The following is a 144,179-nucleotide window of genomic DNA, read 5'->3' as shown; positions in this document are numbered from 1 at the left end:
CGCTGCTGGATATGAGCCCCCCAAAATGGGGGGCTAATTTCTCTTTCTGCATAACTTGGTACTATAAGGGTGGTGATTAAATTCTTTATATTCAACAATTGTTCATTTGTTTTTTTATTTTGGGGCCACACCTGGTGACCCTCAAGGGTTATTCATGGCTCTGCACCCAGAAATTACTCCTGGCAGGTTAGGGGGACTATATAGGATGCCAGGGATAAAACCTGGGTCAGTCACATGCAAGGCCAAGGCTCTACCTGCTGTGCTATTATTGCTCTGGCTCCTTAGATTCAGAGATTTAAAAAAAAAATGAAGAAGCAAAACAATAATCATTGGGACAACTAAGAGGAGGGAGCAATAAGGAAGAAAGTTCTTTTCAGGAAAAGAAATGGGTAGAGAAAGAGAAAAATGATAAGGAGGGATGAATGAAAGCAAGAAAAGGAACAGAAATAATGATTTGATTAGAAAAATCTTAAAAGATGTTTTTCCATATGTCCTGAGACAAAGTCTAATGCCTAAGACATTCCAAAGCAAACTTTTTGGTGCTAGTCTAGGGACAGAAAGGACACTGCAGAAGCTGAATGTAATATAATCTAATTTCAGGCTCTGGAGTCCGAGAGGCAAGAGGATGGAGGGAGATTCTATAAGTTTCGAAAGTGGAAAAAATGTCTAATATATATGAAATTTTACATAAACACAGAATTGGAAACATATTGTAGTTTTACAAGATGACAATCAAAGTCACTATAATACCTAACACCATCCTGAAGGACTCATGTGTGACCTCCTGCCCATTTAAACCAATCAATTCCTTGGTACCTGGGGACTTCATACATTGTGCAGGCTCCTTCAGCTGCATTACAGGCACTGAGTCTTAATCACATCCCAACTGGAGGGGCAAAACACACACACACACACACACACACACACACACACACACACACACACACACAGGAATGAGATCTTGTGCCACAGGCACTAACAAATTTACTTAAGGGTCAAGCAATTTAGGGTTTTCCCTGAAGAATGTTTCATTCCCTATGGCTGTTTTATTTTCCTTTCTTTCTCCCCATGCAGAATCTGAGGGGTCTGGAGAGAGAACACTTCCCCAGGAGCTCTCACTTGGCCTCTGTATGGAGCTGCCTTTTGTGCATCAGCCCTAGAGAAGGCAACAGGCGACAGGACAGTTGCTGCTTGACTGGATCTAGAAGCACTAACAAAATGCAAACTTCCCCTGCCTTCCCCTACTTCCCATCCACCCCCAGTCTGCTGGTAAGCAGGGTGTAATCTTTCTTTAAACACAGAATTACAAAAAAGTCAGGGGTGGGGGAGATCCAAAAGGAATAATTAATTTCTGCTTCCTCATGCAAATCCTTTAGCCAGTCATTTAAGGTTCAGAGCAAGACCAATTCAGCTCCTGTGCAAATTCCAAACTGAAAGCATTTAAAAAAGAAGAGGGAGCTAGAAGAGAGAAATTGAATGGATTTACTTTTCTAAGAACCCGAATTAACAAAGCTTCCATTTTCCGTGATTATGGGTCTGGCTAGACAGCTCTCACTGACAAGCTCTCCAAACCCATGTGCGGCCTGTTGAAAAGACCTCAGTGTTGACTGACAGATAATTGAAGTGACAAATTGTTTCATTGTATTTGGCAGGGAGAGTACTGTATTAGATAATTATGGGGAACAGAGGAGCTCTGGGGTCTCAGGTCACAAGACATGCCTGACCCTATTTTCTGAAAACTCTCCATGGAGTTCTTGGTCCTGAAGGACCTGAGGCTGGATTTCTCTCTCTCTCTCTCTCTCTCTCTCTCTCTCTCTCTCTCTCTCTCTCTCTCTCTCTCTCTCTCTCTCTCTCTCTCTCTCTCTCTCTCTCTCTCCCTTTCTCTCTCTCCCTTTCTCTCTCTCTCTCTCTCTCTCTCTCTCTCTCTCTCTCTCTCTCTCCCTTTCTCTCTGTATTTCTCTCTCTGTATCTCTCTCTCTGAGTTTTGAGGTTTTTTTCTTTCATTTACCTCCTCCACTGCAGTCTCCCCCCACAACTCCAACTCCCCCCTTTTCAGATCTAATGATTAAGAGCTAGGAAGTATACAGACTTTCAAAGCAGAGAGAGTAGATTTCAATCACACCACCCCCAGTTCATTGCCTTTTAGGAAAACAGCTTGAGAATCTTATCCATGATAAACAAAATTTCAAACTATTCTTCCCCACAGTGACAACTTCTGGAGGGAAGGTGGCTTGGGAAAAACGAGTCAGTCACTCAATTGGTAGTGTGGCCGGGGGTACATCTTGGCAAGTGATGGAACACAGAATTGCTTCCTCATTGTAGCCTTCTGAGGTGGTATTTTCTGCATCATCAATTCTTTTCAACCTCAGTTTTCCTGGGGGAAATTTGGGAAAGTAAACCCTGAAGTCCTAGACACATCTCATTTTTCAGCTGAACCCCAAGAGGAGCTAGCAGAGATATAGGGTATCCTGGTCACTAGTCTGTTTCATAATTCCTTTTCAAATTAGGATAATGTAAACTGCTCATTCAAAATAAGATGTTGTATGATACATTCTAATTTAGGTACATAATATTTGTAATAAACAGTATAGAAGGGAAGGTGGGGAATGCAGGGTGGGCCTCCTTGCTGTCATTTTGAGATGATTTCCAAATCTTCCACTGAGTCAAGAGAAGGAGAATCTAGTGGTGTTTTTCCACAGCAGGGACACTTAGCAGCTTGACTTGTGTGTGGCTTGACTCTGGGCCCACAGGAGACACACATGAAAGAAAACAACAGAAAAAAAACAAATATTACCTGCCTAGTGTTCTTTTCTTCAAACCATGTCACTTCCTGGGAGAGATAATGGCATAATTTTTAAAGGAATGTAAAATACAACTGCAGTGTCAACCTCTCTCATCCCACCTCCCTTGATTGGATGCATCACTCTATCAGGAACTGGAAGCGGGGTCACATAAATAATATTTATGCTCAGATATGCATAAGGGGGCTCTCTGTTATATGGTCTTAATGTTGTATCCTTTTGCTCTTTCCCTAGTCATGCTTTGATGTTGTGCTGGGCAGATACTCTGGTGGGAGTGAGACCCTAAAATGTGCCTAAGATGGTTAGTTGGACCTTTGGTGAATAGAATCAACTGTTAGCTATATGAATGAATGAATCATTGTCATCTTTGGATGATCAAGTACTGACCACTAGATATCTTATTACCATACCATGGGCACTTCTGAGCTGTCCAACTGACTCAGTTGGAATTGTTCACTAAGTAGAAAGTTAACTGGAATAAACAATGAGATAGTGCTAAGAAAGAATGGGAGTCAAGGGAGAAATAAGAGTACTATCTGCAAACAGAAGGAAAAAAATAAAACTTAAAAAGCATTGATACATTCTAACAAACCCAAAGATTTCCCCCAAGAACATATAATAGCACCCAATTGCTCTGAAATCCTTAAGAAATGTCTTCAATTATATTTTTCTTACTAAAATTATACTTTCCTCCTTAAAATTTTTCTGAAGTTTTCACCATGATAGAAAACTATAATCCCTCCTTTACATTACTTGCAGAATTCAATATCAATAGGCTTGCGGGAAAGAGGATAATTTATGGAATGTTTTGGGTGGGGGAAGTAGACACAGAATGTTGTTATAGTCAGAGAAACTTATAAAAGAAAATTTCATTCTAAAGCTGTGTTGATTTGCAATAATCCAAAGTAATTAGGAAATAGAATCCTTTCAGTTCTATCCTGACTTAGTTTTCAGTGTACCTGGCCCCAAAATTAGTTAGGTACAGGAACAAATATAAGACAGCAATATTAAAGATTCTTTTTCATGGGGCTTCAATCTTCCTTGCTCAGTGGACATATTTCCCGTTTTTCCCCCCTGCTACTACATTCCACGGCATCCTCTGACATTAGCCTTACTCATTATTTAAAGAACTCTTGGGGGGGATTGATGATAAAAGTTCTTTCTTTTTTATTAAACCTCCCTGTAGGAGCTGCCTTCCCATTTGGACCACATGCAACTCTGGATAACAGGCACACCCTCCTGTGGCCTCAGTTCTGCTGTCTGTGCTTGAGGAAATAGATTGCCTAAAATCTACTCACTGCTAATTGTTTTTTCAGAGAAGAACAACAAAAAAAGACATATTTCTCTTGAGCAAACCCAGTGTGAAAATTTATATTTGATAGGTAAGTACATTATAGAGCTGTTTATATTGCAGGGGTTGTACCTTTAAATGTCCACTAGTACATTTAAATATAATTTGATTTAAAAAAATAACCGAGGTAGCATTTCTTAAGGCCATATTTACCTTGTAAAGTGAGAGGGATAGATGTTTATAAGAACAGAATCTGGTAGAATGTGCCTCAGTTTAAAGACAAAGGGAGCCCTTGATTGATTTCTCAAAGGGGGAGACATTTTTCTACCTTCTGAAGTTAAAAACAAACATTCAAAGAGGGAAACAAATCTAGGTTTTCTGCAGTCAATTCATTTCACCAAGTCTTTAAAAAAAAAAAAAAAAAGAACTCAAGTGCACCTAGTGGAATATGCCAAAGAGTTTCAAATTAGTAGAGTAGGGTAGAAAAAAGTTTTCTAAAATTTTGTTATAAATAAATTTTTAATTGAATAACCATGAGATACACAGTTACAAAGTTGTTCATGATTGAATTTCAGTCATACAATGTACAACACCCTTCACCCCAACTAGTATTCCCAGTTTCCCTCCCGTCTTCCTCCTTTCCCTCTCTCTCTAGCCTGCCTCTGTGGCAGATATTTCACCCTCTTTTGCTTTCTCTCTTCTCTTTCTCTCTCTCTTTCTTTTTTCCTTCTAGACTGTGGTAAAAAAAAAGCAACTATTTTTAAGACCATGATGAGAGGATACACATTTTAATATTTTATGAGGGAATAAGATAGGACAATATTTTTAAATTCATTCATCCACATGACTTATGAAATAACAAGCCAATGGATCTCAGGAGTGAGTGGAAAATGAATTTTGCCGTTTGAGCTAGGGAGAAATATCTAGGTCTGGACAAAGCTTTGCATTCTAAGTTAAACACCTGCCTCAGGCAAATTTATTCTCAAGACAAATCAAGATCAACTCAAATAACCAAGATAAATAGACTAACCAGAGGGAGAATAAAACCTCATCAATAATAAAAACAAACTGAAGGAAAACAAATATTTTTGCTTTTGGGGGGACCACACCCTGAAGTGTTTAGGATTTACTTCTGGCTCTGCAACCAGAGATCACTTTTAGCAGGGTTCAGGAGACCATATGGAGTCCTGAAAATTGAACCCTGATTGGTTATATGCAAGGCAAATGCCCTACCCACTGTATTATTTCTATGGCCTTGAAAACAAAATTTAAAAAGGCTTGTGGAAATTGCAGCTAAGTAAAATTTGATTCCATTCAATTCAACCCAATTCAACCCAGCCCAATACAATAAATTTCAATATAATTCTCCAATTCAATGCAACCTAACGAATAAATATTAGAGTGCTTCTTCTGCTGGCTTAATATTAGATTTTATAGATTCAGAATTGAGTAAGATACAGTTTCTGTTTTCAAGAATGATATCTGTAGCATCTGCAAAGTTTCATTCATGTATTTATACATATCAAAGTTCTAGGCTAACCCTTTGCTTCCTAGCCTTATGAAAGTCCTCATTTTTTTTTTTTTTTTTGGTTTCTGGGTTACACCTGGCAGCACTCAGGGGTTACTCCTGGCTCCAAGCTCAGAAATCACTCCTGACAGGCTCTATAAATAATCGACCTTATTGGTACATCAATTTCGGACATCATATGGACTTCAGCCTGGATTAAGAACTTGGATTAAGTTCAGAAGCCTATTGATCATCATTGCAGTGGCCCCCCACTGTGCAGGGGGTATATGCTTCTTCCAAAATAAGGGCCTAATTCAATGACCTTAAAGATGGGCTTTCTGGTCTACCTGGACTTGAATGAAAATGGGTTCGGAGAGATAGCATGGAGATAAGGCATTTGCCTCACATGCAGAAGGTCATTGGTTCGAATGCCGGTACCTGCCAGGGCGATTTCTGAGCGTGGAGCCAGGAGTAACTCATGAGCACTGCTAGGTGTGACTCAAAAACCAACAACAACAACAACAACAAATAAAGAAAAGGTGCTTCTTCTCGCCTGCTACACAACCTTTCTGGCGTCTCTTCGAAGGATCTATGTACGTCTTAGATTTATCTTCTCAGGAGCTTGTAGTTGATTTCTTGATACATGTTTCTGGTTTTAGACACCCTGTGTTTAGGTTAGAAGTTTTTCTTTACATTTTCCTGTGATGTGCTTATGCAAACAGCCACTCTTATTATTGACTAGTTTTTCCTTTAATAATTGTAGACAATATTGTTTGTTTACTAAAAACAAACGGGGGAATTGTTGTGTATGTAAACATTTTATGGGATTATTATGTTATTGACCCTACCCTGATCGGTGATTGTGCCCTACCCTAGGGTGTGACTTGGCATTCTGTCCCCACGCTAGGGTGGTACCTGATTCTGGGGAATAAAAACAAGGGTCTGTGGAAGGCGAAGGGCTTTTTGGCTGGAACTGATGCTGAGCCATTGGACTTCAGTCTTGTCCACCGAATAAAGCTAATATTTCCACAAGCCTGACTGCGAGCTGTTTACCCGCCGTTTCACCTCAGAACCATTGGCTGGACAGGGTGGCAGACGCGTGCTCCGAGCTGGAGGGGAAAGACCTCATCCTCCATCCCTCCATCAGTCAACCTCTTCAGGGGCTGACTTGCAACATAATGGGATGCCAGGATTCTAACCAATGACCTTCTGCATGAAAGGCAAATGCCTTACCTCCATGCTATCTTTCCAGCCCCGGGATGTATTTTTTTTTTTTTTGTTTTGGGTCACACCGGTTTGTAGATCAGGGGTTACTCCTGGCTATGCACTCAGAAACTGCTCCTGGCTTGGGGGGAGCATATGCAAGGCCTGGGGATCGAACCGTCCTAGGCTAGTGCTTGCAAGGCAGTCTCCTTACCTCTAATGCCACCACACAGGCCCCAAGTCCTGATTTTTTAAAAATTTTATTTATTTAAAGAAATTGCATCACATAGTTGACATAGTTGATCATAATATATTTGTTTTAGATAAGTAAAAGCAAAGTTATTGCAAAAGAGAAAAGAAAAAAAGGAATAGAAGGGAACAAGTACACTAGCAAGTTCATTTGTGAAAATTATTGTTCACCAATGAAGCCATTAATACAATGGCAGAAGGTTTAGTAAAGCTCTTATCATTATATCTCCAGTCTGTTAAATTGGGGTGTTCCTTTAGGGATGATAGCAAATGAATGGAATTGTCCAGAAATTTAAAGCTACTATACTATGAATTTTCAAGGCATTTACTCAGCGGCAGGGTCTCCTAAAAGAAGGCTAGGTTCAAGCATGACAACTGTGTATGTGGGCATGGCACCGCTGCCAGGCTTTCCCAGAAGATGTAAGATACAGGGAAGAGTGCCCCCACTAGCTCCAATAAAAGCCCTGGTGAGGCCAGCCCAACAAACAGCATACCTGAAGTGTGGTTAGATCCTTGACCCCGCAGGGAATCATAGAAGGTCAGTGATGAGGCTGGTCATTGGGGAGATGGTGATTCTGGGTGATGGAGGCAGCAAGCATGGCTTCGACAATTCTAAGTCCTGATTTTATGACTTTATTACCCATAACTATGCAACTCGAAGTTCAATGCAGTGCCTTGCTCCATGTATATGGTTGTGGCCAGATGTGGGTGGGAGTGACTGAATAGGTTTAACTCTTCTTTGCCAGCATGCCTATTAAAAGTTGAATCTCATTAGGTTTCCTTTTTTTCTTTACCACTGTCAGTCTTGCACAAATAATAATTATTGAATTGCCTTGCTCACTATCAAAATAAAATATAGTTAGAAAGCTAAAGTCCAGCTAGTCAATTGAGAGCTGACTGAAGCTGGGTTAAGACTAATAATTCAAAACAGATGAGCAGAATGGTAAATACTAGGGGCTCAGTATCCCAGGCTGACCTGACCTTTGAAACTTTCTGAAAGTTATTCTTGAAATTCCCCAGAACTCCTTGAGTAACTTCTGTAAAAAGGCTTATTTATCACAAAGTCATAAATAATATTTGCTAGGTATTTGCTCCATCTATCTAGAAAATGAATTAGGTTAGAAGACATGAACTCAGTGGCAGACTGGGGTTATGGGTGGGCAGTCACATATCTAGTAAAAAGCAACAGAGAAGTTGCAGCGTTTGGTCTTTCATATCCTGGGTAAAATAGAGTTAAAATTAGGACTGTGTAAGAAATGGGGTTCAATACAACAGATTTAAATTTTATTGCTTCTCTCCAGAAATAGCTACATATGATTATCAAGAGCCACAGCTCTGGTAGATAATCGAGTGATACTTTAACAAATACTAAATTGTTTCTGAACAAAATCCTTGTCCAAAGAACTATAGATGCTATGCGACTGCCTTCTTTAAAAGCTGCGGCTTTATTAATTCATTTGTTTATTAATTTTTTATATAGCAAATCTAGACTAACATTTTATCCTAGTTCTGTGCGAGATATAAAGATATTTAGAAAGGCTTAAAACATTTAAGATACATTTTAGGAACATTTTTTTTTAATTATGAGAACAATGATGCAAAGAGGACAAGGTAAAGTTACGTGGAAGGACAATCACCAATAAACAGAGTTTATTATTGTTGTTAAGTCTTCTCAGTGTTAAGGGAAGTCTCTTTTGAGTAGGTGGATGTCAGAGCAGCGGTAGGGTCTTCCCTGGTAGAGGATTGCTTCCAGGTGGTGTTATAGACAATGTTGGATGTTTCATAGGTGGCTTCCCTAGTTTAGGGGTGAATGAAGAATGCCCATTCTTCTGAGGCCTGTGCCAGGTCATTATGTCAATGTTCAGGGTGTAAGGTCCAATTACACTACAAGTTTTGTGTGTTCCCATCTCTATTAGATAAGAACTTATTTGTATGTATAGAATTTCACCATTTTAATGTGCTTATGCAAACAAGGAATAATGCCACGTGGCATTATTCCTTACATATGGGGGCTGCAAGAACAGGTCCAACAATCCCCATGACTTGGTTCATACAGAAGCGATAAACTGAGGGAATCTTTCACCAAATTCCTTATTGTTCAGTTCACAAAGAGAAGAAAAGATAAAAAGTAGGGGAAATCGTCACTATATAAGATAATATTTAGTAAGATATATAGCTGTCAAAGAAAATAGATATAAAATATTCAAAGGGCAAACCTGTCTGTTTTATTCCTTTGAAATAGTTGGGTGGGTGTTAAATCCAGTGCACCATGTTGGTCTGTGATTTTGGATGGTGCAGTACTGAAGTTAAAAAGGGTAAATGTGGGGGTAATGATGGTTCGGGGTGAGAGAGTTAAAGAGTAAAAATAAGTTTTGTAGGGGTGTGATAAAGAGCAGAATACAAAATGGACATTCTGCATACATAAAAACATATCTTAAGGATATAGAGTACTATTAATATATATTGTGTGCCCCGCAAGGTTTGGAACATGTAGACTGGTATGAAATAACCAGTGACTGCCTTAGTACAGCCGAGCAACTAGCAGCCACCCCAGTTAAGCTCCTCCAAGTGTAAAAAAGTCCTCTGGCACAACGGAGGTCTGCTGAAACCCGTGCTGGCAGAGACTCCTGGCTCCCAGGAAGGAAGGAGATCCTTCCTTAGCTGGAAGGCCGGAAGTTCAAAGCCCACACCCTAAGCCTCCCTCTGGAGCGGGCTTGGGAGTGGGGAAAGCATTGGGTACCCCATAAGCTCCTCCAAGGAATCCACCTTGCTGGCTTGCCCAGGCATGTGGCCCAGGGGAAGCTCTGGAGTTCCGGAGGAAGGAGGTAGAGGGGTGCTGGGGTGACCCAAGTCCCGCACCCTGACCTTAGGCCTGGTTAAAAAGGCCTTGGGCACAAGGGAGGTCTGCCAAAACCCATGCTTAAGATACATTTTAGAAAGTAATTATTTCTCTTGTTTGTTTGTTTGTTTTGTCTTTTTTGGGGGGTGCTCAGGGGTTACTCCTGGCTCTACACTTAGAAATTGCTTCTGGCAGGATCAGGGGACCATATAGGATACCAGGGATCAAACCAATGTCTGTCCTGGATCAGCAGCATGCAAGGCAAACACCCTACAGCTGTGCTATCGCTGGCCTGTAATCATTTCTTAGTACAGCCACAGAAACAGAGCTAAAGAAATTCAGATGGTGTGATGACTCCAGCTCATAGAAGTCAGATGGTAGAAGGGAAAAGAGGCAAATCCTTTTAGCAAGAAGATAATGTAAGGAGGATAAAAGTAGAAACTAATAAGATTTGATCTCAAATAGGCTATCAGTTTTAAAAAGGTGGAGAGGGGCCAGAGCAATAGCATTTGCCTTGTAAGCGGCCAACCTTGGTTCAATTCCTGGCATCCCATATTGTCCCCCGATCCTGCCAGGAGCGATTTCTGTGTGCAGAGTCAGGGGTGTGTGCCATTGGGTGTATCCCAAAAACCTAAAATAAAATGAAATAAAATAAAGGTGAGATGAGGTTAAAAAAAGTAAGAACAGAAGATACTGACAACCATATATTTCATCCTTATAAGGTATAAAGAGGATTGTGTTTAATAGGAAAGAAAAAAAGGGTTACTCCCATTATTATGCTACTATTCTTTCTATAAAAATGATATATAAAAGTTGGCAACTGATTGCATGAGTAGCAGGTGATAGAACAGAAGATGCCCTCCATAATGCTAAGATTATTCCCTGAGTACCTTTAATGTTTACTCTTGAGGGACTCTAGAGATAGTGAAAGGGTGAAACATTTGCTTTACACACAGTGACCTTAAGTTCAATCCTTGGCACTACATATGGTGTTCATCCACCTCACACCTCCACACATACCAACCTTGCTAAGCATGATCTCTGAACAATGCCAAACATACCTGGAGTACACTTAGGTGTGGCCCCAAAACCAAAAATCAAAAACAACAAAAGAACATTAATATTTAGGTCTACAAGAATTAGGAAAGAGTAGGGAAGTCTGGATGGGATGCTTGATTTTGGGAGAGTAGTGTAACGGTTAATCAACCAATGTTATGCTTTTAACAAGTTCAGGGAACAGGGCAGATGGCACTGGGGACAGAGGCTGAAGATGAAGTTGATGAAGTTATTTAAAAAATTCTATTTAAGTTAGCAGGAGACAGGATTGTTAGAATGAGTGAATGCTTAGAAAGAGGGAGAAGGAGAAAGGAAAGTGTTCCCTTCTCATCCTGTTTGAGTGAACAGCAAGCTAGTTTGAAATATTGGTAGATAGTATTACTACCTACCACAGGTCATTAGCTATTAGGGGCCTCATAATGTTTGACCTTTGTTTGCATTCTAAAACTAGTACCAAAAGTATCAACTAGGGATCATCGCTGGAGAATGGAACTCTGAATTATATATCATGTTGTTTGTCTTGGTGGGGAAGGATAATCTTTGAGACTGGAAGATCACTGAGTAGTATATTTGGGAAGGTACTTTGGTGCATAGCCTAAGGGCTAACTTAGGTATTCTGCTTCTCCTCTTCCTCTTCCTCCTTTTCCTCCTCCTCCTCCTCCTCCTCCTCCTCCTCCTCCTCCTCCCTCCTTCTCCTCAATCTAGTCTCCAGGAGGTAGGGATTGATTGCTAGGGATTGAACTCAGGTGGGTTGCATGCAAGAAAAGAACTTTAACTTCTATACTATGTTTCTGGTTCCTTCCTTCCTTCCTTCCTTCCTTCCTTCCTTCCTTCCTTCCTTCCTTCCTTCCTTCCTTCCTTCCTTCCTTCCTTCCTTCCTTCCTCCCTTCCTCCCTCCCTCCCTCCCTCCCTCCCTCCCTCCCTCCCTTCCTTCCTTCCTTCCTTCCTTCCTTCCTTCCTTCCTTCCTTCCTTCCTTCCTTCCTTCCTTCCTCCCTCCCTCCCTCCCTCCCTCCTTCCCTCCTTCCTTCCTTCCTTCCTTCCTTCCTTCCTTCCTTCCTTCCTTCCTTCCTTCCTTCCTTCCTTCCTTCCTCCCTCCCTCCCTCCCTCCCTCCCTTCCTCCCTCCCTTCCTTCCTCCCTCCCTTCCTTCCTTCCTTCCTTCCTTCCTCCCTCCCTCCCTCCCTCCCTTCCTTCCTCCCTTCCTCCCTCCCTCCCTCCCTCCCTCTTTCCTTCCTTCCTTCCTTCCTTCCTTCCTTCCTTCCTTCCTTCCTTCCTCCCTTCCTCCCTCCCTCCCTCCCTCCCTCCCTCCCTTCCTTCCTTCCTTCCTTCCTTCCTTCCTTCCTTCCTTCCTTCCTTCCTTCCTTCCTTCCTTCCTTCCTTCCTTCCTTCCTTCCTTCCTTCCTTCCTTCCTTCCTTCCTTTTTGAGTCACATCTGGTGGCACTCAGGGGTCACTCCTGGCTCTGTGCTCAGAAATTACTCCTATCTGGGGTTGAAACTAGGTTGGCTGAGTGCAAAGCAAATGCCCTACCTACTATGATATTGTTCCTGCCCCTCTAGTCCACTTTTCTTATTGGCTTTCTTATATTTAATTATTTGAATTGGATAGCATATATATGAACACACATACATACATGTACATATGTACACACATACATATATACACACGTAGATATATACATTATACGTACATATTACATATATGTACATGTATACATATATAACCAATATATTTATTGGTTGTAAAAGATACATTATATTTAGGTGCATATTATGGTTCTCTTTCTTTTTTTATTCTTTCTTTTCCTAGAACATTAAGGCAAGAAAAAGGATTGATTGTCATTTCAACCACGGATGCCCCACTAGAAAGTCAGTTCTGCATCTCCGTTCCTAGCAGTTCTTAGCCTGAGAAAAACTTCAGGTTTAGGGAGAACACATAGTGTGTAAATGACAATGCTATAGTGAAGACAGCAATGCTATCTATATCTTAAAGCAGAATCCCTTGAAGAGGTCTGTATATTTAAATGGTAAACTCATTTAAACTCATTTAGAGCAATCTGCTGATCTAGCACTATAATTGTGTTAGGGGAAGTATCTGGCACTAATAGAAACTCAGGATTTTTTTTTTTTTTTTTTTTTGGTTTTTGGGCCATACCCGCCGGTGCTCAGGGGTTACTCCTGGCTGCTCAGAAATAGCTCCTGGACCATATGGGATGCCAGGATTCGAACCAATGACTTTCTGCATGAAAGGCAAACACCCTACCTCCATGCTATCTCTCCAGCCCCGAAACTCAGAAATGTTTTAAATAAAGAAATAAAGTTAGAGAAAAAGAAGAAATACAATCTCAATCATAGGATCTAGGCTAGCTCAGTGACTTAAAGTGCCTGCACTACAAATAATTAGGCCCATAATTTAATGGGGGGTTGTTCTAGACTAGAGTAATAGGGTGATTGTGTGGCATGCAGCCAACCCTGATTTGATCCCTGTCACTCCATATAGTCCTCAAAGCCCCACCAGATGTGATCTCTGAGTGCAGAGGTAGGAGTAAACCCTGAGCTCCACCAGATATGTCCCTCACCAAATAAGCAAGCAATAACAGTTTATGTTTTGTTTGGGGGCCACTCCTGGTAATTCTCAGTGTTTAATCCTGGTTCTAAACTCAGAAATTATTCCTGATGGTACATAGGAGACTATATTGGATGATGAGGATCAAACTCATTTGGCATTGTGCAAGGTAACCTGTTGTCTCAACAACAGTTTAATTCCCCATATTTCCACACATACCAAGCTCAATTCTGGCAGTTTGCTCTGAGTTTGCACCATTTTTAGCTGCACCATACTGTGTATGTGTGTGTGTGTGTGTGTGTGTGTGTGTTTTGTGAGAGAGAGAGAGAGAGAGAGAGAGAGAGAGAGTACTACAACTAAAGGAGTGCACCTATTGATAAGTACCTCAACTAAAAGATGTGCAATCACCATGACCAGGAAGTACAAGTACTGGAGTACATGTGTGAGTACCACAAGTCGAAGGGTAGAATCTGGAGAAGTGAACACATACATCAAATGTTTAAACACTGCAGCCTGATGTTCAATCCCTTCTAGTACTCCACTAAAAAAATGTCAAAGCACCACTTTCACTAAATATGCAAGCACTACTATCAGGCAGGTGTGTGACTCCTTAATTACAACAATGTAGGAAAGAAAAGGAGAAAAAAAGACTGAGTAGAAATGGATTTTGAGCTTCAGTTTACATTCTTCTCATTGCAGCCGCACCTTTTTTTCTCTTTAAACTCCTGTTCATTAGTAATTTTATATCTTTTTTTTTTGTTTTTGGGCCACACCTGGTGACACTTAGGGGTTACTCCTGGCTTGTGGGACCATCTGGATGCCGGGGGATCGAACCAAGGTCCGTCTTAGGCTAGCGCATGCAGGGCAGACGCCTTATCCTTTGTGCCACCACTCTGGCCCCAGTAATTTTATATCTTAATGAATATAGGATTTTTCTTCCCCATGTCTTCTCAAAATTCCATATATTTCTCAGACAGGAAGGCCTCAATAATTTTTAGGCATTTTTAGTGTTAAAATACAACTTCCTTTTTTTTTTTGGTTTTTGGGTTACACCCAGCAGCGCTCAGAGGTTACTTCTGGCTCTATGCGCAGAAATAGCTCCTGGCAGGCTCAGGGACCATATGGGATGCTGGGATTCGAACCACCATTCTTCTGCATGCAAGGCAAACACCCTACCTCCATCCTATCTCTCCAGCCCCCAAATACAACTTTCTTCTGTATTCTTCTACTCCTTTTTGTATTCATTCTGAATTTTTCACTAAAAATACTTATTTATTAAAATAATTATTAACCATCTAGAACTAAAGAATAGATATTCCAGTTATCTTGTAAGAGCAATAGATTGAAAATAGAGTCTATCCTTGGGTGGGGCAGTTGCCTTGCACAGAACCAATTCAGGTCAGAAGGTGTTTTGAATCCCGGCATCCCATACAGTCTCCCAAGCCAGGGGCTATTTCTGAGCACAGAGCCAAGAGTAACCCCTGAGCGTCACTTGGTGTGGCCCAAAACCAAAAAACAGCAACAACAAAATAGAGTCTATCCTTGTGGCAGATTGTGCAAATGTCCAGTTTTGTCCTTTCCTTGAATTCATACTCTTGAATTAAGTTACTCTCTAAAAGATTTTTCTTAGATTTCTTGACCTTTGATACAGGGTTTTGTCATGTGAATACACTGGCTGAAGGGAAACAGAGATTGAAGATCTCAGCTTTTGTACTTGTCTTCCCAGACTGTTAGAAATCCCACCATCTTGCAGAAGCCCTAGTAAAAGGCTTAGAGACACATATACCAGTGGCATCTGTCAACCTGAACAATAACCTACTAACACCCAGATATGTAAGCTGATTAAATTCTCCAGTTGTCTGTTTTGTTAAAGCCACTAACTGAACAGCAGTTCACTGTTTCTTTTCTTTTTTTTTTAGTTCACTGTTTCATATTTGAAAATGTGATGAATGAGAAAAATCATATTTCATGTTTATACTGAGATGTACTACACTTAGAGTCCCCAAATAATTCTTCAAGGTCCTACTATAGATTTTTTTCCCCTTTATCATGTTCAACTTTACCTTGAAAACCACTTTCCCTTTTATTGCTTCTGGACATGAAATCAACAATCAGATAAGACAAGATATGAAATATAGACTATCATGATTAGATTGACAGGGCTAATGGAAATAGATCCACTGGAGGTGGAAGTGAGTATGTGATGAAACGTGTCCCAAGTTTCTGGAGAGTGTGGAAGATCTGTAGGAAGATCTTTATAAACAGGAGTCCAGTCCATCCTGGAGTCCATTCTAGATAGCTTAGTAAGTGTCCCCTGCTGTGTCCTGACCTTGGGATCATACTATGATTTTAAGTAGCTTCTGCTAAGGGGCCACATTCCCAATAAATACCAGTACTGATTTATTGGTGAAGGTGAGGGTAGGGTCTGTGTTTTCAGGGAAAACTAAAGAATCTGTGCTCTGTTTGAAAGAGGGGATAGCTCTAACAGGGGTCCTCAAACTTTTTAAACAGGGGGCCAATTCACTGCCCCTCAGACCATTGGAGGGTCTGACTATAGTAAAAACAAAACTTATGAACGAATTCTTATGCACACTGCATATATCTTATTTTGCAATGAAGAAGCAAAACAGATACAAATACAATATGTGGCCCGCGGGCCATAGTTTGAGGACCACTGCTAGGAGGTCAGTGGGGTCTAAGTGTGGAGTATTAGGTGACTCACTGGCCCTGGATTAGTAAAAGAAAGAATTGTAGAGAAAAGGAGAGATCAATGTATTGATGAATACTACAGAAGTGCAGAGAAGAACTGTAACTATTGATCTTGATTATGGTAAGGCAGTGATAAACAAAACAGCACAGCTGGAATTCAGGCAAGACCAGATCTGTAATGGAGGTGATTGGGGCTGCATTCCAGAGCAGGGTTTCCACAAACCCAGCCTTGGGCTACAACATCAGGGAAACGTAGCATCTATATTCTCTGTAAATCAATAGTCTTCTCTGAGTTCTCCTTTTTTTTGGGGGGGGGGGGAGTGGGTGGTGACCATACCCGGTAACATTTAGGGGTTACTCCTGGCTATGTACTTAGAAATCGCTCCTGGCTTGGGGGATCATATGGGATGCCAGGGGAATCGAACTGTGGTCCGTCCTAGGCTAGCGCGGCATGCAACAAGGCAGATGCCTTACCACTTGCGCCACAGCTTCAGCCCCAGGAGTTCTTCCATTTTTTTAACCTTTAGATACCTTCTGAGTGACCCTAAACTCAAATGTTCCCTCCCCCAAATTAGAAAGTCCCCTTCCTCTTTTATAGCCACAATATTCTGGGCTCTGTTCTCTAGTGACAGACAACCTAACCTAAAAAAGGCAATTCCAGGAATCTGTCTATGTATGTGTGAGTTTCCCTATTAGATAACATAACTTGGTACCACAGGCTGTGGACAGAATGCCCTCAGTTTTAAGCTTTTTGGCAGAGTTGGGGTTGTACCTAAGGGCTATGAAGTAGCACTGGGATAGAAGAGGCCTTGTCACCACCCAAAACATCAAGAAGGTGGGGCTAGAACCATAGCACAGTAGGTAAGGACATTTGACTTGAAGGCAGGTAATCTGGATTGGGTTCCACATGGTCCCCTGAACCTGCAAAAAAGTAATTTCTGAGCATACAGCCAGAAGTAACTCCTGAGTACTGCTGAGCATGTCCACCAAAATAAAACAAAACAAATGAACTAACCAACAAAAAGTCAGGAAGGTGGCAGTCGAGTCTTCCTCTGAATGCCTGTTACATAGTTCTGGGTACAGACTGATGTGGTAAAGTGGAAAATAAAAATTTTTGAGATTCCATAAATCTGACTTGACTTCTTCCAAGCTCTGTGAATAAACTATTCAATAAAGTATCTCTAGATTTCGGTGTTTCTCATCTGCAAAAACAGGAACATTTGATTTGTGTGCAGGTTCATTATGAGAATTAGAAAGAATATCTGTATAGCTTTTACCCTAATAAAGCTATCCTTGAGGTTGTAATGGGATGGAAGTTCCTTTCCCTGCAGCATTGAGGTGTGAGAATACAGAGCTTTCCAGGGGACCAGGCTACAGAGCTGGCTTCAGGATCGACTTTATCATTTCTATGTGTGACTTGGAGAAAGTGACTTTTCTGGATGCCAGTTTTTTTTATCTGTTGATAATAAGCATAGTCTCTATGTCAGATGGATTAAAAAAGGTATTTAAGGTATGTGAAAGAACTGGCATCATGCCAGGGTAAAAGGGTATTGGGAAGAACAAGCACTGTGAGACAGATATGAGGAGTTTGTGAGCTAGGCTTTTTATTTCTTTCTTCCCAAAGCTCTTTCAGACCCATGTCAGTTTGAAGCTATTGTTGGTCTAGCTCAGAACATGCCATGTGTGGAACTTTAGCTTTTCAGTGAGGCAGGTGCCTTCCGACCTTTCTGGCTCCAAAGAAAGGAGGTCTATAGTATGATGGTTCTAAATAGTTCACTTCAGGAGCCAGAGTAATTCTGTGAATACGGGAGAGTTGTAAAGAAAACTTTCCATGAGGGAGTGTCAAGGGACTGGGTGGAAGGGAGGAAAAGAAAAATTTTAGCTACTTCTGTGTGCTGGAAACACTTAGATATGTGCTACCTCTGTTCAGCCTCACAGCCACCTGCTGAGGGTATTTTTATCAGCTCCTCTTAACAGACAGGAGACTTGCTTGCCAAGGTCACATGGAGACTAAGTGTGGGAGAGTTGAGGACACACCTTAGCAAGACAGCAAAGCTTATGTTTCCTTGGTACAGCAGAAGTTACCCTTGTCTGGGAGGTGTGGACAGGTAATGCCTGTGGGTGCTTGAGTCACAGCATTCTCTTTGTTTTTCCAGGGAGAGGAAAGTCACTGCAGAAGATTTGGGTTACCTGGGATTCTTGGGTGGTGCACTGTGAATCGGGTCAATGAATCCACAAATATGGGCAACCATTGACGTGCAAACACAGGATTAGGCAGCCTGGATCATAGTTTCACTGATGTGGAGCTGACATATTAGCACTGCCTATACTAAAATGAACACCGAATTTCCATGTGTTAGATAGAGCACCACCCCTCTCTTCTTTATCTCTCTAGAGTACTTTTTGACCAGAATTCTAGTGTTTGTTTATTTTTTTGGATTATTTTTTCCTCTAGTAGGGCACCCCAAATGATTGAAAAACTAGGCCCCACTCCCCATTTTTCACAGTACCAAAATAAATAATCCCAGACCTCAATGAAATGAGAACCGAAACAAAGACTTTTGGTTAACTGAAATGCAATTATTGTTATGGCTTTTCATTAATTTCACTTGGCATTGACTTTTTGTCTGTGCAGCATGGAGAATTTGACACTGCCAGTGACAACCAGTATCTAGCTGAGTCTATTGTATGTGGTTGCACATGGCATCCAGGGTGTCAGTAGAAAGGAGTTTGGCAGGTGAGGGTCTGTTCCTTTGTGATTTCTGATAAATACCATGGCCCTTAGAGATTTCAAGGTTCAGGTAACTTTTACTTGACCTTTGCTTTTATTTTCTTCAATGAGCCCAGACCGGTGTAATGAATACAACTGAAAGGGGGACCAGGAAAGGAGCAGGGGTATGGCGAGCATGTGGTAAAACATTCCACCTTCAGGCACCAGACCTCTGCTCACCAAGACACTGGTGGATCTCAGGGCAAAGTGCCTTTCAGTTATTCATTCATTCATTCATTCATTTTTTTGTTTGTTTGTTTGTTTTTGGGTCCCACCTGGCAGTGCTCAGGAGTTACTCCTGGCTCTATGCTCAGGAATCACTCCTGACAAACTCGGGGAACATTTTGGGGTGCCGGGATTCGAACCATAGACTTTCTGCAGGCAAAGCAAATGCCTTACCTCCATGCTACCTGTCCTGCCCCTCATCCTTTCTTTTAACACACACCTCCCTCTTTTTATCCATTCTTCTTCCTCTACTCATTCCCCCAATCACTCAGGGCACTGTGCAAAAATTGGGAAGGAAATATATAAGATTAGGTCCTTGCCTTCGAAAAGTCTCTAACTTAGGGAGATAAGACACATGCACGCATAAAGCAGTAAACGGAAATAGCTTGAGAGTAAAGTACAACTTCTCATGAACATTTAAAGTTGAGATATTACTGGTGTAAAAGAGGGACTGTGTGACTGAGTTGAATTTGAAGGACCTGATGAAGGAATTTCAAATTATGGAGGTGATAGGATTATTTGTTTAAGAAATAGAAATACCAAGAGTACAGATGTGGATATTCAGAGGAAGGAGAGCTATTAGGTTTAGTCATGGTGTGAATGGGGTGTAAAGCTGAGGAATTATATTGAGTAGAACTGCGGAATATTGGATGCCAGAGGCAGTTATGTTCCATACAACAGTGTTGGATAAGCATCATATGACTAGAGCTCTGCTTTGGGATGACTGAGCTGACAGACAGCAGAATCAAGAGGGATTCTCTTTTGTTTTTCTTGGCTACAGGTTCATGCTATCCTCCACCCCCTTCTCTGTCCTGAGAAGCTGAATTTCTGACTGGCAAGACTGTGTGACTAGCTTTTCCCAACTGGCATCCTCCCTTTCCTGTCACAGAACATTTGGCAGTTTCCAATCTGTGCTCTACACATTACGGTAGGAATCCATTGAGAAAGGAAAGTGCTCCAGGCTCTGTTGGATGACTAAGTGATGAATAGCCTTTATGGAATAAAAACATTGGCCAGGAGAGCACTGCTGCCTCCTTGGAAGACAGAGTTTGAGGCGATTAAGTTTTGTCAGTAACAAAGAGAGACACCAATTCATGAGTGTAAATGTCCCAGTCATGGTTGTCTTCACTTTTCCTTACATCACAGATCGTTAACAGTATCTTGACTCCAATGATACTCCTCCCACCATACTTTAAATGAGTACCACATGTTGGCACAACTGGCTAGCCACTTGCAAAAAATTGAACTTAGACCCCCAGCTAACATCATGTACAAAGGTTAAATCCAAATGGATGAAAGACCTCGATATCAGACCCAAAACCTAAGATATATAGAACAACACGTAGGCAAAACACTCCAGGACATTGAGACTACAGGCATCTTCAAGGAGGAAACTGCACTCTCCAAGCATGTGAAAGCAGAGATTAACAGATGGGAATATATTAAACTGAGAAGCTTCTGTACCTCAAAAGAAATAGCGTCCAGGGTACAAGAGCCACCCACTGAGTGGGAGAAACTATTCACCCAATACCCATCAGGTAAGGGGCTAATCTCCAAAATATACAAGGCACTGACAGAAATTTACAAGAAAAAACATCTAATCCCATCAAAAAATGGGGAGAAGAAATGGACAGACACTTTGACAAAGAAATACAAATGGCCAAAAGACACATGAAAAAATGCTCTCCATCACTAATTATCAGGGAGATGCAAATCAAAACAACTATGAGGTATCATCTCACACCACAGAAATTGGCACACATCACAAAGAATGAGAACAAGCAGTGTTGGCGGGGATGTGGAGAGAAAGGAACTCTTATCCACTGCTGGTGGGAATGCCTTTATGGAAAGTTCAACCTTTATGGAAAGCAATATGGAGATTCCTTCAGAAACTGGAAATCGAGCTCCCATATGACCCAGCTATACCACTCCTGGGAATATACCCTAGGAACACAAAAATACAATACAAAAATCCCTTCTTTACACCTAAATTCATTGCAGCACTATTTACCATAGCAAGATTCTGGAAACAACCAAGATACCCTTCAACAGATGACTGGCTAAAGAAACTGGTACATATACACAATGGAATATTATGCAGCTGTCAGGAGAGATGAAGTCATGAAATTTTCCTATACATGGATGTACATGGAATCTATTATGCTGAGTGAAATAAGTCAGAGAGAGAGAGAAAGATGCAGAATGGTCTCACTTATCTATGGGTTTTAAGAAAAATGAAAGACATTTTTGCAATAATAACTTTCAGACACAAAAGAGAAAAGAGCTGGAAGTTCCAGCTCACCTCATGAAGCTCACCACAAACAGGGATGAGTTTAGTGAGAGAAATAACTACGTTTTGAACTATCCTAATAATGAGAATGTACGAGGGAAATAGAAAGCCTGTCTAGAGTGCAGGCGGGGGTTGGGTGGGGAGGAGGGAGATTTGGGACATTGGTGATGGGAATATTGCACTGGTGATGGGTGGTGTTCTTTACATGACTGAAACCCAAACACAATCATGTATGCAATAAAGTTGTTTAAATAAAAAAGTATCAAAAAATAAAAATATAAAAAATGAGTACCACAAAGCATTCTTTAAGTTTAAGAAATACAAAGTTTGGGGCCGGAGAGATAGCATGGAGGTAAGGTGTTTGCCTTTCATGCAGAAGGTCCGTGGTTCAAATCCCGGCGTCCCATATGGTCCCCCGTGCCTGCCAGGAGCGATTTCTGAGCATAGAGCCAGGAGTAACCCCTGAGCACTGCCGGGTGTGACCCAAAAACCAAAAAAAAAAAAAAAAAAAAAAAAAGAAATACAAAGTTTGTGCCAGGTAAGTAAATGTACTTATGGCAACACATTGATAATGTATAGCATCCCCAATACCTCAGATTCCTTTGGTTAGTTAAACCTGAAGCTCTTAGAGTAATTTTTTTAACTTTATCAAACATTTAGGTCTGTGTGGATGGAGCTTGAGGCTTAAGGATGAACACACCTTCATTAAGTGTGTCATAAATACCCAAAGTGTCTTATAATCCAGTTAAGAAGTGTTTCCAACTTTTTAAGGTGATGTGTATTTCACAGGCATCATTATACTTTGAAAGGGATTATTTAATTTAAGTGAATTGATACAGTCAAGTAAGATAGCTATTGGTATTATTATCCTTTAGTTTGTGGAAACTTGTTCAGAAATATTTGTAAAAACTTGTTGAGAATCAAATGTACAGGGAGTTGGTGAATGGCCAAAGGCAGACTTAGCCAGGTTCCATATTATTACTTAGTCTTTCATATTACTTCTCTGAGTTCTGGGCTTGAAAGGTCATTCAAAATAAAACCATACTAGTGGGGCTAGAGCCATAGCAAAGGAAGGAGAGCATTTGCCTGTACACAGTAGGCCCGGGTTTGATCCCCGACATCCCATATGGTCACCCTGGCCTGGCAGGAGTAATGCCTGAGTGCCACTGGGTGTGGGTCCCCAAAGAAAAAACAAAACAACCTTGCATGCAGAAGGTCAGTGCTTCAAATCCTGGCATCCCATATGGTTCCCTGAGCCTGCCAGGAGCGATTTCTGAGCATAGAGCCAAGAGTAACCCCGGAGCACTGCTGGTGTCATGCAAAAACCAAAAAAAAAAAAAAAAAAAAGCAAAAAAGCAAGGAGGCCTTGTAAATATGTGGGATTAACTACATCAGACTAAGTCTAGAAGGGGGAACTACCAATCCCCAGATACAAAAGATGAGCAATCTAACTATTCTACTTGAATGCATGACAAATTTTTATTTAGAACTATTAAATTTGAGTGAGAACAAAAGCCTCTCCTGGTGGAAACTGGGGAGATTAATGCCTAGGGGTGCACGAGCACACATAATCATATCTGTGTGTATGTCTGTGCAAATGCAAATATTTTGTGTGGGCACTCTCAACCAACTTCTCTCAGTTTCATGCAAACATGAGTGTGGCTTTCTTTTCTTGGTAACTGAGTGACAGTTCAGTCTCCTACTCACAATCTCAAGGAAGGTCATTAATCTTTTTGACATGTCAACAGTAAGGGAGAAAACTGGGGGTTTGAATCCCTCACTCAAACTTAAATGTCCTAGGGCCAAAGGGATAGTATCGCATATAGGGCAATTGCCTTGAATGGAGAAAATCTCAGTTCCATCACTGGCATCCCAGTTGGACCTCTGTGCACTGCCAGGAATAATTCCTTAGTATAGAGAAGTAGTAACCCCTGAGGATCACTAGGTGTGGCCAAAACAAAATAAAAACCTAGTCCTTTAGACTGTGAGACTAAGCTTTAAGTTAAGCCAGAGAGATGAAGAAAAATCATGTGTCACTCTAAAAATAAATGTCATCTCTCCTTTTGCTTCTTACTACTTTGAGATGCAAAAGTGGAGGTCATCTGCTCATGGTGGAATTTGAAATGTCTGACATTTCTGTCTCAGTAGGAGGTGGCAGAGTGGGCAGGGCAAGGAAAGTTTCTGTAGCATAAAAGGCAGGCCTGGTGAAGTTTCAACATGTGAGTAGCACAGAGTTTATAGAGCCAATTTACAAACTCAGGCAAGCTGGATGGTCTTCCCATTTTATAGAGTCCTTCTTTACTTGTATGTTCTTACCTCAGCTATTTCTCTCAGCTAACCTGGGTTTGGCAGCATGGGGCTACTCAAGCCAGCGCTCAGGTCTTTTCTTTCTTTCTTTCTTTCTTTCTTTCTTTCTTTCTTTCTTTCTTTCTTTCTTTCTTTCTTTCTTTCTTTGTTTCTTTCTTTCTTTCTTTCTTCTTCTTTCTTTCTTTCTTTCTTTCTTTCTTTCTTTCTTTCTTTCTTTCTTTCTTTCTTTCTTTCTTTCTTTCTTTCTTTCTTTCTTTCTTTCTTTCTTTCTTTCTTTTCTTTCTTTCTTTCTTTCTTTTCCTTCCTTCCTTCCTTCCTTCCTTCCTTCCTTCCTTCTTTCCTTCTTTCTTTCTTTCTTTCTTTCCTTCTTTCTTTCCTTCTTTCTTTCTTTCTTTCTTTCTTTCTTTCTTTCTTTCTTTCTTTCTTTCTTTTCTTTCTTTCTTTCTTTCTTTCTTTCTTTCTTTCTTTCTTTCTTTCTTTCTTTCTTTCTTTCTTTCTTTCTTTCTTTCTTTCTTTCTTTCTTTCTTTCTTTCTTTCATTCTTTCTTTCTCTTCTTTCTTCTTCTTTCTTTCTTTCTTTCTTTCTTTCTTTCTTTCTTTCTTTCTTTCTTTCTTTCTTTCTTTCTTTCTTTCTTTCTTTCTTTCTTTTCTTTCTTTCTTTCTTTCTTCTTTCTTTCTTTCTTTCTTCTTTCTTTCTTTCTTTCTTTCTTTCTTTCTTTCTTTCTTTCTCTTTCTTTCTTTCTTTCTTTCTTTCTTTCTTTCTTTCTTTCTTTCTTTCTTCTCCCTCCCGTCTCCCATCCCCACCACTCAGTCCGGCATGGTAATTAATGCATGTTTATCATTGGTCTGGATAAATAGCCCATAGGATAAAGCTAAGGGCAGTGAAAGAAGGAACAGTGTAGGACCAAGTTTGATATTCTCCACTTTACTCCATAAATGACACAGGCTGGATGACATTTCTAGCTCCCTCAAAGTCCGATGATTCTAGAACTCGCAAGTGAAAGCTTGTGAGAGTTTCTGGCTTGGCCAATCAACCTGCCTTGACAGACAGTATCCTGAATGCAGGGAGGTGGCCTAGTGTGCCTGAGGGCTGCCAGACTCTTTAGGGAGCCAATGGAGCAAACATCGTTAGTGATGAGAGGAAAGGGAACAAAGAGCAACCTTCCCAATTATTAATAAGGCAGTAACCCCATCCATCTTAATGAGACAAGGAGGAAAAAAAAAACAGCGGTCAGGCAGCTAGCACACAATAGCGCACAATAGAGACCTTGCTTTCTTTTTAGAAAGGAGGAAAGAAAAAGGAAGATAGAAAAGGAAAAAGTATGCAGATTGGAAAGCAGTTGTAAATATCTATCTCTGTGCCTCTGGGAGGTGTCATTCTGTGCTGCAGCCGGGCCTTTTTAACATGTGCAGGGATAGTAGACCAATGAAGTGAAACCCTTTGGCTTGGGAGTACAGTGTAGTTCAGGATGAATGTGAAGAGTGAAACAGTACTTGATAGTTAAATGGGGACCGTAAAGGATTTGTTGAGCTTTGAATTAGTAGATCCTTCCTCCATCTATTGTCCACCCCATGCCCCTGCCACATACTCCAGCCAATATGTAATGTCAAAGATCTTCTAAGCCCTGGGTTTTCATTCTACTTATTACCTATCTGTGTGACTTTGTGCAAATCTCTTAGCATCTCATCTTCAATTTTTTCAGTATGATTTTGGGTTCTATACTCAAAAAGAAATGATATATATATGTATATATATCACATTGATGTGTGTCTAAGCGATGATCAAAGTGACTAATGCAAGGAATGCATTCAAAGCACTTGAAATGATTTAGAGAATTGAAATGACTTCTTATCATGCTTAAACAAGTGAGATCTTCAGAAGATTGGAAACACCTGTAGAGGAGCCCTAGCTCAGCTTCCTTCTGATATTGACCTATGTGGTACAGAGCCTAACACAGAGGCTCAGTGGAGCTTAAAAAATTAGAAGGATAACAATTCTACCAAGTCAAGAAAGATACTGATCAACTGAAAAGTGAAGAATATTCCTCTGGAGACTATTTGGGAAAATAAAGCCTCACCAGCTTTGGGTTCATTCTCTTCCCTCGCTTTTCACTGACAGAAAGTGAATGGCTGGGGGCACTGACCCAGACATTCCATTACTGTCTGGTGTGGGCTCTACTTGAGGAAGAGATTTGGGAGAGGGTAAAAGGGAATCACCACATTTGGTTCAGATCTGCTAATCAGAACCCTGAAATTTAGGTTGTATTATAAGAGGGGGTCAGAGAGCATGCAGGGTTGTGGCAGAGAAGGAAAGATCTGGTATTTTTTCTTAGTTTGAGGGTTCCATGCCAAGGAAACAATGAAATAATGTCAGTTGGGGGAGAGGAGGAAAGAGGCTAATGTGTGCCAGGTCTTCTTCCCCGGGGTCTGGAGCCAGGGCAGGCAGTCTCTGTGGAGAATGAGGCTCAGCACCCACATGTTCTTGCCTTCCCTTTGGAGGACCTGAGAGTTGATCCCAATTAGATCAAGAACCCCCTGCCAGGATTCTGCCCTATGCCAATATCCTCATTAGCTTGCTTGGAAATCTTCATAATTCACACTGGATGTTGCTACATGTTCTAGGACACACCGAAGTCTGATCCACCTAGTTCTCTTCCACCCCTCATCCATCCGGTAACACTTGTCCTGTATTTTTTTTTTTTTAGAAGAAATATCCCCAGGCCTATATGGGAAGCTCAAGTTCCCCCTGTGACCTGATGGGAAGCATTTTTAATAATTTTTATTGTGCTGGGACAGGGTCCAGCCCAATGGGAAAGATGTGTTTTCTGTGGCATGTTATTACAGGATAAATTCCTGTGGCCCGGAAAGAGCATTTGCCAAATTGTCTCTTGCATGGTAGGTATATGACCTCTGTCTCCCCTCTTGGCAGGACCACTTTTGGGTGATTATTTCAAACAGTAACTGTTACATACCCAGGATGACCAGGAGAGGGGAAGGACACAAGACTGGGGTGCTGAGAAAGCCTGAACTCTTCCAGTGACTCTTTTAAATAAATGTTTGACCTCTCTAGGCCTGCCTCAAATTCTTTTTTTCCATTCTAGTCATAATGGCAACAGCTGGAAGAAGCTGAGAATCTTCTTTCTTGGGGAACATGTAGTCCATTTTATAGGTGTCCATGCAGGGCTTGTGAGGCTGTTATAGGGCAGGGAGCCCAAGCAAAGCAGAGTAAGATGGTGAGAAGTAACAGGAACAGATATGGGTATAAATATGACGATGGGGGAAAAGAAGAAGTGGGGTGTGTGGTATGGAGAGAGAATATCAGTAGAGAATATCAGTGTAGCTCTTACTACACTTGCACATAGTAGGAGCTCATTAAGTATTTGTTGATTGATGGCCTAAGAGTTTTCACACTGTGTGGTCTGGAAGAATCTATGTGGTTTGCTAGAATATGACTCCATATGCATCATGACCTGGACAATGGGGGCAACTATCCAGAAAATATGAGACATAGCTCACGCTCCTCCTACACTAAGTCTTTTGCAATAATTACCTGACTTTTCAAATGAAGCAGGATTTTTAAGAACCTATGTAACTGAAGCCAATATTAGAGGCCATTGTCTTTGCCTAAAATATTTATGGTGTCCTATATACCCATTTTTCTTTAATATTTACAGATACTTTTATCTTATCCTTTTTGTATGCTTTACAACATAAATAACAGTTGCAGAAATTTTAGGAAATAAAGAGATGCAGAAAGAAGACAGCTTAAATTGCTTATGATTCCAACAACTAGAGAGATACATTTTACTGTAACTAATTCCAGGTGTTTTGTTTTTCTTTCTTTCTTCCTTTTCTCCCTCTTTTCTTTAATGTTCCCTAAAAAGTGTGAACAGCATATATGTTGTAGCCTATATTTTCCATATGACATTCATACATTCAGTCACAAAAACTTTATTAAATATTTCTCAGGTTCTAGGTTTCTGCTCAGCAGAATATAATTGTGAAGAAAACTATCACAAATCTCTGCCCTTGAGCAGTTCTACATTTTAGTGTTGGTTGGGTGGCTGGTGAGTGTAATGAAATAAGTTACAAAATACATAGTGTGCCAGAAGATCATAAAAAGTCAGAATGAAGATAAAGCAGGAAAATGGACCAAAAGGGACAGGGTGGGGGTTACTATAATTTTAAATGGAAAAGTGTATTCATCTGAGTCTAGCTAGGGTAGCAACATATGTTCTAAAAGGTGCCATTTCCAACATGCAATCTTTGAGTGCTCGAAATGACTTTCTTAGGGGCACAGTTTTTATGGAAATTTCATGTATCAGCCATATTGTTAATTAAATAGCTAAGAGGGAAAATGCAAAGAAATATAAATAATCGAGTGCTAAATTTTCCTTTTAAGTTGAAAGTCCATGAGAGGAAAGTAAATGAGAAGAAATGATAATGTCTCTGCTGGGGAGATATTGCCAACACTTAATTCTTCGAGGTGGGCCAATAAGGGCCATCTTTCATTCTCCAATTTGACATACATGTTCAAGGGATAGGGAAAATATTGCCTCAGCATGACTTTATTTTGGGGTTGACTTTTCCCTGCCGACACTAATCTTTGCTAGAGGTCATCATTATTAACATTTCCATTGGACTTTTCCATTATCAAACTGTTGTGCTGAGAGATCCTGATTCGGTGTGGGACTGAAAATCCATGCCTCCCATTTTCAGAGTAGAGACTCTTTATCCACCTTGGAACTGAGTGGGCTTTATCCATGGGGCTGGTATCAACCTCAGTGCTCATTGATGGGCACCAGGATGCTTTACATGAGTGTCTCAAACCTAGTGCTGGTACCCTACTTCCCACCTGCCAACCTCTTCTGAAGCCCTGAATATGGACTTTGTCTAGTGGGTTGCACACTGCTTCGAATGAACTGAAGCCAGTCATTTGGCAAAAATCAGCTCAGTTGCTGCTATTGTTCTTAAAGAGGCAGAGCTGAATGGGCTGTGGGACTAATATATTCTATTATTCCCCACAGGCTGGCCTCTGAGGGTTGGGGATAGGGCTACATTCCACACATGTTTCCTCCCCCAGCAGAAAGCTCTTTAGCTGTCAGCCAGAGGAAACTGTCTCATCTCCTAATAGAAATCCCTGAAAATCAGTGGTGAAGGCCTACAAGCTTCGGGTGGGAAGGAAGGAAGGAAGGTTACAGAGAGAGACTGAGAATCTAGTTAGAAAGTCAAGAATGGCACATTGACTGTGAAAGAAGCAGGACGTGCTCAGAACTTTTCCATAACCAGACATAGTGCCTTCTTGTCTGGCCCGCCTCTCTGACACATCTCAGTGCAGGGCACCTTTCCCTTACCTGTCACCTGGTGCAGCAGCCCCTGTTCCATCAGGAACAATTTTGTATTGGCAGACAAGAGGGATCATAGGATTTGTTTTGCACAGCCTGCAGATGTGGGATTGTGGAGTTGTTTTTGCCTGACATGAGAGAAATCTGATGTGTGAAAGGAAAAAATGGTTAGAAGGACTTGAAGATTGAGACCCCGTGCTTATACATTTATCATATCACTTCCAAGCACAAAGAGGGTTTGTGAACATCTGGGGTCACTGCTTTTGCTTCTTGTAGTTTTGCAAGCCGGGCTTGATGCAGCAGTTCCTTCACCTGGAAAAGCTGGAGGGGATCTTAGTCAAAAAGAAAGGCAGGAAGCTAGGGTGCGGTTTAGATATCTTGCCTAAGGAGACAAAGATTTGGAAGAGAGACTTCTTTGGCTCTACAGATGGGTGATCTGATTGCCAGGATTATTATTCTTATTAACAACTTACTCTTATTTTTTTTTTTTATTAACAACTACATAACTTCTGGGAAGGGTGAGAGCCTCTTGTAGTTGATGCTTTGAATGACTCAGAAGGAATAGACAGGGAAATCGGGAAAGGGAGAATACACTGAAGCTGACCCAACTGGAATATGGGACTTCTGTATGCTAAAGCCACAGTACAAAGTGGAGGTGAAGTGGAGCCTTATGGGCTATATCCATAACATGTATATTGGTTTCTTTGAATTGCTGAAGAAGAATAAGCAGATGAAAGTCTGAGAAGTAGCATGCTGTTCTGACATCTCATCAATTTAAGCTCTGCCATTGTCTTGCCATTACTTCGCTTTTCATACATACTTCCCACTGGCAACACCCCTCACCTTCTAAAGCACACACAAATCCCAGTTACCTCTGATGTGTAATTTTCTCCTACTTCCACCATTTTAGGGATTTGAAAGTAAACTTTAGCTGTTCCTCCTTCCACCGATCCAGTCCAAACACAGATTATGTCAGGAGAAAAGAAAGAATGGAATAAAATACCAATATTAAAATCCACACTACAAGGAGACAACTTTCTATTTTCATGGGAGTGTGGATATAAATAAAACTCCAAATGAAAAAAAAATTTGTGAATTAAAATTAAGTAGGATTTAGAGCAATGTACCATCCAGTGCCCTCTTGTTCCTGCATCAAGGCAGCAATCATAAAGGCAATAAATGAGTTTTGAAAAGATCGAGGTAAGGATTATGTATGTGTTCATTTAGGAAGCAGCCAGTTTTGTACTTCTAGACTGAAAATGGCTGGAACACCCTCACACTCTGTGAGTTAATGCAGAACTTGGAAAGCACTCCAAGGCTGAGTGATTCTACTTGAGAAGTTGTTATTTATGGTGCTTTAAGCAATGTGATGGTCTGACTCTGGTTACAAAGAAAGAAAGAACAAAGGGGTTTGGTAGACAAATTATGCTTTCCTGGGGTTGGGAAAGGCTTGTAACACTCTGAGTGTTTGAGAATTTGATAAAAAGCAATGTTTATATGGTGACAGATATTAAATATGCTCCAGTGTCGACCTGCTGGGAGACTACAGAAAGCTGCAGATAGACATCTTGCTTCTGTTACAGCAGGGCTGGGAAGAAAGTGGGGTCTGTGCTCCTGGCTGCAACAGTCTCAGAGACACTGAAAAGCAGTATTGTGAAGCTGCTTCTCTTTTATTTCACAACACCCTGAAGTTCTATTCCTTTAGAAAAGGAGAGCTACTGGTCTACTCTATACTTGATTTTATTATAAAAGGTTCTCAGAATGCTCTATCCTTGACAGACCCTGCCAAGGGGATGCTAACATGAGGGGTACAGAGCAGCATCAATGTTTGTAAAAAACTACAAAAATTTTAGAAATGGGGTGTTTTGAACCAAGAAAATAGTGCCAAGGTTAGGACACAGTTCAATTCTCAGTACCAAGTGGCCTTCTAAGTCTCCAAGAGATGTAGACCTCTGGCATCACAGGTTCCAAGTTATACCATATACTCAGGGTTGGCAAGTTTTGCACGAAGTGACCCTGAGCAAAAAAAATGTTTTTTTTTTTTTTTTTTTTTAAAACTGGATGATTTACAGTTATGGAAGTCAGAAAGGGAAAAATTAAAATAAATTTTCAGGCACAAGGAATGACTTCTTAAGATGAAGCGGAAGCACTCAGTGTACTTATGGTTCACCTTGAAATCCTGTTACAATGCAAATTTTTGACAATTTAGACATATTTAGCAAATTTATACTGGTTGGGTGGAGGGAACCTCATTTTTACTAGGGAAAAAGAAAAAAAGGTGATCTATCAGTCTTTGAGCTGACTGCAGTTAGAATTCTAAATATAAAAGACTCCAAATTTCTTTAGTTTAATAAAATAAGGGAGAAAAATTATAGGTCTGAACTAATGAGAATCTCAGTATAGATAGTTCAGGCTTGTGTAGAAATTTCTTCTGATCCAAGATGCTATATATTCCACTTTATATCCTTACCTCCTTCCTATGTATTGGTCTCATAGATACAAGATAGTTGAATATCTTGATATCATACCTTAATTCCAGACAGGAAAAAGGGGAAAGCCTCAAGGTGCATGGCCTTACTAGGTGCAAAACCTAGTCTTTTGAGGTGCCTCCCAAGTGGTGTTCACTAGGCCCAGAGACCCCTTCCAGGGATTCTTGACCAACCTGGCTGGCACTTCAGTGTGAGGGATCAGGATATGAACTCTGAGATGTCAGGGATTCTCTGGGGCTTCCATAGCTATCCTGCTCAGGGCCTCCAGAGTAGTACCAGGAGAGGCAATGCTTAAGGGCCAATGCGATCATAGACATAGAATCAGGACTGGCAGAATGCAAACTAAACACCTTAACCCCTTTATTATTATTATTATTATTATTATTATTATTATTATTATTATTATTATTATTATTTCTCCAGCCCTAAAGGCCATATGTTTTAAAATGCTTCCCATTTAGCAACCTCTACTTCCTTCTCTCTTCTTAGAGTTAAATCACAGGATCATTGGTGTCCTTTAGTGATTCCAAGTCCATTATGTACCTACCTACTAGATAAAAACAATACTGGAGATACTAAGACCAAGAGAGAGAGAGAGAGAGAGAGAGAGAGAGAGAGAGAGAGAGAGAGAGAGAGAGAGAGAGAGAGAGAGAGAGAGAGAGAGAGAGAGAGAGAGAGAGAGAATATTTTGTCATCAAGAAGCTTCTAGAAGAACCAAAGACTGCAAGCATTTGGGGTGAGGTATTCAGATCATCTTGGTAGACAGGGACACACAAAATTGACTGCCCTTTTTCTTTTTTTATTTCTTTTTTTCTTTTTTTGTGGAGGCACAGTTGGCAATGTTCAGGGACTACTCTTGGTTCTGCACTCAGGAATTTTCTTGCCAGTGCTTAGGGAATCCATGTGGTATTCGGAGAACAGAACTCAGGTAGGCTGCATCCAAGACAAGCACTCTATCTTCTGTATCTCCAGCCCCAAGCCAGGCAAGATCTCACATGTGGATTGTGAGAAAAACCTGTGCCTGGGCAGCATGAGCTGAAGTACAGAGATGTGAGGCAGTGCTGGAGGCAGGCTTCTGTCCTACAGCAAGGCAGCATGGTGGGCTTTCTGGGAAATGCCTCTTCACTTCCACCTCTGTGGGAAATGGCTCAGACTGGTCCCGCTAGCACAGGTGTGTGGGATTACACAGGTATCTTTCATCAGGCATATAACATAAGGGCCGTGCCATCTGGGCTTTAAAATAGCATGATATGGCCCATGGAGCTTCCAAAATGTCTGAGTTCTAGAGGGCAGTATGACACACTTACTTTAATCCTGAGTAACCTTCTCATGCCCTTTCCTCTGTCTTCTATCTGCATGACTTTTCTCCCAAGAAGGTTTCTTCTGAATATCCACATAAAGTTTATTGGCAATGCGTAGTATGGTCATCTGTGCAACCCAGAACAGGTATCTTGCTGTAGTCCTAAACCCAACCTCTGACCCTCCACCACCCACAACCCTAGGCAGGAACTGCTCTATCTCCAACTTTCTTTCAGCCAAGGACACCAGTGCAGTGGCTTACAATCTTGTTCTGTCTTCTACCATTTTCAAAACGCTGTTTGCCTTCCAGCTGTAGTCCTTGGAAGAGTCTTCTAGATTAATTAACAATAAGATTCAAGAGCCACTAAAGGCTCTCCAAGTTTTCTCTCTGAGCAATGGTGCTTAACAAAGAGAGTTCAGCCCCTACAGGATTTGGAATCTAGATATCTGTCCTTGTTTTAAGTCTGTCCTGCAAGGTTGTCTGCCGAAATGCTGGGAAGAACTGGCAGAAACTCTGTATCTTCATTAAAACAGGAGTAAGTCTCCAAGGCTATAATGAGTGTTCACTGCTCTTTATTTCAGCTAAACAGTGTCCTTTGGAAGGGAAAACTATGTACAAACTTTAGGGGAGGCTTCAGTTGCCCAGATCAGACAGAGACTCACAACCAAGAACAACAGCTTGTGGGAGGGCTCTCCTAGCAGGAGTATGAAGATGGTCATTCTGCATTTCTCTTCTGGCACCTCATTTATATTTGAGGCCCCAGCCCTTCAAAAAGGCTGTGGAGTCTGGTACCACCAGTTGTTAGTTAAATAAGCACAGGCTCTTTGGGGAATGTACAGCCATTCTCAGGCTCCTTCTCCCAAGCATGTGCCACTTCACTTTTATTCCTTGATCATCAGAGAGAGAGGAAGAGGCTCCTAAAGATCTTTTCTTCTGCTCAGTAGAACCTGGAGCTTGGAAACTTGGTAAACACACCTAGGTTGTTTTACTTCTAATCACATTCTAGGTTTTTATTCCTTGCCGCTTTTTTTTTTTCCTTTCAGGTGCTGTTAAAACATTCACTTTCTTAGGTACCCATCCTTTGTTTTGATGAAGAATTACATTAGATTCTGGGGGCCAATGTCCTGGGCTGGAATAACAGGAAGTTCAATTTTACTATCTGAATAGGCCGTTTCATTCACCGCTTTTCCCAAACACCCCCCCCCCCCCCCCAATCTGTGACTTCATACAGATTCTGGAGAGAAAGATATTAAGTCATCTAAAGTTAGGGTATCTGCCTGCAGGGCTGGCTGTACGGGAGGAGAAAAGACATAAAACCCCCTTTTCAGTCTTGTAGAAGGCATTGTGACCAGTTGTCCCCTGGGGGCTCAGACCTAGGTGAAAAGACAACCATGTGAGCTATTCATGCTTACTTAATGCCTGGTTCCCAGGAAACACAGTGCAACATCAATGCCTAACCATAGAATCCCTCTCAGCCTGGATGCTTCGTCTATTTGCTTTTCTTTATGACATATTTCTACCTCTCTTGGGGGAGGCTTTTTCAATTACTCACTTCGTCCTGGTAAATGCTGAGATTTCAGGCAGGCAGAGACAAAATATGACAAGACTCTGACCAACAAATCACAAGCATGTTATTGAGTTCACAGGCCAAACAGTTATAAGTGTGAGCAGAAGTAAGGTAGTTACCTGCACACAGGTGCTCTGGGTACAAAGAGGAGGAGTAGAGAGTGGTGTCAGACCGCTCCAGCAGTCACTAGAAGCCTAACACTGCCTCCCTGACAGTAGATGCTGATGATTTCCTCACTTTTTGAGGTAGTAGGGCAGATATGAATACTTTTTTTTTGTTTTGTTTTGTTTTTAGGTCACACCCTGCGACGGTGCTCAGGGGTAACTCCTGGCTCTGCACTCAGAAATCCCTCCTGGGAGGCTTGAAGACCATAAGGGATGCTGGGAATCGAACCACTGTTCATCCTGGATCGGCTGCTTGCAAGGCAAACGCCCTACCTCTGTGCTATCACTCTGGCCCCCAAGTCTTGTTTTATAAATGAGAACTCCAGAGGAATAGGGTGAAAGTTGCCCAGTTTCTGATAGCAGAGCCCAGAACAGAGTCATAGCCATATTCTGTATTTCTTCACTTTTCCACTTCACAATACATTGGCCCACCTGCATAGAAAGACACTGCCCTTTCAAGAGCTCCCGTTGAGGAAAGGATTTCCAGTGTATCTTTGAAGAGTATAATAAAAAATGATGGCTCAAATGATAATGGGACAGATAATGAACCAGCTGAAAAAGCTCAGTCCCACCAATTTCTCTAGGAGCAGATAGCAGATGCTATATGTGTGGGAAAAGGCCACCAGGAAGGCCTGCTGGAACCCCTCCATAACCCTGCTTGGCTCCACTGTGAGCTTTGGGTAATAGGAAGGATGAAGAATGCCTCCCTAGGCTGGTGTTATGAAGCAATACGGAAAGCACTTCCAACATTCATGTATGGGCATCTGGCAGTGTGGGAAAAGCAGAATATTTTAGAAAGGAAGAATGAAACCCAAGTTTAAACAGCATTTTTTTTTTTTATCCTATTTCTTTACGTTGTTGTTTGGGGTGAGGTATTTCTGGATTAAAGTCTCAACAACTCTGGTTTCTGAAACCTTTGTCATATTACTAGTAGGTTTAAAGAAAATTTATTCTACAAATTTATCTTCCACACAATCGCTTTATTGCCTGAGGGAAGGGGAGACTAAACAAAACTTTCACATCATGAAAAAGGACAGAAAAATGACGTGTTTAAAATCTTCAGATCGTTCTTTGGGGCACTGTTCTATGAGTTGTGACTAACCAGCATTGGGAAATTGTTTGGCAAAACCCTGAGGTGTGGGTGCAAATATGTCACAGGGATAAGAACTAGAATTCTTCACTTTTAGCTGGACCTTACAAAGAGCTAGATATATCAGGGTTAGTGTCCTAGTTTCAGAACAAGATGTTCCATCTGTCCTTGTGATCATTTTGTTCTTTGCATGACTCAGAGACCTTTTTTCAAGACAGCAACACCATTTTTTAGGGTAGAGTGGGGAGCTGGAGATTTAGGATGACCAAAGTCATTGAAGAACAACAGCAACAACAATAACAAAAAACAGGCTGTGTCTTCCCCAAAACAAATTTGACATGCCTTTTCCTGATAAGGAACCTCCAGGGGAGGTAGAGGATTAGTCACCTGGAAAAACTTTCAGATTTTTAAGGGTAGACAAATGCAAAGACAAAGTTCTTCCACCATGGGAATGGTGTAAAAGTGAGTTAGCTCAGTCGGCATAGGGAGGTGAGAAGACGTTATCTACAAACACAACTTTTTCCAGTGGCTGAGTAAACAGAGACATTTGGTTTGGCACTCACTGGCTGCAAGAGAGGAAAGGGCCCTTACCAAATCCTGAGTTTTCCTTAAATGTTCCTTGAATTGAGAGACACAGTTGCCTGGTCTCCTGCAGTCTATTCTCTGTGAGGAATGTCTTCCCTAGCTTTTTGGCCCTTGTAGTCCCCATTGTGTGGGGATTAACCCTTTGTCATCCAAAGCCTTCCTTTATCTTTGGAACTCTTTCTCCCCATTCATTGTCTCTTGCTTTGGTGCATCTGTCATTAGTCTAGAAATGCCAGAGGAGGAGGTGACCATCTGCAGATCTTCCTATAAACTTGTGAACTCACAATTTTTGCATGAGCATGAGAACTTGCCTTTTCACACACTAATACACTTTTTGTTTATTTTTGTTTTGGGGCCACATCCAGCAGTGCTCAGGAGTTACTCCTGGTTCTGAGCTCAAAAATTACTCCTGGCGGTGCTCAGGAACCATATGGGACGCCGGGGATCGAACATGGAATAGCTAGGCAAATAAATGCCCTATCCTCTGTACTATCACTCCAGCCCCTCACAAACTCTAATAGTATTATTTGGACTCACTCCATTCAGAAATTAGGGCTGTAGAGGCCAAAGCATGCGCACCCAGCCATCACAAGCAGATTGGCCCCCCGAAATAGCATCCCCTCTGATGTCAACCTGTGCTTTTAAGATCTGTGGCCTGTTTGCCACACAGGGAGCAGAAAACACGGCTCAGATACTCTTTTCGGCTCCCACTTCCCTCCTCCGCCCACAGTTCAGGATACACAAAGTCAGCAAATTTTATGAAGTGCTGTTGTGCTCTCCTGTCCCTGGCATCCATCATGGTCACACTCCCAGCTCTCTGGAGCTTGACCCTCACTCACAGGGAAAAGTTCGAAACAAAGAATTCCTGGAAACTGAGATGGAGGATGGCAGGGAGACTTCTTTCCTGGGGGCACTGGACAAGAAGACTAAGCTGTGTTTCTGGGAATAGTCTGCCCTGGCTTTCTGCACAATAGGGGCCCTTGGTTTTTGACTTGGAGTTTTGGAGCGAGTTCTGAATGTAGCATGTGTGCCTGAGTGATGGGCTCGATATTTACACAAGCCACAGCGATAAGTGCACATATGTTTTTAATGTTTTGGCTTTCTGCACCACAAACATGTCAGCCTGCACACACTGACGTGCTGTGGGGCTGGTTTTTGAACAGAGGGTTTCCCCGGTGGTACCAAAGCTAATACCTTTGTAAAGCCACATTGAATCATACACTTACTGCCTGCTCTGGTTTGAGGGACACTTGAAAAGGTGCTGCCTTTTAAAAGTCGAGTTCCGATGACTCTTTCTGCTTGCCTTCGCTGAATCAAGCCCACCAGTGGGTCATTTAAATGCAGACTTGGTCTCTCTAGATACCCCTGGAACTCCTTTGCACCAAGTTGTACTATTTGTCCTACAACTCTACAGGAGGTGGGGGGGGGTGGTGGAGACAGAGAGAGAGAAACAGAGAGACAGAGAGAGACAGAGACAGAGAGACAGAGACAGAAACAGACAGAGAGACATAGAAAGACAGAGAGAAAAGTCTTTATGATGGCAGGGATTTGCAAGTGGCTAGTTTTTTTTTCTGTGAGCTGACTCCAGCAGTTCCTTCCAAAGTTCCATCTTCTCTTTAGCCTTCCCACCTAGTCCTTTTTTTCCTTTTCCTTGGTGGCCCCCTTCTTTTATTGATTGATTGATTGATTATTTATTCATTGGGTTTTGTTTCCTAAGGGGTGTGACCCGTGTTGAGGTCTCCGTCCGAGGAGCCCCTCTGGCAAGGGAAGCGATTGGCTCCCGGGGCCGGTGACTGACGGGCTAAATGAGTCGCGGCTCCCCAGCAGCCGGGAGCTGATTGGCCGGCGCGAGAGCCTGCGAGGGCTTCGGCGAGGGAGCACCGGGCACTCGGGTCCTGCAGCCTCGCGAGTGGGGACCGCGCGTCCGCCTCGCCCGCCTCGCCCGCCCGCCAGCGCGCGCGTCGTGCCCGGAGCCCGGAGCCCGCCGCCGCCGCTCCTGGAGCCGCCACCCGCCGCGGAGCACCCGCAGGCGCTGGGCTTCGGGCAGAGCCGGGCCGGGCCGGGCCGGGGAGCGCGGGGGCCGGCGCCTTTTGTCCCCGCAGAGCCGCCGAAGTTGGCCCGGGGAGCGCACGCGGGTCCCGATGGCGCGGGCGGCGAGCGGCGCGCCCGGCACGGGCAGCGGGCGGCGCGGGGCGGGCTGGGGCGTGCTGCTGGCGTGGGCCGCGGGGCTCGTGGCGGCGGGTCCGGCCGGGGCGAGCGAGTACGACTACGTGAGCTTCCAGTCGGACATCGGCGCGTACCAGAGCGGCCGCTTCTACACCAAGGCGCCGCAGTGCGTCGACATCCCGGCCGACCTGCGGCTGTGCCACAACGTGGGCTACAAGAGGATGGTGCTGCCCAACCTGCTGGAGCACGAGACCATGGCCGAGGTGAAGCAGCAGGCCAGCAGCTGGGTGCCCCTGCTCACCAAGAACTGCCACATGGGCACGCAGGTCTTCCTCTGCTCGCTCTTCGCGCCCGTCTGCCTCGACCGGCCCATCTACCCGTGCCGCTGGCTCTGCGAGGCCGTGCGCGACGCGTGCGAGCCGGTCATGCAGTTCTTCGGCTTCCCCTGGCCCGACATGCTCAAGTGCGACAAGTTCCCCGACGGCGACGTCTGCATCGCCATGACCCCTCCCAATGCCACCGAGGTCGCCAAGCCCCAAGGTGAGGCCGGGCGCGGACGGTCGGTCCCTCGCGCGGACCCCGGGCTCCCGGCGCGCTCCTCCCCGCTGCCGGCTCTCCGGGGCGCGACAGGTTTTCAGCTCGGCTCCCGGTCCTCGCCTTTGGCTGGCTTGGCCCGGCCCTCCTCACTTGCCCTCCCGGGCCGTTCCCCAACTCCTTCCCAGATCGGAGCTGTCGGCGGGTTCTTCTAGAAACAGTGCTCAGCGCTAGAGAACCTGCCTGAACTCTCTCCTCTGGGAGTGGACCGAGTGCCCGTCCCCAGGATTTGAACACTTCAGAGCGCCCCGGGTGGAATGGAGGTGGAGGGGGGGACCCAACCCCAAGGCTAAGAAAAAGCTAAGACACGTTTTTGTTCATTTTAATTGGTTCGATGAGGATTAAATGCACACACACACACACACACACACACACACACACACACACACACACACACGCACGCACACACACACGCACACACACAAGCGCGCGCACACACACCCCACAAAACCCTCCAGCAAGGCAGCTCCAATACCACTATGTAAAACTGGCTGAAAAGTTTAGAAACTGGGTTTTTTCTGTTTGTCCCCCTTTTCAGAAGGTCGCTGTGCCGGCTGGCTGCAGAGTTAGGGGAAGGAAAGTCTTATCTCTCATTCCTGCATACCCCCCGCGAGCCTCTCATTTGCACAAATCCTCGGGTAATTAGAAAGTTAAAAGTGTAATTATTGCATTGTTCATCTCTCCTTAGGGAGCGAGGCTAGTAAAGTTGGAGACTTCCTTAACCAGCGTAAGGGTTCTTTCCGAATCTCGCTTAACGATAATTCTCAAGCAGAGGAAAAAAATTCTCAGAGAAGTAAAACAAAGAGAACAAACCAAATGAAGAACTTAACTTCCTCCTCTCTTCCCTAAAACTCCAAAGACTCGATACAATGACTGGCCTAATCTTCAGCCTGGAATTATTTGCTAGCAGAGTTGAGAATCAAAGATGTGGAAATAATCTGGTCTGGACAGAGTACATCAGGCATGTTTAGTACCTGGGTACTTTAGCACCTGACCCCAGACCTCTTTGAGGAAGGTGTTTGGGGGTGAAGTGAGGGTTCCCTGTGCTTTTTTTTTTTATCTTAAAAACATTATTTTTTAATGAACTAAGGCATGTAGTGTAGTAGTTAAGTCACTTGTCTTGCATGTGACCAACTCCAGTTCAATCGATGGTACCACATTTGGTTCCTAAAACAATGCTAGATGTGACTCTAAGTATCACCAAGTATGGCCCAACACAACAAGAAATCTTCTAAATTATGGTTTAGGTAACATGTTTACAACTTTTAAGGTTTATGGTGTTATTGCATCTAAGCAACCCCAAAGTGCCCATGACCTATGACAGCTTTGTGGTTATTCCACCAGTTTAAGGGTTGGGGGTATGGATGGGGAAAGAGGTGCCTATGTTTGGAATGCTCTTGGTTATTTTTAGAGGTTTTGGGGTGGAAATCAGCTAATAGAGACCAGGGTTGGTGGCATGGACATTGATCGAATGGCAAAGCAGTATGGAAGACAGCAGGCTTCCCAGAGTATGAGGTCGGAACAGCTCTGCTCTGTAACCTGGGCATCTATCTATCTGTATGGGGGTGAACCTTTGGGAAAAGCAGTTCTTGGAGAGCCAGAGCTAAGCAGTTACTTAGAGTGGACAAAGCAGGTTGTGTTCTGTGTGGGATCATTGCCTGCAGCGCATAGTATGTTCCTTCTCTCCTTCCTCAGCTGACTGGGAGATTGGTGAGCTTGCCCTAGAGGCTGGGGCCACCTCTGTCTGGGAGTTTGAAGTGATGTCTCTCTGGGGTAGTTTATAGACATGCAGTATAAACTTTTGGGGGAGCATTATTTGAGGAACCGTCTTCTCCAACTCTTACTCCTTGACTGATGTTTCATGTTTATTACTGCCTCATTTCAGTCTTTTATATTTTCCCTCTCTGTCCTCTCCTCTATCCCAGGAGGGCCTATGTGGTCATCTCAAAGATCATCTGCTGAACAGAGCAATCTGGGACGGACCAGTCAGGTGTGAATATGGGACTTGGGAATAGGGCACCCTCTTTGTTTCTAGTGAGAGGCTGTGCTGGTTTGTCCCTTGGTGTCTGTAAGCACCACCTAACTTCTGAACTTGTTTGGCTGACTGCCATTAACATAGAGAGGTGTATGGGGGGGGGGGAAGGCTGTGCGTATGTTTGTGTGTGGGGCTGTGTGTGTGTGTATACATGCGTTGTATATATGTTTAGGGGCCTGTTGAGACAGACCATACTTTATGGCTTCTGGTTCTTGAATAAGATCTACTTTCAGATGAGAAAAAAGTACATGTAGTAATCTTTCCTTAAAGTGCAAACCAAGTTTCCAAAGTAAGACTTCTTTGCACACTGTAGATTGGTTTCTATTTGCATATATGGTCATGCATGATTTTAGAGTGTGAGGCTGGCCATATGTTTAAAGATAAACTTGACCAGGAGAAATTGTTCAAAAGAAAAAAAACTTCTAAGATATCTGTATCTCTTAGGAGACAGCAATTCTTCTTTTTCCAGAGTTGTTCTCAGTACTGCAGTTATTTTAGAACTCTCTACTCCTGGTTGACAATTTGTGCTTCTTTGCCAAGTTGTATTGATTGACCCTAGTGTGTCTAGTGTATGAACTGATATATGAACCCCATATCTTTTTACTCAAGTCAGCTTTATTTCTTGTATTTTCTGAATGTCTTGTTCTACTTAATTGTTTAATCATATAAATTAATTGAATCACTGTGAGATACAAATAACAGAGGTGTTCAAAATTGAGTTTCAGTCATACAATGCCCAACATCCATTCCTTCACCAGTGCACATTTCCCACCACCAATGCCTCCAGTATCCCTCCTGCTCTCCCCACTGACTGCCTCTGTGGCAGACATTTCTCTCTCTCTCTCCCTCTCTCCCCCCTCTCTCTTTCTCTCTCTCTCTCTCTTCCTTTTAGACACTGTGGTTTTCAATCCCCCTATACTTTTAGTTTGCTTTCTTTTGTTTAAGCATAATGTGCATACTATCAGCTTGACTCTTTAAGTCACATGCTTTAGGGCACAACACCCTCCTTTCCCCCTTTCCAGTACGGTTATTGTTGTACCTTCTTCCAGGATGGAACTGGCCAGGAAAGAACTGCTTTGTGTGTGCTTGTGTGTGAAATTGTACTCATCATACTTGTGTCCTTGTGATATAGATGCATGTGCTCTGGATCTGTGTGCAATTATGTGTATGGGCGTGCTTGTCTGCATGAGTGAGTGTATGCTTGCATGTGAAAGCACATATATTTTGCTGTGTGTATTGATTTTCCTTGAAGAGTTTTTGGATTATACCTAGCAATACTCAGGAGCACTAGTTCCTGGCTCTATGCTTACTCTTTGCACAGGCTACCATACATGGTGCCAGGATCAGAAGCAAAATTCAAAGCCAGCACCTTAACCCTTCTCTGTATTTTCTTTGACCTATGTGCATTTATTTATAAAGGTTTGCTTACTTCTGACTTCAATGCTGGGCTCCTACTTCCCTTAAATATGAATAAAACACAAATCTTAGATTTTTGTTCCTTTGCTGTAAGCTTTATTTTAAGTACTTCTGAAATTAACCAGTTAATTCTAGTCTTAGATGAATGACTGGTGAATTTTTCCTGTTTGAGGCAGCCTCAGGGCCCCAAGGATGCCCCCAGAGGGGCCCAGATTAATATTGCATTACACATTCCTCCCTTCTCTGGATCAACTGCTCCAGGGTTGGCTAAAAGAAAAACTGACATGGGGAAAACCTACACTAGGAACACACAAAGCTCACCCCAGTTAGTGCCTTCAACACACTAAAGCCAAATGGAATTGATGAGACTGAAGAAACTTCCCTGTGGGATACAGAGCCTTGCTGCCCAATAGACTCGGGGTAACTCAGAGTAACTCAGAGTTTGTAGAAAAGAGGATGTGTGTGTGTGTGTGTGTGTGTGTGTGTGTGTGTGTGTGAGAGAGAGAGAGAGAGAGAGAGAGAGAGAGAGAGAGAGAGAGAGAGAGAGAGAAATGGAAGGAGTCTTTACGGTCTGAACTGATTGCTTTGCCATTTATTTGGTTGTTTGTGTTTATGGAGCCTTGTAACAACATAACTTTCACTTTAATTGTTTTTAAAAATAATCTAAATCAGGAAAACTCCTAAAACTCAGTCACTTTCCTCGTATAGATAATTTCCTGTTGTATGCATTTCCATATTAGGGCTTTCATTTCCCTGGGTTTCTCCCCATGAAAGCAGAAACCACAGCGCAAAATTCTATGTAAATTTTTTTTCTCTATGTAAGTTTTATCTTTGCAGAACTCAAAGAGAATTTCTGACTTCTAAATCTAGAAACAGACACACAGCCTTTTGCTTGGAACAGTGGCTCTGGTTTTTTGCTACTGAAAATCTGATTTGGTCTCTGGGCCAGATGAAACTGTCCATAAAAATGAAGTTGTGTAGTCTCCACAGGGCCATGTGGGGAATCTGGTAGAAGGGTTTATGTGTGTGGAGTCCTTGGGTATATTACCTTGTCACTGTTTAGAGACAGCTCACCAGCTCTTCATCAGTCATATGTAGGGCAACATAGACCTAATAGGGCAGTGTAGTTTCTGCCTTATCATTCATTGTGGGAGACTTTGCCTATATTCCTTAGCATAGCAGAACACAGTGGGAAAGGAGATGCTGTTACCAAAGCCTGGAGGTGTGAAAAGGAAGAAGACAAACAAACATATCTGAGCAGAGTTTTCTTGATGTATCTGTCCTGTGCACTTCAGCTCCAGACTGACTTGAACTTCAGGGATGAGATAGAGTTAAAGTTCTGTGCATAGACCTAATATTTTTCCATCTAGATCTTAGATGAAACTCATGGTGTTAGCAGATGATAGTGTTGGTGAAGGTGATAGTGCAGATGATGATGATGAGAAAGCCCTTTACCCTGTTAGGGATTCTACCATTCCCCTTTCTTTTTGCCCTTCCCAGAGCACCTTACTTCTTAGAGATCTCTAGCAACAGCAGTATTTTGTTTGAAGGAGGAATCTGACCTCAGTCTCAAAAACCTCTTCCTCCTTGGATGTAGCTACCTTGTAATGGCCTTTATACTACACACACACACACACACACACACACACGTAGAAACACACACCTCACACACCTTTCTCCTGTCCTGCACTATCCTAGTTTGTGACAGCTCCTATGAGCGCCTCTTTCAGCCCTTTCTAGGCAGGAATTGCAGCAGCCCTTTGGAGAGGAGTATTCTGGATCCTGTGGTGGGAGTTTGTAAATTTGGCTGTGTTTCTTCCTTGGCTCCTGAAAAGCTAGAAATATCAATAGATTGTCTTACAGTGAATTTGAGAATCGGAAGGGAGCAAGAATCAGAGCAGGGCAGAGGTTAGAGGAAGAAAAGAATAAAAAAGGAACAATGGGATAGGCATGTTTTCTCAAGAATCCATCAAGTCCTAACTTACGGCTCCATATAATACTGGTTTTAGTGCTTGTATCATACATAGTCAGCAGTTCTTGCTCCCAATTTTTCAAGTTACCATGTATCTGTTGATGAACTTAGGTCCTGGGTACTTTAACTCCTGGGATCTCTGAGATTTCAGAAGACTTTTAAACTACTTTCAGCCTGATCCACTTGGGCATTCCTTCTTGTACTTCGTTATCCATTACTCACAGCTCCTGTTTCTCTTTTTCCCTTCCTAGGCACAACTGTGTGTCCTCCATGTGACAACGAGTTGAAATCTGAAGCCATAATTGAGCATCTCTGTGCAAGCGAGTTTGGTAAGAAAGTGTCTGGAATTTGTCATTCTCTGCTTCCTCCTGGTCTGTGTTTCTGGCAAACAGACCCTGTTGAAACATCATTTTTGAGTTTGCTTTCCTTTATCTCCACCCTCTTGAAATGGCTGCTGTTCTCAAACAGTGAAACAGAATAGATAGTTTGGGAAACTGGCCAGTCTCCATGAAAGTCAAACTTGGCTTCTGCATTTTGGGTGTGGGATTTCTAGGAGAGAACGGAGAGATGAAGGGGACAGGTAGAGAGGAGCTCAGATAAAAATGATCCATGGAAATTTTTAGGAGGTCCAAGGCATAAACTGGGGCTTGCCTTCTATGCACACTGACCTCCCGAGTGGACAACATTGCTCTGTTCAGGCTCTCAAATGTATGATTGTAGTATATTTTCTCAAGGACGAGGAGGAACCCAAGAGAAAACCTGAATCTCATTCTTTCAAAGGATACATTCTCTCATGCTTGTCTTTAATTTTTATGACAGCTGAGAAGTAGATTAGGCCAGTTCTACTCCATAGATCCTGTATCCATTGAACAGTATGGTGCTTATAATTCTGCATTGTGTCCCCAAATTTAGGAAAAACATGCTTGTTGATGAGAGGAGCCTTTATGACTTTTCAGAGTTATGTAGACTACTTGTTTTTATTAACTAATGATAAGAAAATACATGAAACTGGGGCTGTAGTGATGGCTCAGCGGTAGGGCATTTGCCTTGCATGCGGCTGACCCAAGACGGACTGTGGTTCAATCCCAGGCATCCCATATGGTCCCCCAAGCCAGCAGTTTTTTCTGAGCCCATATCCAGGAATAATCCCTGACTGTCAACAGGTGTGCCCCCCCCCCCAAAAAAAAGAAAATACATGAAACTGTCATTTACTGGCAAAATTCTGACATGTATGTGTGTGCATCCAGAAGTCGAAGAGAATTGTGCATTTGACAGAAGTGATTTCAGGTATTTGCAGCTGGGACCAAAGACAAAACTTGGAGAAATCAAACCATTTGTCAGAGAGCTTCTTGAGAATGGATGCATTTTCCATGAATTATTTCTATATTAGGTTTTTCTGCTGCCTCTTTTGTGCTGACTGGAGGATCACAGACAGGTTTTTTAGAAAAATTTGCGCTGCTGTGCATTTTGTTTCTGATATTTTTCAGACCCCTTCTCTTTGCTGACATTAAAATGAACATAAAATGATTTAGGGGTACCTAGAGTGATATATGTAAACTCTGGTAACCTTTCCTTTTATTAAAAGTATTATTTGTCTCTTGAGGTTCACACTCTGGCTTCACAAGCTGGCAAAAATCGGATTGAACCTTCTACTAAAAGGCTGTGGTGCATAGCCCACTCAGGCTGCCCAGCAACATGCTTTTCTTTTCTTTTCTTTTTTTGGTTTTTGGGTCACACTCGGTGACATCTGGCGGTGTTCAGGGGTTACTCCTGGGTTGTGCTCAGAAATTGCTCCTGGCAGCCTCAGGGACTATATGGGATGCTGGGATTCAAACCACCATTGTCCTGGGTTGGCTGCGTGCAAGGCAAGCACCCTACTGTTGTGCCATCTCTTTGGCCCCAACATGCTCTTCTTTTCTTTTCTTTTTTCTTTTTTTTTTTTTTTTGGTTTTTCGGGCCACACCCGTTTGATGCTCAGGGGTTACTCCTGGCTAAGTGCTCAGAAATCGCCCTGGCTTGGGGGGACCATATGGGAGGCCGGGGGATCGAACCATGGTCCTTCCTTGGCTAGCGCTTGCAAGGCAGACACTTTACCTCTAGCGCCACCTCATCGGCCCCCAACATGCCTTTCTTGATTAAATGTCTTCCCAAGGTCCATTCTGACACAAGAAAAAGGATAAACAATTTCATAAAAATATGAACAAAAAGCTTTTCTTTAAAATATTTTAATGAGATTGTATGGTTTATAATACTATTAATAATGTTTTCTCATGCACACAAATCCAACACCACATCTATTATCAGTGTACCCACCTGTAAAGCTTTTTTTTTTTTTTTTAAGAGTTGAATTGCTGTGGATTCATAAATTCTTCTCACAGTCTTTCTTTCTTTCTTTTTTTTTTTTTTTTAGCCTTTCTTTTTTTTTATTTAAACACCTTGATTACATACATGATTGTGTTTGGGTTTCAGTCATGTAAAGAACAATTTTTTGGGGGGAGTTTTGGGCCACACCTGGAGATGCTCAGGAGTTACTCCTGGCTATGTGCTCAGAAATTGCTCCTGGGTTGGGGGACCATATGAGATGCTGGGGATCAAGTCTCAGTTTGTCCTAAGTCAGCCATGTACAAGGCAAACACCTTACCACTGTGCTGTTGCTCCAGTCTTCTGAAAATCCTTTATTGTCTGATCAAGGCAGGAAGATTCTGCCCAGAACTAGCTGTGCTCATAAAGGATCCTCATTAGGCAAAACTAAGGGGTCACATTTAAATTATATTAATCCTTTTTAGATATTGTAAATCATTCTGTTCACTTTTAGATATGGTCTCTTGTCATTTTAAGAAACACAGGATATCATATTAAACTCTGAAAGGCCATATCATTTGATATTTTCTGCTTAGATGATTTCTACTAGGTTCAGCACCTAAGGAGGGTAGGTGATGGTAAACCTTAGAATAGAGTTTGTGGAGATAATTGGTAGGTGGCACCTTCCATGTAGGGCAGGGGTGTCAAACTCAATTTACCTGGGGGCCGCAGAAGGCAAAGTCGGGGTAAGGCAGGGCTGCATAAAGGATTTCGCTTACCGAATATTCGCAATAAAAAATCGCATTAATAAGAAAAAAATTGCAAAGAATCGCATTAAACATTTGCATACCCCGAATGGAACTGCTCGGGGTATGCGAATGTTTAATGCGATTTTTTCTTACTAATGCGATTTTTATTGCGATTATTCGGAGCGAATAATCGCGATACTGCGATATTTGAAGGCCAGCCGCGGGCCACAAAATGTTGTATGGAGGGCCTCAAACGGCCCGTGGGCCGTGAGTTTGAGACCCCTGATGTGCATTCAAAGTCAATATAACTGATGTAAAAACTTCCTGAGTTAACACACCACATTCTTATTGTTTACAGAAGGGTGCATTAGATCTTATTTTAGTAGCTAGTCTTGAGTTTGAGTGATCAGTTCTTTGAGACTGTTCTTTTGGTGCTGAGGGTTTTATTTTTATTTTGAGAACTTTTGAATTTTACATTACATCTTGTTTAGACCACTTACTCTATGAATAGAAACTCTGATTTTTCCCAGTCAGAGTTCTGTTATTCTGGTGTGCTGCCTTTCTCATTTAATATATGAAGAGCTGGGATTTGCTATAAAAATGTTTTAAAAGTTTGACACAGGTATGCTAATGTAGGACTTGAAAAAAATTTTTATCACAGTTCAGGTAATATGGTTACTATAGTTTTAATTTATAGAATTGTTATATATAATTGTAATTATATTATTATGCTTATATATAGTTATAGTTCTGTTGTCATATATATAATTATTTATAGGACTTAGTTATAGAATAACAAAAGTTATTGCACTGTCTCCCTCATACTAACATTACCAAAGTGCCTATGACCCTCCACCACTGTCCCCAGGTCACCTCCAGAGAGAGATCTTTTGTTATTTTGCTTGTAATATTCTTCTAAGACATTAAATCGGATTTCCTCCCACTTTCTCTGCAGGGGTGAGCTTTGTTCTTTTCAGCTCCTCACGAGAAATAGCCATGTTGAGAAGATTGTTTCTGAGCTAAATTCATTTCTAGTAAGAGAGGCAGTCAGCCACACTGATGGGATTCAGTTAAGAAACAAAGAAATGCACAGTGAGAACTGATGTGAAGGAGAAGAAAAACAATATTTTACTCTTTACTCCACTGATCAAACTGTATCATGGCCCCAACATCCTTGATTGGGGAGACACCAAGTTGTTATCAGTTTCTTTGTGAACACTAGGAAAAGGGATGTGTTTCTCTGTGATCCCCTTCCTCCCTGTACATTGGTGAACTCCTGCTGATTTTGTGGAGCTGGACCTGCTTACCCCACTGCCTCCTTCCTGTGGGTGCATTTTGATCTCTAACAATTTAGTTTGGCTTCTTATTCTTGCACTGTACTCTTATTTTCCCCCTTCAACAGGGAAAACCTTCAGTAGAGGCCCAGATACTCCTCGCTGAACGACGAAGTTAAGAGAATTAGTTGTTAAGTGAGGAACTAACTGCATGTACTGTATACAGTAGTTTAGTATATGCACAGTATTCTGAATAAGTAAAATAACGAGAAAGATCAAACTGAAAACTTATTTTAATTTGCATAGGTTGTGTAATTTACACACAGTACTGCAATGTATTACAGAACATGAAGTTAGTAATGTAGGTACATTAAAGCACCAAAAACCACAGTACTGTACTGTAGAGTGTACAAGATGGAAAAAGGATATTTAAAATAAAATAATGGTGAAGAGATGGTCATAAGTGTGAGCGGTCGCTAAACAGGTAGGTCGTCGGTAAGCGAGGAGGATCTGTACTTGTATATTTATGGTCAAGTATGCACTTGAATCAGCCTCAAGCATCAGATGTTGGAAATACCCAAAATTAGAGGGTGCAAAGTCTCCAAATTCAACATTGCAACTGGCCTGACCTACTGGATTTCAAGAAGGACACTCTTGTCTGATTTTTAGTTGTTCTTTTTATCTTGTTCTATGACTACAAGATCTTGCTTTTTTCTCTTAAACAGGCCAATATAACATTGCAAGTAACTACTATATGGGATGCTGGGATTTGAACCACTGTCTGTCCTAAATCAGCTGCATGCAAGGCAAATGCCCTACCACTATGCTATCTCTCCAGCTCCAGAGTGTTTATTTTTAAATTATTTATTTAGAGTTTGGCCAAGTCAGTGGAACACAAGGATTTACTTCTGACTCTAATCTCAGGATCACTCCTGGAAGATTCAGGTGGTTGTATGAGGTGCCAGGGATTAATCTCAGGTTAGCTGCATGTACACTTTCTGGTCACTCTCCCCACATGTGATATATGATATGTGATATGTGTCAGTCTTTTTATGACTGATTTAACTCAACATGAGTTAAGTTAACTTAACTCAACTCACATCGTGGTGAGTTATATGACTTTTTTTTCTTATAATTGAGTAATTCTCCATTGTGTATATCTTTATTTTTTTCTCTTTTTCAGTGGATGGTTTTGGATCACAGTTGGCTATGCTCAGGGTTTATTTCTATGGAGTTTTCGGAACCCTGTGTGTTGCTGGAGATCAAAACCTGGCTGGCTACATGCAAGGCAATCACTTTACAAACTATACTTTCTCTCCAACCCATATAACAACTTATTTATCAAGTTATCTGTTTTGGACACTTTGATTGTTTCTAGATCTTGGCTATTTTGAATAGTGTATACAATGAACAGTAGAGCACAGATGGCTTTTTTTGAAATATTTTTTTTTCTTGTTGGGTCCTTGGGGTAGATGCCAAGAAATGGAATTGATGGATCACATGGAAACTCAGTTTTTAGTGTTTTGAGAAGTTTCCATACTATTTTCCATAGAAGCTAAACCAGTTGACATTCTTTTAACCATATCTGTACTAGCATTGATAAACTCTTGGAATTGGAATATAGAACTAGTTATCAAACAGTGGTGGGAGAGGAGAGGAGGGTGAGAATGAAGACCAGACTAGAAGAGATGTATGGATAGTGGTGAAAGATATGAAGACTTTGGTGGTGGTGGTGGGTAGTAATTTTGAATGTTAATAACATAAATTGTATTGCAATATAAAATTACAATAACAAAAAAGTTTACTAGTCTTTTTGAGAACTTCCTAAGAGAATTGCTTTTAAAGGCTTCACTCCTTCACAAAGCTGTGCTCTAGTCTTCATGGTTTACTATGCTTTCTTTGGAGGCATGATGTGCATGACACTCTCTGAAGAGCAGTTTGATTTCTTGGAACAAAGCTCAACCTTTCTAAATCAAGTCATGGTTGCTGTAGGAAGCAACTTGGTGGAAGGAGCAGATCCCTGAAGATTTAGTGCAACATCTGTAAGCTGCTGGGGTTAGGTTCTACATTTTATCTCATGCTCACCAAATGTAAGATAGCTTTTCATGGTGAGACACATACTCTACTTTATACTACCGATATAGAACACATGCTTTCAGGTAAAATAGAAAAGTAATCTGTGTCTTAGAATGATTATATTTGGGCTTGTTTATACTTCAGTAGTCCTGGCACAGCTGGAGGCATAAAAGAAAAGTTTGTTTTATGGGTATAGGAATGATGAGGAAACATGGAAATTGGATTTCCTCTTTTTATAAAAAGTGAAGAAAACTCCTTTCCAATTGAATATGTGTAACTTGTTTATTCAGTTCAAGGAGGATGCATGCTCTGCTTTGGGTGACTAAATATATATTTATATGTCAAAAATGAAACAGAAACAAATTCAAAAAAGCCCTAGCATCAATAAATGTAGCTCAGTCAGAGTTAAATTAAATAGACATGGAAGAAGGAACTGGTACCTCAGGGTAAAGGTTGCCAGGCAGAAAACAACTATTTTTCATTGTCAGTGAAGATCTTGAAAATACATATCCTATCCACAGGTCTGGAAATAATTGGAAGGAGTTATAGCATTTTATGTGTAGTAAAAATGGGGCCAGTGCCACAGTGTATATGCTGTAATAGCTTATACTTTGCATACCCTTTCCCCAGTACATTCTTAGTCTTGCCAGGCAAGGAGGTCACAGAAGATATATAGTCAGAGGCCCTGGCTCTACCAGCAGCATGGCCTTTGAAGTCCTGAAGTTGGCTAGAGGAGTTGTGAGGTCAATTACCTGCTCAGCCCCTCACCTAGGAGCCTGCCCAGAGGAAGCAGATTTAGGGCAGTTTGAATTGGGGTTATGTGAGGGGCACTATGCTCTGATGTCAGGTTAAGAAAAAACCGGAGAGAAAACTTTTTTTTTTTTTTTTTTATCTCTGATGAGCATGGTGCACTCTATCTTCATCTTTAAAGTTTTCTTGATTGTAAGTGTTATGGGAAGATACTAAGATAAAGTAAATTTCTATTTGGGAAAAGCATTTTGCTCTAGCACTTTATGCCTATGAATGTCTGTTGAAGTCGGAGAAAGGACACAGATAATCAGGTTCCATGAATGCTTCCCCTGGCATAGAGTTCAAGCCTCTGTCCACTATAGTACACATAACCTGCAACACTAGGCAAATTTCTTAACCTTCCCAGGTCTTATTTTTCTCTATTAAATGATAACTATACCCCAGCATAGGCTTTAATGAAGACTTGATAAGACAGGGTATCAAGAACCTAATCCTGGGTTCTACACTTGCATGTGGGTGCACTTTTCAGGGTTTGAAGTAGCACAATGATCTATGGCAGACAAGGCCTTCCAACAAAGAAGTGATGCATTTCAGAATCTCCTTGACTTTGGCTGTCAGTAGAGTCATTTGAGTGTGTGTAAAATACACATCATGTGACTTAATTTCAATCTCTTTGCAATGTGTAGAATTGATTGCTTTTTTTTTCTTTTTTAAATCATATGCTGTTGTGCTTGGGAGTTATTTCTGACTTGGCGCTCAGGAGTCACTCCTGTCTGGGTGTGATCAGGGATCCATGCAATGCTGGAGGATTGAACCAGGGTCTCCAACATGCAAAGCATGTGCTCCTGCCCTTTGAGCCATTTCCCAATCCTTGGTTGTTTTTCTTTATCTTAGGTGGGACAGGATTGGCTCATATCTTCTCTCCTCTTCGTGCAACTCTTAAGTTTTTTCTTGACTGGTCAGTGACTAATCAGTGTGGTTTGGGAATCTTTTGATGCATTTTCCAGCTGTTAATTCTGTGATTTTCCTGGTTCTGACTAGTCCTGACCCATTGTCTAAATTTACTTTCTCATATTTTTTTCATTATTTTGGATAAATAGATACAACAGGGCTTACAGTTTCTACTTTTTGAAATGCATGGTTAATGATATTAAGTACATTCACATTGCTGTGAGACTATCTCTATGCTCTGTAGAAATTTATTTGTTATCATCTCAAACTGAAATACTAAAACCTAGATAATAAAGATAATCTTTCATTTTTCCTTTCTTCTGCCTTCAAAACCACCATGCTGTTTTCTCTCTGACTATTCAAGTCTGACTATTCTTGTTCCTGACCATATGGTAGAATCCTGCCATATATGTCCTTTTGTGCCTGGCTTATATCACTTAGCATGCTGGCCTTATCACATGGCATAAATAAAGATACCATGGTAAAGGGAAGCAAAGAGATGGATTCACTTTCATGTTCATCTTTGTTATCTGAAACTTTTCAGCTGCAGAAAAAAAATGGGATAAGTAGACCATTTAAGCCCACATAAATAGCCAATTTCTTTGTATGCTGCATTGCTCATCTCTTTACTTGGTCACTCAAAAGATTTGATGAGCTGAATGTGACCTCAAAATTGAGCTAATCTAAGGCTCTCATTTTTACACACAGGAAAATTAGATGCAGGTAAAGTAGTTAGTCATTTGCCTAAGGCCACTCCACCTGGCACTTCTTAACAGTTTTTGTTCTCACCAGCTCTTACCTGGTAACCAGTCTGGATTCCATACCCTTCCTCCTTCATGTTCTCTCACGCCCATCACATTCTCATCTTGCCAGGAATGGTCGAGGAGGCTCCCTGGGAATGGGCATGGCAGCCTCTTTTCTTCTTTTGGCCTGTGGGATATAAAATGAAATGTCTATGGTGAACACAAAAAAGTCTTTTGGAAATTATTTGTTTCTTTGTGGAGAGACAGGAGGTGTGGTGGAATAGAAAGAACATTGGCTTTGGACCAGACAGACTTGGATTAAACCCAGTAGTATAAATTGAGCGACCATGAGATCTCTTAACTTTCCTAAACCTGTCTCTTCATTTGCAAAATGTGGATATTGATTTCTATGTTACTGTGTCACTTAAATTAATCAGGTGTAGCTGTCCCTAGAAGATGGTATAATAATTCTTATCATTTTTCATTGGAAAGAATTATTTCTGGATAGAAATTAGCATACGTGTGAGGATTCTGACAATAGCAATGTAAGCTTATTTGGGCAAATAAATAAGGAAAGAAGTGGCATGTTCTGACTATCTAGTAACAGAAATTTGAACTACTGAAGTGTATTTATTTATTTAATTTTGTTTTTTGAGCCACACCTGGTGGCTCAGGGTTTACTCCCAGCTCTTCATTCAGAAATCACTCCTGGCAGGCTCAGAGGATCATCTGGGATGCCGGGAATTGAACCCAGGTCTATCCCGGATCAGCTGCATGCAAGGTAAACACCCTACCATTGTGCTATCGCTCCAGCCTCTGAGGTTTATTTTTTTTAAGGGCTGATTGGTAAGTATTTTAAAGTTTGATGAAGACCCAAGGTGTGCTTTTGAAAAAACAACGAATTAAACTGCAGTGAAAACTGAGTCAGACCAAACTAAACCAAAAACCTTGTATATTCTTGTATACATCCTTGCACACTTTAAAGTTAGGAGACCTGGCTTTAGGTGACAGTCTCAAGTTAAAAGTTGAAGCAGGTCAGTGGATGGGAGCTTTGTGTCACATTGATGGAAGGAAGGGAAACAGTGAGTGGTAAAGTGATTATTGGAATTGGAAATGATACACCTGAAACTCAATCATGAATACCTTTTAACTTGATAATTCATGACAATACATTTTTGAAAGCATAATAAAAAATGTGTAAAATTTTAAGACAGGAGGCAAGTATGATTCCCAAACTCACATATTTTAGATGTGATTAAATTTCTATACCAATATTGCCACAAGAGTTTTCCTTTTGTATGATTGTCATTTTTAGAAATATTATTCCTAATAGGAGTTTTTCCTTATATTTCATTAGCTTCTGTTTAAAAGAAATTTGAAAGTCCTTGTGTGTTATACTCTTAAATTACATTCAGAAGAAACTTTCCCTTTCCCCCTTTTCCCCCCAATATTGGCCTCACAATGCTTGTGACATGCATTCCCTTTAACCAAACACATAGACTGTATTCAGAAGCAAATGAGCATTTAAATACGGTAAATTTTATCCGGTTTTGCAGAAATGAACTAGGAGTTCCAATCTGTACATTTTTTTTTAAAAGAACAAATGACCAGAGATGTCAGACCCTTGCCCTGTCCCAGCCTGTTTAGAGCAGCCAATTAAACATGCATTAGCATTGGAATGGTTCTCAAAAGCCTATAGATTGCGCTTGAAATCTTTGTTTAGTCTTTCAGGAACACTGTCACACGGATGATTTATCAAAGAAAGTTGTTTATCTGGCAGTAAAATAAACTCTGGGCCTGTTCAGACTAAGATTTCTCGTGAATTTGTACCAAGGTAAACAGTGGTAACTGGTAGGTTGCGAATTTCGTGTGAAAGCCAGACACATACAATAAATATTTGTTTGAGCTTCAGCTTTGCTGTGGAATCGGTCCCCTCATCACTAACACTGTCACTTCTGTCATGCACATAAGGACCTGGCATTCTTCCTAGCAGTCTAGGGCCAGCTGGGCTATCAGTAGCAAGAGCCCTAGGGACCTGTGTACACATGTCCAGTTGTCAGGCTTTCCTTTAGTGCTGGCACCTTGATCTTCCTGGTTCGGTGAGGCAAGCATCAGGACAGCTTCCCTGGGCATCAAACAGCCTGTGATGAGTCATGAGGGAAGTGAACCAGAAGCGAACAGCTTAAGTTTCTTTGAAAATAGATATTTGCTGAACCAAATTGGCAGCGGGTTGGGTATGTTGAATGATTGGGAGCTGGAGCCAGGGCCTAGTGTTGTGGGTAGAATCACTTTGTGAATTCTTCTGAGCTTAAATTTGAGTGATATTAAGTAGTGATATTAAGATGCTTCCTCATTGTTCTATGATGGCTAGGAATGAGCCATTTGAAATGATGGCAGTTGTGAGCGTTGCAGGAGGAATGTCCAGGTCGTGTTGAAGTGAGAAAGTGAATAGATGAAACAGCCATGCTGATAAGTGGTAAGTGAGAAGGGAGGACTGATGGGAGCTTTATATTGTCCTGCCCTTTGTGATGCCTCCTTACTCCCAGGCTTAGTTAAAGGTGTCTATGGGGTCCATAATCCTGACTCATTTGCTAGTGAGGAGGAGGAGGAACAAGGGCTCAAAGAATAGGGGATGACTCTTGTGTTTGTTAGATGAAGATTTTGGCAGCTATGGACTGGACACACATGCAGAACATCCTTACTCAATGGTATTTCATTGGGAAAAGAGGGTGGCATCAGTCATGCTGGCTGTGCTCAGGACTTTCTCTTAGCTCTGTGCTCAAGAATCACTCCTTGTGATGCTCAAGGCACTGTAATGGTACCAAGCCAACCACAGTCAGCTTGTGCATGACAAGCACCTAATCTTGTATTATCTCTGTGGTCCAGAATAAACCAGTATACTTTTTCTTTTTTTTTGGATGGTGCAGTGAATAGAATTCAGGTCTTATGAATGCAAGGTATATACTTTACCACTGGGTCATGTTCCTGGTTCCCAATTATACTGGTACATGTTTCATTTACTTGGGAGTAGTAACAGTAGGTCCTTTGAAAACAAAATTTTTTTTTTACTTGGGCCACACCAGTGGTGTTCAGTGCTTAATTGAGCTCTACGCACAGGGATGACTCCTGGGACTGAGGGACCATACAAAGTGCTGAATCTTGGGGGCCGGGCGGTGGCGCTGGAGGTAAGGTGCCTGCCTTGCCTGCGCTAGCCTAGGACGGACCTCGGTTCGATCCCCCGGCGTCCCATATGGTCCCCCAAGAAGCCAGGAGCAACTTCTGAGCGCATAGCCAGGAGTAACCCCTGAGCGTCACAGGGTGTGGCCCAAAACCAAAAAAAAAAAAAAAAGTGCTGAATCTTGAAACAGGATCAGTTGTGGGCAAGGCAAGCTCCTTAACACCTTCGCTATATTTTGGACCCTTTCATGGTTGTTTTTGTTTGTTTGTTTGTTTTGGGGCCATACCTGGCAGTACTCAGGGATTACTTCTGGCAGAGTTGGAGGACCATATGAGATGTGGGTTTGCCTTTTGCAAGACCCTACCTGCTGCGCTATCACTCTGGCCCTCATCGTTGTTTCTTAAAGAGTAAATGGTGCTCGTCTTTCATACATATGAGGCCTGGTTGAGCTGAGAGCTTTTAGGGATTGGAGTGCAGGTTAGATATACTTACTGGCTTAAAGATATTTAGGGGACTAAAGGAAAGTTTTCTTTAGGACAATAATGAGGAGAAATAATTTACAAATCCTGGAAGAATGCCTGTGAGTTATAAATAAATATAATACTTTGAATACAGGGAAAAACCTGGAAACATGTTCCCTAAGTGTTCTTCTCATCCAGATAGGATTAGGAGGAGGATTTTCTGGCATTTAGTTTTTTAACTCTTGCACCAGGGCTTTCGTCAGGATACTTCCTTGGAAAAATCTCAGATTTACTTTCTTGTCTTTGTAAACCCTTCTAAAATTAGTTCACATGGCTGTCATACAACAGATGCTTTTAGCTCCTGCAAACAAACATCTTTCTTGATGAGGGAAATCCCTGACTCAATATTTGTGGCAATAGATCTGGAAACAGGGCTCTGGAAAAAAAACTCTTTAAACCCATTGAGATAGGCACATGCAGGGAATGGGGTCACCCAGGTGACTAGGTGAGTATTGATGCTGCCTGCCACAACAGACCTTGCATTTAGGTTTTGTGTCTGTGACTGAAAAGCTTGTGCTCATTCTAGTGTCATGCCTAGGCCCAGGTTCTATCCTTATAAATATGCCTTCTGAGATCTGAGACAAGCCTTGGTGAATCTCTCTGCAATAACTTAGGTGTTACAGAGCTCATTTCTAGTTCTCTGACCTAAAGGGACCTGGGAGCTTCTGGGAATATTCCCACAGAAGATGAGGATTCAACCAAGAGAAAGCAAAGATACTCCAAACTGTAGTGCTTAGAGTGACAAACCAATTCAGACAAATAAATGTGCATAAATAATAGTTTGGCTTTCCCCCCCCCCCCGCCTTTTTTTTTTTTTTTTTTTTACTATTTTAAAAAGTTTAGTCGCCATGAAATAATGCTATTCATGATGGGTTTCAGGTTTACAGTATTTCAGTACCAGTTCCTTTACCAGTGTCCAATTCCTTCCACCACTTCCCTCCAACCCATTTTCTTCCCACCTACCAGTCTGCCTCCAGCATTACTAACTGTTAAAACAGGATTAACTTTGTCTTGTTTAATAGCTTCGCTATTAGCAATGATTAACTCAGTAGCTGGTGTTCAGGACACCTTGGGTTCCAAACTTGGGGACTTAAAAGCTGAACTGAGATGTGAAGAAGATCTGTATGTCCCTCCTTGGATTCCTGCAGCATGAGTTAGTTGTGTATGGAGCAATTGGGGTGACCAGGTGTGTTCTAGTGGTTGCTTTTTCATTGAGACTCTGAGCTGCTTTATGTTAAGGTCTGCATGTAGGTGGGGCACAGTAGATGAGAGGAGGTGCTGGGAAGTAGAAAGAAAGGCTGCTTTGTGAGGCCGAAGCCAGGGTGCAGGTTAATTGGAGAAGATGTGCTTTTTTTTTAAAAATATATATTTTATTTAAACAACTTGATTACATACATGATTGTGCTTAGGTTTCAGCAATGTAAAGACCAGCCATCACCAATGCAACATTCCATCTCCAGTGTCCCAAATCTCCCTCCTTCCCACCCTAACCCCACCTGTACTCTAGACAGGCTTTTTATTTCCCTCATACATTCTCATTGTTAGGATAGTTCACAATGTAGTTATTACTCTAACTAAACTCATCACTCTTAGTGGTGAGCTTCATGAGTTGGGCTGTAACTTCCAGCTCTTTTCTCTTTTGTGTCTGAAAATTATTATTGCAAGAATGTCTTTCATTTTTCTTAAAACCCATAAATGAGTGAGACCATTCTGCGTCTTTCTCTTTCTCTCTCTGACTTACTTCACTCAGCATAATATATTCCATGTACATCCATGTATAGGTAAATTTCCTGACTTCATTTCTCCTGCATAATATTCTATTGTGTATATGTACCACAGTTTCTTTAGCCATTCATCTGTTGAAAGGTATCTTGGCTGTTTCCAGGTCTTGCTATGGTAAATAGTGCTGCAATGAATATAGGTGTAAGGAAGGGATTTTTGTATTGTATTTTTGTGTTCCTAGGGTATATTCCTAGGAGTGGTATAGCTGGATCGTATGGGAGCTCGATTTCCAGTTTTGGGAGGAATCTCCATATTGCTTTCCATAAAGGTTGAACTAGACCGTCTTCATTCTGTATGTCTGGCGCTGACCTGTGTTGTTTCCCCATTGTCACACTTTTATTGTGGGTTTTTCTACGTGTTGTGGTTGTATTCATTGGCTAAATGATATGCGTGGCCCGTAGCTTCGCGCTCCTCTGGCTCCTCCCTCTCTGGGCGTATCAACTCACCTCCAGGGAAAGCTAGCCATGCTCAGATGAAGCCACATATAGGATGAAATCAGGTCAAGAATGCAGCACAGCACAGGAGACAGTCAGAGATAGGTGCTGGCATCTGAGTTCCAGCAGAGTTCAGTGGCTTTCCCCTTTTCGGGCGTATCTGAAGATGTGCTTTTTGATGTGGAGGTGCAAAGGGGCTCAGGCATCCACATAACTCTAATAGCTGCCAGCACCCAGCCTCTTGTCAAACAACAGCTTTATCCAAAACATGTACTCACTCAGAAACAGGTGTCTGATGGGTTTATCTGCCTGTATGAAAGATCATTCAACACTCATGCATTGGTTTAATCCAACAAACCATTTCTGCTGAGTTTGTCATCCTGCTTATACTTTACACTGCATGTGCAAGTTTTGGAATCAATATCTGAAATTTAGTTATGTAGAATAAGAATTGCATGATTATTAAGAAGAAGATCTTGGCAGAGAACATCTTCTTAGGGAAAAAAAACAGAGATTGCTACTTTTTTTCTTTCACTCCCCAGCTTCCTTGAGTCTCAAGTTGATCCTTGGCAAGGAAGGTAAGATCTCATGGTCTAAAAGCTAGCTCTTACTTTGTACATTTAGTTACAAATGGGAGATTTTTTTAGTAGAGTCTATCGGATTCTTTTATGTGTTTAATGACCCACCAAGTGAGAAGCACTTTGTGAAGCCTTTGTAAGAGCATCTTCCTTTATCATGCTTTAGATAGAAGCTGATGAGTATTGAAGTATTGAAGGTGGGAGGCGATGTTTTTGTGGATGGACTCAAGGGAGGACCAGTGTTAGGTATCAAAACTGTGTCATGGATTAGATAGTCTGAAGAAGTGAGGAGTCACAGGTATGTCTGACAAGCTTTTATTCCATCTGTGCTTGCTCAACTCAGGATTATTGGATAGAGAAATAAACGTAGCACAAAGCCAGGAGGATAGTTCATGTCCTGCATCCTGTGATTATGCATGGTTGCAGTTTTATAACAGGTGGTTGGTTATGATCATTCTCAGCTGGAAGTTAGGTCTGGTCAGAAGCTATTGAGTAGCAGAACTTGGACCAATTGTCTATAGCTAGACACCTCACTGTTCCCAGGGCTAGCCTGAGATTAAAATTCCAAGTTTGTCCTGTGCCTCCAAAGATATTTCTGTTCCATCTCTCAGGCCAGACATGCAATACTCTTTTATGAGGCTCTATTTTATGCAGTGAGAAGTGTATTGACGATCTTGACTGAGTTATTGTTAGAGTGTTAGTCCATTCCAAGTGATCTAAGTTGAAGATTTATTATGTGTAATCAGCCCTGACTGTGCATTCATACCAGAGTGACCATGTGGATTGAATGATATGTGGGTCCAGCTTTCAGAGGTCTCACTATCTAGATTATAGAGAGATAAAGTAGAGAAAATAGATAAATTTAGTGTCATAACACCATATGCTGAAATGGGGGACAACGGGGGTCATGGGATATAGGCAAAGGCCAAGTTCTTTCGAGGAGGGATCAGGGAGGACTCCAGAGAGAAGATGCCTTGTGCTGGAATTCGTTGGGAGTTTAAGCAGAATGAAAAAAGGAAGTCTATTCTAATGAGAAATTAAGATCTGAAAGCAGGGCATTTATTATCTATGAAATGGGAACATTAGTTAGGTCATAATGTATATAGGAATGGTGGTGAGAAATGAGATCAACAAAATAGACTGCCATCTAAATAATGTAGAATTGTTCTTGTGAACAATGATGAGTGAGTGAGAATCAGGAGCCTAGAAAGGGGGATTGAAGAGAGAGAGAGAGAGAGAGAGAGAGAGAGAGAGAGAGAGAGAGAGAGAGAGAGAGAGAGAGAGAGAGAGAGAGAGAGAGAGAGAGGTAAGTGTAATAAAAGAGAAGGTACTTTCTTATTCATAGTATACAAGTACTGCGGATAGAACTTTAGGCATCAGAATGAGAAGTTTGGAGAGAACAGTTTGTGGGTGAGGATGAATGTGGAGAGGGCAGAGGGAGCTCTTAAATCATTTCCCTTTAGAGAGGGCTCCGGGCAGCGCTGGCATGTCTGGGCCAGCACTGGGCCACTAGAAAACACCCTGAAGCAGCCTGCCTGATGAGGCCCGCATGTTGCTCTGGCAGCCAGGAAAGGGGCTATTTGCTACAGTCAGCTCCACCCCTGCCCTGGAAACCTTTGTTCTGGAGTATAGAACAAGAGCCAGAGCCTGTAATCCATTCATACTTGGGTCACTAGAGAGCTGGTCATTACCAAGAGCAATTGTTATTAGGAGCTGTTATAAACTGCCCTGCTTTCTTTCCAGACCTTGTTATGGCACAGTTGGGTAGCAAATGCATTGCTTCAAGAGCCAGTCCAGAATCATTAGAAAGGCAATGGCCTTTCTAATCCAGGCCCAAGGGACTGGATCAGTTCAGGTACTTTTTGCCATTCTGAAGGTGGAAGTAGCTAAAGGGGAAGTAGCTGCAATAAGAGAAAGACAAAGAGGCCTCCTTTGGTGAGTACATGGGTGGCTATGCATCGGTGTGTAAAGATAGTCTGAGCTCCGAACAGTGTGCAAGGGCCTGTCTGCATGTGCACAGTAGACATCTATCTACCACACCTGCCTGCTGAGCATGGCTGTGCCATCAGTTGCTGGCATACCCTTTCTCTCACAGCCACACAGTTTCTCCAAATGCTTAGTCTCTGCTTGCTTGAGACTTCCTCTAGAACTTCAGAGAAGAAATAGCCTACAGGTCCTAGGCCCTGCTCTTCAGCAGAGTGCCTGCCTTGTTGGTATAAGACTTGAGCCCACATGCAGAATGCTATGCCGGAGACACTTGGTGCCGAAACTGTATGTCACTTTGAGCACACAACAACCAAGTGTATGCTAGTACCAGAAATCAGTGTGCTCAATATCCAGTCATGTCAACAAAAAGGGAAAGTAGGAAGGAAAGGAAATAGGTAGTTAATTTGACATGATTTAGGAAGGCTTTAGAGAAGTAAATAAGGGATTTCCTTGCAGCATGCCTTTAGGCATATTCAGAACTATCTCAGTAAATTTGGGAGATATTCTAATCCTGTTTTTGTTTGTTCTGTTTTACTTAATATTCCAAATACCAACTTGACCTATTTTATTTAGGGTTTAGAGAATGATCCAGCAAGGCCATTTTGAACATTTGGTTCTTTGGGCAGGAGTCACTCCTTGAGCATATTCTAGTAATTAGCCCGGCCTGCTATAATCCCCAGCATTTAAAAACTATGCATAACCTTTAGTCCTTCAGGCCTGCGTGGCAGACCTGGTTCTGCCACTTACTGTGTCAGCTCAGTTGTTTTTATTAATCTCATTAATTTTATTAACTTTTTAAAAATCACTCCATGACTTGGCTTACTCACAAACCAAAAGTTTTTTTGCAAGGCGAGATGTATTGTGATAGAAAACACAAAGTCTGGAGTCCTAGGATCTAGTTCTAGTGCTATCACTGAGTGACTTTGTTAGTCAATTAAGTCTTTGAGCCTGATGCCTTAAGCAAATTGTAGGAATCCCTGCAGGTCATCACTAAGGTTCCTTCTAGGTCTAAAATAGTGATTTTTTTTTTAATGTAACAATTCTGTGTCTTAGTTTCTTAATGAAATGTCTGCTTTGCAGGCATGTTTATAGGGAACATTGACTTTTTTTTTTTTTTTTTTTTTTTTTTTTTTTTTGGTTTTTGGGCCACACCCGGTAACGCTCAGGGGTTACTCCTGGCTATGCGCTCAGAAGTCGCTCCTGGCTTGGGGGACCATATGGGACACCGGGGGATCGAACCTCGGTCCGTCCAAGGCTAGCGCAGGCAAGGCAGGCACCTTACCTCTTGCGCCACCTCCCGGCCCCGGAACATTGACTTTTTATTTGCCACACCTGACAGTGTTCAGGGGTTACTCCTGGCTTTGTGCTCATAAATTACCCCTGACAGGCTCAGGAGACCATAAGGAATGCTGGGGATTGAACCCCGGTTGGCACACACAAGGCAAATGCCCTACCCATTGTGCTATTGCTCTGGTCCCAGAACACTGACTTTGTCTTAGCACACATTGGAGGAGAAGTCTGTGTTTGAAGGTAGGCAGAGAATCTTGGTTTGAAGAATCTGGAGTGGAGTGGAATTGTAGAGCTCCCTCAAAAATTGCATAGTAAATGGGAATTCTCTGGACTAGCGTGGCTCTGGGTGTCCTGACCTCCATCCCTCTTGCAGAGCTAGTCATTCTTAAGATATTTTAAGGTGTTCCCTTGGGGTTCTTACTCTTTTCTGTGCTTACTCAGAGACCTGGAGTCAAAAGCCACAAGAAGGGGCTGGAGTGATAGCACAATAGGTATGGCATTTGCCTTACATGTGGCTATCTTGGGTTTGATCCCTGGCATCCTGAGCTGCCACGAGTGATTTCTGGCACAGAGTCAGGAGTAGCCCCTGAGCGCCATTGTGTATGGCCCTCAAACTAAAAACAAACAAACAAAAAATACCCTAAAACCACAAGAAGTATTAACCTGCACATGGGAAAGTTTGAGAAGAAAGTAGCAAAGTACTTCTAGGAAGACATTTTAAAATGCTTCTAGTATTTTCTAAACTGCAGCACTTAAGTTTTAATTCCAGCCCCACATTTACCAGTCACACATAGCTTTGATTAAGTCTAGTTCACTGACCTCAGTCAATGCACTTCTCACCAGACAAGTAGCATTAATTATGCACACTGCATAGAATTGCACCAGACTTCATTGAGTCTACAAAACCCCATAAGACTGTATCAAGATGTCTTTCCTGGAGGTGACAAAGTGACAGAGTACAAAGTTTACTGTTAATTCCTTATGTGGTGACCATTTTACTGCTCTAATTGGCATACCCAGGAAGGGTTCTCTCCTCCACTCTCTCTGTCACTGTCTTAGCAATTTTCCCCTATAATACTTATAACATAAGCTTCATTCTTGACTTTAAAAAGACAAAAATAAAGGAGTGAAGTTTACTGAGATAGCAAGTATCTTCCAGTTCTATGAACTGAAGAATTTGAGCTGTGTTTAAAGGACATTTGGAAATCCATCCTGGCATCTAGAAACCAGTGACCTCAGTGACCTGGTGCAGATTCAGCCTCTCTCTGGAAGCTTAAGTTCTTCAGCATTAAGTGAGTGAGGGGCTATGTCTACTCTTCCTCTGTACTTGGTTATATGTCCTTTTGGCCTATAGTGGCCAATGGTTGATGTATTGTGTTAGCTATAATTTGACAGAGAGTTATTGCTCCTCATTATCCAGGGGTTATACTTGCTGTCTCCCTTTTGAAAGAAGAATGACAGCTTCTTTTCCCTGGCCTCCTTCAAATACACGATTGCGACCCCCGGAGGGGGACCCCCGACCTGCGGGAGTGGTTGGTTAAGGGTTGCTAGTTATTCGCAGGTTTCCCGAGCAGATCCGGTCTTATGCTGTAATAGAACTGTGAGAGGTTAATAGAAACAGGCTTAAGACAACTGATGCTGTTCAAAAGCGAAATTTATTGGGATACACACTGTTTATATAGAAAATGCATAAAGGGAGGCGTGCTCAGCCTGTCAATCAGGCCTGAGGCAAAGGTAATATCCAAATAAGGCATAGGGCTAGCAATACCTGTTACAAATTTCTATTGCTTTATCTTAACTACATATTTTCTATGTATCATAATAGCATAAAATGGGGAGGGGGGAAAACTAGCAGTAACTAGGTCAAGCTTTTCACCACAAAATGTTTCAACCTGCATGTAAACTGAGGGCCCACCAAGGTGTTAAAGAGGGCATACCAAGGTGTTAAAATTCAACAGGACGTGTCTTTAAAGCTAATTGGTTCTGGCTATAGTTGCCAGGGTCTTAGATGTTATCTCACTTCTCCAAGCTATCTGGTTGAAAACTTCTAAGTTTTTTCAAGTTTTTGTGGTGAGCTATTTCCTTTGAGCTCTGGCTTATGCTAAACCACATAAAGACAGGAGAGAAAAATGTCTCAGAAACTTCAATTTGCTCTAGATCCATGCAGCTTCCCACAGTTTCCCCCTTCTCTGTATAGGAAAAGCAAAAGAAAGTTAGTGGGTGGAATGCCTGTCTTAGGTTACTTGATGTGCTTCCAATTCTGGGCATGGCATAGACAGTATCTAATTATTCTGGCCAGAGAAGTTTTGCAGGTGAGTAGCCATGCTGCCTCCAGAGATTGGCATTAAGCTATTCCCGTTTTAAGCATTTCCACAGCCGGGAGCATAGAGAGCGTGGGCGTTTAGCCATTGCTTCAAACTCCAAAAAACTCAAAGGTTGGAGCGGTGGTTGCTCCTGATGATTTTCAGGGTTATACTGGGAAAGAAACTGATATTGGATACTTACAGAGCGTTTTGAAGCTTCCTCAACTGAGCTTTTAACAAAGTTAATTATGCGCCTAAATGCCCAGGGGCCAAAGGAAATCACCAAAATAAAGCCAATAAAAGGCCCTAAAAGTGAGGGCAATAAGGTAGATAGCCACGGAGAAGTGGAGAACCAGTTTTGATACCAAGACTCATCTTTTTCTCTTTTCTTTTGTCTATTTTCTAAACTTTCTTCTACTCTTTTAATGCTATCTTTTACAAGTCCTAACTTGTCTTTAAAAAAGCAACATTCTTCCTTTAAGGCGGCACAAACCCCTCCCTCTCTTAAAAGAGCAAGATCTAAACCACGACGGTTTTGAAGAACAACTTTTGCTAGGGAACTGACTGTCTCTTTAAGATGTTTAAGTCCTTGTTTGAGCTCCCGGATGTCAGCATCTACAGCACGAGACAGTTGGTTAAAATTATGCTGGGAGCTAACAAGAGAATATATGCCTGTTCCTGCACTTGCAGCACCTAGGCCAAGCAACACTGCAATAGTGACAGCTGTAATGGGTTCCCTTTTGTGCCTAAGAAGAGAACTGGTAGAAGAAAAGAGCAAATCTTCTTTGGGCCTTATGGAAAGGCGGGGCATAAGGAGGATCAAGACACAATAATCTTTGTGAGATAAAAACAGGTTAGTGGCAATAATGGGAGTTAAACCTGTAGCACAAGCAAAATATGTGGTATTTGGGGAAATAACATATTGGGTACGATTTGAAACAACATAGGTTTGATTACAAGTATCAAGTAGCTGAACTGGAGGGAGCATATTAGGGCTTAAAAGGCAGAGTCCAATGCCAACAATTTGGCCAAGAGTTATACTTTGGTTAGGGTCCAGATCCCAAAAGGCATAGCGTTCAGAGTTAGTGGGGATAGGGTTACCAAAAACTGCAACACCTTCATAAAAGGGAGGTTGGGGAGAATAGCAAATCCAGCATTGTTCATAAGCAGGATTAGATAAGGCGGCAGCAGTTGCATTTACCATATTGAAGATGAGCTGTGAAGAAGGGATGGGGCCAGACGGAATGGTTGGCTGAAACATGGGAGAGTCACGCTGGTTGGAGGGCTGATTAGAAGATTTTGAGGCTTGTTTTGACTTGTATGCTTTTGCTTTCTTTGGGCGGTTGGCTTTTGAAGCATCTGCAGCTGGAGCAGGGTTGTTGTGTGAAAGCAAAAGAGAATTAGGTCCTATAGCAAGAGGTACAAGGTGGGGAGGTTCCTTTAAAAGTTTGATGGAGAAAAAGAGTTCAGGGTAACCATACGTGTATAAGCGAAGTCCCCAAGTAACTGGGTTGGTCCAGGAGGATTGTTGTCCAGCAGAGGTAAAGGAAATGATGAGTGGGTTACACCAGCGATAGCAGTCGGGAGGTGATGGACGGGGACCACGCTTGATTGTAATGTAGTCCCAGGAGGAGGTTGGTTTCCAGTAGACATCTCCAGCAGTTTCACAGCCCCAAGAGGGACAGAAAAACTCTGACTTAGAATCACACCGGCGGCTGAGGACTCGATTTGGGTGCGAGCTTGGGCAAATGTAGATGGGATGGTCGCCTAACTCTGTGCGGCCAGAAGGGTTGTGGCAGCCTGCATAGCGGCCTCTACGTCGGCTCATGGTTCTGGTGTTAACTGGTTTTGGCTGTGGTGCAAAATGATTGGGTGTGCCCCAGCCTGGTATTCCCAAGGCAAGAACGCAGAAATCAACATGCAAATCAGGCCAGGGGATGGTGGGAGCAAGTTTGGAGGTGGCGTTGGCAATATCACCAGCTTGATTAATAATGAGCCATGTGTAATTAAAAATTTGATAAGGGGAGCCATGAAGAAATGCAGGCAGGGCACAAAAATTAAAAATCAAAAGGGGAAGGAAAAATGGTGTTCGCCAGGACATCATCGTCTTGCAAGGCAGAGGTTGTCAATTCAGGATTGGGCAATGTGGATCGGTTAGCAGCTTCTGTGGAAAAAGCAGAAAGATCCTCAGGGGCGCTTTCCCTGGGTGGGTTATATAGCTTAACCAGTTTTTCTGGAAGCCAGCGCGTTTCATTGTTGTTTGTATTGTGCACGCAGGCATGTTCTTTACCCCATATAAGAACAGGGTGAGGACCTAGCCATCGGCCAGTATAAACATCTTTCCAAAGAACTTGTTGAAAGTTTGTTTGTGTGGAGGGGTGCCATAACCGATCAGCTGCGGATCGGCCTGCAGCATCTAAGGAAAGAAAATTGAGCACAAAAAGTGCATGGTTTAAAAGGAGGCGATGTTTGCCTCTGCGAGCATACAAGGTTTCACTTTCAGATGACAATTTAAAGAGCATATTTTTAAGGGTTAAATGAGCACGCTCAATTATACCTTGGCCCTGGGGATTTAGAGGAATCCCAGTGATGTGAGTGATGCCAAGTTTTGCACAAAAATCTTTAAATTTGGTACTGCTATAGCCTGGACCATTATCTGTTTTGATAGATGATGGTGTAGGCAGGATGGTGAGACAGGACAAAAGGATCAGCATCTCGACATAATGAAATCATATCATGCAGGGACTTCCCCCTAAGGTTGCCACGAAGGATGCTTTTGCAAGCAGGGTTTGCATTTTCAAAGGCAAGTTGTTTTACTAGGGCATTATCAGTGTCTGTGGCAGATACTTCCAAAATTCTTTCTACTGCTTCTAGGAGCCGAGAAATAAAACTATGATAGGGCTCATCTGATTCTTGAGTAATTTTTGCCAGTGGAGCCGTGGAGGCACCGGCACGGGGCAGGGACTTCCATGCCTGAAGGGCAGCTAAGGCTGTGCTAGTTAAAGTAGAACGGGGAAGATCTCGTTGTTGAGCTAAAAGGTTATAGGGAGCAGAGCCAGATATTCTTGCATAAAAATCTTGATCACTGCCTGCAATTTCTTTGCAGCGATTAGTAAATTCTACTTCCCAAAGGAGGTATAATTCTTGTTTAAGGGCAGTTTTAACAATTTCTTTCCATTCAAATGGCAGGACAAGACCTCCACCACCCATAGCCTCTAAGCAAGAAAGGGTATAGGGGGCAGACGTGCCGTAGGTGTTTACAGCTTTAAATAGTTCATGCAAATCCTTTTTATTAAGGGCTTTATATTGTCTAAGCTGGTTTAAGAGATGAGTTTCATTTTCTTCAATTGAGGAACTGTTAGGGGCAGGTGCAGCTGCAGCTTCAGCAGCAGCAGGCTCTTCCTCAATAGCATCGGGGTCAGGGTTTTGTTTAGCTTGTTGCCTGGTTCGGGGGCGGGGGAGCTTACTAGGTTGAGGAGTGGGAGCTGGACGAGGGGGCTCCTCTTCTTCCCCTCTCCCATCCAGAACGGGAAATTGCAGAGCAAGGTTATTTTTAGTTAGAAGCTTAGAGAGGCGCTGTTCAAGGGTTATAATTTCTTTTAAATCTTGCAGGGGGTTATCTTTATGGAAAAGTTTTGAGTTTGGAAAGGGTGGATGAAGAGATTGAGGGGGGTCTGGCATAGAGGAATTGTAGGGAGGTGGCTCAGAGAGAGGAGGGTAAGTAGCATGCTGATAAGTAGCAGCTGCATCTTCTAGATTTTGTGCATCAGCAGGGTCTAGAGGCTCTTCAGGAGGGGCAGTAGCCACTGCACGAGAGGATGGGTAAATACTTGAAGTAAGGGACCGGACTTCTGACCGGATTTTGTTCATTTTATCAGACAAAGATGGGGTTGACTCGGAGGATTTGTCAGGGTTGCTAACAGACAGATTGACAAAAGAACTGGACCTCGAGCAAGCCTGAGAACACTCGTGGGAGGCAATTTGCAGATGACTCTGTGCCTTTTGAAGGATGTCTCTGCTTTTGGAATCAACATCTGCCCTTACTATTATACTTTTTAAGAGATTCCAATATTGACTAATGGTTTTTTGGTCAGCTTTGCTTCCATGAGTAAGAAAGTGTTCATCTAATTCTTCACCAATTTGTTCCCAAGTGCTTAGGGCAATTTTAGGACAGGTAACTACAAACCATGGGCACACTTCATGAACAAAGAGCAAAAATTTTACAAGATCTCTTTTCTTAACTTTTATGTTTCTATTTAATAACTCCTCTTGAATATCTTTTATAAATCTAGCTTCTTTACTCACATTGGCTCCCATACTGGGAGATTAATGGGACGGCGGTTGCAGTTATAACTATTGAACTAACTTGACCCTGCGCCACCCGAGGGGCTTACCTGGCGTCTTAGGGGACAAGCTCCGGACTCGTTTCCTCTGCCGTCCGACCGGTGGTCTGTAACTCGAGCCCCACGTTGGGCGCCACTTGCGACCCCCGGAGGGGGACCCCCGACCTGCGGGAGTGGTTGGTTAAGGGTCGCTAGTTATTCGCAGGTTTCCCGAGCAGATCCGGTCTTATGCTGTAATAGAACTGTGAGAGGTTAATAGAAACAGGCTTAAGACAACTGATGCTGTTCAAAAGCGAAATTTATTGGGATACACACTGTTTATATAGAAAATGCATAAAGGGAGGCGTGCTCAGCCTGTCAATCAGGCCTGAGGCAAAGGTAATATCCAAATAAGGCATAGGGCTAGCAATACCTGTTACAAATTTCTATTGCTTTATCTTAACTACATATTTTCTATGTATCATAATAGCATAAAATGGGGAGGGGGGAAAACTAGCAGTAACTAGGTCAAGCTTTTCACCACAAAATGTTTCAACCTGCATGTAAACTGAGGGCCCACCAAGGTGTTAAAGAGGGCATACCAAGGTGTTAAAATTCAACAGGACGTGTCTTTAAAGCTAATTGGTTCTGGCTATAGTTGCCAGGGTCTTAGATGTTATCTCACTTCTCCAAGCTATCTGGTTGAAAACTTCTAAGTTTTTTCAAGTTTTTGTGGTGAGCTATTTCCTTTGAGCTCTGGCTTATGCTAAACCACATAAAGACAGGAGAAAAAAATGTCTCAGAAACTTCAATTTGCTCTAGATCCATGCAGCTTCCCACACACGATCCTCTTAGCTGTCTGTCTCCCAGGGTTGAATATATCAGTGAAGAGAAATGAGGCTGTCATAAAGGGAAGGCATCATTTATGGTTTTCTGGTGAACCCAGCATGATTATGAGATAAAACCCTGTTAACAAGGTAAGAAGTTTCCTACCACAGAATTATCCAGATGCTTAGATGCCTGCATTTCACAGGAAATCAGAAAACATGAAGAAAAACCCCTTTAAACCTGAAGATTCTATGATTCAGAGGTTCCTGGAACTTTCTAGAAAAGCACTTTACTTTCTTGTTACTGCTTCCCTGGGAGGTGCCAGTGTCAGTGGGTAGACCTGCCTTCTCATGAGGATAAAAATGATTTTCTTAAAGAAATTGGAGGGATTAAATGGGATCCAGAGATTAAATGGGCCATTCAATGGCCTGGTATATGTGTTTAACATGTGTTTCAGTTCAGTCCCCACCTCCCAGGTAGAAACCCCCTCTTCTGTGCAGGATGTGTCGACTTCTGAGCGTGCAAATCAGAACTTCAAATCATTCTGAATAGTGTTTCCTTAAGACACAGAACAGCTGGTCTGGAGCATTGTGGTGGTTCTTACTATTGGGAACCTGGTCCTCTGGCTGCCAGAAAGGAGGAGAGCAGAACTTGAATGAGGGCTGGCCTAGCTGGGCTCTTTTTCCTGCTTTTTCCTTCTGTGCTGGAACATCTGGTCCTATCCCCCCATTCCTGGGTATCAGTTTTCCTGCAGATTTAAAAAAAATGGGGGAGGGAGGGTGAGCATGAAGCTGCCTTTCACTGGAAAGGGAGTCAAATCAATAGGTGGTGTGGATTTTTCTCTGTGACTGACAGCTCTTTGCCTGGAGCCTTCTTTTCTTTCACACTTAATGTGTCTTCTGGCAGATTTCCTTGTTTTGAGTGAATACACAGAGCAGGCAGACCTAGCAGGACACCCACAAACTCTCTGCTCTCATACCCAGCCTGGTTCCCATTCCTGATGCCCTGAGGGTGTTGGTTGATAAAAGGAAGCTATTTGGGCCCAGAGGCACACTCTGTACCCCCTCTCTGAACCTCCAAATTACCTAGCCTGCAAGCACCAGTCTGGAGTAGAGAAGCTGCCTGCATTTCTCTTGTTCTTCAGCATCAACGTCCTTGGGGTCTATACCCCAAATACCTGACTAGCAAAGGCCACAATTGATTTCTTCTAAAGCCATGAAGTCTCTGGCATCACTAGATCTGAGGACCCATTTCTTGATTGCTGTCTACCATTAAGGAAGGACTTCTGGGGATACATCCTGTCTATCCAAGCCTGTCCTCATCCCAAAACATTGATCAGAGGAAGTGGGGTGGGGGGCAATGAATCACCTACTTAGGCCCCAGGATACTGAGGAAGTTTTCTGAACTGAGGAGGATGGAGTCTTGGGCTGCAACTGCTCTTTGATTTGACTGGGGGTCCTGGTGCATCAACAGAGTCAGTGCTGTCTAGGTTCTTCCTAGAGAGACAGGGACCTAGGAGACTAGCACCTAATGGGAACAAGTTCCTCATGCAGAAACTGAATGACAGAAAGGAGAGGATGGGTGCTTGCAGAGTAGGGAATATATTGCTGGTGGCTAGGTCCATAGGCTACTGGCAGCTTAGGCCCTGATCCCTATTTTCTTCTGCCTTCAGTTTTCTGATCTCTAAGAGTAGAGCTGGGCCAGATGATCTCTTCCATTCCATTCTTTTCTGAGAGCCTGGGCTGCTGTGTTCCTTATTAGTGCTCATCAACACACATACATGCATGCAGAAAGCTAGGCACCACAATTCTGTGGACTTGGGAACTGAAGGATTTGGAACTGCTATACTTACCTGGTGATGTTCAGGGGAAATAGAGAGACTCTACCCCTTGGCTGTTCCCCCAAGGCCTTTACATTCCTCCACAGTAATGGTGCTCCTCAGGTACCTCTGTTTCTGCCAGTAAGGAGTGATGTTAGTTTAGGGACAGTGTGGACAGCTAACCTGATGAGCAGTGGTCTAGCTAGAACTTCTGATCTCAATGATGTCTAGCAAAGAAATAGCTCTAGTTCTTGTTATCTTTGATAATTGGATTGTAGAGTGTAAAGATGGTGTGTGTGTGTGTGTGTGTGTGTGTGTGTGTGTGTGTGTGTGTGTGTGTGTGTAGTAGTTGTGTGGATTTTCAGCTGTTGACTTTGCCCTGACTGCTCATTTCCCTATTGATTTATTTACAGTATTTTTTTTCCTGGTTTCTGGGCCACACCCAATGATGCTTAGGGGTTACTCCTGGCTATGCACTCAGAGATCGTTCCTGGCTCAGGGGACCATATGGGATGCTGGGAATCGAACCCCAGGTCTGTCCTGTTTCAATTAATTGTGTGCAAGGCAAATGCCTTATGTGCTATCACTCTAGCCCTACAGTAATCCTTAATGATGGCTAAGAAAAACATTCTCTGGTTTCTGCATTTGTCTTTAAGTGTGTTTTTACTGGGATTACTATCTAAGCACTAGCTCTGTCTGATATAGAGGACTTGACCTATCCCTAGGAAAAGGCCCAAGATCTTTTCATATCCCTATTAAAGTGATAATGCATCAGAGTTCATATGATGCTCTTAAGTTGTCTCTTTAATACTATCACATACCAGGAAAAGTGCTGTTTCTTGTTGCAAGTAGCAGAAAATGTAATGATATCTATATGTGCCAAAACTCAAGAAGCACATATGGTATCTAGATCCCAAAAAGAGAGATAAGAAGGGCATAGAATGTGTAGTGTTTACAATAGCCAGACTCTGGAAACAATCAAGATGCCCTTCAAGAGATGAATAGCTAAAGATACTGTGGTACATATACACAATGTAATACTATGCAGCCGTCAGGACAGATTAAGTCATGAAATTTTCCTATACATGAATGGACATAGAATCTATTACGCTGAGTGAAATTAGTCAGAGGGACAGATACACACAGAATAGTCTCACTCATCTATTGGTTTTAAGAAAAATTAAAGACATTGAAATAATTTTCACAGATGAGGGCCAGAAGGACCTTCAAGATATGAAGCTCACCACAAAGAGTGGTATGTGCAGTTAGAGAAATAACTATGCTGAGAACTTTGTCAGTGAGTGAGGGATGTAGAAAGCCTGTCTTGAATATAGGTGGGGAGTGGGGAGGGAAGAGATGGGGGCATTGGTGATGAGAAGATTGCATGGGTGAAGGGGGGTGTTCTTGTTATGACTGAAACTCAACTACAATTATGTTTGTAATCATGATGTTTATATAAAGAAATTATAAAAAATAAATAAGAAGGAATATTCAGAAAGAAAAGAATATGTGGTGTTAAAGGCCATATCACTGGGCCTGAAATGACAGAACAGTCGGTAGTATGGTTGCCTTGCAACCAATCCTTGACATTTTATGGTTTTCTGAGTACTGCCATGAGTAATTCCTCAGTCTAGGGCATAGTCAGTTGTAGTCCAACTCCCCCCCAAATAAAGGCCACATCATTAAATTGTAGGACTAATTTTAATATAGCTGTGAAATAGTCAGAATCTTCACTCTCTCAGGAGTAGGATGAAGAGATATGACCCCAGAGCACTCCATGAAAGAACCAGCACTGGTTGATGAAAGGAGATAAAGTGATATGCATGGCACCTTTCAGTAACAGTATTGCAAACCATAGTGTCTAAAATGAAAAAAGAAAGGGGGGGAGAGAGAGGGAAGAGGAGGGATGAAAAGAGAGAGAAAAAAGGAGAGGAGGGGGAGAGGGAGAGAGAGAGAGAAGAAAAATGTCTGCCACAGAGGTGGACAGTAGGGAAGGGAGGGTATAGGGCTGGAGGGAAACTGGCAAACTGGGGACATTAGTAGAAGGAAATGTGCACTAATTAACAGTATTGTACATTACTTTTTTGTTGTGTTTTGGGTTACACCCAGTGGTGCTTAAGGGTTACTCCTGGCTCTGTGCTCAGAAATGGCTCCTGGCAGTCTTGGGGGGACCATATGGAATGCTGGGGATTGAACCCATGTGCAAGGCAAATGCCCTACCCACTGTGCTATTGGTTCAACCTCTGTACTTTAATCTTGAAAATCTTTGTAACTGTATCTCAGTGAAATTCAAGAGTTTATTTTAAAAAAGTTACAGGTGCAAAACAAAACAAAAATAAAAATACAACTCCAACACAGACACACAGACACACAAACACACAGACACACACACACACAATGAGCCAAAATACTAAAGCTAGAGTTATTTTGACTCAAACACAATTGAAAATTTTACACTTTTCCTGAACATAGAGGAACACTTAAAATTTGGGTAGTAGTTTAGGGGAATAAAATAAATTAATCCATAAAGTATAAATAAAAATAAATCTATACAGGATTATACAGTGGGTAGCCTATACACTTGTCCTGAGTGAAGCTGACTTAGTTTAGATTCTTTGACACCGCACATGGTTCCCTGAATACCACCGGGAGTGACCCTTGAGTGCAAAGTCAGAAGCATGCCTTAGACCAAAAAATTTATATGTAATTTATGCATAATACATTGTAAATATTAGCTTACTTTAAAAATAAATAATTCATTGTATTAAATGTTTAAATTTTTGAAAAGAGGGGCTGGAGCAGTGGTGCAGTGGTAAGGTGTTTGTTTTGCACGCCTTTGGCCTAGGATGGACCATGGTTTGATCCCCTGGCATCCAATATGGTCCCTCAAGCCAGGAGCGATTTCTGAGCGCATAGCCAGAAATAACCTCTGAGTGTCACCAGATGTGGTGAAAATCCAAAAAAGAAAAAAAAATTTTTAATCACAAAGATAAAGGAAAGAGAACAGTTGGCCATTTTTAAATTGTTCTGACCTTATATTTCCATTGTATTTGCCAACAACCTTGGGTTGTATGGGGAATGTTACCTCCTTTTGGACTGAGGAAAATGAAACTCAATGTCCTGCTCTAGGAAAGCATACATAGGATCACATACAGAACCTCTTGGGTAGGTCACCAGTGTAGACATTCTAGCAAACCTTCCCAGTTTTCTCAGAGCCAACTGGAGTTACCTGCTGAGCCAGTCATGCATGGTTTGGACTTGTATGTTTCTTAGAGCTACTATAAAAATGATCACAAACTATATGGTTTAAAGAATAGACACTATTTCAATTCTGGAAGCCCAAGTGCCATATCAAGTTGTCATTAGGTTTGGTTCCTTCAAGAAACTTTCAGGAAGAATGTTGTCTTGAGTCTAACTTCTGGTGGCGACCATAAGTTATTTGTTTCAATTCCTTGGCTTAAAACACTCACCTTTGTTTTGACTTTCATCTTCCATATATGTCTGTATATTTCTATAACTCTTCTCTTCTGATTGGATTCCTGTTATTGGAATTGGGGATTACACTAATCTAGTATGTCCTCAAGCCAATTATATCATAAGAAAACTTTCTAAATAAGGTTACATTCTTAGGTTTTTAAGTAGACATGAATTTGGGGTGAACACCATTTTGTGGAATCTAAAAAATAGACTTAATTTAGATTGAGTCTTGGCTCTTGATTGTTAGAGCTGATATCTTTTGGAAAATCGTGTGCCTAAATATACTTGTCTGAAAAGACAGATGATGGTTGTAGTACTTGTTTCACGAGGTTGATATGAAGATGAACTCAAAGCCCCAAGAACAACATTTGACAAATAGGAATCCCTATGGCCGATTTGTTAGGTTATTTTAGAGGGTGGAGTTGTGAACTCGTAACCAAAGAAAAGAAACCACACAAAGAAAAACAAGTTGATGCAGTAGGTACTGATATGTGAATCTTGAGGGATTATGGATAAAGAGAGAACTATTGGCCTCAGTGCCTTGCTTGGCAGAGTAAATTCTAGATATAAGATGGCACCCTGTGGGAAACTGGCATGGGCTTGGCTCCTGAAAGCAGCTGGAAGTCAGACAGCACCTCAAAATACAGCTTTTGTTCTATTGCTTAATGAAGGATGTGGGATGAAGGATATTAATGACAATTTATATCATTACAGGCATGCTTTATGAATGAAATGCTAAAACCAAGAACTGCAATGAGATTAAATGTCTAAAACACCTAAACAGGATTTTAACTGTACTGTCAAATCAGGGGAGACAGTTACCAATACAGGAGACAGTCAGCACTCAGAAGCCTGGTACTGAAAAACAGAGAAAGGGACTGAGTCCTTTAAAGGTCTCTATTGCACCAGTGAATCACCCACAGAAACTCAAGTTAAGTTGTTAAGAAATATAAGAATCCTTTATAAACTATTTGTCTAATTTTAGACACAATGCATCTGTAATACATATATGCATATATTTGGATGCATGTATGCATAGAAGGTGCTTCCTAGGAAGAATGATGCTTACTTAGGGTGATTAGATCCCCATCAATTCGTATGGTTGCATAGGGATCCTAGATCTTGCGTTTTAGTCTTTCCATACTGGCCACATCGAAAAGGTTTTATTCAGGCATGTCAAGTTTTCTCTGACCCCTGCACATAATTCTTTTAGATTACAGATTGCAGTGGGCCTTAAATATGGTACCACAGCAAACCTTCACTTTATGACAAAGGCTCACTGTGGTTTTATATATGTCTCTATTGGCTTCAATTCACAAAAGACACAAACTGGTACTGTATTTTGTCCCACATATGCCAGTTAACAAGATGTCTTTTTCACTTATCACCCTATCTGAAGCTTTCTTGAGCTTAAACCTCTTAGAGGTTTCAGGTGCTCTGATGTTGTGATGCCATGCGTGGTGCTATTCACCAGTTGTCTTTTCTTGTCTGTGGTGGTCAAGCCAATTCCCCTCTCTAAGGATAGTGAAGGTTGCTAGACCCTTTTTCTTTAGTACATCCACGACAGAGTTCCAGTCTTTTGGCTATGTCCAGTTTTGTACTGAAAGAAAGCTTGCTGTGTGTGTGTGTGTGTGTGTGTGTGTGTGTGTGTGTGTGTTCTTTCTGGTCTCTGGAGGCCTGAGAGAAAATTCTCCCACTGGGGAAGGAGACTCAGAGCAATAAACATGTAGATCTGAGGGTCAGCTATATTGTATCAGTCAGAGACACATTACTGAGGGAACTGGGTGTCTAGGATTGACTCTAGAATGACTGGTGCTCAAAGCCATGGTCATTTTCCTTAGTCCTGGCATTATTATTATTATTTTTAATTTAAACCAGTTATTTACAAAGTTATTTATAGTTGGGTTTTAGACATACAATGTTTCAGGACCAGTTTCACCACCAGTGTCAACCTACCTTCATCAATATTCCCAGAATTCATCCTATGCTACCACTCCTGACCTCAGCCTGCCATTAGAACTGGCACCTTTTAAGTTTGGTTGTTAAAGTTTGGGTCTCGTGATTTTATTGTTGTTGACTATGACTTGGATATTTAGTTCTGTCCTTTCTTTGTACCTGAGACCCTTTAGCTTAGCCCCATCCCCCATCATTTTATATTTGTCTTTCTCCTCCTTCTCCCACACTTAATTTCTTTCCTATCCTCACTCTTTTCTGGGGTCTAGGGTGTTCTTGACAACTCCTATTTAAACCATTGTATTTCTTCATGCATTTATCCTAAATACTACATATAAGTAATATTTTATTTATTCTTCTGGATCACTTCATTTAACATAGTATCTACCAGTTCCATCCATGTTGCAGCAAAGTGCATGATGCCATGCTATGTAGTATTCTGTTGTGTATATTATGTATTATGCCATCTTCATGATCCACTCATCTGCTGTCAGTCCTGGCATTTTTTTTAAGGCTGTCTTTGGCAGGAAGAAGCACTATGTGTGAAGAGTGCTGGTATAGGGCACAGGAGAAAATTCCTATTGAATCTGGAGCTAGAAATTCAGTAACTAGCCAATGTTCATAGTTGAACGAGAAAAGTGCATTTGGGAATTGAAGATGCACCAGAATGCAGTGTGAATACCTGCTTCCTATTAATCTTGTCTTCACTATACTTTTGCCACCTTCCCTGACTTCATGTGAATCTCATCTGGGTCTTGAATTGTTCATCTTTCTTCTGAGGTCAACTCAGTCTTAATGGGCCGTGAGGAGGACATTATGCGCACAACTGTGTGTGTGTGTGTGTGTGTGTGTGTGTGCATGTTTTTGTTTCTTTTTAGTATTTTTTTGTGAAGCAGTAGCAGAGTGGGAAGATGGCTGCTTTTCTACCACCTTTAACTTCCTTACACCATTCTTTCTCCTGAAACTCTTAGCACCTCTGTTCTGTTCCCTGTATGCGTAACTCCTGATGGATTTAGAGAGAATTCGTGATAATTGGAGAATTAGTAGGCAGAGAAAATTAGTGCAAGTTTCAAGATCTAGACTAGAGCAAAAGCAGCACTTGCAGCTGGAGGCTGACACCATCTGCTGCCTGGAGTGTTTGCTGAATGAATTATATGCAGAGAGGAAACCCGAAAAAAAAAAGAGAGAGGTCCAGCTTTGCTCTTGGGCTGACTGCAACTTTCATGGAAGTTTTAGATTCTTGGCTGCAACCAAACCTGCTTCAGGCCAAGACCCGTGTCATCATTCAGAGACCAGTATTCCTCTCCATCCGGTTAGATGTACATTGTAATCCAACCAGATTCATATCTGTTTCTAGTGGAACTTGCTGGTGGGGGTTAGGAGGACCATATGTGCCCTTTCCCCACACTGGGACTTAGTAATGAAGCTGAATCTGCCTCATCTGACTGAAAGAATGCGGGAAGATGGGCATGGTGAGCAGGCCTCAGGCCGATACTCAGTGCCTGAGGCTGTCAGGGAAGCAGTGTTTTTGATGTTAACATGACATCTAAAGAGATTTGTTATTTAAAAAAATGGTAAGAGGAAATTCAAGTGCAGAATGCTGGATACACATGTCGTGTTAGAATCTTAATTGTATGATGAGTAGGACACTGCGTTTGGGGGCAGGATTTAAAATGGCTTCAAAGGGAATCCTCCCAGAGCTAGGAAGAAGGGATGTGGCATAGGTGTCTGTTTTGTGCTTTCTTGGCCTGAAGTCTCTGAGGAACTAGAAGGATGTTTTAATCCCTGAATCCTCCTACACTTTTAGTATCTGTAGGAATTGATTCAGGAACCTAAGGGTACCAATATCTTTGGATGCTCTAGTTTCTTTTATTAAATAGCATAATATGTTTGTATGCATGACCTGCCATATTCTTCTTTGCGTTTCTGTTATCTCTAGGTTACTTCTAATACCTAACATGTAAGGGTTTTGCAAGTAGTTGTTGTATGGGTTTGCTTAAGGAATAATGACAAGAAAGAAAATGAAGTAAGTCTAATTGCAGACACTGTTCTTGGTGTATGCATCGTGCATGGTTTGTAATTTTCATTAAGGTTGATTGAATTTGTGAATATTGGACCCGAGAATATGGAGGGCTGACTGTACTGGGGCTTGTGTCTTTTTCATTCCCTGTTCATGTTTAGAGTTTTTATGTGATGATCATCTGCTTCCCAAAACTTCATGTGGTAAAAAGGAATTTACATTTTTTGGGATTAGTGATCCTATACAAGATTAACTGATGTTTAATTTTACGCCTCCTCATGTTTTTATGAAGCACTTTCTCTTCTCAGACAGTGGAATCTTCTCAGAGGAGCAGTCATTTCAGTCTCATTAATGAACTCGGAGAGTTGTGAAACGTAGGTTTTGAATATCTATTTGCCGAACTCCTATCCTAAACTGGCTTACGTGTTTTGGGAGAACATTTTTTTTATTGTAAAATATATATTTCTTGCACAAAACAGAAAATAGTGAATAGCACTGTACATATCTATACCACAGAGATAGTGGCTTTTTAAAAGTTTGGTGTATTTTTGGCTTATTTCCTTTGCATTATTTATTCATATTTTATACAAATTTCTTTCCAATTAACTTAATAGGATAGGTTTCTTCTATCAATACAATTGTTTTTACCTCTTTCAAGTTTGTTTAAAAGCAAAGTTATTTTTATCTATTATTATTTTTTATCATCATTATTTTTTTATTTTATTGACACCATCATGATATACAAAGTCTTTCATAGTTGGATTTTAGACATACAATGAATCAGGGTCAATCCTACCACCAATGTAGACCTCTCTCTATCAATATTCACAGAGTATATCCCATACCACCACCCTTACCCCAAAGACTGCCAGTATAATAGACCCATTTTAGGTTTTGATTATTAAAATTTGGGTCTCATTATTGTTCCATTATTTTTAACTTTGGCTTGGATATTTAGTTCTGTCCTTTTTTAACACTACCAATGCACCTGAGACCATTTGGTCCCGGGGCTCTATTATTTTATATTTGTTTTTCTCCTCCTCCACTCAGTTTCTTTCCTTCTCCTTACTCTGGGACCAAGGGTGTTCAAGACAACTCGCATTTAGAACATTACATTTCTTCATGCAGTTATTCTAAGTACCATACGTAAGTGATATCATGCTGTGTTTCTCTTTCTTCTGGCTTATTTTATTTAACAACATCTTCTAGTTCCATCCATGTTGCAGCAACTTGCATGATTGAATTATTCCTTATAGCTATGTAATATATCCCATTGTATATATGTACCACATCTTCATAATCCACTTGTCTGTTTTTGAACATTTAGGTTGATTTCAAGTCATAGCTATCATACTTAGTGCTGCAATAAATAGTGATGTGGATACATCCTTTTGGATGAATGTCAAAGCAGTGGTTTTAACCTTTGGCATTGCAACATTGATTATTTATCACCTTAGCTAATGACAGCATCCAAGCATTAACAGGCACCATGTTTCAAAGCTTTGTAGGAAGAGCTGAAGTTTTTGCTGGAGAGCATTTTATGCTTGTTGAAGAGAGCAAGTGAGATTGGATCATGGGGTTGCTTGAGCAGATCCCATTAGAAACTATTGGTCACATGGGCTGTTATTGCTCACTGGCCTTTACTATAATGGGGGATCTGGGGTTATGGGAGTCTAGCCTTTACTTTCCTGGTTGAGATCATTTCTGCTCTGATATAATTTGCATTCTGTGAGTTAAATTACCTGGAATTAAATTCTACATAAGCTACTTGTTGAACATTACTTGGATCATCCAACCTCAGTTTGTTAATCTGCAAGCTGGTAGTAATTAGAGGATTTAGTGAGTGTGAATTTACTAGTTTCTGCCTGACTAGGTAATCACCTAGGATCAATGATTATTGACCACTGCAGTTTTTGCTAATGCAGAGATCTTGCAAGCAATTCCAGTGTCCCAGTGTGTCTATAAACTTCAGGACACTGTTCTTACATATCTATTCATTTCTGTATCTAACTGGGTCTTTTATTAGGACTTGTGTTGTGTCCTGCATGAACTCATGGTAGAGAGCATATAGACTCTAAGGGGGTAATAACATGCTATACTGAGGCATGATTCAGGGGGAGTTTAGAGATGATTAAGAGGGGGTAATCATGAATCTCAAGTTTGAGCAGGCTTTGAAGGCTGAAGGAAGATGGCTTATAGCTCAACAGGAATATGGGAAGGAAAAGCATACATTTTTTTTTTCAGGAAATGCATTCTCTGCCTTACCTCATTGAAGAGGCTTGAGGTGTGCCTGCTCTTGGTTCTCAGAGGCATTTAGCTCATGCTTTATTCAGGACTATTCTATTCAAGTATTTAGGACCACAGGTCAGGATGCTTCCTAAACCTCTCCTCTCAGTAGTTAATGGGGATAGCATAAAGAATTGCTGGACACCATACTTGAGGTGTATTGAATTCTCCTCTGCACCTTTGGTTAGGCTTTGGCAACTTTGTGATCAGGTTAGAGCTATTGTGCCCTATGTTCACTCTAGATCTGGACTAAAGTATACACAGGGTTGCTGAGAGATAAGAGTAGGAGAAGGCAGCAGTTCCCATCAGAGAATGGGGAACTTTCCCTTGAATGCATAGAGCTTCTTTATTGGGTTTCAAAGATGGTTTACAGGAAATAGGAAGACTTAAAGTTTCAGTGCTGTAATGGAAACAAAAAGGAATTGATTCAATGCCTACTCAGACTTGGAGAAGTAAAGTGATTTACTCAAGTTTGTATAGAAAAGTTAGTGATGGAATTTGAACTTCTTCCCTTGCTAAAGATCAGAACTTCAGGAATGCAGCTTAGCATTCTGCCCTCAACCCCATTCTGCCTAATCACCACCTTACCTTTCACCCAGGAGTTAGTAATTTACGTATATGTATACACATGTAAACATATACATAAACAAGCTATATTGTAATGAATCTCATAGATGATACAGGCATTGCAAAAGTTTGATGTAGAACAGAACTAACTTCTGACTTTTGTGATTCTAAAGCCCACTCACTGACTGTACTTTTTTCTCCTAAGAGATCATCCCACACTCTAAATTGCCATTTAGGCAAACACTGGGGGATGGAATGGAAAATCAATGACCCCACAGCAGGACAAACTATTTGCCTTGGCAAGTCAGCCTGACTTGGAGCCAAGATTCAATCAATCCTAATGATTGACTTGATTCCTGTGATTCTCCCATTCCTTGTTTCCTGCTAGGGGTGGTGGGGGAGGGAGGCTGTGCTTACTGGAAAGAAAGACCAAAGATCCTTGTCCCACTCAGAGGCCCATGCCCCTGCTGCCAGGCACACGTCTTCACGAATAAAACCACACCAGGCAGTGCTTGGCTTTCAAAGTGGGGATTTCATTTTGCACCATTAGCTTAAATCAGTGGGGATTGAACACAGTCCATGAAATCAAGCAATTAGGCAGTGGTATTCCGGATGGCTGACATTGATGCTGCTGTGCTGCCTGTGTGAGTGTGTTGGGGAGGGGTCCCCTGTAAAGTTGCAAACTCCGCTCTCCTGCCTGAATTCCACACCCCCAAGCTCCCCAAGAAGTCTGAGATCCAGAAAACAGGACAACTTAATTAAATAATTTGCTCCAAACAAGTCACTCAGGAATATTTTCTACATCTGCTGATTGTTGTCAAAGAGAGAAAAGGCAAGCTGCTTTCAATTTTTCTTTTCTTTTTTTTTTTTGCAACGTATGTCTTGTAGTCAGTAAATGCATGTCAGTATGCAGCATGTGGTTTGTGGTCAGGAGAGAGAGTCTGAGTTATTGTGATCAAGTACTAGCTTCCTTCTTTGCTAAAGGAGTTAATGATGCCAAACATGGGATCTTTCTGGGAACAGAAGTCTGTTCAGCTGCCACTGCAGGGTGGCAGTCTTTCTTTTGAACTCATTTGGGACCCAAAGCTGGTTCTTCAAGGTGCCTTCACCTCTGCACTGGAAACAGGATTGGGGGGAAGTGCAGTTTTTTTTTTTATAGTTTTGTCTTTACCTTGGGACATATATATATAATTTTTTTATCAAAATTTTTTTTTTTTTTTTTTTGGTTTTTGGGCCATACCCAGTGACGCTCAGGGGTTATTCCTGGCTTGGGGGACCATATGGGACTCTGGGGATCAATCGAACCGAGGTCCGTCCTGGTCATCCGTGTGCAAAGCAAATGTGCTACTGCTGCGCTATTCCTCCTGACCCCCTTTTTAAATTAATTTTTATTGCATAGTTGAGTTTAAGGATTCTACTTCTACTTGACCAATAACTGATCTTTTTTAAAAAATAATTCTTAGTGTGACCAAAGTGAATTACAAATCTTTCACAGTAATATTTAAGGTTCACATAGTGACAATGAATCAGGGCCACTCCCATCACTACTGTTGTCCTCCCCCAGCCTGTTCCCAACATATGTTCTATATCTCCTTCCTTTGCCCCCTGGACTGCTAGTGTAACTGCTCCCCTCTGTGTTGTAGATTGAGTATCGATTCTGTTGTCGCTAACTATGGGTTTGGTGTTTAAATCTGATCATTTTTTTATTTCCACTCAATGTTCATATGACTGTTTGGTCCTGGTACCCTCTCTTCCCCCTCCCTCAATTCTTTTTCTTTTTTCTTTTTTCTTTTTTTTTTGTATTTTTGGCCACACCCATTTGATGCTCAGGGGTTACTCCTGGCTAAGCGCTCAGAAATTGCACCTGGCTTGGGGGGACCATATGGGATGCTGGGGGATTGAACCGTGGTCCTTCCTTGGCTAGCGCTTGCAACGCAGACACCTTACCTCTAGCGCCACTTCACCGGCCCCCCTCCCTCAATTTATGAGGCAAAACAAGATAATTCCAGTGACCAATAATTGAGTTTTATTAAAAAATAAAGGGGATTGACTTGATCTGTAGATCACCTCACCTCCTTCCCTTCAAAAGCAATGATAAAAGCAGAATTTAGACTCAAACATATTGTGACTCACACACACACATACACACACACACACACACACGCACACACAACCTTTAAGAAGACTACCTAGAGCCAAGAAACTCTAGCATAATGCAAAATTGAAATGTATTTTATATTTGAGATTTAATTTTTATTTTAAATATACATTTATATACATTTGTTTTGTGACTGGGATCAAACCCAGTATCTTCCATATGCAAGTCAGGCACTGTAGCACTGAATGATGTCCCCAACTTACCTGCATTTAACTTCTTTATTAGATTATATGTTTATTAAAAGTGTGAAGTTCTGAACTTAATATAAGTGCAATTAAAAAATCAAGTAGTAATTAATTACTATATTCCCACCTTAAGATAAATGCAAATTCAAAAGTAATTAATGACTGTAGTTGTCTGCCCCATGCTATTTCACTGTGAATTCCTACAATCCAAAGGTAAAACTTTCAGTTATTTTGGCAATTGTTATAATAGTAAAATGAAATAAATAAATAAAATGTTCTTTTATTTTCAATAATTTTAGACATTAACTTTCTGTTACTAAAGATTATATGTTTAACACTGGCTTCAAACATTTTATTATTCTTTGCAACACAGTTACTCAATGCAACATTGAGTTATTTGAATATTCAGGGATGGAGAGAGGGCTTAATGGACTTGAATGCATGATTTTTATACAGGAGGCCTGGCTCCATTCTGCGTACTGCCTGGTCCCCCTAGCACTGAGCTAGATGTAGTCTTCTAAGAACAGCTCAATGTGGATCAAAAATTATAATATTCAGTATTTATTCTAATCATATAATATGCTCACTTATTTTTTCTTTTAGATAGTGATTGTCTCATTTATTTTCTCAGATTCTGTACATATCACAAATTTAGCTTCAAAGTTTTCTACAAATTTAAAACAGATAGTATATTCTTGCAACAATTTTAATCTAGAAAGCCACTCTAAGAGTTTTAACATTTTTATCATCTTTTTTTTTTTCATTTTTGTAGAGCACATTTGGAGGTTCCTAACAAGAGATACCATGGGAGATCTTTTTTTGTTCTTTTTTAACTGCTCAATGTCTGAAGATACTTTTATTCTCTTTTTGTGCACTGATTCATGTCTTGGCTCAATTGATGCTTTAAATATGGGAATTTATAAAGCATTTAAACTTTAATTATCTACCAGTGTTACTGTTGATGAATTTGATTTATTCTGGTGCTTGATTCTTTGCATTAATTGTATACTCTATTTTTCTGTAAAGCAGTGGTCTTCAAACTTTGTAGAACATTTCGTTAACCTTTTCTTCAAGCACTTGTTTTTATACTTTTTACCTGTGGTCTTAATTTTAGATGTTTTTCAACTGTTCTTTGCATTTTTCTTTCTGTTCTTCTTTAGAAGCCACTACCTTATCTACTATTATCTATTAGAAAAGTTTTTGTGTTCTTTCCATTGCATTTGTTAACTCCATTTTGGGGGTGGTGGTTGGTTATTTTGCATGTTGTAGTCATCATGTAGTCCTTCATTTAGAAGTTCATTTATAAGACTTAAATGCTTGCTAATCATTAGCTGTACATTTGAATTTAAGAAAAAGGGCACTAAATTAGAAACTTTTTGTGCATGCATGACCTGCGATCTGCTGAACTTTGTTAGATAGAGACAGAGAGAAATGAGAGACTTATTTTTGGGGGACTATGAACTGTAAATTTCTCTGGACCCCCCCAAAAATCTCCTTGGGGAAAAAAAAGGTAGGGGAGAAGAGATAGGAAAAAGAGAGAAATAAAATGCCTGCCCCAGAGGCAGGTAGGGCAGATGGTAACAGGGAAACTGGGGACATTGGTGTTCATGGGTTATGGGGTAAGACTGAAACAAAATCATGAACCATTGTGTTTAAATAAACATTGTATGTACCATAGTGTTTAAATAAAAGTAGACAAACAAACAATCTCCACGCAGCCAGAGAAAGAAACACTTGCTTTGCACTTGTTCTTAATCAATAGTGAGTTAGCCTTGCTTGTGGCCCACCTAGGTTCGATCTCTGGCACCCCTTATGGTCTGAGCCCCTTCAGGAGTGACCCCTAAGTTCAGATGTAGGAATAAGTTCTGAGCACCTCTGGATGTGAACCAAAAATTAGAAAATAACAAAATAAGACAAAAAAAACCCCTTCCAATCCTTTGGTTTGAGGATATAAATGAGTGTTCTATTAGTTTCTCATGCAGCTTTTATGTTATATTTCACTAACAAGCAGCTCTATCCTATAGACTTAGTGTATTCAAGTCTGTCTGGTTCTGTGTAAAGGAAACTTACTGCTAGAGTTAGAAAGGGACAGTCACCTGGTATTATGGTTTCAGCTACTGGATTTAATTGTCCTTATACAAATTTTTTTTTTTTTTACCAACACTAATATTTAGTGCAACCTCTGTAATAGAGCTGAGAAAATCCCAGTGACCCACATGCATGAACAGCTTTGGATCTTGCTTTTTTTTTTTTTTTTTTTTTTTTTATCAGCTTGCTTCTTATAGGCAAAGAGGTTTCAAATTTTCCTCTCCCTGACAACCAGGCTCTACATCCATTTGCTTTCTAGTACAAAAACTGATTTCAAGGAGTAGAAATGTTTAATTAGAAATGTTAATATATTCTTCCTTCTCTTACCATTTTTTGCATGTGTTTATGGGTTTTTTTTTATAAGGTATTATACTTCTTATAAAGAAGTATTTGATTAGAAATGATTAGTGGTAACCCTTCTTAAGCATTCTAGAAACTTGATCAGTGGTAGTGTGGTATTTTCCTCACTTGGCTTTTAACTCTCTGAAATTCACTTTTGCCCCTTTGGAGGTTGAGTCAAGTAATTTAGTTTACATTCATTTCACCACACCCCTATCCACCACATTATTATTATAGTTTAAGTCCAATGTAATAATACCTTTAACATACATGATTCTTGAATTCTTCAACTTCTAGAACAGAGAAACTTTTATTTAATTTCAAGCTTTTTTTTCCTGTGATTTTTGAGTCACTGACAGTTTAAATTTTCTTTGAGGCCTCTGATGGATTTCATAATAACCTTTTACTCTAATCTTAGCTCCTTAATCATTCTTTTCTTTGTACTTTGCTCTTCACTGTAACTTTTATCTGTAATCAATCTTTTAATTTCATTCCCACCTTTTCTTCAGATATATCTTGCAGCAGTATAATGGCTGGCTGTTGGTCAATGGTTGTGTTCAGGTTGTACACCTGTGTTGGGAGCACTATTAATTTTGGAGGTCATAAGGAAAAAATGGTTTTGAAGGGGTTATGGGTTTGTGATGGCTGTAAGTTTTCACATACTCATTTCAGCTAGAGAAATATGTCCATTTATTCATTGTGGGCAGCTACCAAAGATGTTTAATTTGTGAGCAAATAACATGGTTTGTGGAACAAGAGTATAATAACATTTTAAGGATCTACACAGATGTGAGGGAGTACTCAGATTAAGGTTCCTGTTTCTCGGGAATCTTAATCTAAGATCTAGACTCACAGGTGTCCTCAAACTATGGCCCAAGGACCACATGTGACCAGCCTAGGACTTTTATCCAGCCTGCAGGGTGTTTTTGCCCCACTGTTTTTTTTTACTTTAAAATATTATATGTGCAGTGTGCATAGGAATTTGTTCAATTTTTCCATTTAAACTATAGTCTAATTGTCCGAGGGACAATGAACTGGTCCCCTGAGACAGTTGCTGTGCAATTATGTTTTCAAATTTCAAAGATTTTATTTTAAAAATTGTATTATTATTATTACTATTACTATTATTATTATTATTATTATTATTAATTTTGGTTCTTGGGTTACACCCAGCCAGGGGTTACTCCTGACTTTGTGCTTAGAAATTTGCTTCTGGCAGGCTCGGGGAACCATGTGGGATGCCCGGAATCAAACCACTGTCTGTCTTGGATCAGCTGCATGCAAGGCAAATGCCCTGCCGCTGTATTTCAAATTTCAAAGATTTTAAAAGATCTCTGAATCTTTGCTGGCTGTGAACAGCAAGGTGAAAGGTAAAAATAAAATGTTTTTGAAGGATACTGAGCTGTGCTGTTTCTAAGGACAAAGTAGAACAAAGTAGAACAAAACTAAGAACAGTTTATTGCTTTGTTTTTGGTTCAAAATTCAAACAAATTTCTACTATAGGTCATTGAAGTCAAGACCTACAGTAGCTATAGCATCTCTAGGAGAAAAGAAGGTCCGATAAGGAAGATAAAATTATCTCAAGGGATCAGAGCAGTAGTACAGTGGGTAGGTAACAAAACTCAGCAGCCTTGCATGCAGCTGTCCTAGGTTCAATCCCCAGAATCCTATATGATTCCCTGAACACTGCCAATAGTAATTCCTGAGTGCAGAGCCAGGACTAACTCCTAAGCACCAGGTGTGGCCAAAACCTAAACAAACAAACAACAATAACAAACAATGAACTGTGGACAGCACTGAAGAGGAGCTTTGCTGTTTCCTCAGTATGGGTCCTTTGATGGAGTACTGCAGGCCAGCAGTTAGACTGAACTCTGCTCTTCATAGCTGGAAACAAAGACTCAGGAGCTTAAAACTAGAATTTGTAGTAACACACAAAATTTAGGATCCAGGGTACTGCCCTAAAGGCTTCTTTCTGTTCACTACCTTCATTTGTATTACAAATTGTGAACAGGGCCCCCAGGCGAAATCCCTGGGGCCTATGTGTTGTCTATAGAGTAAGGGTTGGAGGGTGCCAGAAGAAGCTCTGGTGATTAGTTCCTTACTGCTCCTGGGACTACTCCCACTCCTATTCCTGCAGCCGCTAGATGTAGCGTGATGGTGGGGGGTTGCTCACATATCCACAAGGCATAGGGAAATCAACCTCAAAGGGCTAATCGCCTATCCAAACATTGTTGGTAATCTGCATCCCTAAAATAAACCCTTGAAAGATGGAAAGATGTTAGTAATTTCTGGCCATATGTGCCTCCTCCTTCCATACTCTCTCTCTACCTCAAGAAAGTAAGCCAAATGGCAAGAAATAAAGAAACTAATACATAACACATTTCCATCATTTGAGGTCTCTCTCCCCCTTACTGTCCCCCCCCCCACCTATGTAAACTAAATTCCTTTACACGGTCATGGCAAAGGAACATTAATTTTTGATTTGAGTTGTGATTAAAAGCAATACCATCAAAGAGAGAAATAGTTTCCATTGAAACAATATCACTTTCAAATTATTCATGATATCATAGAAAAGAGTGAGGTCTTTGAGGTTGGGTTTGGGTTCTAATCTTTATCTTGACTTAGAAACTGGCCTTATGTTATCATTACTTAACCTGATTTTCAATAAATAATAATGATACTTTCTTGCCTTTGTTGCTGTGAGCGTTATTGGAGTCATGCGCAAAGCACATAAGCAGGGATCATATACAAAACCTAGCCCAGAGAAGGTTCTCTCAGTAAACACCAGTTTATTTCTCTGCAGGAAAATAGGTTTTCTACAATGTTACTGGAGCATGCATTCATTAGTTCTGGTGATAAATTGATTATTACCCTAATCATACTTGCTTTGCAATTTTAGGCTTTGGGAAGTAGCTTGACATTGTCCTAACCTCAGTCATACTTCTTGAAGGTACCCCTAAAGGAAAAGAGTTGTTCTTACTGGCTTCCTTTCACGCAATACTTTTTGCTACCCATCTTTGACATGTGATTTCTAGTAGCTACATTTTCTCTATTATGTAGAAGGGAGACAAAGAAAGACTTCACTGGACTTTGGCCTAGGCAGCAAGTCTTCTCTTGCTGTTCCCTTCTCAAACCCACAGAACTTTTCTCATTTGGTGAGATATAGACGAGAATAGGTGAAATCTCCCAAGTGGTCCACCAAGCCTATTATGCAACAATAAAACTGAACCACTATTAGGGACAGTAAAGGTGTTTTCTGCCCTGTCCTCACCCTCCCCTTCCTTATCCACTTCCCTCCTCTCTTCTCCCCTTCCCGCTCCTCCCCTCCTCTCCTTCCTTCCCACCTCCTCTCCTCCTCTCCCCTCCCCTCTCTTCTCCCCTCTCCTCCCTTTCCCTTTCCTGCCATCCCCTCTCTTCTCCCCTCTCCTCCCTTCCCCTTTCCTGCCCTCCCCTCACTTCTTCTCCCTTCTCCTTCCTTCCCCTCCCCTGCCCTCCCCTCTCCTTTCTCCTCTCTTCCCCTTCCCTCTCCCTTCTCCTCCCCTCCCCTCTCTTTTCCTTCATTCCCCTCTCCTCCCCTCTTCTCCTCTCCCCTTCTTCCCTCCACTCTCCCCCACTCCTCTCCCCTCTCCTCCCATCCTTTTCCCTTTCTCCTCTCCCCTCTCCATCCCTCCCTTTTCCTCCTCTCCCTGCCTTCTCCTCCTCTCCCCTCCACTCTCTTCTTCTCCTCTCCTCTCTTCTCCCCTCTCCTCTTCTGCTCCTGGCTTGGGGGACCATATGGGATGCCAGAGAATCCAACTGCAGTCTGTCCTAGGCTAGCATTGGTAAGGCAGATGCCTTACTGCTCCATGCCACAGCTCCAGCCCAAAATCAATAACTTTCTTAAAAAAAAAAATCACCCCATTCAGTGTAATTCTTTTTTCTTTCTTGAATGTACTATAGCACTGAAGTATATGCATAAGCATATGTATTATATTGGATTATATATAATATATTATATATTCCAAGTCATTTAATTGTAAAAAAGCTCAGGGCTTACTCCGGGCTCAATGCTCAGAAATCACTCCTGGCAGGCTCGGGGGGACCATATGGGATGCCGGGATTCGAACCAGCATCCTTCTGCATGCAAAGCAAATGCCTTACCTTCCATGCTATCTCTCCAGCCCCATGATTTGATCTTGAAATTTTATTTAAGAATCTTATAGTGCCCAATAGCAACTCTTGAACTACAATTGGGTAACTATAAAATTAGAGGCACACAATCAGTACATAAAAATAAACCTAGACCTGGTTCTCATCTATAGAATTACATTTTAACCTGTTCTTTGATTTTTATTTTAGACCCTCCGGAAGCCATCTATTTGGTTTGCTCTTTTAGGATAAAGCTATGTTCTGGGGTCAGAGTGGTGTAACAGTGGTAAGGTATTTGCCTTGCATCTGACTGACCCAGGGACAGATGTAGATTTGATCCCCAGCATCCCAAATGGTCCCCTGAGCCTGCCAGGAGTGATTTCTGAGCGCAGAGCCAGGAGTAACCCCTGAGCACCTCCGAGTGTGACCCCAAAACAAACAAGCAAACAAACAAAAAACTATGTTCTAAAATGTGTTCTCTCCCTTCTTCTTTCCTACCCTCTCCTTACCTACTCTAGCACTGAGGATGAAAATCAAAGAAGTGAAAAAAGAAAATGGTGACAAGAAGATTGTTCCGAAGAAGAAGAAGCCCCTGAAGTTGGGGCCCATAAAGAAGAAGGAGCTGAAGAAGCTTGTCCTGTACCTGAAGAATGGAGCAGACTGCCCCTGCCATCAGCTGGACAACCTCAGCCACCACTTTCTCATCATGGGTCGAAAGGTGAAGAAGCAGTACTTGCTGACAGCGATCCACAAGTGGGATAAGAAAAACAAGGAATTCAAAACCTTCATGAAGAAGATGAAAAATCACGAGTGCCCCACTTTTCAGTCCGTCTTTAAATGATTCTCATGGGCGGGGTGGGGAGTGAGCCATGAGCTGAGTGAAAGGTGGGGCTGAGAAGACCACCCGAAAGAAGGGAGGATCACACGCACTGTCCTTCCTTTGGTGTAGGACACTCATCTATAGGCTTTATTCCTGCAGCACCCCTCTCCTTTTTCTCCACAGCCATGCTACACATCCCAGTATAGCCAATATTTAAAGCCGCATGCCCAGGTAAGGAAAACAGATAGATTAGGAAGCCCTTTAATATGGACCGTGTGGATCAGTATAACACTGAGACACAAAAATCAGTTCAGCCAGAGACACAGTCACTAAGTAAGAGTCTTTTTGCCTGCAAAAATAAGGGTTGATTTGAAAGTGAGGAATAGCAGTAGAGTCACTTTGGCAACTTTCTTTGTCATTACAAATTGTGAGTCTATGCCTTTGGAAGTAGGAAATTCAACTTTTTGTAAGACATGTCACCTCAGTGCCAGACTAATGTCTCTTTTAGTCTTCTTTAGATGGAAACAGATTCCTACCACACTTAGAACATAGCATTGGTACCCAAAATAGTAGGCCAGGAAAGAAAAGCACAGGTAGCTCCATGGAAGTCAAGGGAACTCATGTCTGCTATCTTTTTTATGCAAGTGTCACAATGTGATTCAGCTGGTCATTGGGGACATAGACAGTGCAGTTACGTTTGCCTCAGTTTATGATCTCACCTCCAACACGTGCAGGGTGGCATTTCCCTGCTTCTGTGAGAAGGGATGGAAACAACTTGGGCAACAAACCCCATAGTATGCAAGAGACAATGGTTTTCAGACTGAGAAGACAATGTTTAGTGTAATTAAAAAATAGTTAAAAATATAGAAGAAAAATAAGTTAGAACAGGATAGTAAGTTGCTGGTCAGGGTGAATTGTAATTGGCTGGACAACTTATTATTCTAATATTTTTTGTTCTTTTCCTTGTACATGTTTTGAAAAAGAAGACACTCATTTTCTTTAAAAGCTAAAAAACAAATGTTTGCATTGAGATTTTGAAAGGTTCTCTAAGCAAAACAACACCATCACCTGTCATTTGCTGGGAGATGGACTAGACTAGCCATATTGTTCCATTTCCTGAGGGGTTCTGGATTGTCCTGGGCCCAAATCAGCACCATTGGAAACTCAGTTTACATTCCTGTTAAAAATTATTTTATGACCTTGATTACCAATGGATTAAGGAAATTCAGAGGATTCAAAAAATGTTTGTCCACCCCAGAGGAGAGTTTCGAAAGCAAATTCATCTCCAAAGTTTTTCCTAATGCTGTTTTTCTAAGCTCTGATGTTTAATAAATGCTGCCCACTAACCCATTCACTAAAGTAAATTTACTCCTTTTTTTCAATATATAGAAATATAAAAGATAATGTAAATTTCATCCCCAGCCTGATTCTATGGAAGCTGCAATGAGTCTGTCTGGGTAATGCACAGACATCATAACTTCGATAACATCTGAAGGTTCCAGTCTGAAAATCAGTCTGCCATCTTCATTACCTACAGAAGGGTTGTCTTGTACAATGAATCTTTTACAATTAGTGATTCCATCATTTTAATGCTTACTTTTCTTTTTGTTCTCTGTGATCTTCAGTCATAAAATGGTGAGGATCTTAAGTGATTGGTCTGTAATTGTGAATGATTTTTAAAATGTGTATGTATATAGTTAATTAGAAAGATTCTACTTTCTTACTGTCAATTGAATTTCAGAGCAATTTCTCGAGTTCATGGATTTGGTCTTAGTTTTGGTTGATTTACTGAAGTGCAGCGTATGTACATGTTTATTTTGGCAATGAATCATGAAAGAAGGCCCTCTCTTTAAATAGGGACCCCTGGAATGGGAGATTTGTTCAGTATTGGCTGGTGGTGTAGCAAGGACATAGAAAAAGCAGCTATGCTCTGCAGTTCACTAAATGGAAATTCTCAGGTGAGAAGTGACATTTTCAGAAAAAGCTAAAATGAAATTGAAAATATGAATTGCAGCTACAAGTTTTACTTTAAGTATAGAGTACCTGAACTTGTACTATCACACCATTGATGAGACAAGCCTATTGATGAGAAACACACCATCAAAACTTGAACACATGAGCAGTGTCAGGGCACAAGGAAGCAATGGGCCCAAAGTTACATTATTATCACAAACTTTTCTTTTCCTCAACAAAGGATATAAGAAAACCAATGTGCAGAGTCATTGGTTCTTGATTTCCAAAAGAATTCTGTATGTAATTGGACAGTTCTCACAATTAGAAAGATTCCAAAATAATCTCCCTGCAGAGAAGCATGAGTTCATTGGTAGAACTCAGCTAAAAATTTCAAGTGTATTAGTAGTTATCTTAAGAGATAGAAAGTAAGGTGCAAATTTCAAGAACATTTATTTTTTTAGAGTCTTCTGTGTTTTGGTATTTCTTTGGCTGTGGTTTCTGTGAATTTAGCAGCAAGAACTTCCTAAAGCAGAGTCTACTCTGAGTACCATTTTTCATTTTGATCTGTAATTATGAAAACCCCATCGCTCAAACCTCAAATCTTTATTTTCTCGTCAGACTATGCATTAACCAGTGTCTGTAATTTCACTGATATGGTGGACTCAGATGATCTGTTTTAGAGGTATTCCTTAGGCAACTCCCATTAATAATATACCAATCCTTTTGTCACCAGCAGATATACAGGATGAAGTTGAAAGTCCCCTTTCTTTTATGTCTTTGATGTAGCGCTCCTCTTTTAGAACCTAAAACTTTTACAAAAGCTTTGAATACTGTGAAAATGTTTTACATTCCATTTCATTTGTGTTGTTTTTTTAACTGCATTTTACCAGATGTTTTGATGCTATCACTTATGTTAATAGTAATTCCTGTATGTGTTCATTTTATTTCATGCTTCTTCTGCCATGTATCAATTTTCACTTGACTAAAATCACTCAATTAATCAATGATAGTGTGAGTTGTGACTTTTTTCTCCCAGTGATACATTACTCATTCTCTAACACCATACATGCACCACCACCCCTCCCCACCCTGTTCTTAAGTTTATTCAATGATGTTTTCTGGTCCCAGATCAAGAACTTCTATTGATCAGGCACGAGTAGACTGGAGGAATGCCTGGGAGGCACCTCGGGCTACCCTTACTCCATTCCACATCTACCATCTGCTCCATGAATGACTTCCAGAAGGGTTTCTCTGGCTGTGTGCATTTCAGATCAGAGAAAAGGTTAAATACTTGCTTTACAAGAATGTAGTTTTCATCTCCACTTGAGATTTCAGACCCTCTTTCTCCTCTAGTCAATTTGATGTTGAACTTACCAGCTAAAATTTGAAAATTCTTTTATATCTATCTGGAGCCTCAAAAATCACACAATGAGACCATGTTAACATCTTTGATTTAGAAATTTAGAAGCTAAGACATAGAGAGACAAAGATATCCTTCCGTATTGGGGCTTCCAGGTTGCCAATGTCGCTGGAATTATAATCTTGGACTGCTGTGTACGAACTATGTCTGAATTACCTATAATTCAAGGTACTTGTTGAATCCCCATGTATGTTTTATGTTTGACTGTATGTTTCTTGCCTAAGGAAATTATGACTTTAAGTTGAGTAAGCAATTATAGTGATTTATTTTTAAGTTTTTGAGCCAAACCCAGTGGTGCTCAGGAATCAAGTCTCTTATTTACTCTACTAATAACCAAACCCATAGACCACATATAATTGTTGTTCCCTGATTAATAAGGCAATTCAAACTAGGGCTGGGAGATAGCACAAAGAACTGGAACTCATATTTGTCATGCATTTCATCCTAAACACCACTGGGTCCTACCAGTGAGGCACAAACAAATTTAGTGCTTTATATAACATAGACAAATGGCAACTTTAACCAAAAATGAACAAATACCCAGAGCCACATTCTGAGCACAGAGTTATTTTTCAGGCTTAGTATGAGGACTTGGAACATTGCATTAGAAAATTGAAAAAAAAAGAAAATTGTGTTCCAGGGGCCGGAGGGATAGCATGGAGGTAAGGCATTTGCCTTGCATGCAGAAGGACAGTAGTTCAAATCCTGGCATCCCATATGGTACCCTGAGCCTGCTAGCAGTGATTTCTGAGTGTAGAGCCAGGAGTTACCCCTGAGCAGTGCTGGGTGTGGACCCCCCCTGCCAACATAAAAATTGTGTTCCAGTATAGGACATTTTTTTCAACACCTGATGGGTGACCAAAGATTTTCTACTTGGCTGAAGAAAATATTGGCATTTATTTTCAGTTTTCTTATAGTTAATATGGAGGCAAACTTCTTTTAGGCTAGGTATAGAATTCATTGCTTCCTTACTGAAGCGCCACCACCATAACATAGACTTTTCTATTGCACTTTTAGTTCTTAGAAACAAAAACAAAAGAACAACAATAAAAATGATGATAAATGTAATACAGATGCAACTCAACTTTAACTATTGGAGTTGTGCTGGAGTTTGGGGTCTCTAAAATCAGGACTGTTTGAGCCTTGCCTTGTGTCTAAGCAATGCTAGCTTAATAATATCCAGGCGATTTTTGCATGTTAAAATTTGTTACTCGGAGAGAAGAGTTATCAGCTATAAAGAAAAATGTTTTCTTTGTTCTTTCCACAGTATTTCCAACTGATCCCCATTAACTAATACCAAACAAGAATAAATTCAGACCTCCAAAAAAGTCTGCAACAATAGTAAATGTGTGAGTTGGAGAAAAGGATATAACAATAATCCTTTGTCTTTTATATTTTGTCGCAGTATCTCACTAGAAAGTTGTGCAAAGTAAAAACCCAGTAGATTGCTGACATCTGAAAGAGCAAGCATACTAGTCGAAGTTCAGGTTCTAGGTTCCCAAAGTAGACTTGGATCTGAATTTCTAGGTGTAGGAAGACAGAAATTGAGTTAGCGTTCTCCCCTTGGTAATACTGACATGCTACAAATTTGAGAGTAATTCTACCATTTGGTGTGATAGAATGATTCTGTCACATATGGTTATAACTAGGCAGTGAGTTATTCTGTCACCTATGATTTCTTTGAGATTCAGCGTTTCCCAAAGTAGATGCTACAGCCCCATGAACAGTGCTGGAATAATCCAATGCAGAACTATAGAAACCTCAGATACAATTACGGGATAATTTCCATTTGTTTGCTTAAGAAATATAAATTTCTAGAGGGGTATTTTCTTCCTTCTTTCTTTTCTTTTTTGAATTTCAATAACTTTATTTATTTATTTATTTATTTATTTATTTATTTATTTACTGTTTGTTTTTGGTCACACCTGGAGGTGCCCAGGGGTTACTCCTGACTCTGCACTCAGAAATTGCTCTGGCAGGCACGGGGACCATATGAGATGCCGAGATTCGAACTACCATCCATCCTAGATTGGCTGCATGCAAGGCAAATGCCCTACCGCTGTGCTATCTATTCAACCCTTCAATAACTTTGTTGAAAGGTATGTGCCAGGGCTGGAGCAGTGGCGCAAGTGGTAAGGCATCTGCCTTAGTACCAAACATAATGCTCATTAGGTAGGTTACTGCTGTCAACTCAAAATTAACCCAACGTAACCCAAAATTTGAAATATATGAACTGTTTGGGAAAACTAAAATGTTACTCACATAACATGTAGACTCATACATGATTCTACAACAGTCTTAAGCAATACTGTGGTTCTTTGGCTTTGTTTTTCCCCTTCATTTTTACCCATAACATGATGGCAGTGAGTAACTGTTTATAATGCTTCCAACACTATCAATCTCCTTACATACATGACCTAATAGAATACTACCTTAGCAACTCATAATCAGGAACATGTCTAATTTCTTAAAACTCTTTTGGCACAATAGGGGCAATTAGTCAAAGTATATTCTCTTTAAGCAAAATTCTAAATTAGAAGCAATGGCAGTTTTTTCTTTTCTAAAAAGGGGGTGCAAGGTCAAATAAGTGTAGCAAGCCCTGAATTGTAGGTAGATTTCTTTTCTTTTTTCTTTTTTGTTTTTGTTTTTGTTTTTTTGGGTCACACCTGGCAGTGCTCAGGGGTTACTCCTGGCTCTATGCTCAGAAATCACTCCTGGCAGACTCGGGGGATCATATGGGATGTCGGGATTTGAACCACTGTTCTGCATCTAAGGCAAATGCCTTACCGCTGTGCTATCTCTCCAGCCCCGTAGGTAGATTTCTGACATTTTTAGATATATTGTGGGGAAAATGACTGAGAAACATGGTTACTATTGTGTCCTTTTATGCCCTTTACAACTGGTGAGAGCAGCTAACCATAGAATTACAGAAGAGGGGCCAGAGAGAGAGTACAGTGGTAGGGTGTTTGCCTTGCATGTGGCTGACATGGGACAGACCCAGGTTTGATTCCTGGTATCCCATATGGTCCCTGAGCCTGCCAGAAATGATTTCTGAGAGCAGAAGCAGGAGTAATCCCTGAGAGCCACCGGGTGTGGCCCCAAACAAAACAAAACAAAACAAAAAATCACAGAAGAGCTGGGTGCTGTAGAGATGCAGGGCATGGCTTCAGTTCTCAGACTCGGTGAAGCTGAAGTACTGCTTTTCTAATGGGCTCCCTAATGGTTTTTGAAGAGCAAAGCTATAAGGAGCTTAGGAGAAGGACTGTCAAGGCTTTCTTATTCCTCTTGTAGCAATGCTAACTCTGGTATCTCAAAATATCAGCCACTTTGTAATGGAAAGAAAACTGGGGAAGTTTTAGTTATTAATTCTAAGCCGGGACTCTCAATCTACTTATTAGATTCTATTTTGTTTTAGACTTCGAGGGTTGGTTGCTCTTTTCTTCAGACTTCACTAAATTTCAGAAAACTCAGAGCTCTCTGTTTTCTTCAATAGAGTAAGCAATATAAGCCATTGCCCTTTACCTAACTCCCTAAATAGCCAGAACTGGAGCTAGTCAGGGGTCATCTAACTTAACCAACCAGTGGAGTTCACCTGGATAGCTGAAGTACTACCCAAACTGGACAACAGAATTTGAATCTTTCATGTTTCATTCATTCACATCTGGACAGTTTCAAATTCAGGTTATGTGAGAAGCCAGGGAAAGGGGGGCACTGAAATATTTGGGGGGAATCCCACCTCTCCGAGAAATTGAGGACACCCTGCTGAGCAGAACTGATTTACTAAGGTAACAGGCAATAGGAATCTCTGTCAGCAAAAGCCAAGGAAGGTTGCCTTTTTTTAAAGTTTGGAAAAGATGGGTACCAGAACAAGCCCAAAGAGGAATAGAAAGCTTCTCTGTCTTTCTACATCTGTGGACTATTTAGATAAGAGGCTGTGCTTAATCATAGCTGTTTGCTTAAATAAAGGGAGGGAAAGTTGCGTGTGTGTGTGTGTGTGTGTGTGTGTGTGTGTGTGTGTGTGTGTGTGTGTGTAAGGAGCAAAAGAGGAGGTGGGGGAGGAGAAAGGATCCAACAATTTTCCACAGTTGAACCCGCCCCCACACACACACATGGTTTTAATTAGGATGACCTTCCCATCACCTGAGCACCAACATGGCGGGTGTGGGTGTGGGTGAAAGAATTGGAATTCTCAGGGTCCTGAGATTTCAAATGAGCTTTGCTGTGAGCAGTTAGTAAAAGTGAATGCAAAGAAAAAGTCTGTTACCTTTCCACTGGATTGTCTGGTTCCTGGACTTTAAAACTAAGTGCAAGAAACCTGACTACTAGATAGCCAGGTGGCATTTGGTGACAGGAATTATCTGCAATACCTTGGGTTTGGGGATCTAATTAGAGCAAATAAAGTTCCAGAACTGAACTTTTTTTCCTTTCAAAATTGAGTATTAGGAAAAGGCACCATGCTGAAATGCTTTGCACACAACTCAAGTCAGATAAAAAATTTTTTTAAAATAGTAATATCTTTTAAATAAAAGTTTCTTCTAGCATTTGTTCCTGGGAGAGTATGGGGAGAAGTGAAAGGTGGTTTGAGGGCCTCAGCTCCATTTTTTGCTATCTAGTTTTCAGGAGACCATAGCAGATATTGTTACTTTATATTTTGCTTAGAATATCAAACTAAGAGGGGCCTGAGTGGTAGCACAGCAGGTAGGGCATTTGCCTTGTATTTGGCTGTCCCGGTTTTGATCCTCATGGTCCCCTGAGCCTGCCAGGAGTAATTTCTGAGTGCAGAGCCAGGAGTAACTCCTGAGTGTTGCCAGATATGGCCCCAAAACAAAACAAAAATAATATAGGCTGAAGAAAAAAAGTATTGCCTGCGCAGACCCATTTTCTCTTTCACAAATGTGTCCTGGTAATGACCAGAGTGGGTTCTACAGAATTAAATGGATTCCTTTGGGTTCAGTATTTCTCCTGGCAGCTGAAGCCACTGGAAATTGAACTTTGGCTGCTAATGTGGCAGGTTGTTCAGTGACTTCTAGCAGTGGTACATCTCTTCTGCCTGCCAAATCAGAACCTGCCCTGGCCATGCCTCAAGTGTCTGCAAAGGGTGAAGAGGAGGCTGTAGTAGCTGCTTGTAGACTAGGAAAAAACATAGCACCAGCCTATATGCTGTAGCCAACACAGCAAGAAATCTTCCTCCTAATGCCCCCTGACTCGTCAACCACTGCAAGTAAACTCTATTCTCTTATAATTATTTCATGCTGTTTTTTTGCAGTCAGATTCTTCCTTGCTGCCATGCCAGAACTGATGGCTGTCTTTGATGCTGAGGCAGGAGATGTTTGATGAAGGCATTGCACCATGCAGATCAAGTTGGGACAGTGCATATATTTCAGAATCCTGAGACATACAATCATTTCCACTGAATATGATGGAAGGAACGACCTCACCTTTGAATCCTTAGGGACTAGATGTGGATCTGGATGAAAAAAAGGAGTAGCTAATGAGTCTGGGTCAGTTAGATCTCAAGCAAACTATGTCTGTCGTTGTGGATCCTTTCTCATCTCTGCACTGGAGAACATAAGTGCAACACTGGACCCATTCTTCTTTCTAGATTTGAACGTTTTCCAGTGATTCTCAGATGGAACCTACAGCAGGTCCAGAAAAAAGTCTTTCCTTGCTTCTGACTCACTATTTCCTCCAGGCCTGGTGGGTGGAAATGTGTTTGTTCAGGAAAGTGGTTTCAACTGCAGGGGAAAAGATCCAACTTCTAAATCAAATCAAATCAAATGCATGTGTTTCAAGAGGCACACACAGATGTATGCTCACGCAGTCAGTCACAAGTGTGTCCGAAAAAAAGTCACAATCTAGCTCCAGGGAAACTCTTTTTACAAAGGGCAAGCTGCCCCCATCTAAATTTATTGCTATCATTTTTTGGTGATCTCTGTTAAGTGTTGAGATGATTGTGAGTGACGCTGGAATGTTTGTTCACTTGTAATTGCTTGTTTCCTACTGAAATTTCCATGCTGGATCCTTTCACTGTGCTGATCTCTTGCTTCAGAGTATTTTGTCTACCAGGGAGACCGAACCTGCCTTTGGTATCTATCAGGTGTTTCAGTCTAGGTCCAACCTGGGTAATTAATCAGGCCACTCAGGTGATGGGAGACTGGCACCCCCAAATTTGGGGCCATGAATCTCAGCTAGGACATGACTAGCAGGAATTCTTAGATGCTGGGCCAAACACTGGGACAAGGGATATTTGAGGAAGTCCTGGCTTGCCTCCCGATTTTGGATTAGGCTAAATTCAGAGTGCATTTTACACCCCCCCACCCCCACCCCTTCTGTCAGTTCCACCCGCCCCCAAATATTTCTGAGGAAATGAGACTCTTGTGTTTCTTATTCATGTGCACTTAACTCATTAAATTGTTGATTTACAAAGAATGGGTGATGTCCAAACAAACCTCTGGGGCCCCTATTTCAAGTCAGCCCCCCTTTTTTCTTTCTTTCTTTTTTTGTATGTGTGTGTAGAGATGGTATGTAAGAATAATGAGAGATTTTTGTCTTTGAACCAGGAAGTTACATTCTATCAAGAATGAAGCTTGGACAGAGAGACCCAGAACACGGACTTTTGGAATACTTTGAGTGCTCTCTTGGAGAAGTCCTGTGTTTCTAGATCTAATCAGAACCACCTGGACTTCTTTAAGGCACAGTCCCTGTCCTGGCAGTACAAACCATTTGAACTTGACCTGTGTTGAAAATCAGCCAGAGTACATTGAAAGACCAACATTCTTTTAGAGAAAAAAGTGCAAGTCGAAGGAGAGCATTTGAAATTACAGAACAGATACACTTTCCTGTTCTCTTCACCTGCAATTCCAATGTTATTTATTATTTTTTTTAATCACAAACACTAAGGTCTTCCTTTAGAAACTCAACAAGAACCAAAGGTACATGATGAGGGTGCGTGTGTGTGTGTGTGTGTGTGTGTGTGTGTGTGTGTGTGTGTGTGTGTGTGCGTGTGTGCATGCGTGCAGAGTGCACGTCTGTTTTGTTTTGGGGTTACACCCAGTATGGCTCAGGGTTCATTCCAGGCAGTTCGGGATTAAACAAGTCAGCTGCATGCAAGGCAAGAACCTTGGCTGCTATACTATCTCTATATCCCTGAACAATGGCATTTTAACTTCATCTGTGAGTGACTTCTTGGATCTCCATTTTTTTTTTTTTGGGCCATATCGGTGACACTCAGGGGTCACCTGGCTATGCGCTCAGAAATCGCTCCTGGTTTGGGGGTCCATATGGGATGACGGGGATCAAACTGCAGTCAGTTCTGGGTCAGCCGAGTGCAAGGCAAATACCCTACCATTGCTCTGGCCCCAGATCACCAAATATTTTTTTAGTAAGCCTTGGTTTTGTCCATTTCTTTTTAGGCACCTTTAAAAATTTTTTTCCTCAATTTTTGTCTGAGGAGCACATCTGTTTTCAGGATATGGATATAAGGGATGTTGTACTAATCAGTATTAGAGCACATAGTTGTTGGCACTGGGATTATACGTTTATTTGTTTTGGTGTCTATTATATATTGGCTCTATTACAAGTCACTAGAATTTTCCATTTTCATTGGGCCCTTTTTACCTTATACTCATTATGCACTGTTAAATTGTGTGGTCCTACTTTGCCTCATATTATTTGTTCCTATTTCTGTAATGTCTATTATCATTTCAACTAGTTTGTGGACACCATAGGATAGAATACTAGAAGTAACATGTGTTTATGGGTTGGTGAAATAAAATAGCACAGGGGTTTTAATCATTTGCTTTGAATAAAGCTGACCCTGATTCTATCTAGCTACAGCACTGCTTATGATTCCCATAGCCCTGACAAGAGATTTCCCTGAGTAATTATTGAGAATGGCTTGATGTGGCTCCAAAACAAAAATAATCCTACTGTGCATTATACTTGTATTAAATATTAGTTGTATTATATACACAAATATAATGAAATGCATGCCTATCTCTTAAATTTGTAATAAGATATATTATACATATATAATGCTAGGTCTGTGTTAATCTTTCTAACTTCTCTTATACTATGCATGATATTTATCACATGATCTGTACTCAAGGAACTTGTATTGATTGGGTGGGACTGGGCAAGGCCTCAAAGGGCTGTAATACATGCTTTGCAAGTAGGATGCTAGGTTGGATACCCAGCACCCCAAGTGAAAAGAAATTGCTCTAAAGGGACAGAGGTTGGACAGCATTCCCATAGATTTGTTATTACTACCTTGGAGCCTCTTCTGCCCTCCTATTGGCACTGTAGGGTTGAATATATCTTTAAATAAACCAACTTTGTTCTGTTTTTCAGCCATTGTTGGTGAGTGATGCATTTATGACTATAGTGTGTGTGTGTGTGTGTGTGTGTGTGTGTGTGTGTGAGACAGGGCTCCCAAGCAGTGTTCAGGAAACCCAGGGTCTCCAGTATTCAGCCACCTCTTGGGGCTCCTTAGCCAACTCTGTCCGTGTTTAGGGGCTTCAGAACTGCATCAGGAACCATTTAGTGCCTGAGATCAAATTGGAATTAGCTTCATGCAAGGCATACGCCTTAACCCCTGCATTATTTCTCCAGTCCCCATGATGGTATATTAATGTGCTAAAGTTTGTCTGGCTTCACAGATGGTGTCCATAAACTGCTGACATACCATTGAAATTAAGAAAAATCTGGTTTCCTGGTATTTCTTTGGCAAAAATACCAGTAACTGACATTGAATCAGAATCAGTTCATGATGCATAAAGCCAGGACCTTGAATGCAGCACTTTCTTATAGAAGGTTTTCAACTTTTAATCCTTCAGAGTAATTAAATGCCTGCATTTGATCCACATCCCTTCAGACCATTTATTGATTTTTCAGGAGAATCTCTTCTGAGGTAAGAACTAAACATCTGAGATGACTGAAAGTCTGGGACATTTTCTCCTAAATATGTCATTCATTTTGTATTCATTTTTTGTTTGTTTTGTTTTTGAAGTAAGAACAGATTTTATTTGGAGGTACTGAAAAAGGGGAGGGAGAGGAGAAGAAAAAGAGAGACTATGGAGGAATGTGCTCAAAAGGGAGTGTGGGCTTCTCCAAAGGCACAGAAAACCCTGGTACACAAGCAGCATGAACGTAGGAAAGTCCACATCTCAAAGATGGGAGGGGGCATTGGAGATGCAAGTGACACATACTTAGGTGTTATGTACGTAGGCAGAACATGTACACCTCATTTTGGATTCTTGAAGTGAAATTATCTTTTCAGATTACTTTCTGTAGTATTTGATAACTCATACTCAGAAGGAAGGAAAAAAATTCCAACTGCATCAAAACTAAATCCAACCCGAAACAATAAAACAAATAAAAAACTAAAGGTCTAAATTTAACACAGGCCACCCATAAGTAAGGCATTTCCTTAATCTCCTGTTCCAAAATGTGACACAGAAATTAACAGAAAAGAAGAGTTAGCTACTGACCTAATCAACACTCACTCTTTTGGAGGCACACACACTGAATTAATTAGAGCAGTTATTTTTCTTTTTCTCATTAAATTGTATCTTGAGAAAGCACAATAGTTTTAAAATTAACATACTATTCTTTACAGATAATAAAAGAAAAAATAGATCAATCGTATCACATCAAAATAAACTAAAACTTCTGTTAATTAAAGAATATACTCAACAGAGTGAAAAGGCAATATTCAGAATAGAAACATTTAAAATAATAAATATGCTAAAGGGTTAGTATTGATAATACAAGAAGGATATGAGTAACATAAAGCCAGAACACCTGATTTTAAAATAGACATTTTTTTTCCCAAGAAGCCATGTAAATAGTTAATAAGCACATGAAAAGACACTCAGCATCACTAACCATTAGGTAAATGCAAGCCTAAAGCACAAGATATCTATCTCATATTCATTAAAATGATCACTATAGAAAAATAGAAAGTAAAGGGTGTTAATGATAAAGTTGAGAAATTAGAATCCTCATGCATTCCTGGTTGGAATGTGTAATAGTATATCTGTTATGGGAAATAATAGGTGTAAACTGAAAATAGAAGAATCATATAATCTAGCTATTTATCTTCTGTGAATATTGTGAAAAGAATTTAAGTCAAGATTATATATAAAATACTGGAGCAGGGGGAGATAATATAGGAGTTAAGGCATTTGCCTTACAAATAAGAGAGATTTGTATACTAGGATTCATAGTGACAGTATTCACAATAGCCAATAAAGTGAGAGGACATACAAAATGGGACACAAACAATGACATATTATTCAACTTTAAAATTTTTGACACTAGTTATTACACAGATGAACCTTGAAGATGTGAGGTGGTTTCTCCTTGTAGTTTTGATTTGCATTGTCCTAATGATTAGTAATGGAATGTGAAATAATCCAGGCCAAAAAAAAAAAAAAAAGACAGATACTATACAATTCTTTTTTTTTTTTTTTTTTTTTTTTTGGTTTTTGGGCCACACCCGGTAATGCTCAGGGGTTACTCCTGGCTATGCGCTCAGAAGTCGCTCCTGGCTTGGGGGACCATATGGGACGCCGGGGGAATCGAACCGCTGTCCGTCCGAGGCTAGCGCAGGCAAGGCAGGCACCTTACCTTTAGCGCCACCGCCCGGCCCCACAATTCTTCTTATATGAGGAACCTAAGTCATTAAGTACATTGAGATAGAAAATAGAAGATTTCCAGAGGATAAAGGCAGAGGAATGGATAATTGTTTAATGAGTATAGAGTTTCATTTGCAAGATGAAGACTTCTGGAAATTGATTGTATAACATATACATTTAGAAATAGTTAAGATAGTTTAAACAGATATTTTATTTATTCTTTCCTGGGCTTTGAGATGAAGAGGTTTTCCAGATCTGAGAGTCTGAGTTGGAAGTTCTGTGTTGCATATCCTTATTTTAAATTCTAGTGCTGTTTAGTGACCCTCTAGTGGAAAACAATGTAATGGAAGATATTCTCCGCCTTCTGCTTACCATACTGGAGATTACAAGAGAAGAAACCCCAAGTCAAAGTGAGCACAACTCTTATATATTGTGATCTCACAAGTTGTAAGCAAAACAATCTGGCATTCAAGCTTCAACACTCATGTGTGGACACTCACACAAACATATATGCACATATAAATACATGAGCATATGTTTTGACATTCCCACCTCTTCAGTAGATGAGACATCTTTCTTGAAATTACATTAGCTTTCAGCTCACCCTTGATTAGAGTGGATTTTTGAACTTCCTTCCCTGGACCTCCCAGCCTTAGATTGCTAAGAAGAAAGGTCATCCTTGAGCCTCACTGAGCAAGTTAACTTGACCTTTGTGACCCCATTGTTTACTGGGAGAGAAGAGGTGTTGTGGAACAATGATTCCATTTTAGACATGACAAGAATAAAAACAATGTTCTACTAATGAATGGAGAAACCCTTTACAATAGTTACCACTGACATGATTATTTGCTATATCATCACCCTAACTTTAAATTATTTCCATATTTCTCTCTTTTCTCTCTTCTTCCTTCTACTTTGACTCCTCCATCTTTCCTCCTTCTATTTTTTTGTTTGTTTAGTATTGGGTCACAACCATCAGTCCTCAGGTCTTACTCCTGGCTCTCTGCTCAAGAATTTCTCCTGGTGGGTTTTGGGGGACCACATGGGGTGCCAAGGACTAAACCTGAGTCAGCCACTTGCAAAACAAACAGCTTACCCATTGTATTATATCCACAGACCTTCTATGTTATGTTTGCCTTTCTCTGATTCTACTTGAAAATTAGCTTATGTAGTACTTTATTCTTATGCTATTACATTAGCTCACATTTTCAAGGTCTTTGTTCATACTGTGATTGTTGGAAGATTGATAGACTTGCAATAAATAGTAAATAAATTCTAAAGACCTAACAGTCAGTAATTAGACAATGTCTTATTAACATCTGATTTTGCCTTATGATCATCATACTTGCCAAGTGTTAATTATTCCAACAACTGTCAATAAATTATAATTATTTTATATCTTTGAGGTGCTATTATCATTACAAAGACAGTCAAATTACAATAAAGGAAAGTATTAAATCATGTACATCTTAAATTCATACAATGTCAATGTTAATTATATGTTATGCAGATATATTATATATAAATAAATGTATTGTTTTGGGGGTCATATCTGGCCATTTAACTTCAGTACTTATTTCAGGATTTGTGCTTGGAAATTACTCCTAGTAAGTTTGGGGAGCCCTGTGGGGTGCTAGGGATCAAACTTAAGATGGTTGTTTGCAAAGCAAATTCCCTACTCACTATTTCTCTGGCTCATAATTTTTAATAAAATCATTTAAGACAAAAATTATCTCAATTTTTTTCCATCAACTCCCCCTTCAATATTGCCATTTTTTTTACCCTTTCTCTTAGCTCTTCTTCATAGTTATCTACAGTTTTTTACACAGAGACTATTAAGAAGTGATGCCATAGGACCATCTTAGGGATCCTCTTTCAGTCTTGCCCTTCCTGTAGAATGTAAAGAAGCAAAGACTGAGTAGTCCTCTCTTGTATTCATTTTTTCTCAATCATCTTGCTTATTCTGCCTGTGATCTGGGGGTAGCCATGCCTGATTTATGGTAGCGGTATCACAGTGGAATTATAGGAATGCTACTTCTTTGAGGGTCAGGAGAAGCTTTGCTCTGGTTCATGGAGGTATGAAAAGTGGCACGTTGCGCCTGAATGCTGCCATTCATCCTGGTGCATCCTTAGGAACAAAACAGGAACAAAAACAACTCATGCTTGTTTTCCAGCAAAGCAGTGCATTCCTTCCACAGCTCACCACCCTGTAATCAAGCCTTGTGCCTGCCACGCACTTGGGGGTCTAAACAAAAGTGATTTCCCTTCACACAACACTAACCTATCTTCCATCTGTCAAGCCTGTTTCTCCATTTTGGGACAACTGGCACTGGGCTTTGACTCCCTGCTGGGCACTAAGAGGACTGAGAGAGATAAAAGGAAGCATACTGCTTGACAGAACAGTGGACAGCTGGTGTACTCATCTTCCAAAGAGCTTAGAGAGGCACCATGCCCTTAAAATGATCCACTTAGCAACCCACCATCTTTCTTCATCCTTTTGGGATTTCCTAGTTGGTGTCCATCAGTGATTGGACCTTCTTGGCACTTGAGGCAGGAAGTACAGACAGAGGGCTCTTTAGTTCTGCCCAGACAACATTGTTCAGATTGATGAAGAGGTTCTGTTGTTTGCAAACATTGATAAAAGCAAACCTTATTAAGTAGTTGCTGTGTCAACTATTAGGAAAGTTGCAAAGATGAAGCAGAAATCATTTTTGCTCCCAAATATCTGCCTTAATTTTCACAAGGAAGCTAAGATACGGATGAAAACAGTTACAGTGAAGTCTAGGAACTGAAGCATGTGGGGAGAGTGATATGGATGAATTCTCAGAGATCTCACAGTAGCACCATCTAAGAGGAGTCAAAAAGTGTCAGGAAGCACTAAAGTTTGATCTCAGAGAATGAATACAGTGAATAAAGATGATGGCATTCCAGCAGGAGTATCATGGACATGTGATATTCAGAGCAAGGAGCTGAGGCCATTGGACTCACTGACCTTTGAAACTTAGAAGGCAGACCAAATTAACATTTACTTCAAGGAAGCAGGAGATACTAGAAAGTAGGAACAGGAGACATTGGCCAGCTCTGTCAAATAACTTGTAAATTTTAACAGTTGTTTTTTAGCCAAGAAGAATATCTGTCACCAGTAGATCTTGGTGAGTGTTCCACCTAGTTTTGATCCTAGATCTGGCTGTTAACTAGGTCATGATGAAGTAAGTGTAGAAATTTTAACTTAATGGTGTCATGTTATGTTGAATAGAATAATAAATATCAACTTGATTTTTATACTTTTTATCCATAGTTTGTTTTTATGTAATACTTTATAAACTATAGATCTGTGAATGAATAAAAGAAAAACTCTTTTCTGATAATTTGGAGTAGTGACACCTAATTAATCCTCTTTTCTCCTAACAGGGCTCATTTTGACTTGGTAAGATGTACTCAAGCTTGTTATTATTTAATGAGGTCTATTATTTGACTCTGATCTGTTTCCCACTTCTAGATGCACAGATAGCACAAGATATGCTGCATAGCTGTGTTGGATTCCTACAAGTGAAATGGGCTATTTGGTGTCCATGACAGTAAAAGCCAACTGATATTTTATCTAATCACTCTTCATTGTCACTCTTGGATGGTGATTCCATGATCCTGTCATGTGTTTATCAGGCATTATCGCCAAAGGGGGCGCAAGAGAGTTCCAACAGTTGTCTAATCTTGTCCACAACATCCTAGAGTTCCACATCTTTTCCTGTAAACAATTTTAATATGTTTAATATTTGAAACTGGTTAATAAACAAACTAAACTTGGTCTGAAAGTAGTGAAACAGCAGCATTATTTTCAACCGATTGCTATTCTTATTCCTCTGAATCCTCATCCCAGAAATTCATCTATATTCTATAACTTCCTATTCCTCATTGTCATGTACCTAATAGTACAGAGAGTTCCTTTTAACTACATTCCACTAACACATATTGTTCCCAGTGTTTTTGACTTGTGCCATTATCACTGCTGTAAGATAACATTTCATTTTTATCTTGATTTGGAAGTATAGGTTATATCTAATGGTGTTCAGGGCTTATTTCTGGATCTGTGCTCTAGAGATCAATCCTAGAGATGTTCATGGCTTTTAGGTCACATATGTGGACCAAAGAAACTAAGCTTTTCTCTTAGCTTTGACAAATGTACTGTAATTATCTAAGATTTTAATATTATTGGACACTGGGGACTATTTATACAGGAATAAAATGTTATTGTCAATTTTCTTTTCTTTTCTTTCTTCCTTTCTTTTTTTTTTGGTTTTTGGTTTTTGGGTCACACCCCGCAGTGCTCAGGGGTTACTCCTGGCTCTATGCTCAGAAATTGCTCCTGGCAGGCTCGGGGGACTATATGGGATGCCGGAATTTGAACCATCATCCTAACGCCTTACCTCCATGCTATCTCTCCAGCCCCGTCAATTTTCTTAATCTGTTTAAAGATGAAAAATAAAATACAAATAAAGAGGAATAAAATTGAGGTAATTCAAGTGAATCAAATATGAGTTTTAGAACTAAAGAACATTATATTTGAAAGAAAAAAATCACTGGACTGGAATACAGAAGAAGAAAAAAATGGTGAGCTTAAAGACAGCTATATAAGCAATCTAAATGTCATGTTAGATAATAAATACCATCAACATACATACAACTTGTGTCCCAGAAAAGGGACACAATAAATATTTGAAGACATGATAAATAAGTTGTTTTAAATTAATAAAAACTAAATATGCTTAATTTAAAAAATTTCAAAGAATCACAAGTAGAAAAAGTTCAATGAAAATAACACTAGGAATATCATTATCAAATTTCTGAGTATATGAAAAACCGTAAATGTTTAAGAAACAACAGAGGAAAAAGATGCATTTATAGGGGAAGAAAGTTAAATTTTACTTCTTGTCAGGAAAAGGAAATCTAGACACGTTTTCCATCAAAGTCAGTGGAAATGTTGGGGAAGGGAGCTTATGTTAACCCAGAATTCTATGCACAATGGAAATATTTTCTAACATAAAAGAAAATAGTGGTGTTTTAGATAAACAAAAGCTAAAGGACTCTGAATTCAGGAGATCTGAATTTTCAGAAGTGATAAAGGAAGGTTTTCAGACAAAGACAATGAAACAAGATAGCAACATGGATATTAGCAAAGGAGTAAGTTTTGAAAGTAAAGATATCATACAAAACAAAAGGTATTTTCTTTCACTTTTTAATTTTTAAAAGCTTATTTGTCAAACTAATATAATAATAATAATAATGCATTTTGAGATCTATAAAAGTGAAGTGTACAATAATGATCATATACTATACTGTGTCTTAGAAACGAAGCAATAAAGTATTTTGTTGTGGGATTTTTTTATTTGACTGTTTTCTGATTTTTATAATAATATGATTTACCAAGTTGTTTGTAATATAGTCATTTCAAGCATTAAATGGTGAAACATCTGGGCCGGCCAGGTGGTGCTAGAGGTAAGGTGTCTGCCTTGCAAGCGCTAGCCAAGGAAGGACAGTACCGCGGTTTGATCCCCCCGTGTCCCATATGGTCCCCCCAAGCCAGGGGCAATTTCTGAGTGCTTAGCCAGGAGTAACCCCTGAGCATCAAACGGATGTGACCTGAAAAACCAAAAAAAAAAAAAATGGTGAAACATCAATCTCACCACTAGTGTGATCCTTCCTTCACCAGTGTCCCCACTCTCCCATCCCACTACCATAGCCTGTCTACCAAGCACAAATTCACTTTTTATGTTTGTACAACACAAAGGCAAATGGAATGATCAAAACACAGATTAACAAGGATCAATTTGAAATGATTGTTATGTGTCTAAAGTTACTAAGGATTTACTGGTATGTAATTGGTGCTAGTTGAGTCTTTGTATTCCTGTTTAGGCTTACTGAAGTTGGTAAATTTCTTTATAACCTTCCTATTAGATTTCCTGTGATATTACTGAGCTGACCCTACTATAAAATATTGAGGTGTCCAGGAATTCTAGATCTGAAACAAATTTGGTACCTTGAGGTTTGCACACATGGGCCATTTCTTTTTTGGGGGGTATAGGGCTATTGTAATTCATGCAGAAAGGGAATCTGCCCTCCCCCTCCTTTTATGAGAATGCCAGAGATACCAGCCAGGTCTGGATTACCTGAGAAATATCAATGACCATTATTTTTTTTTTTGTTTTTAATTTTTTTTAAATTTTTTATTTTTAATTATGAGAACAAAGATGCAAAGAAAGAGACAAGGTAAAGTCACAGTGGAAGGACAATCACCCATAACATAATTCTCAGAAGTCCCCTTGCTAATATCTTAACTTTGAAATTTCAGCCAAAGAACATTAAGATAAATAAGACAGAATCCATGTACAATTACTTTGTCCCTCAAGTCCCCAGATTGTAACACATTATATTTCTTAACAGCACACAAGGCAATCTAAAGCCATAAAACTTACGTAACTCCTTAAACATTACAGGCATAGTATTTTTCTACATTTCCATGTACATGCATATTAGCTTAAGTTAACCTCAAATTTTAAGTGGGTTCTTTTTAAGGATTAGAGTCAAAGAGCACAGTAAAAAGTGTTAGAGTGGCACTTGTTGTTTGCATAGGCCCACCAAAATATGAGGGACATGGAAAGGAATAACCTTGGCCTAAATACAAAGAGAACCGATCCCTGAAGTTTCCTGGCACAAGACCAACTCTAGGCTCCAGGCAAGCTAGATCGTCCAATCCAAGACATTGTCTGTAGTGCCAACACACTTTTATTTTTCACACAGTCTCTGTTGTTGGTATCATGTTTCTGTATTAAAGAGCCTGGAATCTGCATATCCTACATTGAAGTCAGGATGTGGAGCATCCTCTCCTTTCACCTCACAATCAAAGGGCAATGCAGGGAGCCCTGTCCTGTAAGCAGGTCGTTGTTGTTGTTAAGTCTTCTCAGTGTTAAGGGAAGTCTCTTTTGAGCAGGTCGATGTCTGAGCAGTGTAGGGTCTTCCGTGGTAGAGGATTACTTCCAGGTGATGTTATAGACAAGCCTGGGTGTCTTTGACCATTATTTTCTTTTGGAGCTCAATGGAGAAGCTGGGACATATTCTGTCAGGAAGATTGCTTGACTTCTTTATCTGGCACATGACACTGTTTGTCTTTTTTGAAGATCATTGGCCATTCATGATCTTGCCTCAATATGTTATATGTTATATGTAACGTTCTATTTAAAAATCATTACATTAGAAATTATGTGGGGCCGGAGAGATAGCATGGAGGTAGAGCATTGCCTTGCAAGCAGAAGGATGGTGGTTCGAATCCCAGCATCCCATATGGTCCCCTGTGCCTGCCAGGAGCGATCTGAGCATAGAACCAGGAGTAACCCCTGAGCGCTGCCGGGTGTGACCCAAAACAAAACAAAACAAAACAAAATTATGTGCAATCTCTAGAAAATCACTTGAGTTCCGCCTAACCTTTTTACACCTTTGATTCAGTGATTACAAAGTGGAATAGTGTCTGTCTCAACTTTCAGTTCATTGAAATATCACCATTATGATATCATGGAGTGATATGGAGGGATAGCACAGCATGTAGAGTTCTCCTTGCACACAATGGACCCAGGTTCAGTTCCAGGCAGTCCATACGGTCTGGTCTCTTGAGCTTTCCAGGAGTGAGTTTTTAAAGGTATTTTATTGAAACCATTGTGATTTACAAAGTTTTCCACAGTTGAGTTTCAGACATACAAAGTTTTAGGGCCAGTCCCTGTTGTGGGATATGTTTTCCTGAAAGTGCACAAACGTGGAGATGTGGGTGACATGTGCTTAGGTACCATTTACCCATGTAACACTTGTGTGCCTGTGGTAGAATTTTTATGTATTGCATAATAAATAATGATAAAGATGAACATTTAACTAATACTTTGGTTAATTAAAGAGATAACTAAGAAGTCAGTATCAAAGAAAAATACAATACTGAAAATAATTCTATTAATAAAAAAAACTCAGTAGATCCAATTAAATAAATAAACGGCATTAATAGTTTAAAATGTTCCCACTCAGAATAATCTCATCCCAGGAAAAATGTTGTGACATTGGAGAAAAAAATCATATAAATCCTACACAAAGTTAAAAAATGGCGGAGGAAGGTTACTACCCAATAATTCTATTATACCACATGACACAAGTTGATCTTTGTGCTCTTGTCCCATGTGAGACTACTTTTCCACTTCGAATCATTCTTAACCTGAGGGCACAATGGAACCCTGTACTTTACTACAACATTGAAATGTCCTATAATTATGCACAGGTACCATGTCACCAGGATAAATAAAAAATCGTATATTTTTTTAAATTTAAACACTAGATTAAAAGGTTGTTCATAATACAGTTTTTTTTTTTTTACCACAGATAAAATTGTTCAGGATTGAGTACAGTCACACAATGCATAACAACCTTCACCAGTGCATGTTTCCCACCACTAATGTCTCCAGTTTTCTTCTTCTCTCTCTCTCCCCTCTTTCTCTTCTCTCCTCTCTCTCCCCCTCTCTCTCTGTCTCTCTCTCTCTTTCTCTCCCTCTCTCTCACCCCCTCTATCCTTTTGGTTTTTGGGCCACACCGGTGACGCTCAGGAGTTACTCCTGGCTATGTGGTCAGAAATCACTCCTGACCATATGGGACTCCAGGAATCCAACCGAGGTCCATCCTGGATCAGCTGCGTGCAAGGCAAACACCCTACTGCTGTGCTTTCACTCTGACCTACCCCCTCTCTTAAATGAAAATTTATGGTGGAAAAGAGGGAGGTGTTTTGTGCATAACATGTTTCCACAAACAAACTATAGGTGTAAGCTGTATTTGAATCTTAATAAAACATTAATTTTTGCTTGCATGTAGGATAAATTTCAAAGTGCAGATATTTTTAGCCTGTCTAATCCTTGGCATGTGCTAGTATCCTTTCCTTTTTCTCACTTTGAAAGAGGATGTAGTTTTCATGTTAAGGAATATGGTTTTCTCTTTGCCATAGAAAGAGAAGAAGAAACAGAACCTGGAGAGAGTCTTCTCAGCCTGTGTCAGGTCCCTCATCTTACAAGCTCTTTTTGGTATCAAATGTCCCAGTTGATCGGTATTAGGCCCAATTATTCCTGTTATCTTTCATATCGTTAATAGTTTCATTCTCAACTTTTGGTTGGAATAAAATATGCATTTTATTTAGAAAGCCAGGATGGTTGCTAGAGATTGAATATTGCCGTGAAATCTTAATGTTGAAATATTCCTCCTCAGGACGTAATGCCATCCTATTTAGCAAGGGGGTTATTGTTCATATAATTTATTTAAATGAGGTAATTCTGGAACATGATGGGCCTCTAAACTGACATGAAAAGTGACCTATGGGAAGAATGAATACCTTGTGATGAGACAGACATATAGACAAGAGAGAACCACAAATAAGTTGAAGGTAAAGACTAGTGTGAAGTCAAGTAACAGCAAAGAATGCCAGAAAAAACTTCCAAACCAAGAGAACCACCTGGAACAGCTTGATCTTTCAGTTTCCAGAACTCAGATTCCATAGACTTCTATGGCAATAAGTCACTTAGTTGGTGGCTTGTAGGGCATTTAAGATAGCTAAGAGGAGAATTCTACAGCCAGAGTGATCTAAAGAACTTTGCCATGTCATTATATCAATGAGGAGGCTGTGGTTTAGAGATTAAATGTTTGCATAATGCCACTTAAATATTTGGGGGGCAGAGCTGACACTTAAATTCAAGTTTTTTTTGCCTCCTAATATACTCTTTCCCTTCACCAGTCTCTTTTCGCAGTAGAAGAACAAGCCTGCCCTTCTAGAGAGGCATACTTTAGACCTTCTCAGAAACAGAGTCCTCCTGGAGCCTAAAATTTATCTCCTCTGAGTGGATGTTATGAGTTTGGTGAGTTATGACTGTGGCCTGCTGCTTCTAGGGGTTGAGGTGGTGAGGGATCAAGACCTTGAGAATTAAGTGTTCAAGGAAGAGATGTAGGTACTTGGAGCTGCTGAGAGGCAAATGTACTCACTCTATTCATTTCTGTACAGAGCCTGGAAGTCTTCTAAAACAACCTCTAATTGTAGCTGTTGGGGGCTGTAAATCATGTACTTACTAGATTGCTGAATGAAAAACAACCCAAGACCAATTTTGGCACACTCTTTAGAAAGTCTAAAAAAAAAGAAAAGAAAAGAAAAGAAAAAAAGAAAAAATAAAGACCCTAAAACACACTGAATGAATAGTCATCACAACTAATTTGTGAGCTCCTTGTGGAAACACATCATCTGTATTTGTAGAACTTGGCTCTGATTTTGGCCCGGTCTACACAGAACTTAATTCTGTCTTGTCTGATGTTCCATGTTACTGTCAGAAACACCTCATTCTTTGTCTCGCCAGATGTAAAGTTCCATTTTAATATTTGACATAGTTCCACTCTCATTTGTACACTAGTTTCTATATTCTACCTTTTAATGCCTCACTGCCTACCGCTGTTTTTTTTTTTGTTGTTTTTTTTTTTTTTTGTTTTTGGTCTTTGGGCCACACCTGGCAGCGCTCAGGGGTTCCTCCTGGCTCTACGCTCAGAAATTGCTCCTGGCAGGCTCGGGGGACTATATGGGATGCTGGGATTCGAGCCACTGTCCTTCTGCATGAAAGGCAAACGCCCTACCTCCATTCTATCTCTCTGGTCCCAGCTTACCTCTACTTTTATTCTATCTCTATAGGTTCTAACCTTCCTTAGATGTCACCTATACTTGCTGTGAACCTATTTTGCTCACCATTTTGCTCAGGGCTAGAAAGAAGTGAGAAGGCAAGTAAAATATGAATTTTTGTCTGGTCATTGATACATTCTAAATTCCTATTAATTGAGAAACACTGAGCAAATAACTCTTTTTCCTGTGTCTTTGTAAAGCTCACTCACCTACTAAATTGTTTCTTTGATGAAGCCTCTTGCTACTTTATAACCTTCAGCTATTAGCATAAGACTCTTATTCATATTTAATCTTTCTCCAGATTAAATGATCTCAATTCTGATTAGAACTTCATTACTTTCAACTATTATATAAAATATAAATATACACACATATATATTATTTAAAACCATGACATACAATGCTTTTAATAACTGCTTCAAGCATTTTGTGTTGCTACATCATACTTACTACCAGGGTTTCAGCATCCTCCACCATCTCTAGGTACTCCTTTCCTCCTCTGTGCCTTTGAGATTCACTTTTATGGTTCAACACTCAGGGGCTATTTTCTTTAACTGTTTTTATCCCTTATGTGATATTCCACATATGAGAGAGGTCATTTGGTATATGTAATTCTCCCTTTGACTCATTAGTGCATCTGGATATCCTCCAGTTCTATCCATATAGGAGCAAATTACTATATGGACAAAACTTTATTTTTATTTTTTAATTTAAATCATTATAATTGGAATATTCACTCATAGTTGGGTTTTAGACATACAATGTTTCAGGACCTATTTCACCACTAGTGTTACCCTCCCTTCACCAATATCCCCAAAGTCCATTCCATGCCACTATCTCTTGCCCCAGCCTACCAACCTAAGAGGCCAAGTTTTAATTTTGGTTGTTAAAGTTTGAGTTTCATGATTTTATTGTTGTTGACTCTGTGACTTGGATAGTTAGTCGCATCTTTTCTTTACCCACCATTGTACCTAAGTCCCCTTAGTCTCTGTCTCCCATTATTCCACATTTCTCTTTCTACTCCACTCAATTACTTTCTTTCTTGTCACTATACTCTGTGCCAGAGTGTTTCTATTTATACCACTGAATTTCTTGAAGCAGTTGTTCTTAATCCCACAGATAAGAAAAGTTATCCTGTATATATCCTTCATCTTCTGGCTTACTTCATTTAATACAATATCTTTCAATTTAATTCATGATGCAGTGAATTGTATGATTATATCATTCCTTATAGCTATATGTACTATATGTAATAGATTGTGTATTTGTACCACATCTTCATGATTCACTCATCTGTTTTTTGACATCTAGGTTGATTCCAATTCTTACCTATTATACTAAGGGCTGAGATTAATACTGGTTTGCATACATCTTTTTGGATAAATATTTTTCTGTTCTGAGGATACATACCCAAAAGTGGGTTTGCTGGGTCATATGGCAGAAGTATTCTTAGTTTATTGAGAACCTTCCATACAGTTTTCCATAGGGTTTGGATCAGGCAGTATTCCCACTAGTAGTGGATAAGAGTTCCTTTCTCATCACATCCCCACCAACACAAATAATTCTCAGTATTTTTGATATATGTCAACCTTATTGGTGATAGATGATGTCTCATTGTTGTCTTTTTTTGGGGGGGTCACACCCAACAGCTCTCAGGGGTTACTCTTGGCTTTATGCTCAGAAATCGCTCCTGGCAGGCTTGGGGGACCATATGGGATGCCGGGATTCGAACCACAGTCCTTCTGCATGCAAGGCAAATGTACTACCTCCATGCTATCTCTCCAGCTCCTCATTGTTGTCTTGATTTGGATTTTCCTAATTATAAATGATGAGTATCTTTGAGCATATTTTCATGTGCCTGTTGGCTATCTGTCTTCCTGAGGGTTTCTGTTCATTTTCTCTCCCATTTTTATGGGGTTTTTAGATTTTGCAGAGTTAATCTTTGAATATATTGTATATTATACAATATCCTTTGAAGTTTAGGTCTTGAATTGTTCTGCCTATTTTCAGTGTACATTATGAATTCAGGCATGACCATGACCACAGGGTCTTTGATCAATAGATCAATGGATCAAAGTTGACTTTTGTGTAAGGTGTGAGATTTAATTTCTTACACGTGTTATCCAATTGTCCCAATAACAATTTGTTGAACAGGTTATCTTTATTCCATTTCATATTTTTGGATCCTTTGTGAAAAATAAATTGATATACTTAGGGGTTTGTCACTGAATCTTCTATTCTGATCCATTGTTCTAAAATCTGTCTTTGTTCTTATATATGTGCTCTTTTGATCACTATGGCGTTGTAGACCTTCAAGTTAGGTAATTAGATACCTCTCAGATTCTTATTTTCAGTAAGGTTTTTATAACAGGAGTCTTTTATAATCCACACAAGCATTTTAATTAACTGTTTTAAGTCTTTGAAAAAATGTTGACTGTATTTGGATAGGGATTAGATTAAATTTATATAGTAGTTTTGATAGATATTATTTTGATAACATTGATTCTTCCTATCTGTGAGCCTGGAATACTTTCCATTTCATTTTTTGTCTTCTTTATTTTAAGAGTTTCTCACCATTTTGTTAAGTTAATTTTTAGGTACCTGATGGTTTCTGACACTATTATAAATGGTATGAACTGTTTGAGCTCTTTCTCCTCTGAACCATTATTTGTATAATGGAATGAAACAGATTTTCGTATATTGACTTATAGCCAGCCACTTTGATGTATTGTTTTTTGTTGTGTGTAGGAGCTTTTTGTGTGTAATCTTTAGAATCCTCAATGTATGTCCTGATTTGCAAATGTGATCTGCAAATAGAGATAGTTTGACTTCCTCTTTTCCAGTTTAGATCCCTTTGATTTTCTTCTCTTGCCTGATTGCTGTTGCTAGGACTTCTAATACTATGTTGAATAATAGTGGAGACAATGGATATCCTTACCTTTTGCCTGACCTTAGTGGAAATGCTTTCACTTATTCAGCATTAAGAATAATATTAGCTATGGGATTTTTAGAGATATCCATTACTATCTTGAACAAGTTTCCTTCCACTCCTATTTTGTTGAGGGTTTTAATCTTGAATGTTGAATCTTGTCAAATGCTTTCTCTGCATTGATTAATACTATCATATAATTTTTATCTTTCCTTTTACTGATGTGGTATATAATGGTAATTTATTTGCATATATTGAACCATCTTTGCATCTATGGGATGCATCCCACTTGATCATAATGTATAATTTTATTATATGCTGTTGAATTTAATTTGCTAAAATTTTGTTGAGAAATTTTGCATCAATGTTCATCAGTGAGATTGGTCTGTAGTTTTCTTTCTTGGTAATATCTCTGTGCTTTAGAAATCAACATAATGTTAGTTTCATAGAAAGTATTAGGGAGGATTCCTGTCTCTTTAACATTTTGGAAAAATTTAAGGCTCAATGGCAGCAATTCTTCTCTGAATATTTGACAAAACCTAATAGTTAATGGTGTTAACCCATCTAGGCGTGAGCTAGTATTCTTGGGGAGATTTTTAATTACTGTTTCAATTTCCTTGCACAAGATTGGCCTATTTAGGCTATCTTGTTTATATTCATTCAGTTTGGGGAGATTGTATGTTTCCAGAAATCTGTTCATTCCTATTAGGTTCTCTAGTTTTACAGAGTACAGTTGTTCATAGTAAACTCTCATGATGTCTTGGGTTTCTTAGGTTCTTGTAATTTCCTCCCCTGAATTTCTGATCTGATTTATTTGAGCTCTTTTTTATTTTTCTTTGCAAATTTTCCAGTGGTTAACCTATGCTTTTTATTCTTTTATAAAACCCATCTCCTTGTTCCATTGATTCTTTGTATTGCTTTTTGGTTTCTATAGCATTGGTATCTTCTCTGGTTTTATTATTTATTTCTACTACTGTTTGGGTTTCTTTGTTGTTAGAGTACCAATACTTAAGTCATGTCTTTATGTTGTGGATTTTATCTTTTTCTTCTTTCTTATGTAGGCCTATTTTGCTATGAGTTTCTCCCTAATTGCTACTTTTGCTATGTCCAACAATTTTTGGTAATTTATTCTTTCATTCTCATTAGTCTCAAGGAATCTCATTTTTTACTTAATTTCCTCTTTGATCTAGCTGTTATTAAGTAGCATGTTGTTTAGTCTCCATATGTTAGAGTTTCTTCACATCTTTTTATAACCAATTTTTATCTCTGTGGCATTGTGGTCTGGTAGGATGCTTGGTATGATTCTTATGTTTGTGAATTTTTGTTAGACTTAAGTCTTAAAATGCTATCATTCTAGAAAATGTTCCATGTGCCCCAGAGAAGAACTTTTTTCAGCTTTGGGAGGATGGAAAGCTCTGTATAAGTCCATTATTTCTTCAGATTCTCATTAGGGCTCTTATGTTTTACTAATATTCTGCCTTTTGTATTTATTCAGTTATGAGTGGTGTATTGAATTCTGCCATTAATATCATGTTACCCTCCATGTGTTTCTCTATGTTTGTAAGCAAAAGCCATACATACTTCACTAACCCACCATTTGGTGCATATATATTGATTAGAGTTAGTACTTCTTGGTTTACTCTCCACCTGATCAATAATTAGTGTTCATCCTCTCTAATTACTTTCTTGAGGTTGAATGCAATTTGGTCCTATATAAGTATGGTTGTCTAAGCTTTTTTTCTAGTGACTTGTATAATCATTTCTATCCATTAACTATAAACCCGTGTCTATTCTGAGATTTTATGTGTTTCCTGTACGCAGAGATGGATGGATTTTGTTTCCTGATCTAACTTTTGCTCTGTGACTTTTAGTAAGAGAATTTAGTCCATTGACATTCAAGAAAACTGACAGAAAGGGGATGTTCTGCTATTAGTAGGGTTGTTACTGCTATATTTGGTTATTTGGTTTATATAAGTGATCTTTGAGTAATTCATTTAAAGTTAGTTTGGTTATTGGAAAGTTCTTTTTGTCTGAGAATAGTTTTTTTCTCTCTCTTCCATATAAATGAGAATTTTGTTGGGTTCATCCCCAACTTAGGTTGAAAATGTCTTTCACCAGTATTTTGAATATGTCTTTCCACTCTTTTCCTTTCCTTTCCTTTTCTTTCCTTGTGTGGGAGATCTGGTGTGATTCTTCTGTTCGTTCATATATACTTATGTTTTTTTCTTTTTTTCCCTTACTGCTTTGAGAAGTCAGATTCTCTCTTTCATTTATGGCATTTTGATTACTATATGTCTTGGTGTTGTTCTGTGTGAGTCTATTTTGTTTGGTCCTCTTATGGCCTCTTGGATTTGTGCAGCTGATTCTTTCCAAAGAGTGGGCAAATTTTCTATTATCTCTTCCACTGCTTGTTCTTTCCTTTCCCCTTTACCATCCATTTTTGCTGTTCCTATAATTCAGAGACTATCTTGTCTTTGTTCATTAAGTACCTTACATTTTCTTTCATTCTTTCCCTTCTTTTCCTTCCTTTCCTTCCTTCCTTCCTTCCTTCCTTCCTTCCTTCCTTCCTTCCTTCCTTCCTTTCCTTCCTTCCTTCCTTCCTTCCTTCCTTCCTTCCTTCCTTCCTTCCTTCCTTCCTTCCTTCCTTCCTTCCTTCCTTCCTTCCTTCCTTCATTCTTTCCCTTCTTTTCCTTCCTTTCCTTCCTTCCTTCCTTCCTTCCTTTCCTTCCTTCCTTCCTTCCTTCCTTCCTTCCTTCCTTCCTTCCTTCCTTCCTTCATTCTTTCCCTTCTTTTCCTTCCTTTCCTTCCTTCCTTCCTTCCTTCCTTTCCTTCCTTCCTTCCTTCCTTCCTTCCTTCCTTCCTTCCTTCCTTCCTTCCTTCCTTCCTTCCTTCCTTCCTTCCTTCCTTCCTTCCTTCCTTCCTTCCTTCCTTCCTTCCTTCCTTCCTTCCTTCCTTCCTTCCTTCCTTCCTTCCTTCCTTTTTCTTTCTTTCATACCTGGTGAGGTGCTCAGAGGTTACTACTGGCTCTGCACTTAGAAGTTACTCCTTAAAAGCTTGGGGAACTATATAAGATGCTGGAAATCGAACCCAGGTTGTCTCTGTGCAAGTCAAACACCCTATACGCTGTGCTATCACTCTAGTGATCTCAAACTCAATTTACCTGCAGGTCGCAGGAGGCAAAGTCAGGGTGATCCTTGAGTGCAAAGTCAGTAGTAAGCCTTAAACATTGGGGGTGTGTGACCCAAACAACTAAAACAAAACAAAACAAAAAAGATTCCTCCAGGGCAGGGCCACAAAATGTTGTATGGAGGGCCGTTTGCGGCCCGCGGGCCACACGTTTGAGACCCCTGGTCCTCTTTTTTCTTTTTTGGACTTCTTTATAACTGCTAGCTTGCAATTTGTCTTAAAGTTCATCTATACCATTTCCCTTTGCAGTTCTGCTACTATGGCTTGTTATATTTTTATTTCCATTATTCTTTATTTTCTTTAATTTCATTTGTATGACTTATTTGAAAGAGTTCTCCTTTGAATTTTTGACTTCTTAATTTTACTGGTTAATGCCTCCTTGACTCCTGTTGCTAATGCATTAAGTATTGATTTTAAGTACTCTAAATCAGATTCAGGCATTTTAATGGGCTTGAATATTTGCATAGTTTTCTTTGCCTGACTGCAACTGCAATTTACCTCTGTATTTTCTCCATTATTCTTTGCATTTTGTTTATTTTAATGGTAGAGTTTCAGTTTCTTCATTATTTAAGTAAATGATCTATTGAATTGTTTATACAAAAGGTGGCTAATAATACATAAAACAAACAAAACCCAGAAAACCCTAAAACACCAACCAACCAATTAAACAAACAAACAAACAAAAAAAACCCCACAAAATACAAAAGGTAGGGCTACTAAAACATCTATCTGACTTTCAGGCTATTTTCCTCATCATGCAGGAATATTTGAGTATTTTAAGAAAATTGTCAACTAGTTAACCTGTTTGGTCTGTTGGATTTTGAGGCTGAATCTAGACTGAGAGAAAGAAGTGCTAGGGCTCACCCCTCTGGAACTAGAAGATATAAATTGGAACGTCTTCATGGGAATGTACTAGTGTCTAGAGTCTAGAGGTTGGCATGAAGATTCATCTCTAGGAAGGCAGGTTCCTCCCCAAATATAATGTATGTGGGGTCAGAGGGCAGACAGATATAGGACTTGCATTTTTTTGGGAATGAAGCTTGGGAAGAGGGAAGTGGTGCAGCTACAGGTTCTAAGTTCTCACATTGGGAAATTTTGGTATTCAGATTAAGCTCCAGGAGGGCAGGTCCATTCCCAAGCACGATGCACCTGGAATCAAAGGGGAAGGCAGATGTCAGGACTGGTGAGTTTCTAGGCCTAGAGTTGGGAAGAGAGGTGGCATGTAACTACAGTATCTGGAGTCTCATGTTGGGAGCAGGCATCATTTTTTGGTGGTGCTCAAGGACTATATGTGGTGCCAGGAATTTAACCTATGTCAGCTACATGCAATGCAGGCCTTACATCTGTACTATCTCTGTAGCTCTCACTTTAATGTATAGTTAGATATGTTTCATTAAGGTTTAGTTGAAAGAGCTTTGCTTTGTATTTATATTTGCCAGAAATATTCTTTATTTTTATTTTATTCATTGATTTTTGCTCTATGGTTGAACATCATCCCACACCCTGCTTACTTTATGATTTCTTTGTTGTCCTTTTTTTAGTATCATAAGATATGTAGTTTTGTTAATTATTTGGCTTTTTTTCTGTTCACTAATTAATCCTTGTATTGGTATAAACTTCTTTCTTAGAACAACTTTGCTGTGTCCACAGTTTCTGGTAACTCAGTCTTCATTTTCATTTGTTCCCAGAAATATTTTGTTTTCTTCCTTAATTTCCTCTTTGACCCACTGTTTATTCAGTAGTAACTTAGCTTACAAGTGTTTGAGTTTTTTTACGGCTTTCTGTTTGTGGTTAATTTCTATATTCAAAACATTGTGGTCTGAGAAGATACTTGATATGATTTCTGTCCTCTTGATTTTATTGCGAACTTTTTTTTGTCCCATTATGTATTTTATCTTGCAGAATCTATTTGGAAGAAAAATGTGAACTCAGCTTTTTCTTTATGGTAACTCTAGATATGACTTTTAGGTTCACCTCATCCAGTCCTTCCTTTAAAGTCTTGTGTTTCCTTATTGACATTTTGTCTTAGGCAGTGGTGAGAACGAGGGACTTACATTTTCTAAAAATATGTGTTACTAGTGATATATTTCTTCAGGTTTCTTGGCAGATGGATTTCAAAAATTTTTTTAAATAATTTTTATTGTGACCAAAGTGAATTAAGAATCTTTCACAGTAATATTTAAGGTACATAGTGCAATAAATCAGGGCCTTTCCCACCACCAGTGTTGTCCTCCCTCTACCCCTATTCCCAGCATGCATCCCGTATCTCCCTCACTTGCCTCCTGAACTTTTGACAGATGTTTTTATAAATTTTGATGGATTTTAACCTGGTGGGTGTACATAATGATTGTTATTCTTTTTAGACTCATTTATGTAATGTTCAATCATGTCTCTTATAACTTTTTAATTTGAAATACATATTGTCTGATATAAGTATAACTTCCTGGTCTTTTATGGGTAGATATTTGTCTGTAATGTTGTTTTCTAACGTTTTATACTAAATTTGTGTTTATCAGAAATGTTTAGGTATTTTTCTTTTAAGTAGCAATTAGTTAGGATAAAATTTACTTATTTATTTATTTTTGGTTTTGGGGCCACACCCGGTGATGCTCAGGGGTTACTCCTGGCTATGCACTCAGAATTTTTTTAATATATATTTTATTTAAACACCTTGATTACATACATGATTGTTTGGGTTTCAGTCATGTAAAGAACACCACCATCACCAGTGCAACATTCCCATCACCAGTGTCCCAAATCTCCCTCCTCCCCACCCCACCCCTGCCTGTACTCTACACAGGCCTTCTATTTCCCTCATACATTCTTATTATTAGAATAGTTCAAAATGTAGTTATTTCTCTAACTAAACTCATCACTCTTTGTGGTGAGCTTCCTGAGGTGAGCTGGAACTTCCAGCTCTTTTCTCTTTTGTGTCTGAAAATTATTATTGCAAGAATGTCTTTCATTTTTCTTAAAACCCATCAACGAGTGAGACCATTCTGCATTTCTCTCTCTCTCTCTCTCTGACTTATTTCACTCAGCATATTAGAGTCCATGTACATCCATGTATAGGTAAATTTCATAACTTCATCTCTCCTGACAGCTGCATAATATCCTATTGTGTATATGTACCACAGTTTCTTTAGCCATTCATCTGTTGAAGGGTATCTTGGTTGTTTCTAGAGTCTTGCTATGGTAAATAGTGCTACAATGAATATAGGTGTAAGGAAAGGATTTTTGTATTGTATTTTTGTGTTCCTAGGGTATATTCCTAGAAGTGGTATAGCTGGATCGTATGGGAGCTCGATTTCCAGTTTTTGGAGGAATCTCCATATTGCTTTCCATAAAGGTTGAACTAGACGGCATTCCCACCAGCAGTGGATAAGAGTTCCTTTCTCTCCACATCCCTGCCAACACTGTTTGTTCTCATTCTTTGTGATGTATGCCAATCTCTGGGGTGTGAGGTGGTACCTCATAGTTGTTTTGATTTGCATCTCGCTGATGATTAGTGATGTGGAGCATTTTTCATGTGTCTTTTGGCCATTTGTATTTCTTCTTTGTCAAAGTGTCTGTTCATTTCTTCTCTCCATTTTTTGATGGGATTAGATGTTTTTTTTTTTTTTTGAAAGTTCTGTCAGTGCCTTGTATATTTTGGAGATTAGCCCCTTATCTGATGGGTATTGGGTGAATAGTTTCTCCCACTCAGTGGGTGGCTCTTGTATCCTGGGCGCTATTTCCTTTGAGGTGTAGAAGCTTCTCAGCTTTATATATTCCCGTCTGTTAATCTCTGCTTTCACTTGCTTGGAGAGATGCACTCAGAAATTACTCATGGCTTGGTGGACCATATGGAATGCCAGGGGATCGAACCGAGGTCTGTCCTAGGTCAGCTGTGTGCAAGGCAAACACCCTACCACTGTGCCACCACTACAGCTCCTAGGATAAAATTTATGAACCATTAAAACACTGTTGTGAGTTCAGATCATTGATGTTGAAAGATTATTGGGATGAAAAATTATTGGCATCATTTTCTAGTAATTATAAATGTTTGTGAATTTTTTCTTCCCCTTTATTTATTTTGAATTTTCCTCCCACACCTGGCAGTATTTATGGCTTACTCTAGGTTTTGCACTCAGGTTTTTACTTTTTTGCAGTATTCAGGGGACCATATGGGGTGTCATGGATCAAACTTCTATCAGCTGTATGCAAGACAAACTCCTCACTCAGTGTATTGTCTTGCTGGCCCCTATCTTGTCCTTCATAGAAGACAATTTATTAATTAAAAAGTTTAATGGTTATAAACTTTGTTGGCCTTTTTCTTGTCCATAGTGCTTTGCATCACTTCTTCAAATTTGGAATATCCTATCTGGATAGGTTTAGCGATTTTATTTTAGCTAATTTGTTTGATATGGCAAATTATCTTCTGTTCTATAGAGTTTCATTTGATAAATACACTGTGAAATTTAAGGATTCTTATGTAAATTTGTTCTTTGTTCTTGCTGCTATGAGAATTATAACATCATCTTTGGTTACATCATCTTTAATTACAGTGTTTCTTTAGATGTTAGTATTTGGGTATATTTTATTGCAAACTTTTTGAGTGTTTGTAATATGGATGTATGACTCAATACTCAGATTGCATAAAGTTCTCAACTATAATTTCTTTGATCAATAGCTTTGTTCATCCTTTCTTTCCTTTTCTTCAGGGACTTTAATAATTCAGATACTGTCTTTTAAAAGTTATCGCATAATTCTCATAATTCTCCGATGTTATCTTCATTCTTTCTATTCCTTCTCTTCTTTATTGATCGTTTGTTGCATCTTATCCTCTGACAAACTGGTTTTGTTCCTCTCACTCGGAAGCTGAGAATCAGTTCATCTCCACAATTTGTTAGCATTTTACATTCATTTCATTTATATAAAATTAATAATTAGAGGCAGATATATTCTACAGTGCAATACAACAGATTGTGGCTGAAGACAGTGAAACTATTCTACTTATTTATATTTGCTTTGTTTTGGGTTTGGGGTTACACCCAGTTGTGATTAGGCCTTATTCCTGGCTCTGTGCTCAGGGATCAACTCCTGATGTGCTTGAGGACCATATGGAGTGAAAGAGATCAAACCTGGATCAGTCACATGTATGGCAAGAGCCCTGCTGGCTGTACTATATTTCTGGTCTTGTGGTGAAACTATTCTGTATCTTTGGTTACAAATTAGTATGGTTATTTAAATGAATCAAACTAAATAATTTATATTAATTTTAATGTGCACTAATTATATATAATAAAAAATAAAACAGGCTTTGCCAATTCTTCTGGCTTTGTGAACTGGTTTCTGAGTTACTTCTAAGTTTGAGTATACTTTTTTTTATTTCTATTGTAAAAAAAGTGAATTAAAAATCTTTCACAGTAATATTTAAGGTACATAGTGACAATGAATTGGGGACATTCCCACTAGGTTTGAGTCTTCTTTTCTACAACATGAAGGACACTAGAAAAAATTTCAGTTATGATATAGCTTGATTTTACAAGTTTTTAATTATCTAAAAGAAAAGAATGAACATTTTAAACAAATAATAGGAAGAGATAACACTTCATATTAATGTTTTATTCTGAAAAACATGAACAAATATCTTATTAGTACTATCATTATCTTATTAGTATAATTAGTATTAGTATCTTATTAATATAATTTTTAGTGTTTCATTCTAATGCATTTCTAATGGCATTATACATTAGTATATTTATGGAAATAATTTGACAGTTTGGACTTTTTAAAATTTTTGTCATTAATTAAAATGTTTTCACTTAAAAAACTTCTTCACGAATTTCGTGTCATCCTAGCATAGGGGCCATGCTAATCTTCTTTGTATCATTCCAATTTTAGTATATGTGCTGCTGAAGTGAGCACCACTTGAAAAACTTCTTAAAGATAAGTATAAATTTGGGCCTGGAGAGATAGCACAGCGGCGTTTGCCTTGCAAGCAGCCGATCCAGGACCTAAGGTGGTTAGTTCAAATCCTGGTGTTTCATATAGTTCCCCCGTGCCTGCCAGGAGCTATTTCTGAGCTGACAGCCAGGAATAACCCCTGAGCACCGCCGGGTGTGACCCAAAAACCAAAAAAAAAAAAAAAAAAAAAAAGATAAGTATAAATTTGATGAAAGACTATAAATTTTATAAAATAATTTTGTATAAGAAAGAGTATCACATTATTGAATATATTATTTAAAATTTATTAATTCCATAATCTGTAAAAGAGGGGCACTGTAATCATATTTAACTTAAGAAATTTTCAGCTAGTAAAAAAAATAAAAAACAGCAAATTTCTTAATAAGTAGGAGTCATTGTTCCTGACTGACCATATATAATCTATCCATAAAAAGAACATGTACTTTTATAACTATGCAAAAGTCATATCACTTACTATTTTCACTTTAGTACTGAGGAAATATATTCTTGAAGATTCCTTGAAAGTTACAAAGCCAATCTCAGTATTATGTGATGGGTAGGATGTTGTATATTTCTTTGCAACACTTGACTTCTTGGGTTTAAATCCAACTGTAGTGTCTAATATCCACATCTTGTACAAATTCTTTTCAGTATCTTTGAGAAATCATTTTAAGTTCTCAAAGTTTAGATTTTTATGCACAAAATAAAAGAAACACACACCTAACTTACTTCACAAGGTTGCCATTCTTTAGGAAAATTAATACACATTTTTCAAATTTATTTTGAATTACTATGAGATAGTTGAAAATTGTTCATGATTGAGTTTTAGCTGTATAATGTCCAATACCCATTCCTTCACCAATGCACTTTTCCCACCATTGTGCCCCCTATTCTTCTTCTTCTTCTTCTTCTTCTTCTTCTTCTTCTTCTTCTTCTTCTTCTTCTTCTTCTTCTTCTTCTTCTTCTTCTTCTTCTTCTTCTCCTCTTCTTCTTCTTCTTCTTCTTCTTCTTCTTCTTCTTCTTCTTCTTCTTCTTCTTCTTCTTCTTCTTCTTCTTCTTCTTCTTCTTCTTCTTCTTCTTCTTCTTCCTCCTCCTCCTCCTTCTTTTCTCCTCCTCCTCCTTCTCTCTTTCTCTCTCTTTCTTCTTATCCCCTTTAAATACTGGTTTGCAATATGATTACTGAAGAGTTATCATGTAGATCACTTTATCACCTTCCAGAACGCACTTATTTTCCGGACTGATGATTCCCAACTGTCATTTTCATAACTGTCCCTTCTATGCCATAACTGTGACTTTGTGACAAGCTTCCTGCCATGAACCAATTTTCCTGAATCTCAGATCTATTGTCTTTCGGTATTAACACCATACAATCTTTTAAAATATCCCACAAATGAATGCAATCATTCTATGTCTATTGCTCTCCCTCTCAATCAATTCTCAGCAAAAATACTCTCCATTCCATGTTGTATAAGTAAATTTGATGACTTCATTTTCCTTAACAGCTGCATAGTATTCCATTGTTTCTTAATCCACTCATCTGGTATTGGACACTTGGTTTGTTTCCAAATTCTAGCTCTTGTGAATAGTGCTGCAATGACAATAGGAGTGCTGATGCTTTTTTCTGCATTGTAAGTACACTTTTAAAAGAGATATTTTAAACACTAGTTGATTCTAAGTTTATAATTGTAAGTTTGAAACTGCATCAATTCATTCAACTACTTTCACAGTAATTTTATATTGACATAGTTGGATATATAAAAAGTTAATTTTTATTCATATAGAAGTCAATTGATTGGGTTTTTCTCCTTATTGATGCAGTTGTTTGTGGACATGGGCTAATGTAGATTCCAAGTGATTGTCAACATCTAGCTGGTTACAGAAAAGAGTGGAAAATTTATATCTGTTTCTGGTCCATTTTAGTTTGAAGAAACCCTGTGAATTCTATTTATTTTTGTGAGCAGCAGTCACAAATATGTTTGTAAATGAGTCTTTAGATAATCAGAATCCTTGTATTCAAGTGTTTTATTGGGGAAGCAAAGGAATGAAGATATTTGCTGGACATATGTCATTTATGCCAAAGAGATCCCATGTTTCATTATTCAAAAACTAAAGTGAAGTAAGCCAAGAGTGATGATACAATTTACTCAGGATCACAGACTTAATTAATAATAAAACTGAGTCTTCTGATTCATCCATATTACTATTATCATAATCTTCATTATTATTATTATTTTAATTTTTATCTATAAAGGCTTGGCCAAACCAATACTTATGATGGTCTTCTTTGGATTTCCTATAATATTGCTCAATATTCTTGCATAACTAATGGAATTGGGTAATAAAATCCAAGTGTCACTTTGGCTAGAAACCCTCTAGTCCTGCTCTGTTGAGCTTTGTTCAATTGTTTTTTTCTGTCATTTTATGAAGTGTGAGACTCAGATTTTGATACTCAAATTTAAGAAGAAAGCTACAAGAATATTCCCTGTTCTGTGGAAGAAGCCCATCTTCTTCCTATCTCTACTTCTACTATTTTTCTTCCTTTCCTTGCATCCATGGCTCTTCTGAGGTGGCAATGCATGATAAGGATCACTGGGAATAGTACTGAGCTTACCAATATCATACTGAGCTTACCAATATCACCACAGTTTTCTCAAAGTAAAATAAAAAATGTGACCGCTTCCCTTCCTTTGGATCCCTGACCTTCATGTTAAGTTCCTTTGCCTTTGGCTGAAATTATATTGGTACACAAGAGGAATGTTGGCTTTCTTGCACTGATGAATAATTTTGATGACTTAATATCCACAGAGCTAAGCAGTGATAAATTTAGCTCTGGAGGTAAACATTCTCTAAACCATGATCATCTATTGATGTATAGGCATAGAACAACTTTAATATTTGGTTGGCATTAACACAGTTCACAGTTGACAGATTCTAGCAGGACACATAGGGAAGAAAATTCTGCAAGTTTTTAAAAATTTATTGAAATGATCGTGATTTACAAAGTTATTCATAGTTGGGTTTCGGATGTTTCAGGGCCAATCCAACTAGCAGTGTCAATTTCCCTCCCACAATGTTCCCAGAATGCATTCTCAGCCTGATAGTATAACAGGCCTATTTTAAGTTCTGTTTGTTAAAGTTTGGACCTCATGATTTCATTGTTGTTGACTCTGGCTTGGATATTTATTTCTGTTCTTTCTTAATAACTAACACCAGTGCACCTGAGACCTCTTGACCCCTGTCTCCCATCCTTCCATATTTGTGTTTTTCTTCCTCCACCCAAATTCTTTTCTTCTCTTCAATATACTGTGGGACTAGGAGTGTTTAAGACAAATCCCATGTAAACAATTGCATTTTTAATGCAGTTATTCTAAATATTATGAAAGTGATATCAATCTGTATTTATCTTTCTGGCTTAATTGATTTAACATAATATCTTCCAATTCCATCCATGTTACAGTGAATTTCATGATTAGCTTATTCCTTAAAGATATGCAGTATTCCACTCTATATATGTACCACATCTTCATGATTCATTCATCTGTTGTTGGATATCTAGGTTGATTCCAACTTTAACCTATGGTACTGAGGCTGCAATGAATAGTGGTGTGCATACCTCCTTTTACATGAATGTTTTCCTGTCCTGGATATAGATATTGAAAAGCTGGATTGTTGGGCTATATAGCAGTTATATTTTTAGTTTACTGAGAACCCTCCATACTATTTTTCATAGGAGTTAGATCAGGCAGCGTTCCCACCAGCAATGGATGAGTGTAGAATCAAATAATTAAGGATGGGGCTGGATGGCGATGGATGGAGGTGGATGGATTCCTTTCTCACCACATCCTCACCAACGCAAATTGTTCTCAATATTTTTTGATATGTACCAACCTCACTGGTGTAAGATGATATCTCATTGTTGTCTTGTTTTAGATTTCCCTATTGATAAGTGATGACAAGTATTTTTTTCATGTGCCTATTTACCATATGTTGGTCATATTCAGAGAATGCCTGTTCATTTCCTCTCCTATTTTTTAATGTTTTTTTTTTTTTAGGTTTTGTGGAGTCAACATTTGTGTGTACTTTGTATATCTTAGATAACAACCCCTTTTTCTGATGTGTAGAGTTAAAATATTTTCTCCCACTTAATTGTCTTTTAGTTTTATTCCCTGTTTCTTTTCCCATACAGAAACTTTTTACTATAATGGAGTCCTATTTATTCATATTTGATGCTATAGTTCTGGCCATTGACATCTGCTACTGAAGACTTTTTTGAGTTCTGTCTTGGAATGTTCTGCATATATTTTCTTCAATGAACTTTGTGAATTTAGGTCTAATCTCAAGATCTTTGATACACTTTGAATGGACCATAATGTTAAGTGTGAAATATGGATTTATCTTTAATTTCTTACATGTGCATATTAAATTGCTCATTTGTCGAAGACACTGCCTCTATTAAAATGAACATTCAACATTATTTGTTGAAGAGACTGTCTCTATTCAATTGAATGCTCTTGGCTCCTTTGTCAAAGATTAATTGGCCATATACTTGAAAGTTTGTTATTGACTATTCTATTTTGACCCATTGGTCTGAAATCTGTCTTTGTTCCCATACCATGCTGTTTTAATCACTATAGATTTGCAGTAGAGCTTCAAGTTAGGTAATGAGATGCCCCTAGATTTGTTTTTGTTTTTTTGATTTTGGGTCACACCCGGCAGTGCTCAGGGGTTACTCCTGGCTCGAGGTTCAGAAATCGCTCCTGGCAGGCTCAGGGGACCATATAGGATGCTAGGATTTGAACCAATGACCTCCTTCATGAAAGGCAAACGCCTTACCTCCATGCTATCTCTCTGGCCCCAGTTTCTTGTTTTTTAATATGGTTTTGGCTATACTAGGTCTTTTATAGTTCCATACAAACTTTTGTGGAATCAATCAGTAAATGATTGCTCTATGTCCTTGAAGAATGTTGTTTGATTTTGGAAAATCATTGCATTAAATATGTATACTAATTTATATAAAATGGTAATTTTGATAACATTGATTCTTCTGATTATGAACATGAGATATGTTTTCATTTCCTTTGGAGTACTTCCATTTCTTTCTTATATGTTTTGAAGTTTTTGTGATATAGGTCTCTCACATCTTTTGTTAGACTGATTCTTTCTGCTTGATTGTTTTTGATAATATTAAATATGAGATAGATTCTTTGATCTTTTTCTCCTCTGAAAAAACAGTGCAACCATCTTTTGTGTATTGACATAATAACCAGCCACTTTGCAATATAGGCTTACTGTTTCTAGGAGCTTTCTTGTGGAGTCTTTATGGTCTTCAGTGCATATCATCATGTCATCTGCAAAGAGAAATAGTTTGACTACCAATTTAAATTTCTTTGATTTCCTTCTCTTACCTCATTGCTATTGTAGCGTTTTTAATACTATGTTGAATTATATTGGACAGAATGGCCATCCTTGCTTTGTACCTGAACTTAGTGCAAATGATTTCAGTATTTTTGCCATTAAGAATAATGTTGGCACCATTTGGCAGCACCCAGAAAGTATTGCCAGGTAAGCAACCCCTGCCATCAAGGACTAAGGCAGAAAGGGGAGTCTGTTTGGCTGCATCCAGAATGCATTGCCAGGTAAGTGATGCTGGCCATCAAGAACAGAGCCAGAGAGTGCAGTTGATCCTCTCCACAGCTGCACACTTTTCGTAGTTAATTAACAGAATGCAGATAACTCCACACTGCAACAATGATAATGGGGAAAAATGTCCCCCAATATGCTTAGAGAATAAAGATGGTAGCTCTGGTTTCACGAAAAATACAAACCACTTATTTAACTTATCTGATAAGGAATTTAGAGAAGGAAAGTAAAAATTAAAAGAAAAAAACATAATCACATCATTAGTTGCAAAGAAAGCATTTGATAACACCCACTTTTGATTAAAAAGAAAACATCCAACAAGATGGAAATGGAAGGAACTTTTCTGAGTATTGTCAAAGTCATTCTCCACAAGTCAATGGCAAATATTATATTCAATGCCAGGGGTGGCGTACACGCGACTCTCGGCCAAAATAAATGCGACTCTTTGCCTCTTATCATTATTTTGTATACTGTGGCTCTTTGTCAAGTTTGGATTTTGTTCTGCTGCTTCTGAGGAGGGACCTCTGAGGAGAGATCTCTGAGCGCCCAGTCCCGCCCCCAGGCTGCGTCCTCCTGTCTCCTATCCCTCGGAAACAACTGCACGAGCCAGCGAGGGGTGGGAGAACCCATGTGTCACATGTTGGGTCACATCTTGTCGTGAGTTCTGAGTGTGGAGGATGCAGCACACTCTCACCATCACTGCAGGATTTTGACCCTCACTCAAAATGGCAAAATGCAAGATGTGTTTAATATATTACTTTTAAAATTATATGCTTTTGTGTGAGTGTTTGTCTGTTTTGGCAGGTCATTGCTTGGTGTGGCTCTCTGACTCTCACAGTTTAAAATTTTGGCTCTTTGTGTGGAACTTGTTCTGCTCAATGCAGATAAACTTATAGCCTTTCCTCTAAAATCTGGCATAAGACAAGGCTGCCCCCACTCACCACTCCTATTCAACATCATACTGAAAGTACTTGCCATAGCAATTAGGCAAGGAAAATATATCAAGGGTATCCCAATAGAAAAGGAAGAAGTCAAGCTCTCATTGTTTGCAGATAACATGTTACTATATTTAGAAAACCCTAAAGATTACCAAAACATTCTATAAACAATAGATTTGTATAGCAAAGTGGCAGGCTGCAAAATTAGTACACAAAAATCAATGGTCTTCTTATACAAAGCAATGATAGAGAAAAAATAGACATTATAAAACAATTCCACTCACAACAGCATCACAGATATTCAAATACCTTTGAGTTAACTAAAGGAATGAAGGACATATACAAAGAAAGCTATAGTACATTGCTTCAAGAAATAAAAGAGGACACAAGAAAATGGAGACATATTCCCTATTCATGACTTGGGAGAATTAACATCATTCAAATGACAATACTCTACAAAGCACTATATAGATTTAATGCAATCCCTCTAAGGGTACCCATGACATTTTTCAAAGAATTAGATCAAACACTCCTGAATTTTATTTTGAACAATAAGTGCCCCCAAATAGCTAACTATACCCTTAGGGAAAATGGGAAGCATCACTTTTCTCAACTTTACATTATACAAAAAAGCAATAATCATTAAAACTGCATCTTATTGAAATAAAGACAGACCCTCAGACTTGAGTATTCAGAGAACGACACCTAGATATATAATCATTAATCTTTGATATAGGAGCAAGAAAAGCAAAATGAAGTAAGGAATGACTCTTCAACAAATGTTTTTGGGACAAATGATCAGCCACCTGAAAAAAAAGTGAACTGAAATTTTTATCTATGTCCATGCAGAAGGATCAAATTAAATAGATTAAAGACCTTGATATCAGACCTGAAACTATAAGGTATATAGAAGAAAACATAGGAAAATACTCTATAATATTAGACTAAAGCCAACTTCAAGGAGGAAATACCATTGTCCAAACAAGTGAAAGCAGATATAAACAAATTAGATTACATTAAACTGAGAAGCTTCTACATCTCAAAGAATATAGTGACTATGAAACAAAGGCTATATATGGAATGGGAGAAACTATTCATCTGATACCCATCAGAAGATGGGACTAATATCTAAGATATACAAGGTCCTGACAGAACTTAACAAGAAAAAAATATCTAACTCTATCAAAAAGTGAGAAGAAATGAACAGACATTTTCTCAAAGAAGAAATACAGATAGCCAAAAAGCACATGAAAAATGCTTCAGATTACCAATTATAAAAATATGTAAATGAAAATAACAATGAGGTATCATCTCATGCCACAGAGACTGGCATACATCACAAAGAATAAGAACAACCAGTGCTGACATGAATGTGAGGAGAAACAAACTCTTATTCACTTTTGGTGGGAATGCCTTCTCAGCCAGCCTTTCTGGAGAATAATATGTATATTCTTCAAAAATCTGAAAATTGAGCTTCCTATGGTCCAGCAATACTACTTCTAGGAATACCCTAGGGATACATAAGCACAATACAAAAATGTCCTCTGCACTCCTATGTTCATTCCTGCACTATTTATAATAGCCAGAATCTGGAAACAGCCCAAATGTTCAACAAGAGATGAATGCCTAAAGAAACTGTGGTACATCTACACAACGGAATACTATACAACTATGAGAAAAAATGCAGTCACAAAATTTACCTACATGGATGGATATGAAGATTATTATGTTGAGTGAAATAAGTTAGAGAAATAGATATAGAAATGTCTCTCAATTGTGGAATTTAAGAAAATAAAAGACAGTATGATAATAAATCCCAGAAACAATAAAGATGAGGACCAGAAAAACAAGCCCATATTTAGGAAGCTTGCATTATTAGGAAGTTATTAGAGAAATAACTCCACTAGCAACTAGTATAACAATGACAGTGAGTGAAAGAAATAGAATGCCTCTCCTAAAGACAAGCTGGGCTAGAGAAGGAGGGATATAGGATACACTGTTGGTGGGAAATTTGCACTGGAGAAGGAAGTGTACATTCTATATCTGAAACCCAACTATTAATATGTTTTTTAACCATGGTGCTTAAGTAAAGAAATTATTTTTAAAAAAGTATAATGTTGCTGGCATCTATTATGCTGAGTGAAATAAGTCAGAGGGAGATAGACACAGAATAGTCTCACTCATCTATTGGTTTTAAGAGAAATTAAAGACATTATAGTATAAGGCCCAGAGATAATAGAGATGAGGACTGGAAGGACTGGCTCACAATATGAAGCTCACCACAAAGAGTGGTGCATGCAGTTAGAGAAATAATTAGACTAACAACTATCATGACAATCTTAATGAGTAAGAGAAGTCATGAATACAGGCAGGGGTGGGAAGGAAGGAGGGGGGCATTGGTGACTGGAATGTTGCACTGGTGAAGGGGGGTGTTCTGTTTATGACTGAAGCTCAACTATAATCATGCTTGTAGTCATGGTGCTTAAATAAATATTTTATAAAAATAAATTAAAAAGAATAATGTTATTTGTGAGCTTTTTATAGATAACTATTACTGTCTTGAGGAAGCTTCCATATCTATTTTGCTGAGGTAGCTAGACCTTGTAAAATGCTTTATTTGCATCAATTGATATAATCATATGATTTACATATTTCTTTTTACTGATGTGGTATATAATGTTTATGGAATTGCATTTATTGAACCATCCTTCCATTCCTGGATGAAACTCAGTTGATTATGCTGTATAATTTTTTGATGTGTAATTGGATTATTTTTGATAAGATTTTCTTGAGGAATTTTCTTTAATTTTTATTGTGACCAAAGTGCATTACAAATCTTTCACTGCAACATTTATGGTATATAGTGACAATGAATGAGGGGCATTCTCACCACCAGTGCTGTCCTCCCTCCACCCCTGTTCCCAGCATGTATCCCATATCTCCCTCCGTTATCCCCCAGAATGCTAGTGCAACTGGTCTCCGCTTTACAGCTTGTTGTAGATTGAGCATCCATTCCACCGTCATTGGAGATAAAAAGGATAAGAAAAAAGGAAGAAAAAAAATTGGTAACTACTACCAAAAAGAGAAAGAGAGAAAAAAATGGAAGAAAAAAATGCACTCGACAAATAAAAATAAAAATAAATCACCAAATAATAACCACAAGAGTGAAAAAGAAAGAGAAAAGTGGAAGAAAAAAGAGAAGGAAAATAAAGTAAAAAACTAACAAATCAAAACAAAACAAGAAAAAAATAGGGGTGCTGGAGTGGCAGGGTTTGGCTTTCCCACCACTTTTTTTTTTCATAGGCACAGTAAGCATTGGAGAAGGGGAATTCCTGTGGCCTAAGAGATTCAGTGTTTCTCCATCCTTAAAGCATACCATCATGGGATCAACCCCTGGCTCCATATATACTCATTACCCCATCCCAAAGGCTTTTTTATGGTGCCAGAAAACTTTTGTTGAGGATTTTTTGAATCAATGTTCATTAGTGAGATTGGTCTGTAATTTTCATTCTTGGTAATATTTCTGTCAGCTTTGCTTTTCAATGTAAATGTTAGCTTCATAAAAGGTATTGGGAAGTATCCCATTTCTTCAATATTTTATAAAATTTTAAGAATCAATGGTAACATTTTTTGCTGAATGTTTGATAAAACTTACCTATAACATATGGTCTGGACTTTCAGGGGGAAATCCTTAATTTTGTTTCAATTTACTTGTTTGTGATTGGCTTGTTTAGGCTATCAACTTCATACTAAGTCAATGTTGAGAATTATATGGTTCAAGAAATATGTCCAGAAATATCTTCTTGGTTATCTAGCTTAACAGAATACAGTTGTTCATAATAAGCTCTCATGATGTTATGGATTCAGACTTCTATTGTAATTTATTCCTTTCCTTTTCTGATCTCATAATATTCAATTGCATTCCATTGATCTGAGGGTCAGTCTTTATTTCATTTCATTTCATTTCAATGCCATGCTATTTTAATAACTACTGTTTTGTTCTACAATTTAAGATTGGTGAAAGAGATTCCTCCCATTTTCTTTTCCCCAAGGTTTGCTTTATCTATTCACGGGCATTCATTGTTCTATACAAATTTAAGGTGACTTTGATGCACTTTTTTGAAGAAAAAAAAGTCATAAGTATTCTTATAAGAGATTGCATTAAATTTATACAATGCTTTGGGAGTATTGCCATTTTAATGATATTGTTTTGCTCCATGAGCAGGGTATATGTTTCTATTTTCCAGGAATATATTTATTTTTTCCCCTTAATTTCTTTTTTGATCTTGCTGTTATTAAGCAGCATGCTGTTCAGTCTCCGAGTGTTAGAGTTTCTCCACATTGTTTTTATAATCAATCTCTATCTCTGTGGCATCGTGGTTTGACAGGATACTTGGTATGATTCTTATGTTTGATTTTAACTTAGATAAATTAAGATGTTAGCAGGATGCCTATATATATATATACATATATATGTTTTAAAAATAGTAAAGAACTATGTAGTTAATTCTAACATATTTTCCTGCCTCAACAATATGCTTAGAAATTTTTTGAATTTCAACTATCTTAATCTGTAGACTACCTTTTAGTTCAGATTCTTGTGAGTTAAGATAATTATGCCTCTGGTATTATCTATCAATATAAGATTCAGGATAAATGAAAACATCTTTTAAAAAAAAGATAACTATGTCAATATCAATGTGGTTCTGTTTGAAAAAGAAAAAAAAACAGAAAAAATTACCAGGAGGAGTCCTTCTAGAGGTTATAAACATCAATTTAAAAGAAGAAAGAGAACAAAGAAGAAAAACATAACCCAAACACACACACACACACACACACACACACACACACACTAAAAACAAAAATAACAAAACAAAAAGAACAAAAACCCAAAACCCCAAAAACCAAAATCAGCAACTACAAAAAAGGCACCATTGCAACAGACAACAACCAAACAATAACCAAGAGAATGAAAAAAAGGAAAGAAAAAAGGAAAGAGGGGTGGTGTGGCAAGGTCATTGTCTTCTTCTTCTTCTTCTTCTTCTTCTTCTTCTTCTTCTTCTTCTTCTTCTTCTTCTTCTTCTTCTTCTTCTTCTTCTTCTCCTTCCTTTCTTCTTCTTCTTCTTCTTCTTCTCTTCTTCTCTTCTTCTTCTTCTTCTTCTTCTTCCTCTTCTCTTTTTTCTTTGTCCTTTTTCTTTTTTCTTTCTTCATTCTTCTCATCTTCTTTTCTTTTTCTTTCTTCATTTCCTCTTCTTTTTCTTTTACCATTTCTTCTTCCTTCTTTTCTTCTTCTTTTCCTTTTTTTTCTTCATTTCTTTTCTTCATCCTTCTTTTTTTTCTTTCTTTCCTTCTTTTCTTCTTTCTTTTTCTTTTCTCATTTCTTCTCTTCTTCTTCTTCTTCTCTTCTTCTTCTCTTCTTCTTCTTCTTCTCTTCTTCTTCTTCTTCTTCTTCTCTCTTCTCTCTTCTTCTTCTTCTTCTTCTTCTTCTTCTTCTTCTTCTTCTTCTTCTTCTTCTTCTTCTTCTTCTTCTTCTTCTTCTTCTTCGCATAGGCACAGTAAATATTGGGGAAATTAGGAAGGGAATTCCCTTGGCCTAAGAGATACAAGGTTTCTCCACCCTTAAAGCATACTGTCATGGGAATAACTACCAGCTCTGTACACATTATTTTCACACCCCAAGGTCTTTTTATGGGGCCAGGAAACTTTTCCATAAAGCCCTAATATTATAATTTTTCTTCTTATGGTTCTCCATGAAATCATCAGTTCTATAATGTTTTTGACTTTGAGAGAATATTTTTATTTTACTTTGAAAGATAAAATATTTCATACTATATCTTTGATCTCTACTCATACTGATGTTTGCGTACCAAGCAGGAAGATTCTACTCATCTTAGAGATAGTCTATGTTCATAGGAGTATCCTCCTTATGTATTCTTACCCCAAGGTATATGCATAATGCATTGTTTCTGATTTTGTACACCAAACATATGCTTGCTTATACAAAACAGTTTATAGGTGAGGATCATGGGTGTTTGAACTCAGGACTTCATATATATGGAGAATACACATTACCACTAACCTCCTAACTCAACTTTGAAATGTGCTTATACACACACACACACACACACACACACACACACACACACACACACACACACATATATATATATATATATTTCTTCTTAAGTTTTTACAGAAAGTCAGAGAGATTTGACTTGTCTGTCATAACTAAAAGAGATACAGTGGTTTGAATATCATTCACACTTCAGATAATATTCTCATTCAGTAAGTAAATGCTCAGTAAGTATTTGGAGTTGACTATGATGAAGCGTTTTATCTGAGTTATAGAGAGGGAATTCAATTTGATTATAGGATAATATGATGAACATAGTCATTAAATCTATGCAATATTAGAAAATCAATTTATAAAAAATACCAACTCTTCTTAGGGTTAGTAGCATGAGTCTTTTTTTTTTTTTTTTTGGTTTTTGGGCCACACCCGGTGACGCTAAGGGGTTACTCCTGGCTATGCGCTCAGAAGTCGCTCCTGGCTTGGGGGACCATATGGGACGCCGGGGGATTGAACCGCGGTCCGTCCTAGGCTAGCGCAGGCAAGGCAGGCACCTTACCTCTAGCGCCACCGCCCAGCCCCAGCATGAGTCTTAATTATATTATCACTCCCTCTTTCTCAGCCCATGCAATTTTCTTTTTTGTTGAAACTGACAAATTTCAGAAAAGAGGACAGATACAATATATGGAAGTGTTAAGCAAGTGCTTGTATAGAATACTTATTGAGTACTTAAAGTCACAAGAATAATAAAAAATAAAGCATAATTTATGACCTCAAAGTACTGCAGCTGTTTGTAGAGAGACATTGAAGATACAAAACAGGTTTTCTGAAGTGGTGGGTATCAACTAACATGATACTTTAAAGGAGAAATAATATATTTATGATGCTTGTATATGTAAAGTTTCTCCATATTTCTGTATTATTCTCAAAAAATAGGCCCACTTCCCTTCAAGGTCAATGTTGATTATGCAGGTATTCTATGACACATTCCTACCAGCAGTTAGTCTTTTTGTCCTTAAACCTTGTCATAGTATACATAGTAGTATGTATGCTGATGATATGCGAGGGTAATATATATTAATATGGGCTGGCCGGCACGGTGGCGCTAGAGGTAAGGTGTCTGCCTTGCCAGCGCTAGCCTAGGACGGACTGTGGTTCTATCCTCGGGCGTCCCATATGGTCCCCCAAGCCAGGAATGACTTTTGAGCACATAGCCAGGAGTAACCCCTGAGTGTCACCGGGTGTGGCCCAAAAAACAAAAAAATAATATATATTAATATAATTATATATAATATATAATTTCCATATATAATGTATGGAAAGAGATACTTTTATGGACCCTGGTCAGCCATAAAGAGGGATACTGTCCCTTTAAGTGAAGATGTCAGTTAATAGACACCCTCCTCTTTTTACTGCCACAGGAGGGCAGTTGTCCCAGGGATATATAAATCCTAGGCTGAAGTGCTAGGGGCCTCTGCCCCTGCCGGATTGTTTATGCTAGATGGTCACTGATGAATTGCTGGAGAAACTGCTGGACTCTGCTCCTGGTGCTTTTTGCCACTTCTCCTACTGCTTACTTTTTTTTGGTCTTTTCCTACTCTTCCAGGTTTGACATATATATGCATATAAGTGTATACATAGCATAGATTCAACAAACTACACTCAAAACCTAACATCTAGACTTAAACCATAGAACTTTGAAATGCATCTATCAAGTTGACCCCAGAATATTAAGGTGGGGTGGAGGAGGGTGCTGGTGGAAGAAAGTTGACATTGGTGCTGAGAGTGGTATTGGAATAGTGTATATTTAAGACTCAACTATCAATAACTTGTCAATCATGATTCTTTAAATAAATTTTTTTTCAAAACTTACTGAACATTCTTGTATCTCATAGTATTTTTAACTTTGAAGTCTGTGTTGTCTAATGGCCATACCAGCCTTTTAAATAACTTTTTCTTTGCTAGATGTATTGTCCTCCTTTGACATTATTTTTGTGTTGTCCTGAATGTTCAAATGTGTCATTTTTAGGCAGAAGAAAGTTAAGTTTAATTTACTGATCCATTCTGTCACTCTGTGTTTCTTGATTGGTCAATATAGGCCATTGACATTGAGTGATATTATGGACAAGATATAATTGATTGCCAGTATTCTATAAAAGTTATGTGTGTTTGTGAAGTTTGCTTTATCTTTTATTTTTAGCTACACCCAGTGGTGCTCAGTGCTTTTTCTTGTCTCTGCTCGTGGATCACTTTTGTTTTTTTTTTTTTTTTTTTTTTTTTTTGGTTTTTGGGC

General features: G+C 39.7%; 1 protein-coding gene and 1 pseudogene across 1 annotated transcript; one reads left to right on the top strand and one right to left on the bottom strand.

Moving 5' to 3' along the window:
- Positions 1-36,920: 36,920 nt before the first annotated feature.
- SFRP1 (secreted frizzled related protein 1) lies at positions 36,921-93,817 on the top strand. The gene is made up of 4 exons (XM_049772717.1): positions 36,921-37,282; positions 38,202-39,055; positions 44,784-44,861; positions 92,137-93,817. Exons 1-4 carry the CDS (start codon positions 36,921-36,923, stop codon positions 92,457-92,459), a joined length of 1,617 nt encoding a protein of 538 aa, XP_049628674.1. The 3' UTR covers positions 92,460-93,817.
- Positions 93,818-129,098: 35,281 nt separating this feature from the next.
- LOC126007499 (uncharacterized) lies at positions 129,099-129,199 on the bottom strand (annotated as a pseudogene).
- Between the last annotated feature and the right edge of the window lie 14,980 nt (positions 129,200-144,179).

Source organism: Suncus etruscus, chromosome 4 (genome assembly GCF_024139225.1).
Source record: "Suncus etruscus isolate mSunEtr1 chromosome 4, mSunEtr1.pri.cur, whole genome shotgun sequence".
Taxonomy (NCBI): Eukaryota; Metazoa; Chordata; class Mammalia; order Eulipotyphla; family Soricidae; genus Suncus; species Suncus etruscus.
This window is presented reverse-complemented; position numbering and strand designations above follow the sequence as displayed.

What these genes read in the sequence shown, in the direction of transcription:
- SFRP1 (XM_049772717.1), top strand. Translation starts at nt 36,921, where the DNA reads ATGCGCACCCAGCCATCACAAGCAGATTGGCCCCCCGAAATAGCATCC. An exon ending in CGAGGTCGCCAAGCCCCAAG is followed by an intron (nt 39,056 to 44,783) that starts GTGAGGCCGGGC and finishes TTCCCTTCCTAG; the next exon opens with GCACAACTGTGTGTCCTCCA. An exon ending in TCTCTGTGCAAGCGAGTTTG is followed by an intron (nt 44,862 to 92,136) that starts GTAAGAAAGTGT and finishes TACCTACTCTAG; the next exon opens with CACTGAGGATGAAAATCAAA.